Consider the following 112,126-nt stretch of genomic DNA (forward strand, 5'->3'; position numbering starts at 1 on the left):
TGGTGTGGAGCAGTTATTGCTGTTCCTTAATATTTCTCAGGCATTCTTGTATTCATGATACTGTCTAGGAATCCCAATCAAGGATCAGGGCCCCTTTGTGCTAGATTCTGTACAATCAATGGCATTAAATATGAACTTAAGAGTTGTTTGTCTGTAAATGTCCCTGCTCTTCTCCACTTTGCGGTTTAGCCAGCCACTGTACTTGGAGACTTCTACAAATTCATTCTTTAGCCTTTTTTACAGTGGGAAGGCTTTTGTGAGATATTACTAAAGTTGAGTTTTGCATCATGTTCTGAAAGTGCTCAGGGCTGGTCTCCTTCAGATCTCCTCCAGTGAGGAGTTTTTTAGCACTTGAGAAGCTAAACGCTATTCAAATTGAGGGGGTTTTAGCTAGTAGATGGGTTTCTATTAGAGGGAATTAGTATCTCCCAGATGAGGGTGAGCTTAATTTACAATGGGCTTGGGATGATTTGCTGAAACTGATCCCAAGTAGCAGAGTTTTTACTGTCGTAAGGGAAAGTGTGACTGCTTCTTTACAGCAGTGTCTGAAAGTCCAGTCTGTTGTGTTACTGGAGCACTTTCCCCCTCCTCCAACACTTGTGCTGTAAAGGTCTGTAGCTTAACATGAAGCCATTTATTCAAAAAACAGCTGTTCCGGGTGCATATTGGAGCAGCAGTGTATCTGGAATACTTATCTTTGCAAGGTCAAATATGAACTGCAATCAAGGGATTTTCACACTGGGCCAGACATCAACATGGACTGTTCTGACACACAAAAAGCTGACAAATGGATTTGTAACTTTCCTGAATAGATCTTTAACCAGGAGTTCTATCCCTCCCAGCCCATCTTATCCTCCTCACTTGATCTTGCAGTCAAGATGTGATGCTTGAATTTGTGACATACTGGTCATTTCCATGGCAACAGACTGTCAAAAGGATTTGACTAACCTACAGGATCAAGCTGAAGGAGAAGCCAGTCTGTTAGGGAGAGAGGCTCTTGTTAAATCACATCTTAAATAATTAGCAATATCCACTTAATACTGAAAATTCTCAGCACCATGCTAACCTCTGATTTAGAAAGCAGCAGGTGTCTGTTGCCATTCTGGTATTTCTTCTTATACCGCTGTAAAGGATGATTGTGGGAATTTGGTGAAATTCTAGTGAGGAAGTGATACAGCAGGGCCCTATCTATGCTGAGTTAGGGAGTAATGTTAGCATCTGTGTAGAGCATGACCCTAACCCTCTTCTTGCTAGGAAGGTGCTGTTTCCTTGGCTGGTACACACTAGGTGCAGTGGTGCAATAAAACCATTTAAAGCATGGTTTTTTAGGACCTGTCTACATGGTGAGTTAGTGTGCAGCAACCCAGGATGTGTGAATGTACAGCATGCCGGTTTGCCATGCTCTGAGTGGACACAGCTACAGTACAGTGAAAGTCCTGGCAGTACGTTAAACTGCACTCTGGTACTTTCACAGTGCTGTAGCAATGTCCACACGGCGAGAGTGCTCAGCAAGCTGTTGTGCTGTAGATTCACACCTTGGCTTTCCATGCACTAACTCACTGTGTAGGCAAGCCCTTAACCCGCCAGGTCTTCAGTGGAAGTTTCCAGGGTGTGTCTGTGGCATTTGGGAGCTACCAGAATACAAACTGAGAAGAGTAGAACCTCTGGGTTTTGAACACCTTGGGAATGGAGGTTGTTTGTAACTCTGAAATGTTCATAACTGTGAACAAAACATTATGGTTATTCTTTCAAAAGTTTACAACTGAACATTGATTTAACACAGCTTTGAAACTTAACTATGCCGAAGAAATGTACTGCTTTCCTTTTGTTTTTTAGTAGTTTGTTTAACGCAGTATTGTACTGGATTTTCTTCTTCTTCTTTTTTTTTTTTTTTGGTCTCTGCTGCTGCCTGATTGAATACTTTGAGCTCCAAATGAGGCATGTGGTTGACTGGTCAGTTCGTAACCCTGAGGTTCAACTGTAATAGTTTTTATTTGTAAGGTTGCATCTCCACAGGGCTTTCAACAATGGTTTTTAAGAAACATGCTTAAATTTTAGTCTCTGGAGGGCTGTAATACATTATTCTAATCCAGATTACTGGGCTCAATGCAGGAGTAACAGTGTAGGGTTTAGAGGCCTGTGAATGTGCAGGAGGTCAGATTAGATGATCTGACAGTTCCTCTGGCCTTAAACTCTGTGGGTACATCTACATAGCCAAGCAAACAAACAAAACCAAACCCTGCTGCAGCAAGTGTCTGAGCCTGGGTCAACTGACTCAGGCTCCCACAATAGAGCTAAAAATAGCAGTATAGACGTTAGGGTGTGGGCTTGAGCCTGGACTCTGAGACCCTCCCACCTTGCCAGAACTCAGAGCCTGGGCTCCAGTCTGCACCCTAACAGCTACACTGCTATTTTTAGCTCCATACTGGGAGCCCAAGTCAGGTGACCTGGGCTCTGAGACTTGCTGTCATGTTTTTTCTTTGTTGTGTTTTGCTGTGTAGATGTACTTTATTACCCTAATAGGGTTGCCAACCCTCCTGGATTGGCCGGGAGTCTCCTGGAATCAGAATCAGTCTCCTGGTGGCTAATGAAACCAATCCAGGAGATTTTAATAGACTGCTAAAAGTCTGGTCGGTGGCGCAGCAGGGCTAAGGCAGGCTCCCTACCTGCCCTGGCTCCGCATGGCTCCCGGAAGCGACTGGCATGTCTTTCTGGCTCCTAGGCAAAGGGACGGCTGGGGGTCTCTGCGCACTGTCCCTGCCTTGAGTGCCAGCTTCACAGCTCCCATTGGCTGGGAACCGTGGCCAGTGGGAGCTCTGGGGGCAGTCCCTGCAGGCAGGGGCAGCGTGCAGAGCTGCCTGGCTGCCCCTGAACCTAGGAGCCAGACATGCTGGTTGCTTCTGGGAGCTGCCCGAGATAAGCGCTGCTTGGAGCCCTCACCCCCTCCGGCACCTCTGCCCCAGCCCTGAGCCTTCTCCTGCACCCAAACTCCCTCCCAGAGCCTGCACCCCCTCCCGCACCCCTGCCCCAGCATGGTGAAAGTGAGTGTGGGTGGGGGAGAGCAAGTGATTGGGGGGGGGCATGGCCTCAGGGCAAGGGTGTTTGGGTTTGTGCGATTAAACAGTTGGCAACCCTAGACTGTAAGCATGATTGTTCTTGCTTGCAGCTGAGCCAGGTTATAACGCTGGCTTGCTGGTCAGCATGGATGGGGTGAAGCTGAGTAATAACTGGGTTAAAAAATAGGGTGTTAATCTGGGTCTCTAATCAGGGCTAACACTTCAAAACAACCTCTGCTATAACACTAACAGTATTTGTCTTTATGCATGCTGGCAGGCCAAACCATGCTGTACAGTTTGATTTCCCAATAGAACTAAAACCGTGTGTGTGTGTGTTTTAAGGAGTTGTTTCACACTGGAAAGTAAACATGGTTGTGAAAGATGGTTGTGGCACAGCTGTGTAATAAAATGGTTTATTTTGGTCTGCGTGGGCAGGCAAAAAAGGTTATAAGCCTATTATAAGGAACTCTGTGTTAGCCTAGGCATCGAAGGTTAAAACCTGGTTCTTTAACATGGTTCCATTTGGTTTCTGTTTGTACAGACAAAAAGAAACCATGTTATAAAATAGCGAAGCTCCAACCATATGTTAAACTTGGATATTTCCATAATATAGAGACAAACTTATTTAGTGCAAGTAGATTTAGACATTTCAAGTGAGTGCCTAGCTTTAGGGACCCAAATCTTTAATTAGCAATTAAAAAAATGGGCTGGTTTTAGGGGGGCTGAGTGCACACAACTCAAGTTGGAGTCGGTGGGAGTTGCAGGTGTGCAGCACCTCTTAAACAATGGGGCCATTTTGATTTTGTTTAGGTGTGTAACTTCAGGTACCAAAGTGTGAAACTATCAGCCTTAGTCTTTGAAATGTAGTAATGCTTTTTCCAGACTCTGTGTACAGAGTACCTTACTCATTGCTTATAAGTTGGATTCAAATTATGATGTCCTGGGCAGCACAAAACAAAAGTGACTCAAAGGTATAATTCGTTTACCTGAACTTAAATCTTCAGTGTACTGGAATTCAGAGGGACACTAACTGTTTTTTCCAGATAGTATAGTTCAAAAGCTATTTATGTAAAGAAGTGCTAGTGGATATATGAGTATTTCAAGTTTACCATTAGAGAACTTTTATCAAAGGAAGTTACTTTAAACTCTGCTGAAGGTTGTTGTCTTGCAATGTATATGTGAAGTATTACTGAACAGCCAAGGCGAGGTAGTGTGTGACATAATTGATGCACTTTTTAGTTTAAATAGTGTCCACTACTACGTATGTTAGTTTTCATGTAGATCACACTGCCAGCTGAGCTTCAATTACATGTGTTCTGTTTGATTTGGGTCTTTTGAATGCAAAAGTGCAGTTGCTGTGAAGGTTTATTCATGTTGGAGCTCTGTAGACAAATTTAGCCTGAAGGACTGTTTGGCTTTGGCAAACCTATTCATAAAACCAGGTGAAACACGGTCTTCCGGTTCAGATCATGCTACAGTCAATTCCTGGTAAAGGCAGCCTTTTTCCAATTAAATATGTAAGAGTTCAGGAAATACTGTGTTTCTCTTCAGAATCTATTGAATACATTTTAAATATCACATCAGAAATCTTAATGGCTGAGTTCAGTCTTGGTCAATAAAAGTTGTATTTATGTGTAAATGGAAGAGGAAGATGATGAAAAATAATAAATTAGACCAGGATATAGCAATAATAGGATTAGCTATAAAATTCCTAGGTAACTTCTAAAAAAGGCTCCTAACTACTGTAGGCCTGTATTTGAAAAAATTGGGCATGCAGCAGTGTTTCTAATTTCTGTATGTAGTTTACTGCAGATGCATTTAAGAATATTTGTCCATGCCGATGACCAGTTATGCATTGAATTTGTCTTTTGCCTAAGTACTCACAGTAGTTGTCTCTGTGTATGCTATTTTGCTCCTAGCCAGTTGAAAAAGTTGTATTTTCATGCCTTAATGGTAAGAGACAGGCAATAAATCATGTGGGTGAGTTTACCCTTCTTCCTTGAGTTTGGATATGTAATATCTCTGGTACTGTAGTTCAAGGATATGTATCCTGTCTTAACCAGCTGATACGTTTTTTCCTTTTATTTCAGATTTTCTATTTTGTACATACATTGTTTTGTATATACTGTATATGATGACTTCGGTGGGCAGTGAACGTACCCGGGGCACTCGGGACAAAACACAGATTTCAACCACGCAGCCAGCACAACCACAGAAACAAGTCGTACAGGTAGGTGTTGTGTAACGTCTGTCTTTCAGGTTGAGAGTAAGTGGCATATTATGATCTGCAACCATCCCCACGGTCAGTGGTTCTCAAACGTATTTGGTTGGGCCCCCTTCTTTGTGTCTGTAGTTGTTGTTTACGCCCTCCCACAAGTATATATACTGCCACCCAGCTCTGAAGGCATAGCGGAGAGCAGTGACTGCTGGCTGGGTGCCCAGCTCTGAAGGCAGCACTGCACAGAAGTAAGGAAGGCAATATGAAAAGTGATATTCGTCAGTATCACTTGTCACAGCAGACCTGGCGCCCCATTGCCACCATTAGTTCTGTGCTGCTGCTGCCTCCGCAGGGCTGAGAGTTGGAACCCTGCCACCTCCAGGTGAGGGATGGGGCAGGGGAGGAAGGAGAGCCTGAGCCCGGGCTGCCTACTGGTGAGGGAATGAGGTGTGGGGAATGAGAGCCTAAGTTGCCTCCAGGTGAGGGATTGGGGGTGGGGGGGAGAGCCCAGGTGACGGGACTGCAGCTGTCCCCTTTATCCCTGCCTCCTGGGTGTGCACAGCCCTTCTGCATAAGGACCAGTCACCTGGGGCTGACAGCTAGAGCTCTCCCCCCCCACTCCCCTTCCAAAAACTAAATAAATGAAAAGCGCACAGCTCCCACCTCCCTTGACATATTCCCTCGCCTCTCTTGGGAGGCCTGCCCCATAGTTTAAGAACCGCTGCCCTAGGTTTAGTAAAGACTGAGAGTGGGGGAGGGAAGAAAGCATTGTATCAGTTTGGCAAGCATGTCCAGTAGCTTGTATTTTAATACTGTATTGGGTTACTGAGCAAACTGCTTGCTGGCTTCAAGCCTGGGATCCATATTCCTACATCCACGCTAGTCTTGCGTTCTTCAGCAGTGCTCCAGATCAGCAAGGAACTGCAAGGCTGTCTGCTAGTCTTCTGCCAGGATCTTATCCCACAGGCTCTTCACATCTTTTCAGACTTCAGCTCTTTCTACTGTCCAGAGGCTAGAATCTTGATGCTAGAGCAGTGGTTCTCAACCCGTGGACCGCTTGCGGCCCAGTGAGCACACAGCTGCAGCCCATGTGGCCATACAGGTAGAATATATATTGTGTGGATGCGGCCCACAGAACACAGAGAGAGCTGCGTATGCAGCCCACAATGGAGAATAGGTTGAAAACCACCGTGCTAGAGGATCTGTAGTTAGTGCTAGAGCTTGCATGGAAGACTGAAGCTTCTCTCAGTGGCCGATAGGGACCACACTCAAAAAGGCATCTGCAGCAGGATCCAGAAAGCTTCCAGAGACCTGTCAGGTGAGGTGTACCCACAGGAAGTGGTACAATGAAGATAAAAAAAGATTCGTATTGTGAAGGCATTGAGGTTGACACTGACTATGAAGGACTTATCATAGAAGATCAGGGTTGGAAGGGACCTCAGGAGGTCATCTAGTCCAACCCCCTGCTCAAAGCAGGACCAATCCCCAACTAAATCATCCCAGCCAGGGCTTTGTCAAGCCTGACCTTAAAAACTTCTAAGGAAGGAGATTCTACCACCTCCCTGGGTAATGCATTCCAGTGTTTCACCACCCTCCTAGTGAAAAAGCTTTTCCTAATATACAACCTAAACCTCCCCCACTGCAACTTGAGACCATTACTCCTCGTTCTGTCCTCTGCCACCACTGAGGACAGTCTAGATCCATCCTCTTTGGAACCCCCTTTCAGGTAGTTGAAAGCAGCTATCAAATCCCCCCTCATTCTTCTCTTCTGCAGACTAAACCATCCCAGTTCCCTCAGCCTCTCCTCATAAGTCATGTGTTCCAGTCTCCTAATCATTTTTGTTGCCCTCTGCTGGACTCATTCCAATTTTTCCACATCCCTCTTGTAGTGTGGGGCCCAGAACTGGACACAGTACTCCAGATGAGGCCTCACCAATGTCAAATAGAGGGGAACGATCACGTCCCTCGATCTGCTGGCAATGCCCCTACTTATACAGCCCAAAATGCCGTTAGCCTTCTTGGCAACAAGGGCACACTGTTGACTCATATCCAACTTCTCGTCCACTGTAACCCCTAGGTCCTTTTCCGCAGAACTGCTGCCTAGCCACTCTGTCCTTAGTCTGTAGCAGTGCCTGGGATTCTTCTGTCCGAAGTGCAGGACTCTGCACTTGTCCTTGTTGAACTTCATCAGATTTCTTTTGGCCCAATCCTCTAATTTGTCTAGGGCCCTCTGTATCCTATCCCTACCCTCCAGCGTATCTACCACTCCTCCCAGTTTAGTGTCATCTGCAAACTTGCTGAGGGTGCAGTCCACGCCATCCTCCAGATCATTAATGAAGATATTGAACAAAACCGGCCCCAGGACAGACCCTTGGGGCACTCCACTTGATACCGGCTGCCAACTAGACATGGAGCCATTGATCACTAACCGTTGAGCCCGACGATCTAGCCAGCTTTCTATCCAGATGGACTTACGCCATCTTTCCATTGTTTAGAGACTCAGCAACCCTGCAGTGATGGTCTAGGCCAGTCCATCAGGGTGGGGGAGGGAAAGAGAAGCTGGGCACTAATAGCCAGATTTTTTAAACAGCTTGGGAGCTGCTGGATGCCAAGCACTTCTGAAAATCTGGCATTATTTCAGGAGTCACCCATCTGTTCTGCTGGGCTGACAAGAGCCTGTCTGTCTGTCTGTCTTAGGTCAGCATATCTTAAAATATAGCAGGCTACTGGTGCTCACTTGGGGAGTGGTGCCTCTTCTTGGCTCTTGGATTGACTTGTGGTATGGGGAGGCTGACTGTCTACTTCATGTAGTAATCTCTTTTACTATGTAACCCCAAGTTTCCCCCTCTGATTTGCATTCGTAAGTCCTGAACTTGGTATCTTGCTCAACTGCAGAGACCCAGAAAGTGGTTTTCCTGGGGAGAAGCTTTATTTTTATAACCTGACAGCTTGGATACAGTAAATCTTCTGAGTTTTCCCATGTGGTGTCTAAATTCTTCTCTCCTCCCTTTTCATAAGGTGATGCTGCTTTGGTCAATTGAAGAATTACTTATTCTAAGTACTGACTGTCCTGTTTTCTCTGTGCTGTCTTCAGATATCACATTGGCACTTTTGCATGAAGGAGCTTACCAACCAACAGAAATGTGCTGTATTTTACTTTGTGGTCACTGTTTATTCATTTATCTGAATTGAGAGGATGCTGCTAACCTCGGAAGTCACCTTAAAACCCCACAGTGTAATGCTGCTCTTAATTTGAATTGAATAAGAAATTACATTACACATTTTTCCTTCCTCTGAATGGTATCACTGTTACACTGGGTTTGTAACATTTGTGTTAGTTGATTTTTTTGGGGTTTTTTTGCTTTCTGATTTTGTGTGTTGGTAGTAAGACAAATAATTAAAAATCCCTGTGAGTGTGTTTTGTGATTGGTGAAGGTTTTTCGGACAGGTAGAACTTGGCTGTCTTGTTTGTTAGTCATAAGAACTAAAAATGAGGGCGCAACCTTTTGTGGGCTAATACAGTGCTAGTTATAGAGTTGACACTTACTGAATAAGGGCAAACCAGACTGCAGATATTGAAAGCGACACGTCCCATGGCTAATGCTGGTTTGGTAACAGTGTCTGTGTTTTTTGCCCTCATAATTCAAAATGGGTGCAGCTCCACTGAAGATAGCCATAGTACAGACAGGGTTCAGGAGCTTCTACCACCATCTTCTAACTCTGGGTAATAGGACAATGGTTACATTCCTGAACTCTGTGTACATACAGATACTATTGATACTTACACTAGTGGTGTTGCACCCATTGGGATTTGCAAGTCAAAAAATCCTAGTGTAGATAAGGCCTTTATTTCCAGTTTTTCTTTGTGGATGTGTCACACCTTGTATTACAGTCAAGTTCCAAAAGATTTTACTTTTTGTCTAACAATGGTTGGTTTTCTTTAAAAGCATTGAGCAGGGATAAAACAACTGGTTTCTTGTTTCTGGTCAAATAGTTGTCTCTGTTCAGGAATGCTACTGTTTGTTTCAGAGTAGCAGCCGTGTTAGTTTGTATTCACAAAAAGAAAAGGAGGACTTGTGGCACCTTAGAGACTAACCAATTTATCTGAGCGTAAGCTTTCGTGAGCTACAGCTCACTTCATCTACTGTTTGTTGTGATTACTGTCTAAATTCTTCACTGAGATAAATTAGTGGGTAGGTTATCAGAAACGGGGAAACAGATGCCGTAGCGTGACAGGAGTATTGTGCCACTAAATAAGCCCTAGCAAGTGGTTTTTACTTATTGGGACTTTGTTCCTAAAATTATTGGTGGACCTTGCTCCTTTACAGTAAAGGTACCCAAATGCTTACTGGTGTGTGCTTACATGCATTTGGTGCAACCTGATTTGAAAAGCTTAGTTTTAACTGAGGCAAAATGGTCTGTTGGATTGAACATAGAGCTGGGAGTTAAGAGCTCCTGAATACTCTCTCAGTTCTGTCACTGACTTACTCTGTGAGGATAATATATGTAGGACACCTTGAAATGCAAAGGACTGAGTACTGTGATCAGTACAAACTGATTGTCCTGCAACCTGGAATCTGACTTTTCATCGCTGCATATGCCACTTTCCTCAAGGAACTGGGTGGGACAGCTGCAATGACTCCTCAGTAAGTCGGCAGCTGAGGGAGGTGTGTTGAAAACAATTTTTAAACTCTTCCACTCAGTGTTTAGACTTGTTGCAGGAGTGATAACCGTCTGCCTTCTTTAACTTGTGCGCTTGTGGTAAACGCCTAACAGCACAGGCATTCTTCTTGAAAGAGGTGTTGGCTACTTTGACTCGTAGCCAAAGAATAGAATTTTACTGTGCAACCTTTCTGAGGTGGCCTCGTAGTAATGAGATTCACCCTCGACAGTGGGTTTTCACCTCTGTTCTTCCATGGATAGTTATGATCCCCTTTTTCACTAAAGTCTTTCTCAATGTGTCAGCATCAACTTGGGACCTCAATCATCTCCCCAGCATTCAGTTTAGTATGCAGCAGATAGAAAAGGTTTCATCTTTCGGGAGGGAATGGAATGAGGCCCATGAGCAAAAGGTGGCCCAAAGCCCCCTTCCTTTTTTCTTTAGAGGTTCATCCCACAGAGGTTATAGATCCCTGAAAGCCACACGATGGATCAAAATGTAGCATTACATGATGTGGCCACTAATGTCCATGGGCAGCTGCTGCTTCACCAGAAAGATGAGGGCAGCTGCAGTGTGCTCTGTTATGCCAGTCGAATGTGGCTCTTGGGGTTCCTGACATTGCCAGTGTGGGTCTGTTGTCCAAACCTATAACCAAAGCACCAACCTTTCCAACAACAAAAACAGCCATTAACAAAATTATTCAGTGACAGATTGAGACAAAGGAAACAAGTTTAGTGCTTACAGGGAAAACAAGAGACTGTTCACAAGTGAAAATGTGAGACCTAATACTATAGCACAGTCGAGGGGCTTGGTTACGCACTGACAAAGCTGTAGTGTAGATGGAAGCTGTCCCTACAACAAGGTGAAAGCACCTGGACTCTGTAGGACTTTAATTCTGTTACAGGGGCATGGTTAGGATTTATCTAGATTCCCTGACTGTCACAATTGTAGTGTAGATTAATTTATCCTTGACATATCTTCTCCCCAACCTTAAAGCTGGTCTAGATGAGGCCCTTTTAGTTCCTTCCTCATGTAACTTCTGAGCCTGTTCCTTGTATTCCTCTTTAAAAAATTTTGGAAGAAAAAATTGGTGTGTTGACAGTGGGAGGCATATTACATGAGTACAGTCACAAGTTTTTGTTTTATGTTAAACTTTTTGGGACCCTTACTGGATATTTGCACTTTTCAGGCAACAGCAGAACAGATTCGCCTCGCTCAGATGATCTATGATAAGAATGATGCAGATTTTGAAGATAAAGTGAAACAAGTACGTTTCCCATGTTACTACTGGTGCATTAACTTTTATATGTAGCATTAGTCTGGTGCTTAATGGTTTTGTTTGCTCAGGTTTCAGAGGACAGAGTGATTTCTTTGAAGCTTTCACATTGCATCCTCTATCCTTCAACCTACCCCCTTGATTAAGCCCATTGGTGGCAGTGGGGAGCCCATGGTCTCTCAGCATGCCCTGAAGGTTAATGAATCCCGGTTGTGGTGGGAAGCAAGTTCCAGAATACAGGACTTCTCACAGAGAATGCCCTGCCAGTAGCCTCCTCCCATTTAAATCAACCTAAACACCTCCGCTGATTGCATTTGTGGCTGTATTGCATGGGGGATAGTCTCCCAGGTAGGCATATCTCATACCAGGTAGGGCTTTGTTGGTCCAAATCAACAGCCAGAACGCCACGCAGAGGACAATAAGCAGGTCTGCTAAACCCTGTGTAATAACCAGATAGGTGCCTTCTGCACTAGCTCCTAGATGAGCCCAAGTTAAAGCACTATGTACCTCATAGTGCTCACATCTAATCTCAGGGTGATTATAACAAGGTGAGCTTTCAGAAGAAACTGTCACAACACGCAGATGAAAACGAAATGATGTTCGTCCCAGGTGGAAGCAGCCCAAGATATTTCAAGATCCTCAAACTGAAAAACTCAGTGACAAGTGCCAGCCTCAGTCAGAGGTGCCAATATTGTTGTTGTCAATTTTTCTGATTGCTTTTTCTGACCTACCAGTGTTTCATTAGGCTTGTCTGGATTGAACCTTATCCACCTAGTCCTTGTCCGTACCCTAATCTCCTAAGATACAGCATCCTTCTAATGAGCTGCTATTGCTTAATAATCTTTAGAATAATAATGATAATATATAATAATCCAAAGTGTATTTAGCTCTTGTGCATACACATACGTGGGAAGTATTTATCACCTGTGTAAACGGCATTTGCTAACATCTTGGCAGCTTTTCAGGAAAAGCTGAAGTTTAAACATAGCTCAAAGGTGAACTGAATCTTTTTTAAAAAAATAAACTGAGTTCCCAGATCATTAAGAGCATGTGTAGGCTTAAAATTGCAAATAAATTCATGGTAAAATCAAACTGCTTCTCATCAGTTCCTCTTCCATTTGCATGCCAGGATCTGGGTACAAGGCTTTAGGGTTCTAATTATCCTGGTGTAGTGGGTAATCACTAGCAACTTAAGCAGTATAAAGAGTTCAGTTCCTTGCTGTGCCTTGGGTTATGATTATCACTTGCTGCCAAGTGCTACTATTGGGGTTACTGTTGAAAAGCAGTCAGCAGCTTCAGCTGGTGCAGAATCCAGCAGTCCACCCACTTAGAAGCCCAGCTTAGGGTGACTGCATGGCAGCTGTTCCCTTCCTTCCAGTGGCATTTTCTTCGGTTTCATTTATAAATAAAGCCTGGTCTGAGGCATTCTTTATTCTGTACTTTTTCCTGATGTCTACATTACACAATTGTCTGGTATGTGCTCAGTTGCCATGGCAATGGGTGCACACCAGGAGCCAAATCGTGTATTCCCTGCTTGTAGCATAACCTGTGTGCATCTGTTAAGTGTGGAAATGCATAGGATTCCAAGACTCTGCATAGGAGGGCTACACTACCTGCAGGGACCAGAATATGGTAGAGGCTTCCAACATACATGTTGGGTTTTTTTGTCGGGGGTAGGGGGGACAGGTTGGGTTGCTGAATCTGCCACTACAAAGATTATATCTAGTCAGTCATCCCTCCCCCTCCCCGAAAGCGCACTGCAGAGACTGCTGTGGCCATGATGCTCTGTGGTCTATTGTGGGGAAGGTTTCCTCAGGCTTTTGCTCTTCTCTGCTGTACACAGCTATCTGACCCTAAGTCAGTGGTCCCCAAGCTTTTTATGTCACTCCCCCCTTACCTGTAATGTAATCTGTGTGTGCCCCCTGGGAGTAGGGCCAGGGGCTGGGGCTGAGAGCCGGGAGTGGGACCAAGCCGTGGTTGGGGGCCAACGCCAAAGCCAGGAGCTGGGACTGTGGCTGGGAGCGGGAGCTGCGGTCAGGAGCCAAGGCTGGGGCCTGGGCTGGGGCCGGAGCCAAAGAGGAGCTGGTGGGCAGAGTGTGGCTGGGAGGTTCTCCCTCCCTGCCCCCCATGGAGGCTGGCCCGGGCACCTTCCAAATGTTCCTCCACGCTCCCATGGGGGGCTCACCCACAGTTTGGGGACCAGTGCCCTAAGTTATAAATAAAAAGCAAACACAGAAACCTGAGCTTAGATCTTGGCAAAGGTTAGGCTTTTCAGGTCACCCTTAAACTGTATTTATTTGTCCTGTATGTCTGCAAATGTGGTGTTAGTGACTCTGGGATCTCAAGCAATTCTTTAAAATATATGTATTTTAAACACAGCATTTCAGTTTGTCTTTGGTACAGCAGCAGTGTTCTTCTTGGGAGAGTCTGGAGTAGCACTAATTCTCGCCTTATTCCTTTTAATAATGGTTTGATATCTAATATGTCTTTAACTTTTTTTTTTTTACCAGCTCATGGAAGTGACGGGGAAGAACCAGGATGAATGCATAGTGGCGCTACATGATTGTAATGGGGATGTGAATAGAGCAATCAACATACTGCTGGAAGGAAACTCAGACACAGTAAGGATCCACTTGTGAACAAAACAGCATATTTTTGTTATGGTCCCTTTTCTACTTTCTAGGAGTGGATTGTGGGGGAACAATCAAGCCCTTGACCTCAGGAATCTCCAATCCCTCTATCTCCTTCCAGCTCTCCCTAAAAAAGAAATGAAGACGGGGGAGACTTCTCACTCACATATTGATATGGTAAAATCTGGACTGTCCTTGGAGTGAAAAAAAATCTTTCATGCCAAGTAGTACACAAGAGAAGCACAAAAAGGAACATAGGTATTGAGAAATTTGGTCACCCTTTTTAGCATGCTCAGAGCAGGAGGGCTTCCCAGCCAGCAAGCCAGAATCTTTAGCTAGGTTCTTCGGATATTAACCTGATCCTGATGTATGATGTAGTATGTTAATGTTTTATTGTAACTTTGCCTTAACAAAACGTTTAAAACAACAAAACTTAGGCATGCACAACAAAACACCCAAACCCCAAACTAAGCTTTGAAAACATTGTTGCTGTCCTGTCACTTTACTGCTGAGTCCCTCTGATAAACACTAAGGGTATGTCTATACTACCTGCTGGATCGGCAGGCAGTGATCGATCCAGCGGGGGTCGATTTATCGGGTTTACTCTAGACGCAATAAATTGACCCCCGAGTGCTCTCCCATCGATTCCCACGAGAGGCACAGGCAGAGTCAATGGGGGAGCAGCAGCAGTCAACTCACCGTAGTGAAGACACCATGGTGAGTAGGTCTAAGTATTTTGACTTCAGCTAAGTTATTCACATAGCTGAAGTTGTGTAATTTAGATCGATCCCCTCCCCAGTGTAGACCAGGTCTAAGACTTCATATAAACAAAACCACTTTAGTTCCACCTCTGGATCTGGTACTTAATGGCAAATGCAGTGTTATGTGCTGCCATGTCTAATCAGCCTGATGTCTCAGGCAGTTGGAGATGATCCAGAGTAAACAGCCTTGTGTGTTTGCCATGAACAGCCAATTTTCACTGCTGTAACAGGAGAAGCAGCCACTTGTAGATATACAGTATCGCTCCATAGGTGCGCACTGCACTTAACAAGTGTAAAATTAAGATGAGGTCTGTGCCCTGAGGAGTTACAGTTCAAACTCTAAAAATGGAACAGTAGGACATGGCAAATAGCTACTTGTTTCATTAATAGCCTCATTAGTGAGAATTCCTTTAAGAGGAGGAGAGAGGAATATCTCCAAATATGTGTTTAATAATATACAGAGTAGCGCAAATTTCTTGTCCCAAGAAGTAGTGGACAAGAGTCTAAATGGGCGTAAAGTTGTTCCTGCAGAGCCTTTTAAATTTATCAGATGGGATCCAGTCTGCTTCCTCATCTCATCCTAACTGGGAAGGGAAGCCTGGACTTCATTTCCTTTTAAACCCTCTTCCTTTATCTCTCCTATAATGAGTCAGTGCAAAGACATGTCCTGCTCAGATGTTGCTACAAGCCGGTTAATCCTGTTTCAGCTTCTAAAGCGTAGGGGTCACAAATTGGGATCTTTCTAGTTGAGAGGACAGGAAATTCTTAAGTAAGCTGGTAACAGTCACAAACAAACCTTCCTCTGCTCAGCCTATATCTTGATGTTGGGGTCCTCTGAGGTGGACTATTGCTAGGGCTGCAAGTCTTTCATGGAGGTCATGTGACTTTCCGGGACCTCTGTGACTTCCATAGCTGCAATGGCTGGTGCGGCTGACCCCAGGGCCATCTGAGCAGCTGGGGTAGGCCTGGGGCCAGTGGCACCAGCTACTGCTCAGGCAGCCCCCAGTCCCCTAGAGCAGCACCATCCTCTGGAGCACACCCCCAGCACCTAACATTTAGTTAGGGTTATTTTTAGCTTTTAGCCTTAACTATTGCTTGCTGTACAATAGGTGGTTAAGTCAAGACTAGCAGAAAGCATTGAATGAGTTTCTTGGGTATCTCGCAGGGACCAAATACATACTTAGAACAAAAAAAAAAATCACATTTTAATGGTAACAAATATTGATTTCAGTCTGACTTCAAAAGTTTGAGTCTTCATGGTCTTCAAGTTGAAAATACTTGCTTCTTTGGGTAACCTAAATGGGCTAGAGCACAACTGTGTCTTAGAATGTTTTCTCTGTTTAGCAGAGAAGCTTTCTGTAAATCAGACACAAGCCAGCACTCTGATAGCTTAGCAAAGCACTTTCACCCTTTGGAGAGCCACTCCAAATTGGTCACTCACCATAGAGAAGTGTGGAAGGCTTGGATGGTTGTAAATCAGTGTAGTACCGAGCCTGCCTGCTGGGAACCAATACTGATGTCATAAATAGCAGCGTTTTCCAAGTTTCTCCGTATACATTTTTTTAATTACATGAAATGAAAGGATTTAAAGCTGCTCTTAAAATTTGCTGCTGTGCATATTCACTAGCTTTTTCAGTTATTTTTGAGGCAGTCTCTTGGTAGTTCACCCAGGATACCTCTTGAGAACTGGATACTGTCTACCCAGCCTTCCCTCTACAAGGGTATGCTTCCGCACCGCCAACCTTGGCAGCCATAGAATTACAGTAGCACCATGCTTTGCCACAGAAGGACTTTAAAGCCAGTGGCTGTTGTTGAATGAGAGAGGAGAAAATTGGATCTTAGACCCTGTGTCACTTTTTGTTACAATGAGGGCATTTGCTTTAGTGTCATGGTTAAAGTTCAGCTGGAGAAGTTTTTCTGTCTACCTAATTGCAGGAGGAATTTTTTGGTTATGCAGTTGTCTTTGTCCTTATCTGTTGTGTAGTGTTGCTACAAACTGCCCCACAGGTGGCTACATTCCAGTGGTAGGTGAAATGAAAAAGCTTCAGCGTGCATCAATAATATCAGTGTGTTGGGGGTCTTTGGCTGAAAGACACTATAGGATGTCAAACGTTTTCATGGGATTCTAGTTGTTCATATATGCTACACTTAAAGTGCTGCAGTAACTTGTAAGCAGTCTATTTAATGCGGCCGAGATGGCAGAAAAGCAAGAACAAATAGTTAAAAGTTCTATTCGTAGAGCATCCAAAAGACTGCCAATGAATGTCTTTGAACTGATGCCTCCATACCGTCTGACTGTCTGATAATTGCTTTATGAAGATCCCCGTCTCTAGTGTTTCTAACAGCCTCTTCTGGATGTACAGAATCAACGGAGGGATTAGGCAATGTTCCTTTGACTACTTTACTCACCAGAATGGCTGAGAGGTTAAGGTGTTGGACTTAAGTTCCAATGGACGTGTGTCTGCGTGGGTTTGATGGGGGTGGGATAGCTCAGTGGTTTGAGCATTGGCCTGCTAAACCCAGGGTTGTGAGTTCAATCCTTGAGGGGGCCATTTAGGGATCTGGGGCAAAAATTGGGGATTGGTCCTGCTTTGAGCAGGGGGTTGGACTAGTTGACCTCCTGAGGTCCCTTCCCACCCTGATATTATTCTGTGATACTTTTTCAGCTGGGGATATTACTCAAATTGTCAGTGTCTGTCTTCATGCCTGACTAGCTGTTTTGCTGGCTAAATCCTTCAAAGCTAGAGTGCCAAGGTGGTCCTTCAAACAATCCATCGTGCCACTTAAGATAAGACCAATAACTTTGCCCGAGACAGGCCTCTTTTGTTACATTGCTGCCCAAGTTCAGATCTGCAGCTGGTGCTTGGACTGCTTCAGACAAGGTCAGCTGAAAACTTTGTTACTTAGCAGACTCTTATTGGCAGTGAGTTACCTTGATGCTGGCTTTCCTCTCCTCTAAGATGTTCCCTGTTAGGGGATACCAGCATTAGCCTTAGAAGATATCTCTAGGGAAACCCAAACTCCTCTCGGCTCTTCCTTCTAGAGGAATTATTCTTTCTGTGCATAAGAAGCATTAAATGGCTTAATGAAACCCTCCACTTCAGCTATTTCTTTAGTGGAAGTTCTTATAAGTGGAGAAGGAAGGACTTGATTGCTTCATAGCTCTACACCTGTTACTTAACACACACATTAACACCTGGATAGTTTCAGCAGGAATTCTACTCTTCCTCCTTAGTGAGAACTGATCTCAACTGCTGGGAACTGTGATCCTCTGCTTCTGAAAGAGGCTATTGCAGAGTCTTTGTTTCCAGCAAAACATCTCTCCCCATGTTGAGGGACACCAACTCCACAGACTAGTTAGAAAATAGTATAGAGGCCTTTAAAAATTCCTGTCTGTTTGCCTCTACCCAACTTTTGGGTCTTTGCATACAGCTTATGCCTGAGCAAAATAACGACAGTTCCTTTTGAGACCTACCCCTTTTAGGGTGACTTGTAAGTTGTCTACCCTGTAGGATTTTCTTTCCTTTCAGAGATGTCTCAAACTTTCTCAGGATTTCAGCATGTAAGTAGGCTTCATCCACCATAGCGCTTGGAACCCCATGGTAATCCTCCTGTACTGGAGGAAAATCAAGCTTTCTACCACATATAAACTAATGTCCTTTGCATATTCTTTCACCTGTTTGTGCAACTCATAGTCCAGGCTCCTGTCAGCTTAGGAGAAGCCCAAACCTATGGTGCTTCAGCCTCTCACACCTGAGAAAAAATTGAAATAGGATTGTAACTATCACTCTCCCCTCTCACCCCCCCACTCGCTCCCAAAATCAGCTAGCCATGAAAGGGAGCCACCAGAGTAACTTTTTGTAGTGCTAACTCTTTCCAATGGAGAAGTTGAAGCACAGACTATTTTTGATTTTTTTACTTTTAAAGCTTTACGGTATTCAGTTTGTGTTGCTACCTTGATAATGTGGGGCTTTTGCATTGTCTAGCCATCATTGGGTAGCTTGTCACAGCTCATCCTCAGGAGAGGGGACTTTGATTTGAGTTGAATGGAAACTTTGCTTGAGTAGTTCAGGAGAGACTGGGCAGGACCTAGAGTTAATGGCAGTCAAACTTCGTCTTCATTATGATTGGTACCATTGCTTCTCTTGAGGTCACAGCTTCATCCAGCATTCCAGATGGTGGTTGGAGGTATACATTGCCCTCTGTTTGTATGTGGTTTGTCTAGACTAAGCTCTTTGAGGCAGGGACTTCATTCTCATAACTGTATATAAAGTGCCTAGCACACTGACACTGTGCAAATAAATTTTAATCTTTCTCCCCTGCTTTAAGAGAAGGAGGACTTGTGGCACCTTAGAGACTAACCAGTTTATTTGAGCATAAGCTTTCATGAGCTATAGCTCACTTCATCAGATGCATGCTTTGTAACTATGGCTCAGTAGCTTAATTCTACAATTACATAATATATTATCAACTGCCATATTATTCTGAGAAGGTTTTTTTTAGCTATTTCATTTTAAACTCCTACAAATGTTTTGTAATTCCTAAGGGTCTGACATGAATCCTGAATGTAACTGTGGATTTAAGATGAGAGCAGAGGTCTGACATTCAAGCCTTGATTCTTTGCTCTCTCTTGCTTGGGCATTGGAGCAGTTTCTGAACACAGCAATGCTACATGCGATGTGCTGCAGTCCTTGGGCATAGTGGGCTGACTTGTTTTGGCCCAGTTTCCCCAAGCTGCTTTTCTGATACTCTGATCATCAGTGCTTCAATTCCAAGAAAGCCAAGTTCATTTGTTTTATTTTCTAATCCATCTGCTCTCTCATTGACTTCTTTTCTCCCTGTTGCAAATATGCATTCTCCCCTGTCATGCTGAGAGATGGAACGATTCAGTCTTGTTTGTTTCCAGTCAGACTTCTGAAAACAGTTGAGAGGATGAATGCCTACCTCTTAGCAGGTTTTCTGCTATGCTGTCTACCTAGACTTCTTTAAAGTAACCTGAGTCAGCTGCAGCCAGAAAGATTTGAGATATTAAATGTGTGCTACCTATGTTCCATGGGAAAACCCGCTCTCAAAAAGCTGTATCTTCTTCCCCCTCACACAGTGATGTCTTCCTTGCTCTCTGTCCTAGTTTAGCATGTGAAAAACATGATATACATCTGTGGCTTTATACACATGAGATCCATTTATCTATTAATTGGGGTTTGGGCTGGAAAGTTTTGGAAAGTTGACTGGTTATCTCTGCTTTTTGATCTGTTGTGTCTAATACTTCTCCACCCAAATAGACTTCATGGGAGACTGTAGGGGGAAAGAAGAAAAGCCTTGGAAAAGAGAGTTCAGAAAACAAAGAGAACAGAGAAAAGCGAGGGGACAGGGAAGTGAGCCGTGGACGGGGAACCTCCAACAGACGGGGAAGAGGAGGCAACCGTGGCCGAGAGTGTAAGCACAGACACCTTCATTTTTAAAGCTCTAGTCGCCTTAGTTTTTCTCTTCCTTGCCACTGAAGTTGGTTGAGTTATGAAAGAGAAGAGGATCTAATGGAATAAAGTCCAGCAGAGCCTCAGTGTGGTGACTGAGTTATTGCATTTGTTTTTTTGGCAACAGGTATGCATGATGCTGTTACATGTCTTGGTTTCGAGAGAATTTATCTTTGATTTATCTTTTTAAAGGCAAATTGAATTTATTTGAAATACCTTCTGCCTTTTTATGATCACATAATCTTTTGAGAGTCGCTGTTCGGCACTTAAATTTGGAATGGAACCTTTGTAAGGACTTCATATTGAGCATTGTAGAGCAGATAAAACCTGATACATTTTCCATACATTTCTTTTAACAAGCAAATAGCCAAGTTTTGGTTCCATGTCATATGAGTGGGAGAACCTGAGGGTAGTCTCAGTTTTATGAAATGTTTTTCCCTTTTAAGGGAAAATGAAAAGGCCTTGGTATATCCTGGGGATTATGAGCACACCCATGCACAAAAGATAAGCTTCTACACAAATAGGGTTTGGTGTGAACCTAAACATTATTAGAATTGCCACAGTGTATTCAAGGACAGTGATTCAAATACATTGCACAAAAGAGTGCTAAATGCTGCAAATGCTATTTCCAAAGTTAGGTAGTACTGAATTAGATCACCTTTGAGTATGTTACCCATTGTTTAAGCCATTTCTTAAAGTGCCCCATACTATATTATTAAAAAAAATACATGCCAAGTCCATATGAAAATATATACGTACATTTAAAAAAAAAACCCACAACCTCCACCCATATAAAATAGTACACTGCACACACAATTCTCCCCTTGGAGAGATGATGAGAGTGAATGAACCACATGTGACAGATGTTAGTCACATTACTTAATGCACTACTGAAAAGCCCGCAGATGCTACAGTGATCAGGGTCTGTAAGAACTTACGTAGAATAGAATAGTATCTAGATGCTGTTTCGTTTAATGATCTGGAAGATGATGTAAAGCGGATATTTATGAAATTTGCAAGTTGCGTTTAGAACAAATAAGGGACTATCAGAGACTTAGTACACGGTAAGCCAGAGTGTGAATGCACAGTGCTCTCGTGTGCCATGTACTAACTGACCATGTGGACAAGCCCTAATTCACCAAAACCAAAAAATAGTTGCCCAGAATTTATTTGTCAGAGACAAATGCAGCTTGGCCTTCAAGTTTTGGGCTCTGTGCTAAATCTGGAATTTAGGGTTTTCAAATGGGTTCTAGATCTTGCAAAATGTGCTCTCCGCACCTTTATGTGCACATAGTTATGTCCCCATTGCAGTGCTGAATACAAGTCGTGCAGTGCAGAGTCTCCATTTAACTGTAGCAAGTGCTGTAGTAAGTGGTGAGAGTCCTCATTTTCCTTCAGGGACCCCCTTCTTTGGATTTCAGCTGACACTTCAAAACATCCAGCCAGAGGTTTTCCACGGAACGTAGTTATAGAGCTCTTGTAAAAAAACATTGTGTCCCATGCAGGTTAAATGTAATGGACCAGATTCTGGTGGACTCTGTGTGTGAGGTGAGGGAAAGGGAAGGCATGAGATGGGAGGCTTCTTCCTCACCCCCTTCTAGTTCCTACTGGTTCTTTTACAAGGGACAGTCAGAATGTGGTTGGGTAGGGAAGGCTCAGTTTAAGGCTAGCTGCCGCCTCAGAGAGGTGAGGTCATGATCCTGTCCCCCTTCAGACAGGTCAGCAGAACAGGCCAGGGAGAGAGTGTGAAGCACCAAAGAGTGGCAGAGCTCCTGTTGCCCCATATTTCCCCCAGGTAGGGTTCCTGCTAAAAGGTGATCTCCCTTGCCCCCCCCCCCCCCAACAACCACACAAACACAATGCAGGGTGCAAGATTTACGGACTTACATTTAGGCACCCAAATCCATGTTTAGATGCTTAAATAAGTGTATTGATTTGAGAGGTGCTGAGCACCCACAACTCCCATCACCTCTACTTCACCTGCTGTACCAGCTCAGCACCTCTGAAAATCCAGCAGTTTATTTAGATGCTCGTTAGAAACTGTGAGCTACGCAATCTGTTGCTACTCTCTTTTCAAACTTCTTACAAATGTAAAGATAAAATTTCCTGCCCTATCAATCTTCTGTCTTCTCTCCCCAGTTCGAGTAGAAGAGAACGGTGTGGACAACAGTCAAGGGGAGAGGCCTTCAGACCGTGGGAAACGTGGCCGTGGGAGAGGTAATGTGGTGGTGCTTTTGTGTGGACAATCACAACTTTTCTCTTCAAAGGATAACCGGCTTTTTTAGATCTCAAAAAGAAGAGTAGCTTTAAAAGCCCAGCCACATACAATAGTCTGTGCCCTTTGGTTCCATAAGAATAAGCAATGTGTAATTTGATTTTCATGACATTTTTGGCTTTAGTGACCTAAACAAGGTGCACAAGTCTGCATGGCAGGTTCAGCTGTGGGCTGGCGTACTCAGATCTGTCACTTGACCCCAAAGAGATCCAGCATTTGGGCTGTGAGCCCTCAATAACCTGCTCTTATGGGGAGTGCCAGCCACCCCATGAAAGTCAAATTTGAGTGGAGAGCTGTGGACCCCCAAGATGCACTATGGCCTGTGGGGCAGCATTGGGTTATTTTATTAAAGATAATGAAGGGGTGGAGGAGTTTGACTTGTACGTGTGCCAGTCCCTCAAAGTGGATTCTGGTGGTGTCAAGAATGCCATCTCTGCTTTGTACCCTATGGGGGGTCGTCATGCTTCTCTGAGGCTTGCTAGCTAGATGACATGGAAGGCTAAGGGGAACCTGGGATACTGTGAGGGAAGAAAGGGAATCAAGAGGTTCAGGAAGTAATCTAGATTGTGTTGTGCTGAAGATAAGGGGAAAGAGTGAAATCTGGATTTATCGGGGATTTGGGAGTCAGGGGAAGCTTCTGTTGATTTAGTGGGTGAAGTAGCTTTTGGGAGTGAAGTGATTTCTTTAGCATGGGGGGAGGGTTCATGGGGATCCGTAGTATCTTGTGGGTTGGAAGACAAGTGGTTGTTGCTAGGAGGAGCTGGGGTAAAAGTGTGTCAGAGCTAATAAAAGCAATAAGTAGCATACTTCTAATTTCATATGCATGGAATATTTTTGCAGTACTCCATATCCTTGGCATAATACCTGAGGATAATCACATGTTCAATGACACGATAGCAACAGTTAATCTGTATCTAACCCTGCTCTTTTAAGGACTGGAAGGAAACAAGGGCATGTAGTTTCCAGAGCAGTGCAGGAACATGACCAGGCTGTGCATGTGAATCAGCAAATACCAGGATAAGTATGTGTATAGAGTAGCGGTTCAGAGAGGGGGACGTTATAATTAACTGCTACCATTTTCTGAGTTTTCTCACCAAAAAACAAAAGGTGCTAAACTGGTGGAGCTCAGTTTTTGTGGAGAAAGTGAAATTTCTGTTTAAGCTTCTGAGGTGTAAGGAAAAGAAATTAAAAAAAAAGATTTAAATTAGATGTTTTTCAATTGATGGTGTCCTCCTCCAAGTTGAAATGTATTCCAAAAATTAGTCTCCCACATTCACCCAACTCTTTACAGTTTTAATAAAAGTTTGCTGGTGTTACCCTAGGCACTCAGATACAGTAGTGAGGCTAAGTGCTGTAGGATAACTAGATAGTTTCTTAAATGTCTCACAACTAGGCATTTAATAATCACTAATAGAAAGCTGGCATACCAGACTGAGAAAAGGAATGCTTTGTGTGTGCCATCTTTAACCAGACACAATTCATTGCATTGTGTGGTACTTCTATATCTGCCTAACAAATAGACTGCACAGTCACATAAATGAGCTAATTTAATGAAAGGCCATCTGTAGCTCTTAACTGTCGATGATAAACTCTCTCTTCATATGCTTCTGGATCATTGGTTGATGAGTGCATTTTGGGAGAGAAAAATACCTAGTTAAAATTTACTACAGTCATCCTTAAAAGCTGCAGGGATTGCTTAAAGCTGTACATTTCACTTCCTCACTGTTAAGTCTTCTCTTTTCAGGATCACATGACCACCTCTCTCTCTTTGCATATTAGCAGAAATATAAATTTTCCTGCAGTCAGCTTAATGCAATAAAAACTGGTTTCTTGCTGCTTCATTAAATATAGAAAAGTTGAGACCCGGGATAAAGTTTCCCTTTCAATAGAGAGCAAATTGGTCACTTTATGTAATCTAGTAATAACACCGTTCAGAGGCATCCCATGCAGCATTTGTATCTGCATTTCTAATGCACGTGTCACTCAAAAATCTAGGCACCAGATACAAAATAAGGGGTTGGTTAATGTTTGAACAATGGACTTTATCTCTCCCTTCCTATTTTAAGCTGCCTTCTCAGGCAGGAATAATCTTACTGGCTGTTTTCTGGGAGAATCCTTGCTGGGCCATCATGTTACTCCTTTATAGAACAGCTTGATTTAGAGAAATGACGACGTGTACTCATCCCTGAAAGTGGCAGGAATGGGGCTAATCCTGTGGCAATAGTGGTGCGTAGCCCTCCATAGAAACCCCTGCTCTGAGATTTTCACCCTCTGTAGGCTGCATGCTTATCCAGCAGAGAGACTGTAATCAACTGTGTGACATTTTTTCTAGCTGTGTGCACTGGACATGGTGCTATGTTTACAATGTACAAACAGTACAAGCCGGTGTAACAGCAGCTGGGGTCTGGAGCAGTTTTGTACTATTGGCTGATTAGTAGAAGGCAAAAGCACTTGTCAGGGCCAGCTCCAGGCACCAGCGTTCCAAGCAGGTGCTTGAGGCGGCAATTCGAAAGGGGCAGCAGTTCCTCTGGCCACAGCGACAATTCAGCGGCAGCTTCTCTGCGTCGCCCGCTGAGGTGGCAAATGGACGGCAGCTTCTTCCTTTTGCTGTCCGCGCTGGCAGTTTTTTTCACTGCTTGGGGCAGCCAAAACTGTAGAGCTGGCCCTGGCACTTGTGTTAAGATATTGCCTACTGGAGTGACTCTACTGCTCAGACCTTAATCTCTCTTAATAAGCAGAGGGTATAATCTTTGATTTGGAAAGGAGTCAAAGAATGAAAACTTTTTAGCTGGGTCTTCAATATCTTCATCTCTCCTTCTCAAGACCTAAGTTCCTGAATAAGTTTAATTTATCCCTAAGGAGTATTAGTAATATCTATGAGCATTATTTCTTGCAATTACTGCCTGATAGCGTTACAACATGCAATTATGATACATACTAAGATATCTTGTACGATACATACTGAGATATCGCAGGCAGGCTTACTAAGCTAGTGAGGAGGGATTTAAACTAGGTTCGCCAGGGATGGTGACCTAAGCCCAGAGGTAAGTGGGCAGGTGGGATATGGGAAGGAGACACAAGGAGGAGGGTGCAACAGGAGAGGCCTCCTGATACACTACTTTCTCAGTTTGAAATTGGCTAGTTATCTTAGGTGCCTGTACACAAACGCAAGAAGCCTGGGAAACAAGCAGAAGGAATTGGAAGTCCCGGCACAGTCAAGGAACTATGTTGTGATTGGAATAACAGACATGGTGGGGTAACTCACATGACTGGAGCACTGTCATGGATGGGTATAAACTGTTCAGGAAGGACAGGCAGGGCAGAAAAGGTGGAGGAGTTGCACTATATGTAAAGGAGCAGTATGACTGCTCAGAGCTCCAGTATGAAACTGGAGAAAAGCCTGTTGAGAGTCTTTGGGTTAAGTTTAGAGGCGAGAGCAACATGGGTGATGTTGTGGTGGGCATCTGCTATAAACCGCCAGACCAGGAGGATGAGGTAGAGGAGGCTTTCTTCAGACAACTAACAGAAGTTTTCAGATCACAGGCCCTGGTTCTCATGGGGGACTTCAATCACCCTGACATCTCCTGGGAGGGCAATACAGCAGGGCACAGACAATCCAGGAAGTTTTTGGAGAGTGTTGGGGACAACTTCCTGGTGCAAGTGGTGGAGGAACCGACTAGGGGCCGTGCTCCTCTGACCTGCTGCTCACAAACAGGGAAGAATTGGTAGGGGAAGAAGAAGTGGGTGGCAGCCTGGGCAGCAGTGACCATGAGATGGTCAAGTTCAGGGTCTTGACAAAAGGAAGAAAGGAGAGCAGCAGAATATGGACCCTGGACTTCAGAAAAGCAGACTTTGACTCCCTCAGGGCACGGTTCCCAGGAGGCTAATGTGGGGGGGCAAGGAGTCCAGGAGAGCAGGCTGTATTTTACAGAAGGCTTATTGAGAGCTCAGGAACAAACCATCCCGATGTGCAGAAAGAATAGCAAATATGGCAGGTGACCAGGTTGGCTTAACAGAGAAATCTCTGGTGAGCTTAAACACAAAAAGGAAGCTTACAAGAAGTGGAAATGGACAGATGACTAGGGAGGCGTATAAAAATATTGCTTGAGCATGCAGGGGTGTAATCAGGAAGGCCAAAGCACAATTGGAGTTGCAGCTAGCAAGGGATGTGAAGGGTAACAAGAAGGGTTTCTACAAGTTTGTTAGCAAGAAGAAGAAGGTCAGGGAAAGTGTGGGACCCTTAGTGAATGGGAGAGGCAACCTAGTGACAGATGATGTGGAAAAAGCTGAAGTACTCAATGCTTTTTTTTGCTTCAGTCTTCACAGACAAGGTCAGCTCCCAGACTGCTGCACGGGGCAGCACAGTATGGGGAGGAAGTGAGCAGCCCTCAGTGGTGAAAGAACAGGTTAAGGACTATTTAAAAAAGCTGGACATATACAAGTCCATGGGCCGCATCTAATGCATCCGAGGGTGCTGAGGGAGTTGACTGATATGATTGCAGAGCCATTGAGCATTATCTTTGAAAACTCATGGTGATCGGGGGAGGTCCTGGATGATAGGAAAAAAGGCAAATATAGTGCCCATATTTAAAAAGGGAAGAAGGAGAATCTGGGGAACCACAGACCAGTCAGCCTCACCTCAGTTCCTGGAAAGATCATGGAGCAGGTCCTCAAGGAATCCATTTTGAAGTATTTGGAGGAGAGGAAGGTGATCAGGAACAGTCAACATGGATTTACAAGGGCAAGTCATGCCTGACCAACCTGATTGCCTTCTATGATGAGATAACTGGTTCTGTGGATATGGGAAAAGCTGTGGACATGATATATCTTGACTTTAGCAAAGCTTTTGATAAGTCTCCCTCAGTATTCTTGCCAGCAAGTAAAAAAAAAAAAAAAAGTATGGATTGGATAGAAAGCTGGTTAGCTCATCAGGCTCAACGGGTAGTGATCAATGACTCGATGTCTAGTTGGCAGACGGTATCAAGTGGAGTTCCCCAGGGGTCGTTCCTGGGGCTGGTATTGTTCAACATCTTCGTTAATGATCTGAATGATGGGATGGCTTGCACCCTCAGCAAGTTCACAGATGACACTAAGCTGGGAGGAGAGGTAGATACGCTGGAGGGTAGGGATAGGGTCCAGTGACCTAGACAAATTAGAGGATCGGGCTAAAAGAAATCTGATGAGGTTCAAATGGACAAGTGCAGAGTCCTGCACTTAAGACGGAAGAATCCCATGCATTGCTACAGGCTGGGAACCGACTGGCTAAGTGGCAGTTCGGCTGAAAACAGCGTGGGGATTACTGTGGATGAGAAGCTGGATATGAGTCAACAATGTTCCCTTGTTGCCAAGAAGGCTAACAGCATCTTGGGCTGCATTAGTAAGAGCGTTGCCAGCAGATCGACGGAAGTGTTTATTCCCCTCTGTTCGGCACTGGTGAGTATTGCATCCAGTTTTGTGCCATCCACTACAAAAAGGATGTGAACAAATTGGAGGGAGTCCAGTGGAGGGCAACGAAAATGATTAGGAGGCTGGGGCACATGACTTATGAGGAGAGGCTGAGGGAACTGGGATTGTTTAGCCTGCAGAAGAGAAGAGTGAGGGGTGATTTGATAGCAGCCTTCAACTACCTGAAGGGGGTTCCAAAGGGGATGGAGCTCGGCTGTTCTCAGTGGTAGCAGATGACAGAACAAGGAGCAATGGTCTCAAGTTGCAGTGGGGGAGGTCTAGGTTGGATATTAGGAAAATGTATTTCACTAGAAGGGTCATGAAGCACTGGAATGGGTTACCTAGGGAGATGATGGAATCTCCATCCTTAGAGGTTTTTAAGGCCCAGCTTGACAAAGCCCTGGTGGGATGATTTAGTTGTGGTTGATCCTGCTTTGAGCAGGGGGTTGGACTAGATGACCTCCTGAGATCTCTTTCAATCCTAATCTTCTATGATTCTATGATCTGGAAAGATACTAGAACAAATTATTGAACAATCTATTTGTAAGCACCTACTGGGTAAGAGGGTGGTATGTAAGAGCTAATATGGATTTGTCAAGACCAAATCATGACAAACCAACCTAATTTCCTTCTTTGACAGGGTTACTGGCCTGGTGGATGGGGGGAGCTCGTAGATGTGATATATCTTCATTTTAGTAAGGCTTTTGACACGGTCCCACCGTCCCAGACATTCTCATAAACCATCAAGAGAAATGTGGTCTAGATGAATTTGATAAGGTGGGTGCACAGCTGATTGAAATATTGTACTCAGAGTAGTTATCAGTGGTTCTCTGTCAAACTGGGAGGATGCAGGGACCTTCCTAGGCCTGGTACTTTTTAATATTTTCATTAATGATTTAGATAATGGAGTAGTGTGTGCTTATAAAATTTGTGTATGAGACCAAGCTTGGAGTGGTTGCAAGCTTTTTGGAAGACATGGATTACAATTAAGAATGATCTTGACAAATTGGAGAATTGGTCTTGGATCACTAAGATGAAATGCAATAAAGACAAGTGTGAAGCACTATACTTAAGAAGGAAAAAGAAATGCACAAACTATAAAATGCAGAATAATTGGCTAGGCAGGAGTACTGCAGAAACGGATCTGGGGGTTATAGTGGATCACAAAGTGAATAGGAGTAACAATGTGATGCAGTGCAAAAGAGGCTGATATTTCGGAGTGTATTAACTGGAGTGTTGTATGTAAGACATGGGAGGTAATTGTTCTGCTCTATTCTGCACTGGTCAGGCCTCACCTGGAGTACTGTGTCTAATTCTGGGTGCCATGCTTCAGGAAAAAGGTGCGCAAATTGGGGAGAGTTCAGAGAAGAGCAACAAAAATGATAAAAGGTTTAGACAATCTGATGATGATGAAAGGTTTAAAAACTGGGCATGTTTCACCATGAGAAAAGAAGTCTGAGAGAGGACCTGATAAGTTTTCAAATATGTTCAGGGCTGTTATAAAGAGGACAGTGATCAATTGGTCTGCATGTCCACTGAAAATAGGACAAGAAGGAATGGGCTTAATCTGCATCAAGGGAAATTTCGGCTAGATATTAGGAAAATCTTTCTAACTATAAAGGTCGTTACATGCTGCAGTAGGTTACCAAGGGAGGCTGTGGAATCCCCATCACTGGAGGTTTTTTAGAACAGGTTGGACAAGCACGTGTCAGGGATGTTCTAGGTTTACTTGGTCCTGTCTTAGCATGGGGGGGCTGCACTAGATAAGCTCTCAAGATCCCTTCCAGCCATACATTTCTGTGATTCTGAGAGTATCTGTTGGGTAGAGTTCTATAACAAAGATGATTTGGAGAACTGCTTAGCAGGACACAATTGGGTTAAAAATCCTAAAGTTATAAAAAACAAGATTTGTTATTTGTGTGAAGTGATTAAAAGTGTAATAAGTTTATCAATTTAACTTTCATTGTGGCATTTTACACTTTGAGAAATGAGACCAGACTTGTCAGTTTCACTTTTGTTCCTAGTCAGTTTTTAGTAAATTATTTTTTCTTCTTGCTGATCTAGAGCATTTTTGCATTCCAAACACTGTAGGGGAATGTTTATTAGAAAAAAAACCTGTTACTATGGGAATTAAAATAATGAAAAAGGGGTGCCTGGTGGTGATAACTTCTGCCCAAAGGATCTCTGAGATTACGGCACTTACCTCGGAGCCACCCTGTATGGTGTTTTTCAAGGATAAGGTCCAGCTGCGGCCGCATCCAGTTTTCCTTCCCACGGTGGTTTTGCAATTTCATACGAGCCAGGAGATATTTTTGCCAGTCTTCTTCCCAAATCCTCATAAGTCTGAGGAGGAATGTAGGTTGCACTCCCTGGATGTCAGGAGAGTGCTAGCCTTCTACATCAAAAGGACCAAACCAGTTTGCACGTCGACGCAGTTGTTCATCACGGTGGCGGATAGGATGAAAGGTCATCCAGTGTCCACCCAGAGAATTTCATATTGGATCACCGCCTGCATTTGATTTTGCTGTGATCAGGCAAAAGTGCCTACCTTGGCAGTTGTAACTGCCCACTCGACTAGAGCGCAAGCTTCGGTGGTCGCCTTCCTGGCCCATGTGCCAATTCCAGATATCTGCAGAGCCGCCACCTGATCATCCTTCACACGTTCGCATCTCACTATGTGCTTACCCAGCAAGCCCGAGATGACGCCGGCTTCGGTAGAGCAGTATTACAAGTCAAACGTCTGAACTCCGAGCCCATCTCCAGGGATACTGCTTGTGACTCAGCTAGAATGGAATCAACTTGAGCAAGCACTTGAAGAAGAAAAAACGGTTACCTCCCTTTTGGTAACTTTTGTTCTTTGAGATGTATTGCTCATGTCCATCCATTACCCACCCTCCTGCCCCTCTGTTGGAGTTGCTGGCAAGAAGGAACTGAGAGGGTGTAGGGCCAGCAGTGCCTGATAAGCCGACGCATGAGCGTGGCACTCCAGAGGGCGTCACAGCTGATCCTACAGATACCACTAAGGCAAAAATCTCCGACATGTGGGCGGCGTGCATGCACCTAGAATGGAATCGACATGAGCAATACATCTCGAAGAACAACAGTTACTAAAAGATAGGTAACCGTTTTTTTCAATCATTAAACCACACAAGGGCTTGATCCTGTGAGCATCTGTGTCCCCGCAACTCTCAGTGGACTTCATTGGGAATGGAGAATGCTCATCACCTTAGATGATCCAGGTATCCTATTTCCTGTAACTGAGTTGCTATGGAAAATCTCTCTAAATGCAACAAAGCAAACTACAGCTGGTGTGCAAAGTTGATTAAGAGCGTGAGATACATTAGTGAACAGAAAAAGGCCACCTGGCTTAATTAGTAAAATGTGGGAACAAACTAGAGTAAAATGTCAAAATGAGCAATATGATTAAAAAGACCCCAACAAACTTTCCACTGCTGGCTGCTTGTGAGCGGAGAGGAATAGCCAAGATTTGGCTTAACACTTGAACCTGTTTGCAGATCTAAGTGTAAAGGAAGCTGAGAAATGTCAAGATTAGGAGTGGCAATTAGAGCTGTAATTTTATTCTTTGCCTGGTGCCCCCATTGTTTGCTTTTGTTGATGCAGCCTGCTTGAGAGAGTTTAAAATCTGCTGCTGCAAAGTTGCTCATTCTCTTTTCTTGGGCAGATGGAAATTTACAGTCAGAGCATTGCCTGTTGTGTTGCCAAAAAACCTGACACTTTTTGTTTTGAAAACTGACCGTTATGGTGTATTTTTTGTTGTAGAAACTATATGCACAAGGCAATTCCATAAAATAACAGGGCCTGCCTTCCCTCCCTTGGGTGAATGCTGCATCAGAGCACTTAAGGTTCCTGCTACACTGCAATCTGTTGATCACTGTTAAAGGACAGTGTTTAAAAAATTTCCTAATATGTGATGGAAGAAACCTGTAATGCCATAGTGACTCATCAGTGATTTCTGTATGAGTTGCAGGTGCTAAACACCTCTAGGGATCCAGACGCTTAAAGATCTTAGAGGCTGAGTTTTAAATTCAGAGTTGGGAGGAGAGAACTTTTTCGTTTAAAAAATTCAAAATGTGGACTCGGTTGCTTCCTAAGAGAATCTGTAATGCCATGGAATACTTCTGATTCCACTTCCAACGAAATCTACTGTGTTGGAAGCAAAGATAGCAAAAGATTGTAGGCATTCAGATTGTGCACAGGAGGTTTTCCAGAGTCGGGCTGTGTTGCCATGCATGGTAGTAGCATGTCTCCTCTCTTTAGGATGCAGCCAGCCTCTCTTGATCACCCAGGCTCCATTGCGGCGGCAACCTTGCATCACTTCATGCTGGAACTCTCCCGAACAACACAGGAGGAATTAACATCATGGAAAGTTGGGGCTTGTATACATGGGAACACTCAAGAAAATTAATCTGAATCAAAATTTAAAGGGGATTAGTTAAACTTCATTAAAGCCTGGTGTGGATGCTCTTATTCAGAATTAGTGACCTTAATTTGGTTTAATTTCTCTCAGTGAATTAAACTGAATTAAGGCCACTTTAATTCTGAATGAGACCATCCACACAGAAGCCTAATGCAGTTTAATTAATCCACTTTAAATTTACAGCTTTAGGCTTGGTCTAAACTTCAAAGTTATGTAGGCATAGCTGTGTTAGATAGGGGTGTCAAAAATCCCCACACCCAGACCAGCATAAAACCTCTAATTTAGATGCAGCTATGCCAGTAGAAGAGAGCTTTTGTTGATATAGCTAATGTCATTCAGGAAGGTTGTGTTCCTACACTGTCAGAAATACTCCTTTTGACAGTGTAGGCTGCATCTAAACTTGGGGGCTATGTTGACATAATTGTGCTAAAATAGTTATGTCCGCATAGGCTCAATAGTGTGGTCATACCCTTGGTTAATTTGTATCAATTTCCTGAGTGTTCCCATGCAGACAAGGCCTAGCTTGCCTGTATTCCTTTAAAAAAGATCCAGAATAGAACTTCCTGGTTAGTTACCTAGAAGACCACCCCTCTTGAGGTCAGAATATGCAGTGAAATTGCTGCAGGTCATGATGTCTAGCCCTAACCAGTAACTCCATTTTTCAGTCCTTAATGAAACAGAAGGACAGGATCTAGCACTCTCTTCATGCACTAAATTGTCATCTTAAATATAATTAGGAAGGCCAAGAAAGAATTTGATGAACAGCTAGCCCAAAGGCTCAAAAAATAACAGCAAAAAAAATTTAAGTACATCAGAAGCAGGAAGCCTGCTAAAGAACCCGTGGGGCCACTGGACGTTCGATATGCTAAAGAAACTCTCAAGGAAGATCAGGTCATTGTGGAGAAACTAAACGAGTTCTTTGCATTGGTCTTCATGGCTGAGAATGTGAGGGAGATTCCCAAACCTGAGCCATTCTGTTTAGGTGACACATCTGAGGAACTGTCCCAGATTGAGGTGTCATTAGAGGAGGTTTTGTTAGAAATTGATAAATTAAACAATAAGTCACCAGGACCAGATGGTATTCACGCAAGAGTTCTGAAGGAACTCAAATATGAAATGTCAGAACTAACTACTATGGTTTGTAACCTATCATTTTAAATCAGCTTCTGTATCAAATGACTGGAGGATAGCTAATGTGACACGAATTTTTAAAAAGGACTCCAGGGGTGATCCTGGCAATTACAGGCCAGTAAGCCTGTCTTCAGTACCAAGCAAACTGATTGAAACTATAGTAAAGAACAGAATTATCAGACACTTAGATGAACATGATTTGTTGGAAGAGTCAATCATGGTTTTTGTAAAGGGAAATCATGCCTCACCAGTCTGCTAGAATTATCTGAGAGTGTCAACAAGCGTGTGGACAGGGTTGATCCAGTGGATATGGTGTACTTAGATGTTTTCAGAAAGCCTTTGAAAAGATCCCTCATCAAAGGTGTTTAAGCAAAGAAAGCTGTCATTGGATAAGAGGGAAGGTCCTCTCATAGATCAGTACCTGGTTAAAAGATAGGAAACAGAGTAGGCATAAATGGTCAGTTTTCAGAATGGAGAGATGCAAATAGTGGTGTCCCCCCAGGGTCTGTACTGGGACTGGTGCTGTTCAACAGATTCATAAATGATGTGGAAAAAGGGGTAAACAGTGAGATGGCAAAATTTGCAGATGATACAAAAAACTCAAGATAAGTCCAAAGCAGATTGCAAAGAGTTAGAGGGTTCTCACAAAATGGGGTGATTGGGCAACAAAATGGCAGATGAAATTCAAAGTTTATAAATGCACAGTAATGGATATTGGACAGCATAGTCCCAACTACACATATAAAATGATGGGCTCTAAATTAGCTGTTACCACTCAAGAAAAAGATCTTGGAGACATTATGGATAGTTCTCTGAAAACATCCACTCAAGTTGCAGCACCAGTCAAAAAAGCAAACAGAATGTTGGGAATCTTTGGGAAAGGGATAGATAAGAAGAGAGAAAATATCATATTGCCTCTATATAAATACATGGTACGCCCACATCTTGAATACTGCATGCAGATGTGGTTGCCCCATCTCAAAAAAGATACACTGGAATTGGAAAAGGTACCGAAAAGGGCAACAAAAATGATTAGGGGTATGGAACAGCTGCTGTATGAGGAGAAATTAATACGATTGGGACTTTTCAGCTTGGAAAAGAGATGACTAAGGGGGGATATGGTAGAGGTCTATAAAATCATGATTGGTGTGAAGAAAGTAAATAAGGATATGTTGTTTACTCCTTCGCATAACACGAGCTACGGGTCACCAAATGAAATTAATAGGCAGCAGGTTTAAAACAAAAAAGGTTTTCTTCACCCAACGCACAGTCAACTTGTGGAACTCTTTGCCAGAGAATGTTGTGAAGGCCAAGACTATAACAGAGTTCAAAAAAGAACTAGATAAGTTCAACGAGGATAGGTCTATCAGTGGCTATTAGCCAGGATGGACAGAGATGGTGTCCCTCACCTCTGTTTGCCAGAAGCTGGGAATGGGCAACCGGGGACGGATCACTTGATGATTACCTGTTCTGTTCATTCTCTCTGGGGCAGCTGGCATTGGCCACTGTCGGAAGACAGGATACTGGGCTAGATGGACCTTTGGTCTGACCCAGTATGGTCATTCTGATGTTCTGATTTGATCTTTCATCTATGTTTCAAGTTCTCCTTCTATAATGCTTTCACCTGGTCAAATAGAAGAGGTGCTCTGCTGCTCAACCCATTCATATGCTTCTTATACTTCTGCTTTAGCTATTGAAACAAATGCCTCCTGCTTCAATCAATATCTTTCTGCTCTAAACACCCCGTCTAGTTCTGTAGGTTACTATCCAGGTGTCTTGCCTCTGTCAATATCCAAAATGATGTTGCTGAAGAGTCCTTGAAGCATTCCTACCCATCTGCCTATGTTAGGTATTTCAGCCCTTTCCAGAAGCAGCCCCTGGGCAGGACTTTTCCCTAAAAATCTGAAACGTGTCCTATCTGTCTAAATATTCATGCTGTGATTGTTGGGGTTCTCTGGACTCTGTTTCTTAAAGAATCATGACAATGTCCTCTTTTTCCAGTCCTGCTGTGCAGACTAGGTACCTTGAGTTGAATAGCTTCTCCTCTTTTGGAGAGAAGTTACAGAAAGATTGAGGCCAGATCTGCCAATAACAGATTAACCTGGTCCAAATTTTAATGCCCTTCCTGGAACATACTAAGGTCAGGCAAGCAATGCCTTGCTTTCTTGTATGTGTTTAAGAGCTTACATTCACACACGCGTCCAATTGCTTCATGATTGTAATTAGTACTTGGGAGCCCTAAAAGATTACAATAGCAGGGTAATGTTACAAATTCATACTTGTCCTGATAGTTGGGGCAACCTGAAGATCCCTGTTTTGGTAACCTGTAATTGCACCCATAATAAAATATTCTGCTTTGGTGTGTAGCTGGATCTCTAGGCTCCCAGGGGTTCTGTTATGCAAATAGGTAGTTGTGAACTCTGAATGTATTTTCCTCTCCAAGTGTAATGCCATCATCTGTTGGCAGCAAAAAATAAATGGGAAGCCAGATATGAAAATGCATTGTACATATGAAAGACTGTTAATAATCCCAACAGCAGTCTATTTTAGCATTTCAAAGTAATGTAAATGATTCTAGTGTGTGGTCAGCACTATACAAGACGTGAAAGTAAAGACCGTTCCTGTACCAAAGAGCTTATAGTCTGAGGCTGATGTCAAGAGTACAACCCAAAGGAGGGAATAATTTGGTGTTACATTAAAATATAAACTTAACTAATTTCTTCTGAGAATCGTGTAAGAAGGGAGTCACTGGATATAGTTACGGCTCCGATTTTGTCACAGAGGTCGTGGAAGTCCCCCGACTGCCTGCGATGACTGGGAGTTGCGGGGTACCCTGGTCGCATCTGGTGGCGGGGCCCCCGCAGCTCCAAGTAACTGTCTGAGGGTAATTTGCAGCTCCTGGCTGCCGTGGGCAGTGTGGGAACCCAGAGCTGCTAGCGGGGCCCCCTCTGCAGTCACCGAGGGGGTTGTGGGGACTCAACAGCTCCCTAGGGATATTTTTAGTAAAAGTTAAAGACAGGTCATGGACTTCCGTGAGTTTTTCTTTATTGCCCGTGACCTGTCCATGACTTATTACAAGGAATATCTGTGACAAAATCTTAGCCTTAATTATAATTTGAATAAGGCGAGAGTTTCGGCGTGGTGAACTGAGATTACACAAAGGACAGCTTGCGGGGAAAGGCCCAGACCAGGAGTAGGAGAGGGAAACAAAATGGGTTGTTGAGGCTGACGTTGGTACAGCAGAGGAATGAGAGGAAGTGTGACACGATTAGGCCAGAGGTGTAGGCTGAGGCTTGTTGTACAGGCCTTGGAGTCAAGCACAAGAAATTGAAAGGTAAGGACTGTACACTGAACTTAGATATGATAGCTATATATCTCCATACTAGACATAAAAAAATACAGTTTGAGTCGTTTCTAGTATATATTTGCCCACCCAAGTTTAATTTGTGTACTGTACAGAACTAGGTTGATTGACTGACATACATTCAACAGTTGAGGCACTGTCTTGATGTGTGTGATGTACCTAAGATTTTATGTTGGCCCTTACCTTGGTCTGTTTGATCCTCTCCTCTGCTAGTTTTAAGAGGAGGGGGAAGAATTGTTGCTTTACTATACTACTAAATATTATGATGAACTAATATTTTGTTCTTTGTATAGATTAGAGGAGGGATTTTTACTTTGAGGGGAATTGAGGAGAGAGAAGTTATATTTAGTAAATTCACCCATTCTAGCTTTCTTCCTCAAACCCAGTATTCTCCTGTGACAGATTAGCAATCACCTCATCTGTATGGATGCTATTAAAGAGTGTTCACTCTTCTTGTAGGGTTTGGACGTGGTAGAGGGCGAGGAGCTGGGAGATTTTCAGCCCAAGGCATGGGGTAAGTGATGCGCATACTTCTCGGGAAAAATCAAACACAGCAGGAGTGTAATTGCTGTCCAATCTGTTAATACTACTTGACAAATATATTGTATATTGCTGTGGATAGAAAGCATATAGAACTGTGAAAGAGTGTCTGTGAAATACCAGTTGGATTCATTGTATGCAGAGTGACTGTTCCCATTTCTAGGCAAACTAACATTAACGTGAGTACACCAGCATCAACATGTCAGAGACACTCAAAAAAACCCCAACCCCTTAAACAAAATCCCTTCCCAGTCCTCAGAAAACTGAACGTGTCCCCATGTAACCCAGTCCCCACAAGGAAAGTCCAAGTCAATCCAGAGGCTTTGCAGGTTGAAAGTTCTGCATGGCTGGTTTGTAGCCCAGTTTGAAAGGAAACTTGTTTGGCTGTAGTTTGTAGCACGTAGATTCTTACCCCCCCCTCCCCCCGAAAAGACAAGTGAATCTAATCTTTTCTACCAGAAGGTGCGGGAGCTTCCCTCCATTCTTAGTGTTTTATATTTAGCCATTATTTGCTCTCAGTAACTTTGTGGATCATATCCGTGGTGTTAAGATAATACCACCTTTTCTCTTCTTTTTTGTGTCTTGGCTCCCTCCATCCCCTAGATAAGCCGGTGCCTTATTCTTTCCCTCTTCTCACCCAATTCTCATGTGACAGGTTGAAAAACAACCCCCCTCCCCTCCCCCCCGCCGCCTTTTTTTAATCAAAAAATTAGTTTCCAGGTCACCATTTGGCTATCTCTTAGATATTGAGCTGTTTCGGCTTCAGTGGGTATTTCAGAACACCTCCCTGCCATCATCTTATTGATATACTACCTGTTGCCCTGCATACATGTCAGGCACCCTAAAAGCATGTGACAAGGGATTCTCATCAGTAGTATACTGCTGAGAAATGACCAATTGATAAGTGTTGTGCTGTGGTTGTAAAGTAATGTTTAATGAGGATGGGAACGGTTTGCCTAGTATTGCAACTTTTCCAGGAACTAAGTTTTTTTTGTTCAGATTCTTTACAATGACTTTTTTAATACTGTCCTGGTTTTTGGTCGCACCCCCACCCTCCCATCACCCCCTTATTGGGAGTAAAAAAATTTTTTTTTCTGAAAAACACAAATTATCAAAATAGCCCTATATGAAAGAGAAGAACTGGTAAAAATCTAATACAAATATAGACCATAAATTGGGGCATTTCATGTTGTGTGGTTTTGGTATTCACTTTCTGCGTATTTCTGTTCTTCCCAACCCTTTTTAAACTCTAGGACATTTAATCCTGCAGACTACACGGAGACTTCTGCCACAGATGGATTTGGGCCAAAGCCAGAGGTTTGGGAGACTGGTCAGAATGATGCAGATGATGGAACTGGTAAGATGGCTTCCAAAAGTGGAAGAGCTGGAATGAAAAGCGGTAGCAAGTTGCCATTAAAATAACTGTTCTGCTGTGTTTTTTTCATGAACATCTGAAAATATTTATACTTCTCACCTGACACGGGTATTTGCTCACTTAACACAGCTTGCTGTTGTACTCCAGCCTAAGGACGGCTGTATATGTACAGCTCTGTGGTTAGACAATGAGAAGGGTAGTTCTCGTTTGCAAAATTATAAACAGTTCCCTATGAGTCAAGAAAGGTTGAAGAATGGAGCTATTCAAATCCGTTTCCTTACAGGGAATTTTTGATAGCTACATTACGGTGGGATTTTCCAAAGCACATGAGTGATTTACAAGCACAAGTCTCACTGAAAGTCATTGGGACTTGTGCCCCTAAATCACTCGGACACTTCTGAAATTCCCACCGTTAACATACAGGAAGGCAAACAGATTAGTTACTGAGGTGTGGGAGAGATCTTGCCATCTTCCAGAACAGGGAATAACTAGAAATGTGAATAGGCCATAGAATGGGTACGAATGGAACAGTCTGTATCTTCTATGAAGATTAAGAAGGTTTTGTATTTATTAGTGGAGTCTTAAGGGTGGAATGTTCATTGTTGGTTAGAGGCAGAGTAGGTTGAACAGTAGGTTGAAAGGGGAGTGGTCTTGTCCTGATACTGGAAAGCAAAGAACATGATCTGACTTATCAGTGACTCAGAAGAAGAACAGGATAGCATGCTGCTTCTTTGAGTTCCAGGTCAAGAGGTGTGATGAGGGCAAAAGATTCTGTGTCATGCTGGAGAAATGCAGTGAGTTACAGTAGTCCAGTTGGGAACCAGCAAGTGGAGGAAAATGGATGACTTGACCATCTGAGGAATTGCTCACAAGATAGCAGGTTTCTATGCAGGTCATCTTCTACTGTCAAATGAAAGGAAAAGGCTGATACTGGCAGCCAACTGCTGATGTAAGGAGAAGGATTTCGGCTTCACTGAGCACTGGTGTGAGCCCCTTGTGGTGTGACTTTCTGCGTTAGTCATTCTCCATTTAGGCGGATAGGAGGCAAATCTCCTTGGTTCAAAACTGATATGGTTCCTTAGGCAGACTTTAAACTAGGTGGAAAGGAGCTTTTACTTAACTCAGAATCTGGCATGTATTTCCGAAATGAATTGTTCTGAATAGATTTGTCCTGCAGCAAAACACATATACCTAGAATAAAGAGTATTAATGCACTGATGTTTGTTTTTTAAAAATAAGTTAAGGCCAGAAGAGGCAGTAGAAGTGATACCACACGTTGTGAAATCCCACCTATAATGTTAACAACATTGGTGCTTGCTATACAGAGGCAGAGAAGAGAGGTGGGAGGCAGGGCATGCTACTGTAATTATTTTAGAAGCAGTGAAATCCTACTTTAATGAAGAAAGAAAAAGATACAAGACAGAAGAATCTTCAGTGAAAAATTGATAGTCTCATCCTCACTAAGAATGGAGAGCTAGAGAAATACTTGGATGAGCTACTGATATTTGAAATCATGGGATGGTATACTAATAGAGGACTCTACCCAGATGTCTGGGTAACAAAAACAGCTAAATATGACTAAGCACCGATTCCTAAGTTACACAGAGGACAACTTTGTGACCCAGGTGGAGGAGCTATCCTTATCTACTTACCAAGAGTAGAACAATTCACTGAAAAATGGTGTGGGGGTAATAGAGTTCAGTGCTAAAGCATGAGCCACTGAAGTTCTCCTAGCTCTAAATGGGCTAGAACACATCAGTACAAGGGTATTAAATTCCAGGAAACCAAATTTTGAAGAATATTGAAGGCTGGTGCAGTGGGAGGAAAATGTGGGGAGAGAATCCTGGAGGAACTTCATAAAAATTGCCATACTGAAGAGCGAGTGACTAGAAGAATAAGAATAATGCAAAGAAACAAGAATGCATGCAGAGCGAAGATACGGGCAGCAAAAAAAGCAGAATGAGGAATTCTCTCTAGGTAGGAGTGGAAAGACAGATTGAGAAGGGCTTTTGCATGTTTAGCTGGAAGAAAAGTACTGGACTGCTAGTGTGGAAACACTGAACCACAAATTACAAAACAGTTCAGCCTTTTTAGATTTTTAAAAGATATCCTTTTAATATCAACTCAGTTTTGAGTTCATCATACTTGTTAATTTGTCCCCCCACTAATCAGGCTCAATTTTTCAGCATTTTAAAAATTCTTCTTCTCTTGTGTAATCCATTTGCACTAAAGATGCCTTAGAATATGTTGTCCTGGGCTGTCACAGATGGCAGAAGAGTTGCAAAAGGCTGCATGGATGCTCTCGAGATGCATCATTCTGGGTCATCATGGAAAAGCCAGCAGGTTCCATGATGTTACAATGCAACACCAAAGTATTGCTGATTTGTGAAGAGGAAAGGCAAGGAGGAGTCTAAATAACTTGTAGAACCTAAAACAGGTAACACAAATCTATTCCAAAGAGTAGAAGGGAGCTGTTTATTACACTTTCCGTACTATTTGCTGTCCACTGTTTTTTTATAGTTGTAGGGTATGCTCTATAAATAGCTTAAAGAGAACTTTTTAAAATGCAAAATGAATGATCCCTACATGAAAAGCAATAAACCTGAGCACTCTGAGAGTTGGTAGGTTAATGGGGTACTTGCCAGGTGGCCAGAGGTGCCCCCGGCTTTCAGATTTTTTGCAATACACCAAATGCGTTCACTTCTTTGCGACTTCTTGCTATGGGAGAAAGCGTCTAGAAAATAATGGGATCCTGAGTAATAAACAGCGTGGGTTTGATATAGAACAAGGCATAGCAGACTCCGTCACTTTTTTAAAATGGAATTCTAAAATCAGTGAATGAGAAGAATGCAGTAGATGTGATCAGATGTTTAGTAAAGTACAGATAGTGTGCCTCAAATTTAGTCGTAAATGTAATTCAGATTGGCTTGGATATATGCAGTCCCATGTGATTGATGAAACTGGCAGAAGGGCCACAAAGAAAAGAGAGCAATAAACCACAATGTATCAGTCTCTGAGGATGGCAGTAATGGTGGAGCTGGGAAGCTGCAAGTGGTTGGGTTTTAGGTCCATTGTTGAAATGGAAAGAACATTTTAATGAAAACTACAGATTTTACTGAACTGGGAAGGGCTGTAAATTACAAGGATAACAACACAGTGGGGAGCTAGGGAGGTTAGAAACAGACAGGGATACAATAAGTTTCATGCTCAGAAAGTGCAAGCTAATGCATCTAGAGTGAAAGGGGGAGAAAATCCCAAAGGTGTGATCAGTAGCCAGAAATTAGGAGGAAAATAGTAGCAATCAGACCAGCAATAAATAGTAGAATGCACTTTTACTGGGTCGTTGAGCTGCTGCAAAGCAGATAAACCAGCTTTTACAGAAGAAAAATGGAAGCACCCACAGATGGCTATCCAGGATGAAATTTGCATAACAAACATACTTGGAAAAACAAAACACAAACTTTCAAAAGAAAGAAGATACTTGTAAAAACTGCAGTGTCCCAGAAGACTTAGAGCAATAGTGGACAGAAAATTGTTCAAGTTTGCAGTGCTGAAAGGTAGCATTAAAGCCAGTGTGGTGATTTTTTTTCTTTCTTTGTTTTTTGGACTGCTGAGGCATGAACATGTTTAAGAGAGGACCTGTTGTGCTAGTAGTAAGATCATACCTGGAATTCTGTATTCACTTCCAGGCCCTTCAACGTAGGAAGACATTGGCAAATAGGAATTAATTCATAGAAGAGCAACAAAGTAGTTGAGGCTGGAGGGATTGACCTTGGAAGCAAGATTGAGAATGAAATATGTTTAACTTGGCTAATCTACTAAACTACGTAGTTGGGGAGACGTGCTCATTGTCTGCAAATGTTTGAAGGGTGCCAATACAGAAGATGGGTTGATCCAGTGGAGGTATAAAATAACAATAATGGAATGAACTGTTAGGTTGAATGTCAGGGAAATGTCCTAACTGTGGGATCTGTTGGTTTGGAATAATCTCCACAGGGGACTGGTGGAAGCTCCATTGCTGGACTTGCGTAAAACAAAACTAGACAAAACACTTGGAGCACTATTACTTATTATTAAAGTACTGACACAAAATACAGAGACCATCCTTGCCCTGAAGAGCTTTACAGTCTACACAAGACAGACACAGAGTAGATATGAGGATGCATTCTTAAGAGAAACAAATAAAAGTACATTTAGAACATATCCTGTAGGGAGCAATCCTCCACTGGCCAGGAGAAAGAAGCCTGAGAAAAGGTTGATCTAACTTCCACATCTAAATTATACTTGGGTTCTTCCTTCTGTCTGAAAAGCCATGGACACGTGGGCTAGCTTGGGAGTTTGTCCAGGAATTCGAGATCTGGTGAATTTTCCCTGGAAACGCCAAAAATTACTTTGCTTAGCTGCAGGTACATGACTCAACGCTTTATATGGCGAGCTTCAGTGAGAGGCTATTTGGTATAGTGTGATTGAGAGACATTTCAGGCAATTTTATATTGCTCCACAGAGCCAGCCCAGAGTGGACATTATCTTGCTCAGGACCTGCCAAATAATTGTGGACTCCAAGGTATAAGTCCTCTTTCTTTTTTGGGGGTATGTGTGAGTTGGGGGCAGGGCTGTTCATGCTGCCAAATCAGCAGTGTTCAATCCTACTGTCTATGGCTTAGCTGCAATGTAAAACACACAGAGGAATGAACTAAGATATATTGATATATATACACCTATATTGATCTAATTAGCACAGACTGGATTTGATGCTGTCTTCAAGGGGCTTTATTTTAAAATTCATTAATTGCAAATGGTTCAGAGCTGAATACAAGAATGCGACTAAAATGGAGGTGTCTTATGAAGCTACATTTGATCAAAGGTGATGGAAACTGAAATTTTACTGGTGGTGGGTTCTTCGCTTGTGGTTGTGTAGTTAATTTGGTGGCTCTGTTCCTGGGATAGCCTCAAGCGTGTGCGCCCCAGCACCCCTGCTTTCTAATCGTTTGACTGTTGTGTGCCCACTCTCTCCCTTGCTGTTTCCTGTGGAAGAGACCAGTTTTAAAAACATTAAGCACATTTCCTACTACTGTGCTATTTCCACAAGCATTAGTCAACCTGCTGCACTGCACAGCCTGCTCTCTACAACTTGTGACATACCTGGCTTGGCACCATGCTCCAGCTGGAGTGGCAGGCCAACCGCCATGCTGCCACAGTAGGAACGAGATATTTTTTCCTGTAAAATGGCTCTCTTCTACCTCAGGGGAAAGTAGAATGGGGTTATTCTGGCCTGAGGAGACAGCCAGCAGGCAGGAAGGGAATGTCCTAGAAGGGACACCACTGTGTGCCTTCAGCTCAGGCGGGCACGGACCAGTGATACGCAGACTGAGGCTCGTGAGCCGCAAGTGGCTCTTCAGTGTGTCTCCTGTGGCTCTCTGCAGCATATGATGATATTAAAACACTGTGTGATATAATTATTAGCCAATCTAAAAAGAAAAGGAGTACTTGTGGCACCTTAGAGACTAACCAGTTTATTTGAGCATGAGCTTTCGTGAGCTACAGGTCCGATGAAGTGAGCTGTAGCTCACGAAAGCTCATGCTCAAATAAATTGGTTAGTCTCTAAGGTGCCACAAGTACTCCTTTTCTTTTTGCGAATACAGACTGACACGGCTGTTACTCTGAAACTAGCCAATCTAAGTTATTAACCAATCAGGCTGCTTTTACTATGTTGCTTACCAATTGTAGTTGATAAAATAATACTTGGTCGGTCATTTTGTTGTGAGAAATGTATATAAAAATAGTAAACGAGCCTCAGTCTGCGTATCACTGTAATGTTGATCGCTGATCGCTGATTTGGCTCCTGAACCACTGAGGTCTGAGTATCACTGGTCCAGATGCAGACTTCGGAAGTCTCAGCAGGTCTTGCTCACCTGTGCAGCCAGTATGGATCCCATGTTTATGGTGGTGCAGAGCTCAGATTTTACTCTGCTTTAGGATTCCATCATTGTTAAGCTTAATCATCAGGGATAGGTGAGTGGGTGAATTTCTCACCATGTTTGGTGCTATTGAGTATGATGGCTGATTTAAGGACACTGTAGTCTTTCCTTTAACATAAACCATCTCTGGTACCAGAAGGGCTAGAAATATCCTTAAATTCTAGAGAACATGTTAAAAATATTTCCCGAAAGACCCTAACTCTGTAGAGCATCTCATGGTCCTGACCATAATTTCCTGCATGTACTGCATTCATAACTGTAATTAGAGATGGATGGTAAGATGGCTTTTAATGTGCGAACTGAAATATGATATTGGGCCTTACCATTTGTGCCTAATTTCTCTTCTCTCCCAAACTGCAACAGGAGCATGGAAGAATTCAATAGAAGAATGGACGGCAGAAGACTGGAATGAAGATGTAAGTATATGTGGTTGGGTAGGCAGCAATTATTCATTCTGTGCTGTCTGTGCATCTCCTTCAGAAGTCAAATATCAATGTCCTGTATAATACTTTGCAACATATGGAGGGTTTGTAAGAAAAATTTTTTTTAGTTCATTCCTATTTAGTGAAGATCATAAAATCAATTATTTGATGAATTCCATTGTACTTTTTATTCAAATAATATAAAAATATTATTCCCCATTTTATCAGGCTGAGTGAACTATTTGTGAATATAAGAATTTTACAGATTTTTTTTGTAGTTAAAATGTTATTTTCATTCTTAACCCAACTCTACTATTTAGCACTTATGAGAGTTAATCACACACACTTCCCCTTGCATTGTCAAGAGCTTACACCGTTAGCATCGTGAGTCTTCTTTATATAATGATCTTTATGAACTGGTAGATTAAGTATTAAAACTTAGTGACTGCCCAAAATTTGATCCATTTTTTTCTGTTTATAAGATCTATATAATTCTTTTGACTTTTTTCAAAACGTGAGTCAGTCAGTCTGTGTTAATGGAATATTTTTAAAAAAATTGAACTAACAAGACACATCAATCACATAATTTTTTTTTTTTTTTTTTTACATCCTAGCCCCCAGCCTGTGTCCATGTATTTTTCTCAGGCCAGCGGCCTTGCTTCATATCTGTAAAGCACCTAGCACATTTTTGGTATTCTAATAATATTAATACCTACCAGTCCAGTCTGATCAACCCAACAATAACAAACCACTGTATATGCAGGTTAGAGGAGTTTGGGGTGGAGTGGGGAAATTTGGTAAGGAAATGGAGAACTTTAAAAATCAAGGTCCTTCTGCTGTATGTGGACATCAGATATTCTAAGCACATTTTCCGAAGAGGAGGAGTTTGCTTCAGAATGTTTGGTCGAGACTGGTGGTGGTTTTGGTTCTTACTAGAGAGAGGATTGTGTCACTTCAAAGACAAATCTGAAAATTCTTTCTTAGCTTCCAAGGAGGTTGTAATCTGGGAAGTATTACAAGTGCTATAAAAGTGTCAAGTATTATTATCCAGTATGCATTCTTTAAAGATGTCAGTTTTAGATTAATTAGAAATGTCTTCTATTTTCTTTTAATGTCTGAGGAGTGGTTCTGTTGTTGGTATAGTATAGTCAAATCACTGGAGCAAGGCCTTACTTGTTCAAAGAACTCTACGCAGGCTAACCCCTGCATACATTTATTTGGAGCATCATTGAAGTCGTGTACTTCCATGTGGGTTGGCCTACATGGAGCTCATTGCAGGACTGGAGGCTAACTTTGTCTCACTTCACACCAGGGATCCCTCTATTCTGGCCTGCCAACCACACTCATGCAACAAACTAATGACTTCAGTGGCTGGTCTATCATGAACTGTTAGTGGAATCCAGTCTCTCAGTGGACAAAAGCATTGATTCCTTCACATGGAAAAAGTATAGGCTATTAAAAGGCTCTTTAATCTGGTGGGGAAAGGCATAGCCAGAACCAGTGGCTGGAAGACACAGCTTGACTGTTTTAAATGAGAAATATACTTTAGGCAAGGGCAGATTATGCTTTAGTCAAATGCAAGCTATTGGGCTCAGAACAGTGGTAATTGGGTGAGATTTAATGGCGTGTGATATACAGCAGGGCAAACTAAATGATCTAATGGTTTCTTCTGGTCTTAAACTTTATGAATCTAGGATAGTGATACTCTCCATTCTGTTTAAACAGAAATAGACCCTTGGAATTACAATATAAGAAGATATTACTTCACCCACCTAGTGTGTCTAACATATGAAATTGTATTTTGTTAAAGGGACAGTGTCAATGCGAAGGCAAGTCAATTTAAAAGCAAATATATTTTCAGGTACTACAATTGGTCGTCAGTCTTCCTGCCAGTTTTTACAAACAATCTCCTATTTTAAATTTTTTTTCCTCTTGATAATCATAAAACATATAAAAATTGTTGTCAAATGCGCAAAATAAATTGAAAAATAAAGAAATGCTATTTTTCTTATTTCTGTTAATCATAATTTTTACTTGCAACAGCAGTAGATCTGTTTTTAAAATTGGACAGAAGTGTGATTAAATTGGCAGTGTCCCTTAAACAGGATTTAAGATGGCATGAAAACCATTTTCATTTAGTTTTAATTTCTTAGGCCTCAGTAACAGGGTGCCTCCCAGCCCGGGTAGATTGACTCATGCGAACTTGGCTTGATTTAGCATGTTAGAAATAGTATTGTGGCCTTGTAGCACTGGCAGAGGCCAGGGCTAGCCACCTGAGCTCCGACCCAGGGGGTTGGGTGGGCTTGCAAACCTAAGCCATAAGGTCCACACTGCTATTTGTAGTGTGCTAGCTTGAGCCAAACTAGCTGTCAACCCAGGCTGGGAGGTACACTCCCAGCTGCAATGTAGACATACCCATTAGGGTCCTAATTTTCCTGGTTTGTTACTCTTACTTTGTATTTCGCTTCAGTTCTTAAATACGCATCTTGAGTATTTGCTCCCAAGCCATATTAGCTGGGTGTGGAAGATGGCTGGCAGCTGGTAAACGTTGCATACTTGCTGACAAGGCATAGGTTTTATAATTGAAACTTTGCTGATGTTTGTATTTGAAGGGACGTCACTGTAAGAAGGGGAGGCGCCCCTGTGAAGTTGACTTTTAAAAACAATTGATGACCATTGTTTGTCATCCACCTATTTCTAGGAATGTGCTAGTACATTAGTGAAGGGTTTGTTTGTTGTGTAGCACAATTGGTTATCCCAGACAGTTATTCAGAAGCAGATAAAATTGCTTCTAAGAAACTCTGGTGGCATCTGTTTCAGCTGCTGCACATGTCATGGGCTCTGACAAATGCCATTATCCCAGCAGACTCTCAAATCTGCTGCTTGTTTACTGTTTGCCACAGTCCATCGCATAAACTTAAATACAGCAGAGCTACTAACCTGCATCTTGGGAGTTGTTTTGCATGCCATTTTCCTTGGATAGAGAACATTTTTCCCCCTCCATGCCCAAGAGGCACTTTGAAATTGTCTCAAGTCTGTCAAGCTCTCTAGCTAACCTGCTTTCAGGGTTTGTCAGGGTTTTTAGTCACTGTTGATCTTACTCCAGGTTAAGTGGGCATGGAAAACTGTTAATGTTATATTAAGGATTTAATATTTAACTAAGGGATTGTAGATCACAGCCTACCACTCCGCTCTTAACTGACTTCTTAGTGGCATAATAATGCAGGAATCTCACAACGCTGCAGAAAGCATAGTACAGTCTGTACTACAATAACACGTAATGGGGGAAGGGCACTATAGATGGAGCAGGAGCCTTTACTATGAATTTATTTGGGCTGAAATTAAACTCTTAACCTTCTTTATTGTTCATTATTAAGGCTATGATTTAGTCATGGAGGTTACGGCAGTCACAGATTCCGTGACTTTACTGGACCTCCATGACTTCTACGCTTCAGGAGGTGGAGGTGGGACTGTGCGCCCCTGCCCTGCAACTGGGGATGGCTGGAACCAGGATGCTGCAGCCCCAGCCCTGCAGCTTCCACTGGGGGCTGCAGCCGGTGCTGTGCGCCTAGCCCCGCAGCTTCCACTGCATCTACACCAAAGGGGGTTTCATCAGTTTAGCTAAATTGGTTTCTTAAGGCTTGTTTAAACACAGAAGTTGGCTTTCTTTAACTATACTGGTGTAGTAAAAGGAGCACATTTTCCCTAGAGTGGACACAGTTATACCATTAGAAAGATGCTTATATTGTACTGTTATATCTTATTCCCTGGCCATTATGAGAATAAACTAATTTATGCCAGTGTAAGGCATCTTTATACCACTATAACTGCATTCGCATTAGGGTCTGTAATGAAATAACTATTTGGGTAAAAAAAATCACACCCCTTAGAGATATAGTTATACTGATACAGAATCTGTGTGTAGACCAGGCCTTACACCAGTGTGTTTAAATCAGTGCAGAACGGTGTACAAGTCCTTATTAAAATTGGGCTGTGTTTTCTTTGTCCTTTAAAAGTGATCTGCAGTGCAACTTGTTACTATGATTCAATATTCCTGATCTCTCTAAGTTATATAACCAGGGTTGGGTTATTTATTTTGAATATTGCTGCCTGTAAACTTTCAATGCACGTATAACTAAAATATACTTTCTCCCTCCTTCTTTCTTCCCCCTTTCTCAGCTTTCTGAAACAAAGGTCTTCACTGCATCTTCTGTTCCAGCTGAGAATCACATCACTCCTGGGCAAAGGTAGGGGAGGATTTACATCTTTGTTCTAGATTTCAGAGTAACAGCCATGTTAGTCTGTATTCGCAAAAAGAAAAGGAGGACTTGTGGCACCTTAGAGACTAACCAATTTATTTGAGCATGAGCTTTCATGAGCTACAGCTCACTTCATCGGATACATTGACTGTTCTCACAGCCTAAACTCTTTCACGTGCTCCCTGTAAAGCTGTTGAAGCTTCAGCATTTGGCACACTTTAAAGTTCTGTTGGAGAAAATACTCGAAAACAATCCTGTGTTTGCCCTCAGGAGGTGACATGGATGTGAATGGACAAGCTCATGTCTAATCAGAATTTTTGGGGTGAATTTGATTTAGTATTAACACTTGATTTTATCTAGTATTAGGCTCTGACTACACTGTGGTGTACAAGAGGCCGTATTAAGTATATGAAAGGCGTGTGTTTCAAATCCTAATGATGTGTAATGTGGAGCAAATTCAGGCACATGCCTAGTGTTCTATTCCTGCTTCTGCCACAGAATTCCTGTGTGATAATGGGCTAGTCACTTCACTGCTATGTGTGAGAGTTTCTCCATCTACAAAATGGGAATAATACCTCATGGAGGGGTGCAAGTTTGATGCAGTAATAGTTGTAAAACACCTTAAGATTCTCAGGTTGCAGGTGCTACAGACATGTGAAGTACATATTGAGTGGCAAGATTAAGGGGGAGGGACAGCTCAGTGGTTTGAGCATTGGCCTGCTAAACCCAGGGTTGTGAGTTCAATCCTTGAGGGGGCCATTTAGGGATCTGGGGAAAAATTGGGGATTGGCCCTGCTTTGAGCAGGGGGTTGGACTAGATGACCTCCTGAGGTCCCTTCCAACCCTGAAATTCTATGGTTCTATGAAGTAAGCAAATAACACCTCTTTTCACTTACTCCCCCATGACTCAATCATGTTGATCTCCATGAGCTTAGCAGGTAAGCCAATGGGTGTTTAGCTACCATGGTGGTAAGTACTTTGGACATACCCAAGATAAGTGATATTGAAATTGCACCGCATTTCACTTTGAAATGCTAAAGTACAGAACAAAATGCAACGTTTTCTTCAATTATGAAGCAGTGAATGTGGCAGTGGTAACCCTGTGCTCGAGCAGATGGCAGGACCTTGCCGTCTGAGTAGAAAGCTGGATTCTCGCTCTTCTGCGTGGTGCTGTGTGCTGCAGAGATGAGACCCAGAAAGGTTAAATAATGTGGCTAGCATAGTGTCCTTCATACTGATCTTAGTTATTTGATCTTCTTTCAGTCCTCAAATATCCCAATTTTAGTATTTGACAGCTTCTTACTCTTTTTTTCTTGTAGCATTGACCTAGTAACATTACTTCAGAAGCCTGTGACTTCTAGCCAAGAAACAGAAGGCAACTCCTTCGAGTCTCCCCAACAGCAGAGCTTTGGCCAAGCCCTAGTCTTCACGAATTCCCAACACAACACCCAGATGACATCAGGAACTGGCAATTCCAGTTCTCTAAACTCCTATTCTCCTCAGAGTCTGGTAAAATTCATCTTGGCTTTTTAAAGACTCAGAATCTTACGGAATAAACACTTTATACTTTTTCAGTTAGTTTCTTTTTTTTTTCATGACTTTTCTTTGCAGCACTTAAGTTGCAGGTGGTATTGAAATATGAGGGGACACGGGACTAAAAATGTCCTCACCAAAAAAAAAAAAAAAAGTATCAGATGGACCTTTTTGTGCTCATGAGTTTACTTGTCCATTTAAGTGAACTGCTTGTGTTGGTTCTTGAGAAAAGTGCAGATAAGTTCTCTGCATATTGATTAAAATGAAACACTCCATGTATAAAGCATCGAATTCTAGGCCAGAGAACTGTGATGCGGTATTTTCCAAGCACATATCTGACTGGTCTGTGTGGAAATCAACTATTTCTGAGTTTTCTGGACTAATGGAAAGTTGGCAACCCTTTGTTAGTTTTAATAGAGTTGGAGATTAGATGTAGGAAAATGTTTTGAAACAAATTAAATACTGTTGCCAGTAACTTTACCTTTACTTTGTTCTAAGGCACTATATAAACAAAACTACATGGGTCAGATCCTTAGCTTGGGTAAATCAACATATGTCCATTAACAGTGGTGGAGCTAAACCAGTATACAATAGCTGGGGATCTGGCCCCATATTGTTAGTGCTCAGTTGGATTTTCTTGCTAAGTTTTAACTTTTCACTTTTAATTAGAAATCTGGGGATAAAGTATGAACTGCATTGCTGCCAATGTGAGCAATTAACTCCGACCTCACAGGTTTGGTCATGTTAACATTTAGTGAAATATTTTTTTCTTCATTTTCTTGCTAGTCTTCAGTTCTCTGTTCTGGGTTTGGAGAACTTGGATCCTCTAAATTAGCAAACTCCACTGGATCTCCACTCTTGGACCAGCTGAAGTCTCCAGGTTTGGGTCAGTTCACCTCTCCGAGCTCTCAGCAAAACAGCAGTAGTTCCGCCACCGCCACCACCTCATCCTGGGATCTAAAACCCCCGATTAGCCAATCCTCGGTCCTCAGTCAGTTTGGTAAGTATTTAGATAGGTTTTGCCTTTTTTTTTTTTTTTATTATTTAAAGCCATTGACTATGGAACTTTGACCCTTCAGTGCCAGACCTTATGTAAGAGATTTTTAAAATGATATTGAGAAATGGCTTCTCTTTTGAAATTAACTTCCTAAAGGAGACTAGTAAACTTAGTCACATTATATTGAGGTTCCATTTATAAAAGGTTAATAAATGATAGCTGTTATAAGCATAATAGACGTGAGTAGTATTTTTATACATGGCTTCAGTAGAAAGTGTTACAGATGGTTGTAAGCCGCCTGTTCGGGTCATCTCTGACAATTGGTTAGCCATTTATTTTAAAAAATCTATTAATAACCCTTTATAAACTATTTGTAAATGGAACCTTAATATAAAGTATGACTGTAAATGTCTCTAGGAATTCTGGGGAAAGACCTTTTTATGTTACCTTGACTGTACTTCTACTAATGACAAAGTATAAATTTTCAATCCTAGACTAAGTTAATACCACCTTATGGTGAGTTCTCTGGCTCTTTAATAGTGTGGATCACTTCTTAATCCTGGGGCCGCCTGCATCCTTCGTACTTCACTTTCTGTCCATGATGGAGTAGATCACCGTCCCTCCCCTTCACAATTACGTAGACCCTTCTCTGTGGAGGGTTAGACAAGACCATGATAACAATTGCTTGAGCAGTCTCTATATGTTGCTTTCAGTGATGCTCTTACTGTGGAGAATTACAGGTCCTGGTTTTGCCAGTATAGAAGCAGCCATTGTGGTAGCAACCACAATTCACATAAAGTAATATTAAGAAAATATGTGTTTTCAGCTGTATTTTAATGCAGTTTAGCAGCTGGAAATAAGGAGAAGCTGGCAACATGTGACCTGCAATGTTCTGTGGACCACTTGTGTTTGTGAACTAGAGTTTTGAATCATTGCTTATAAGCCTGTCCTTCAACAACTAAAAACTATGGAGGAGATTTATAAAGGGCAGTTAAGCATCCAACTCGAATTGAAAGTCAATGGAAGCTGGGTATCTAACTCCTATTTGAGCCTTTGAAAATATTCCTCCTCTTAGAATCAGGAGATCAGAAAACTTAATTATATGGTCTCTAACATGTCAGTATTTCTTGACAAACTTTGTCCAAAAGTCGCGAGTTTTAGCTTTTATCGTGAATTGCACTTTCCACATTTAACAGAGTCCCACTTTCAGGCAGGTCCTCACACTGTGGAGCGGTGCAAGGTCTGACTAAAATAATACATAGCATTTCTGCTAGAGACTTGAGTATAATGCAGTTGTGTGGCCATATGAACAGCTGCCTAATTCCCCATTTTTAAAAAATTGCCATATAGTCCTGTCTCAGAATCTCCGTTTTCATTTCAAAAAAGAAAACTAAGTTGCCAGCTCTGTGGTTGCAAAAATAATATTCATAATCAGAATCTGAAGTTTATATAAAATAATGCGTTGGCAGCTGACTGAGTGTGCACACGGTCTGCAGCAATAGGTCTGAGAGGGGTGAATAAAAGCACTAATTCTTTAACTACAACTACAGAGATGGAACATAAAAGTCCTGGGAGCAGAGTTTAATGCATCAATTATGATTTTTTTCCCAAATGCTGGCTAGACTTTAAATCCCAGCCTGAACCATCTCCAGTTCTCAGCCAGCTGACCCAGCGACAACAACAGCAGACACAGACAGTCCCTGTTCCTCCTCCTGGATTGGAGTCCTTCTCCTCCCAAGTAAAACTCCGAGAGCCATCACCGGTAGACAGTTCTATGGCTGCAAGCAAAATGCTGCAGCTCCCCAGCATGTCTATGGATAACCAGGCAGCGTCTGCCCATCAAACGCAGCAGAAACAGATCAAACCACTGAAACGGAGGATACCCCCAGCTTCTAAGGTGGGTAACACAGCAGGGGCAAATATATGGCACATATAGGCTTTAAGATACTTGGGGGGGTGGGGAAACATTATAGGGCAGTCTTGATGCACTTTTGGTTTTAAATTTTAAGATGGGTGGCTTTATAGTCCAGAAGACAGTGATGTGGTATTTTCCAAGCACATATCTGATTGTTTTGTGAGGAAATTTAACCATTTCTGAGTGTTCTTGGACTAACTAGTGACTGGGAGGTGAATGCTTAAAACAAAATACTCTTTAGTAGGCACAGAGGACAGTATGACTTAATCTCTTAGGCCCCAAAAAGTATGTGGGACCAACAAATTAAGTTTTAAGGTGGAGAGATTCTAGTTGGGAGAAATTACGCAGCTCCGTCTGAGAGGCAGCTGCATTGGCCAACAGATACAGGTTAGAAGCCAAGGCTGTGAGATTGTAACCAAGTTACATACTTGGTGTTCTGTATGTTCGTAGTTCCCTAGAGTTCAAGGTGGTTCATGAGTGATTTCTTTCATATAAACTATATAGATACAGGATTTTGTTTTTGCTTTCAGATCCCGGCCTCTGCAGTGGAAATGCCTGGATCAGCCGATGTGACAGGGTTAAACGTTCAGTTTGGAGCTCTGGAGTTTGGGTCAGAGCCTTCTCTCCCAGAGTTTGGGTCAGCCCCAAGCAATGAGAATATCAGCCAGGTGCCCAGCAACAGCTTGTACTCAAAACCTGTAAAGTACGTAAGAGTTCCATTTCTGCATCCTTATGTGTTCTCTTGTACCAAAAAAGTGGCATGTGAAGATCAAGGTCTCTTCTGCCAAGGGGCTGTTTGGTGTAGCTGTCTCGGAAGCTAAATATAATTACTTGTAAGCCTCAATCTTTATTTTCTGAGGATGGCACCCTTAAAAGCAGGAAGGTCCCTTTTCTGGTGACTAGAGAAACATTCTGAAAAATGGGTTAGAATGGAGGGGGGAATGAATTGAACTTAAATGCTCTCTTTATGAGCTACCCTTCACATTTTTAATTATGCTGATTCCCAAAGCTGTTTAAGTGAGGCTTTGGCTCCCTCCCAGCCCATCTACTCTTATAATTGACTCAGCAGAGATAAATGCATCACAACGTCCATCTCTGTCAGCAGACTGACACCATAAACTGAGGTCTGACTTCAATGGAAGCTCAGCCTAAAGGCAGCCAGGCTCTGAGGTGGGCGGAAAGCCCTTATTAAAATGCTAATGTCTCCAGTAATAACAAAAGAAATGCAAACATAGCAGCTAAATACATGCTTACTCTTCAAATGTTTTTTCAGAGTTTTGTTTGTGTAAAATCGTCCTTAAAAAGTTGATGGAGAATTTGCAAGAATTAAGATTTGCAAAAATAAATTCCTCCATTCATCTTAAATTTTGTAAATGTTTTTAAAAATCCAGTACGAACCTTAAAAAAACCCTAAGCCTAACCCTTCCGGTTTTGGCAGAGCAAACATTGCAGCAATGTGTTGATGTATGGGAGCCTGAAAGAGACTGTATAAACAGAAATGGAGGGATACCCAGGTTCAGTATCCAAGATGTGGAAAATATGCCTTGCTGTGTTAACTGTCTTAAAGTAATGTTTGAATCACAGGCAACAGAATTTAGTTTTTAAAAAGTGCTTTTTAACCTGTAAAGTCCTACAAGACTGATGTTGACTCAGGCAATACTGGAAAGGCAACAAATGTAAAGAGTTTAGAAAGATCTAGGGGCAGGGTACAAATCTTAGTCTATGTATGTAAATTGTCATGGATACTTACAGCAGTGTTGTGTAATAAGAGCAGCTCTTTCTTAGTGCCTTTTGTCAGTAGATCTCAAAGTATTAGAATATTGACTAGAGGCCTCAGTCTGATCAGACCCCATTATGCTGGGCTCTGATACAGACACATGGTAAGAAGTAGTGTCTTCCCTCTAAACCTTACAATCTAAAAGCATAAGAAATCACTTACGAAGTAGAATGCTAATTCTAGCCAGGAAAAAGCAGGAAAACAATTATCATAGCTAGCCTTTTTGAGAGGGGGAAGAATGGAATATGGGATGAGAAAATACAGTTGTCCTATGAGGGGGAAATGGCCCCTGCTGCTCAGTGCAGATGCTGGCTCTGAACAGAGGGCTGCTGTAACTTTGCCTAGGCCCACATTAATTTGTGTTATGCTAGGAAACTGGAAAGTGAGCAACTTCTAGCTGAGCAAATGGGTATCCAGTTCCAGGTTGCTATGCAGGAGCTGGTAATGTCATGAAGGTATCTGAAATGACATTTAACAAGATGATAAATAACTTTTACTTTTTTCAGTGATCCTTTGAATACCTCTTTGCCAATATCCAATACAGTACAGGAGTCCACCTACACAACCTCTGCCATCACTTCTTCCAGTCTGACCTGCTCGTCCCAGAGCACTAGCCCCGTAACAACAACTTCCTCCTATGACCAGACTTCTGTGCATAGCAGGATAGCATACCAAAGCTCCATGGCTCCATCGGACTCAACCCCTGTTGCAGTCACGGTGAGTAGATTTCAGAAACCTTCGCTATTGAAAAGACATTAATTGGGTTAATTACTGATGGGTTTGGGTGTTGGTGACATACTAAGGCTATAATTCAACTGTTTTGTTGAGCTCAACAATAGTCCTGGTGCTCTGAGACTTCAGTGGCTAACACAGAGATGATGTTTTGTTCTGTTAACATCTTTTCGACTGGTTAAAAAGACTCTCTTTTGACCGACCCCCCCCACCCAACTCTGTTGTTCTTTGCTGTTGCTTTTCTTGCCCTTCGGTCCTCAGGTATGCAGATCTTTGTGATGTTTCTCTGGATTTTGATTTCTTGATTTGCTCTACAGTCTGTTTCTAGCTAACGTTCTCATTTGATTGACTCCATCTTCCTGAAGCTTAGCATCTTGTTTTTTAAAAAACAAATTGACATTACATGTTCATCATGATATCTTGCCAGCGTAACTTTGGTGCAGAGACTGTTTATTACATTTGTACAGCATATAGCACAGTGGGGCCTGACTGGGTTATGGCCTTCAAGCACTACCACGTTATAAATGTTAAATAATAAAAATACAAGACCAAGGAGAATATGCACATTACATTTTAAAGATCACAAGGTCAGCAGGTCCACATAACTTGCATCCAAGACTTTAAAAAGAGATGACTGAGGAACTCACTGGGCTGTTATAATTTTCAGTAAGTCTTTGGGAAGACACTGGGGAAGTTCCAGAAGACTGGAAGAAAGCTAAAGTTGTGCCATTATTTAAAAAGGGTAAATGGGATGACCTGAGTAATTATAAGCTTGTCAGTCTGATGTTGATCCTGAGCAAGATACTGGAGTAGCTGATATAGGGCTCAACTAATAAAGAATTAAAGGAGGGTTAATGCCAATCAACATAGGTTTATTAAAAAATTGATCCTCCCAAACTAACTTGACATCTTTTTGTGATGAGATTACACATTTGGTTGATAAAGATAATAGTGTTTGATGCAATATACGTAGACGTCTGTGAGGTGTTTGATTTGGCACTGGCTGACATTTTGATTAAAAATCTAGAACTATATAAAATTAACAAGGCACACATTTAAATGTATTTAAAGCTGGCTGACTGATAGGTCTCCAATTGTAATTGTAAATGAGGAATCATCATCGAGTGGGTATGTTTCTAGTGAGATCCTGCAGAGATCTGTTCTTGGTTCTATACTATTAAGCATTTTTATTAATTACCTGGAGGAAAACATAAAATAATCACTGATAAAGTTTGCAGATGACACACAAACTGGGGGAGGTGGTAAATAATAGGTCACCGATTCAGAGTGATCTGGATCACTTGATAAGATGTACATAAGCAAACAGTGTGTGTTTTTAATGCAGCTAAATATCAATATTTAGGAACAAAGAATGTAGACCATACTTACAGGATGGGGATCTCTGTCTTGGGAAGCAGTGATTCTGCGAAAGATCTGGGGATCGTGTTGTCTAATCAGCTGAACGTGAGCTCCCAATGTGACACTGGCCAAAAGAGCGAATGTGATCCTTGGATACATAAAAAGGGGAATCTCATGTAGAAGTAAAGAGGTTATTTTACCTGTTTTTGGTGCTGATGTGACTGCTGTTAGAATATTGTGTCCTGTTCTCATGTCCACAGTTCAAGAAGGGTATTGATAATTTGGAGAGGGTTCAGAGAAGAGCTACAAGAATGATTTAAGGATTAGAAAAGATGCCCTATAATGATCTATTCAAGGAGCTCAGTGGATTTAGCTTAACAAAGAAGGTTAAGGGATGACATGATTATGGTCTTATAAGTACCTAAATGGGGAGTACACATTTGATAAAGGACTTTTCAAGCTAGCAGAGAAACGTATAACAGGATCCAGTGGCTCAAAGTCAAAGTTAGACAAATTCAGACTGGAAATAAGGCATATATTTTTAACAATAAGGGTCGTTAACCATTGGAACCACTTACCATGGTTGCCATGGATTCTCTGTCACCAGCAATTTTTAAATCACGTTTGGATGTTTTTCTAAAAGATCTTCTCTAGGGATTATTTTGGGGCAGTTCTTTGGCCTGTGTTATATAGGAGATCAGATTAGATAATCACGATGGTCCCTTCTGGCCTTGGAATATACAAATCTGTGAATTTCAGAAGAGGGCAACTAAAATGATTAGGGGTTTGGAACGGGTCCCATATGAGGAGAGATTAAAGAGGTTAGGACTTTTCAGGTTGGAAAACAGGAGACTAAGGAGGGATATAATAGAGGTATATAAAATCATGAGAGGTGTGAAGAAAGTTAATAAGGAAAAGTTATTTACATGTTCCCATACTATAAGAACTAAGGGCCACCAAATGAAATTAATGGGTAGCAGGTTTAAAACAAATAAAAGGAAGTTCTTCACTTAGCGCACAATCAACCTGTGGAACTCCTTGCCTGAGGAGGTTGTGAAGGCTAGGACTATAACAGGGTTTAAAAGAGAATTGGATAAATTCATGAAGGTTAAGTCCATTAATGGCTATTAGTCAGGATGGATAAGGAATGGTGTCCCTAGCCTCTATTTGTCAGAGGGTGGAGATGGATGGCAGGAGAGAGATCACTAGATCGTTACTTGGTAGGTTCACTGCCTCTGGGGCACCTAGCATTGGCCACTGTGGCTAGACAGGATACTGGGCTGGATGGACTTTTGGTCTGACCCAGTATGGCTATTCTTATGTTCTTAAATGACAATAACATCCTCTTTGTATTTCTCCATATGATCTCCTTGTAACAATTTCAAACATAATTACGTTCTGGTCTCTGTAACTTAATGGCTCAATCACACTTAACTTCTGAAACAAGTTCTATGTGGTGGTGCAGAGGATTATAAATCTAGAGCATTCACTTTTATGGACCAGAATGATCCAAGAAGCAATTGTTTCCTCTCAAACCTTATCTCCCAATGGAGGGTTCCAAACTCTCTATGTAATTTGCCTAGGTGCAGTTGTGTGTTCTATTAGATCAGGGAGACGACAGTTTCTCACGTGTCCCTGACTTTACCATCATTCATTCATATAGCCTTCTTGTTTCCTTTTTATTCCTGTGTCCCTGGGATGTGTCTCACAAACATTGTACCTACGCTTTCCTATATAGTTTAGCCCATGGAATGGCAATTGATTATTTCACGTCCCTCTTGACTTTCAAGTTGGAATGAATATAAAGTTTTGCAATGAGCAGCCTGTTAAATGTCTGAATCATGTAGGGTTTTTAATACCACCTCTGTCAGGTGGCTTACTCATTTGTTTTCCCTTTGTTTACAGAATGGGCACAGTGGTGTTCGAACACAGCCAACTCTTGACAGTAAGTTTATAAAACTCCATTATATACACAGCTGTTTTTCTGACTGTCCCCTACCCCTCAACATGCACACCATTGTAGTCATAGATTGTTTAAGGCTTTGTACAACTTTCGCTGTTTAATTTTTGGCTAAACAGTTTGAGTTTTAAACTTGGTATCAAAAAATAAACACAGTTTGCACAAGCCCCATTGCTGCTCAGTCCTTTCAGAGCACATGCTGCTGCAACCAGAGCTGTCCCCTCTGACTCCCTCAGCAAATCATCCATCCTTAAAGGGACAGGGCACAGGTAAATATAACCCTGATGTTCCCTTGAGTGCTACACTCCCCCCATGTAAATATAATGTTGTCCCAACATTTCTGTTAACTATGTATAACCTACAGTCCATTAATTTGATTTATTAGAAGTTTGCAAGTTGCACAAACTCGTAACTGGTTTCAGAGTGGTAGCCGTGTTAGTCTGTATCAGCAAAAACAATGAGGAGTCCTTGTGGCACTTTAGAGACTAACATGTATTTGGGCATAAGCTTTCGTGGGCTAAAACCCACTTCATCAGATGCAATCTGATGAAGTGATGCTAGTTTTAGCCCACGAAAGCTTATGCCCAAACTTGTAACTGTCATTTTCAACTGAGTCTTTGGGTCGGGGGCGCTCTCTCTCTCTCTCTCTCAAGTTCTGGTACGGATGGTGGAAATGTATGCATCTCTCTTCAGTTTATTTCATATTAATCAGAAAAAGTCTGGCAATTTTAGTTCCAAAATCCAACTGAACAGTCAGTTCTGAACTCCATAGATCCCTGAAGATATTCATATATCAAGAAATAAAAGTTCCCGTATGAGCAGTGATAGAATCATGTTAACTCCAAGTCACTGGGTGGCATATGGCAGACTATTGAGAAAACATACTAAATTAACATCATAACAAACTATCCAGAATTATAAAACACTTCATTTAATTTTAGAGCAATAGACATACCATAAGTCAGTATCACTTTACCAGTATTACATGTGTCTTGGATAGACTGCAGGATAAGGTACAGGAATAGGCATTTGGTATGGCATCTGACAAACATGAGGATAGCGAGATGGTGCATTCACGAGTTCAGTAGTTTGATTTAGGCCCTGATAAGTTGGTGTCCCTAAAAATTCATATTTTGGTGTCTGTGTGGCTCTTCTTTTTCTAGTTGGATGACCTGGAGTGTCAATGGATTGTTCTGGTGATCTGCCCTCTTGTGCACTGCTGGTTTCAGGTTCCATGGTCTCATTTTGGCATTCATGTTTTTCAGTGGCTGGTGTGAATGGCACATCAGTCTAATGCAGTTTCCAAATTCACAGTGTCAACCACATCCTCATTTCCCAGATGTGGATGAAATGTTTCTGCCTTGGAATTCACAGAATCTGTGCTGTGGACAATATCTGGTACCATCACATAATGTAGTTCATCTTCACTGTCATTATCATAATCACTGGAGTCCAAATGCTTGTTCTCATTTTGATCTCTTGTTGCACTAGTTTGCCTTGGTCTCTGTTTTTTCCTTTGTTGTGGTTTAGAAGATGGTGTTACATCCAAGGGCAAGCAGTCACAGGGAACTAAAAGATTGCATTGGAGAACTCTTTAAAACATCCTTCCTCATTTTTTGCTTGTTAATTCATAGACTGGACTATCCCCTTTCCTTTCAAATAAAACATGAATCTTATCTTTCCAATAGGATCTTAGTTTTTCTGATCACGCTCTCTGAAAGATTCTGCACAAGTACTGTCACTGGGAAGGAGGGCAACACCATGCACTTTCTGATCATAGTGATTTTTACCACAAGTAGCAGATTTTTGAGAACACTTTGATGCCAGTTCATATGCTTTTTTCATCTTCTGTGTCCATTTCTCAGCTTAATCTTTATGGTGCCCAGGTATATATTCAGAGTTTATAGGTAAACCAAATGCAATGTCAATATGTAAATGTGATCCCCCATATAATATATAGAGGGGAGAACTCTGTAGCTTCATTTTGTGTACAGTTATAGACTTAGTAAGGGAAACTTTCCAACTTGACTTTTTTGTTCTTCTAGCAAGGTTCACAACATAGCGAAGAGTTCAGTTCTGCCTTTCTACCTGCCCATTGCCTTATGGGTGGCATGGGATTGTGAGAGATGTAAAATAGAAACGGTAGTGCTGTAACTTTCCAAATAAATTATTTTCACACTTAAATGGTTCTATTGTAACTGTTAGTTGGCTGGTGAGGATTCTTTTGCTTGACTCATGTACAGACTTTAGTAATGTAATGTTTGATCTTTGCCTTTATCTGTGGCCAATTAAACCGATCTCTTGAAAGACTGATTACTTTCTCTGCTCCTAAATGTCCCATTTCTTCATATAGCTGTTGATTACCTTTCTTTTTTATTTTTCAGGTAATACCAGTTGATTTTGTAACTTGGTTTTCCAATAAAGTATTGCATCTGTTTCCAGATGCAGTGGTACCACTCTCACACATCAGGGTGGACATATTACCATATCCTCCTGTGTTCTCTTGGTTATTTTGTCTTTACCCCATGGATTTATAATGAAGAATTTTAGCAACAGCTGGATCTTCCTTTTGAACGTCCAAAATATCTTCTTGTGGAAATGGTTTTATGGTGGATTTAATAACTGTGGACATGAGTTTCTACTAGCAAAGGGATGGTAGTAATAGCTGCTAACTAAGATACCTTGTCATCTTTTTGTACATCTAAGGACTGAAAGACAGCATTAACATCTTTGCTTGTCTCTCTTGTGCATTTTGTCATCTATTTTTCCATATCAAGGGGCACTCTAAATAAAGCATCTGACTACACCTTAGATTTCCCTAGATGATGATTAACTTTGAAGTTCAAGTCAGCTAATTTTGAAGTCTGTGGCATTCAGCCTGGCAGAAATGAAGGCATAGGTTAGCAGGTTGTTATTGCTGTAAACTGATGGATTTTGTGTATAGAAATAATCATGGAATTGGTCAGTAACAGCCCACTTCAAAGCTAGAAACTCCAGCTTTCCTTAGTGAAGGTGATAATTCTCCTCAGCATCCTCCTCCATGTTCTTGACCCATACCAGTTATTCTATCTTCTTGAAATTAATAGAAGGCTGCACTTAATCCCTTATTGGAAGCATCTACGTGAAAGAAAAAGGGTTACGCAAATCAGGATAGGCAGTTTTTGGTGGCAGTTGTTTTAAAACATTTTGATGTCGCTGAGTCCAGAGAAGTGGCTGTTGGGAGGATATCTGTCCAAATGCCTTTCCTTGCCCTTTAGCTTTCTTCTTTTTCCAAGCCACTTTTGACAGTGTTGAGTCAGATTCCACTGAAACAATCAACAAGTCATACAGTGGCTGTGCTATTCTAGAAAAGTCTTGAATGTAGCTTCAGTAGTAGATGATGAAACCTAGCAGCTTGCAGAGTTCCTGTATTGTGTTCGGTGGTTTCTCTGCGAGAACACAAAGAGTCAAGGTGTCAGTTGGATCCATTTTATAACCTTCAGCAGATACCACCATTACTGAGTAATGTACCTCTGTTTTAAGGTCATATTGAGAAACGTTCATCTTAATTATATGCTTCTGTGACTGTTGCAATACTCTCCTGGTGTTCTCTGTGCGTTCTTCAAAAGTGCCACTGTCCACAAGAACGTTGTCCAGGTAGGAAAATGCAAACCTCATCTCCTCTTCCATCAACTTAGCAGCTGCTTCTCGAGGGGATGGATTTACTACAGTGATGGGGAAAAACCCTGTTTGTTGCTGTAGCAAGTGTCTACACTACAGTGACATACCTGGAGTGCTGCAACTTGTAGTGTAGACATACCCTAAATTGGGTACTCTGGGTTGCAGCTTGGGTGTTTAATGGCAAATACAGGCTGCTCCTGGTAGATCTGATAGTGTCGACTTTGCCTCTGCTCTCTTGTGATTTTCCTGCATGACACCTGACTGGTAGTGTTCCATACTGCCACATCTGAAACAGCGGTCACAAGTATCACCTCTGCCAGATTGTCTGCAGCTAGCACAGGGGCAGGCAAACTTTTTGGCCTGAGGGCCGCATCGGGTTTCTGAAATTGTATGGAGGGCCGGTTAGGGGAGGCTGTGCCTCCCCAAACAGCCAGGCATGGCCTGGCCCCTGCCCCCTATCCAACGACCCCACCTTCTCCTTCCCTGATGGCCCCCCGGGGACCTCTGCCCCATCCACCCCTCCCTCCGGCTCTCCGTCCCTTGACGGCCCCCGTACCCCCCGCCCCATCCAAGCCCCCCCCTCCCCCTTCCTGACTGCGCCCTCAGGACTCCTGTCTCATCCAACCACTCCTTCTCCCTGACGGCCCCCGGCCCCCCCGCCCCTAACTGCCCCCCATCCACCCCCCATCTCATTCCTGACTGCGCCCCCGGGACCTCTGCCCCGTCTGACCACCCCTTCTCCCTGATGGCCCCCGGAACCCCCGCCCCTAACTGCCCCCCTGAGACCCCTGCCCCATCCAACCCCCCTGTTCCGCGCCCTCTGACCACTTCGACCCCTATTCACATCCCCGGTCCTTGACCACCCCCCAAACTCCCCTGCCCTCTATCAAACCCACCGTTGCTCCCTGGCCCCTTACCACGCTGGTGGTGCGGCTGCACCAGGACAGGCAGCCGCGCCGCACAGCACAGAAACCGGGTCAGGCCGCGGCTCTGCAGCTGCACGCCCCAGGAGCTCGCTGCTCCCGCTGCCCAGAGCAGGGGAGGGTCCAGGGGCGAGCTTCCCAGGCCAGGAGCTCAGGGGCTGGACCGGACGGTCTCGCGGGCTGTAGTTTGTCCACCTCTGAGCTATCACATCCTCTTTTCTGAGGTTGCCTGCCTGCATGTGTGCTCGTACCATTCACTGCTTTTATGTGCACCCAGACAGCTTGCTTGCTGCTTATACTAATTTCAGCTTTTGCACCTTTGAGTTCATCAATACTAGCCTTTAGTTCCCTTATCTCATCCATCAACAAGTCACCTTTTGAGATTCTTTTCACTCAAGAGGAGGTGCTGCTTCCCTTTCTGACCTGTGCTCTGTGTATGGCAATTTGACAGAATTACAAGCTGCTGCCATAGCATGCCGTCCATTCCCCAACTTCTGGTGTTTCTCTGCTTCCTCAGCTACAGGAGTATGCAGCTTCTCAAACAAGGTCTCGTGCAACTTGATTATCTTTTAAATGAGGTTGCGTCACAGTCTGACTATCCTGTCAGGACTAAATGGAGGAATGTGTTTTGTTGCAAGGACAGGGTTATATCTTAGGTCAGAGTCAGCTCCTTGTGAGGCAAACAGTACTTTCTCTCTGAAATCAAGTTCTCTGAGTAGGGAATCCTGATGTGTCTTTTGGCTCTTGCGCTGGGTTTAAGAGCTGCATGCAGGTAAAATTCAGTTGCATCTTTTCCCTGGTTATAGGGCCTTGAGATGCACCTCAGGTTTGGCAGGCTGAGTTTTTTTCCTTCCAGCTAGCTCCTGAGCCTCTGTCCAAAACAAACTCTCCTAATTACAGCTTCTGTTCTCTCAGCGTTCCCCTTTCAAATCCTACTTTCAGTTTGATAAATCAAACTGCTTAGCCTCAGTTCATCTATCCTTCTGGTGGGAGTTCCCAATCTATCCTGCTGTTTTTAAATGTATGCAGTGGTGGTGGTGGTGTAGCCGTGTTGGTCCCAGGATATTCGCGAGACAGGTGTGGAAGATACTACCTCTCCCACCTTGTCTGTTACTTTACAGTCTTTCTTTAAAACTGGTTGTTTTCTGGGATAGAGTGACACATTTTCCCCAGGGATTTGTCGTTTAATTTCTCTCATGCTTTTCTGAAACTCTATTTCTAATGACTTTGCAGACCTTCAATTCTTAAAGGGACAAGGCACTGGTAACTCTAACTCTGGTATTCTCATGTGAGCTGCACTTTTACTTATTGGCTAATATCGAAATGTTAAATCAGTCTTATTAAATCTGCTCCCGGATGTGCAACACTGAATAGACTTGTTTCAGAGTAACAGCCGTGTTAGTCTGTATTCGCAAAAGGAAAAGGAGTACTTGTGACACCTTAGAGACCAAGCAATTTATTTGAGCGTAAGCTTTCGTGAGCTACAGCTCACCTCATTGGACTTGGAGTCACAGGGCAATTCCCAGGGTTATTTTTTAAATTCTTATGCCCACATTGCCGTCAATTGGATGTTTCTTACCAATTTTCCAGCTTCCCATTTGGAGAACAGAGAGATCATAATTTTATTTTTAGTAAAGTTCAAAAGGAATGTGGCTTTGTTTTGTTATCTCTTGTTATCCTGCAGCAAACTTCTGGGAATAAGGTTGGCTAGCATGCTCCCTCTGCTGGATGGCTTGCCTGTGGCAGTAGAGCAAAAAACATGCTGATGCAGGGGCAGGGGTTGTCTGGCCTTTCTAATTAACCTTTTTTCATGTAGTCTCTTACTGGTAGTGCCCCCTGTGGCTCACTTTCTGGCTATGCTTTTCTGCCCTGTATGAGCATGTCTGTGTTCCTTTTTATGGGTAGCAGCACAAATTGATATCCCTGTAAACCCCACCCCCTCAGCTCCACACCTTGTGTCCATCCCAACTCTGGGAAGGTATCCATCTCTCAAAAACCACCCTCAGGGTTGGTATCAGAAGTAGGGCCGTTTGTCCTTCCAGTACTCTTCCTCATACAAGCTTTGTGAACAGAGGTCTTGAGTACCCAGATCTGCAAACCTGGCATGTTTTCATCAGCACAAAATTCAGCTTAGGGGTGGGGGGGAAGAAAAGCTTGAGAGTCTGCTGATTTACCATCTTTGAATCAGCTGCTCTCAAAATATCTGTAAAATACTGTTCCAGCCGAAAACGGGTTTACAACCCAAGCACGAGCTGCCACAAGGGAGCTGTGTAAGTTATCCTGTCTGTAGCACAGTGGCCTGCTTTTTTATTTATTGGATTTGTTCATCTCCCAAGTTACAACATTCTCTGAAGACCCACTTGGCTACTTTTTTAGTCTCAAATTCTTTGCTGTGCAAAATAGATCATCCTTAACTGACCTTGGAACTCTTAAAGGTTATGCATTTGTTCTAGAATCTAGCTCATACAGAGTCCCCTCTGCCCACCCCTAATCCTCTATTTCTGTTCACATTGCTGTCCTCTGTCATACAGGTTTGTAAGCTGGGGACCATCTTTGATTCCTTCCACACTTACCCTACACATCCAGGCTATGTTCAAACCCTTCTTTTTTCCCCCCTAATAACACACTCTAACTCTGACCTTTTTCTTTCTGTCCATGCTGTTAAAACTGTAGTCCAAGTCCTAATCTTCCATCTTGACTTCTGTCCTCTCCTCTCTGATTTCCACATTATGCCTTCCCCAACCCCTCCTATCCTTTCAAAATATGACAGCTGGGACTCTATTCTTGCCCATTGCTCAACTATGTCACTCCTCTCTTCAGCTCTCTTGCCTGGTTTCCCCTCTGTAAACACACCCTGTGCAAGTGTCTTGTCCTTCCTGTCTAGGCCTTCATGACTGCCCCCCCTCTGCTTCTCCTGTCTTGTCTCTTATAGGTTTCAGAGTAACAGCCGTGTTAGTCTGTATTCGCAAAAAGAAAAGGAGTACTTGTGGCACCTTAGAGACTAACCAATTTATTAGAGCATAAGCTTTCGTGAGCTACAGCTCACTTCCTCAGATGCATCTGACGCATCTGAGGAAGTGAGCTGTAGCTCACGAAAGCTTATGCTCTAATAAATTGGTTAGTCTCTAAGGTGCCACAAGTACTCCTTTTCTTTTTGTCTCTTATAGTGTCACCCTTGCTGCTTCCTCCTCTGCAAAGGGATGCCAGCCTTGTTCATCCAATTATCAGCTTCTTCTACAGCCATCTGTGTGATTTGTTTTCTGTGCCACCCCTTACGCATGCCGCACCATCCCTGCATCTGAGTGATCTGGATGGTCATTACCTCCTCCTTCAGATTCCCTCCTCAAGACCCATTTCTGCTTTGACCCTCACAAGAATTCAACCAGTCAGCAATGGCTTGTGTGTCTATCAGGACCAGCTAGTTTTATTTTTTTAAATGGCGTTTTCATGAACCATCAAGTAGTGCAGTTGCTCCCTATATCACTACATGCTTTTATTTTCATCCCCCTCATCCCCCTTCCCTCTCTTTGTTTCTCATACTCATTGTGCTGGGTTTCAGAATGCAAGTTCTTGAGGGAGTTACTGTTCATATTTGTTTATATAGCACCTAACACAGTGGGAGGGCCTGATCCTAACTGGGGGTCTCAGAGCTACAACAAAACAGCTAACATGGAAAGACGATGATGCTTAACTTCCAAGCACATATCCGAATTGTACTGTGGACACTCTTAAGACTGAGTCTTTTCATCCCTCTTGTATTTTGCATACCAGTTAATAGTTAACTCATTGGGGCATAGTCACTGAAACCATGAGGTATAAAAAGATTGAGCTGCATGAAAGGAGTAATTGGCCTTCTGAATCTTAGTAGCAAATGGCTGTTCAGTGTACCTGCTTGTGAATTTCAGCAAGGAGTTTGAGAACTTCTGAATTTCCATGTTGTAATTGAAGTTCTTCATGGGACATCAAACAACAATGGCATGGATTTAACTGGATAATTACATTAGTGTCCTAGAATCCTCCAGCTTAACAATACAATGGAGTGATCCCCGGGAAAGGTGCACTTGTAATAAGTAGGTGACTTTTAATTGATTTGTAGTAGAACAGTTCATTCTCAGCATTTTCCATCTCTCTAGGATGAGTAAAATAAGGACATATTCGTCATCTGTTTGGGTCACCAAAAGTGCTCAATGAAAGGGCGTTATGTTTGATTGTAGCTTGTTTTGTTTCATTGTCAGCACTTCCCAAATACTTCTAAACCATTTATTAAAGGGATGTACTTCCTTGCTACTCTGAACCAGTAAGTTGTACGTACTGTGTTTGTCTGTCCAAAACTCACTTGAGGAGTATCAAAACAGTGTCTTGTTCTTGTTTACAAATAGATTAAATTATTTTTTTATTTCTACAGCATAATAGATGTGCCTGGAGCTTTACAGGCAAATACAACAGACCCTTGTCACGCTTACGCTTCAAGTTAGACTAGGTGTAACCAGAAGAGCAGAGTGATATGTGGGAGGAAGAAAAGGGAATTGAAAGATGCACAGAGTGTTACCTTAGTTGCATAAAAGCCATTAGCTTCTTTATTATTTTCTACTGGACTTGGTGTCTGCAGTTTTTTACAGCTAGCAGTTCTTCATTCTTGACTAGTAAAGCCATTGTGCTGGAAATCTGAGTGTGAAAAACCCTATAAAGAGGGCGAGAATGGAGGTCATCTACCCGAAATAAGTGAGCCTTGAGGAAATACCATGAGGAATAGGCTACATCAGGGTTGTGGATGATGTTCCAGGCATGGGCAAAAGCACAGGGTTGTAAGAGGAGATCGCCATGGGATTATCAAGACATGCTGTGTTGGTAGAGCATAGGGTGGAAGTAGGGCAGTTAGGAGAGGAACAAAAAGAGATGTAGGCAAAGGTTGGGAAGGGCCTTGAAAGTGAGGACGAGGAGTTCAAAATTGATGTGGAAGAAGATTGGAATCAATGCAGGAGATTCAGAGGGGGAGTGACAGACCAGTGGGCAAAAAAAAAGTGACAATAGATAAGTAAACAAAGGAATCTCACTCATTAAAAATCTACTAGTGAAAATCATAGACCTGTCAAAGGAAAGTAACAGATGGCATGGCTTTACCAGGGCCTGCGGGTCACTAAGTCATCGGCACCAATCCATCACACATTGGTAAATTGACTGGAATATGCTGCCTTGCCTTAAAGTCTCTTTGTTCCTGAATCAAATACGTGGGGTTGTGTGTGCTGGAATTCCTTTCTGATTGGCTTTTTCTAACTTGCAGCTACTTCATCAGTTCCAACGTCTAAGACAGAAACCTCTCCCTCGCTTCCTACTGCGGGGTCTCTGCCTAGCACGGCGTCCTCCACTGCTTCGCTTCTGCCTTCAGCTCCACAGCACACAGCAGCGTTACCCAGCTTGCCCCAGTCCAGTGACTTGGCCAGCAGCTCACTCTCCCAGTTAAGCAGGTACAGTAGGAGGACAAAGGAAAACGGGTTGAATTTGGGATTAGTGGCAGTGTGCGCAGGATAGAAATGGGTCAGTGTACAAGGTGACTCCAGATAAATGCGGTCCCCTCTCTTGTTTTAACCTGAACTAGGACAGGTATTGATAAGAGATCCAGGATAATGTTTCTGGTTGGAATATATGAACCACATGCTACATATCAGTGGTACTGTGCCCACAGATCTCTGTGCTTGGAGTCTCATAGATTTAGCAGCAATATTGTATTTAAGGATCTGCTGCTTCAGTGTAGCCTATAATGGATTCCAAATGAGACACACACCTTCATTTGGTGTTTCTGCCACCTTATCCACAGCACCAGCTATTAATCTGGCCAGTGGTTTATCCTATAAAAATTCAATTCTTTAGCAGTTGCTTTTCTGACCATTTTAAAATGTTGTAGATGTTTAAATCCTTGATCATCACACATTTAAAGTAAAAAATGCCTACTTTGGGACTGAGGGCTGAGTGGTTCCGAGTGCTTCTTGCTAAGATGTTTCCTTGAGGAAATGTCAGATTGAAGCTCTGGGAAGTTCAGTCCATCACCACTCAGCTCTTCTGTGTCAGCTGTTTGCTTCCCACTGCACATTATTAAAGCTTCTTTCTTGAACAGGTGTCCTCGTGAGTCTATATTAATTATACAAACTACTTATGCTGTTTGACCTCTGCACTTTATTTCTTGAATTTAGGAATGGATTGAACCAGGACCTAATGGGTCTTGTCCATCTCCCAGCTAGTGCATTGTTGTGCCCTACTGGACAGCCAGTGTTGAGTGAAGTCTTACATGACTCAAGTAATTGGAATTATTCCTTTCACCCGAGACTCGATCTCTCATGTTTTTGCTGTACCACCTTTCATCCAAAAGGGATCCAAAGTGCTTCACAAACGATGAGTGAGGCGCCTTGCTAGAAATTTGGGTTGGGGTGTGCATGATGTGGGACAGACTTGGAGTAACCTGAAAAGACAGTGATGCCTGATTTCCAAGCACATATCTGACTTGCATGTGCAGACAGCTCTTGAGTCTGAGTCTTTTCAGTAGTGGACCCCGATGAATCAAAGTGTCGGGGGAATGTGCATTTCGAAAACTACCTGTGCATGACTGAACCATTTCCTTCCTTCTGCCACAGTGTCTCCTCATCCTGGTGGCTGCAGGAGAGAGCGGCACTAAAAGTCTTAGTGAAATTGATCTGTACAGCTGCAGAGGTGTGTGCTGGTCCTCCTCCTGGACATGCACCAAAGGGCTTGGTCCTGAATTAGGAACTGTCTGACACTATTAACTTTCAGTCTGGTTATAAACACCACTGGTGCATCTCCAAAGAAAATGCCTGTATTTAATCATGGTCAGGACACTTGTCCTCCTGTCCCTCATTGACATGAATGGGGCTTTCTTAATGCCAGAATTCTGAAGGGAGCATATAGACGTGTGAGTGTGAGCAGACCTGGTTCTGAGCTGCTTTACTCTTCTGGGTGGTTGGCTTTGTTTGTGGTGGTTGCATTTTGTTTGATCCTTATTTTGCTGCGGTGGTATTAGTTTTGGGGTGGGAGGAAAGGTGAAGCTGTTGGTCATTTAAAATGCTTAAAAATAAGCTTTAGACACCTGCCAAGAAGGCTTTTACAGGACAGCTGCTGAAATCTGGTGCTGGTGTCACTGTTAGCACTATAATCTTGGAGGTTGGACTCCTTGATTGAAAACAAGCAGTTATAGGAAGAATGAATTTACTCCCTAAAAGTAGAATCTCTATAAGAGTCCATTTCCACTAGTTAGAAAAACTTTAAGCCTTTTCCCCAGAGATTTAAAGGAGCCTGAAGATAAACTAGCTGAGTTGTGCTGGATGTCGGGGGATAGCCTAACTCAAGGACGAGAAAAGCAAAACAATGCAGTACAAGAAACGAGAGTTGATTTAAAAAGTTAGGGTTAGGAGTTTGAGAATGGCTGGCTTGCCTGAAAATGTAGGAACTGGGAAGACTGTATTCCTTCTGCTGAGGCATCAGAAGATTCACATCTAGCAGGAAGAATGTGGCTTGCTTTTTTCATTTCTGCTAGGAGATTTCTGAGGAGTAAGTCTGCCTCTGAGAACTGTCCTAATGTACGTGAACCGGATAGTGAGAAACAAGCTCCTTACTGTTGCAAAAGGAGCTGATCCTTTGTTATTTCAAGGCTGAGTTCTGTCCTTTATGATTCTACATCTCTCAGGAGATATGAGGCTTTTCCTTTGTAACCAAGATGAGGGATTTAGGTCTTTAAATCATCTGATTAAATGAAGAGTGTACTTTGGCAATCAGGTTTGTGTTTTAAATTCAGAAAGTGGAGACCTGCCTAAAGCAGTGAAGGTTTGAGAGCACAGAAGTTGCTCCTGAATCCGAGCTTGAAGAGTCTACATGACATACAGATACATGCAAACTCCTATTGTTTAGTCTTTTTTATTTTTATTTGAACTACTCTTCCGTTTATCTTCTCACTGTTTCTACCTAGAATTTCTATAGTGAATATTCTGTGTAATGGACACTTTAACATGCTCTGACTCCCTGAGTTTTACTGTGTTTGAATATTTTAAAATGTAATTGGAATTTTTTTATATAAGAGCGACAAGGTGGGTGAGGTAATATCTTATTGGACCAATTTCTGTTGGTGAAAGAGACAAACTTCCAAGTTCCATAGAGCTGCTCTTCAGAGGTTGGTCCAATAAAAGATATTACCTCACCCACACTGTGTCTCTCGAATCCTGGGACCAGTACAGCTAGAACAACACTACAGATAACAATAGAAGATCTGTAGTGTTATGTATGCATATTGGGAGTGATTAAAATGGATTTGGGGGCTCGATGGTGTGATTTCAGTTTGATGCTAGAATTCCCTTTCGGTGTTCTAAGTGACAAATGTTCTTCCTGCTTTTACTTCACCCTTTTTAATATACACTTTTTTGGTCCCTGTTTTCCTGAAGGGGTTGAGACCATTAGCAGACATGTAGTGTTAATACTCTGGAATGTTCATTAGTGGGGTCAGTATTATGCAGTTGAATTCAGAAGGGATTCTATTTCTTCTTATAAATGGCTTGTAGTCATTGCTTTGGCAACCCCATAAGAAACTTTTACTCATTTAAAACTCATAGAAATTTACAAACTCTAATGAACAATGTTTTCATGTCAGTCACAATGGCTTTCTTATAACACTGAGAGGAGAGTAGTTAATTGCCATTCTCCATTGTAAGAAGACCTTTGACTTTGTGTTGCTTTTGATTCCAGAACTGGTTTTCTGTATATCTCAATAACTTCTTTTTAGTGCTAAAATAAAACACTAAAACATTAAGAAGTATTTTTAAATGCTTTTATAATGTTCAGTTGTGAGAAATTTCAGGATGATTAGTCTGTTTAGTTTAGTTTTATTGATTAACCCTTTAAAATTTGTCTTTCTAGTTCCCTCTCCAATCATCAGAGCAGCCTCTCCTCTGCTGCAGTGCTGTCTGCGAGCACCTCACATGCGGTAAGTCCCGTTTGCATCATAACAGCTATTTAGTCTACACTGTTGTCTGCAGTGTTGAAATGTGTTCTTTACTGATGCTAAACAATGTGTTCCGCTTTGCATTTAGCTGTGACACTCTGAGTACGTTTCCCAGACTGGAAGAAGAGCTCTGTGTAAGCTCGAAAGCTGGTCTCTCTCACCAACAGTAGTTGTTCCAATAAAAGATATCACCTCACCCACCTTGTCTCATTAAATCTGCAGTCAGCTTTCCTGATAAAAGTTTAAGATGCCTGTCAAGCTATCTGGAGTGGGACCAGTCTCAGACTGCTAAGAAGCAGGGCACAAATTTCAAACTGGTTGTGAATTCTATCCTTAGATTTCACCAACAAAGTATCACGTGTAAACTCCTAAAGCACTGTTACAGCCTTAACATGGAGTCACCGACAGTCCCCTTGGGTACTCTGGTGTGTCTTGCCATCCATGCAAGCGTGCCTTTGTGAGAGATGGTCCTTTACACCAAAAATAACAATATTTAGGTTGCTCCCAGTCCCAAAGGGGACTTACCCAAGTCAATTGCACTTTAAGTTCTATACCAAAGATAACACTTGTAGCCAATCCTATATAATACACTTAAGAAAAATAAATGAGTTATTTACAAGGTTAAAGCAGGTAAACATACACACAAATGAATTCGTATTAAGTTCCAAAAGGTGATAGAAGCTCCTATTATAAGCAAGCTCTCTAAGTCCTTCAGGGCTAACCCACGCCAAGCATTGGGGATCTTTTGCTTCTGATTAGTATTCCTTGCCCTTCAGAGTCCAACCAGCATAAAAGACCAGTTCCTTCATGTCAGGAATTTTTATTCTCTTCCTCCCAGAGTTCAAGCTGATGGGATGAACTCATGCACACATCTCCTCTTCATGGGGGTGGGAGGAGGAATGCACTTAGCAAAGTTTTTGTCCTTTGATGTTTCACAGTGGCGCGTTTGGTTTCAGTGAGCCTTCTTGTGTACAGGACCTAACACCTTCTATAGGAAGCCAGCCTTTACATTAGTTAATGCTTCTTTCCTGTTTGGTGAGTTACAGTTAGAGGTTTACAGTGCAAACATTTAACATTTGTACCCCATGTTATTAGGTTATATTAAGTGAGATTAATACATGCAACATCCTACATGCTTTTCATAAAGTCTAAACACTAAACATATTTTTATAAATCTAATACCTATTTTAATAACACTAACACACAGGTGAGCCAGACTGGTTTCCAGCTATGCATTCATCAGTGTTTGGTTGGGCCTAGGCATGAGCTGACACCTGGTCTGCCAGTGTCACAATGCCTTTTTAAAGTGTTACCACCCACGAGAGACTGAGACAAGTGCTTTATCTCACTAGGGAAGAGGGGGAATTTCCCAGCTCGCTAGTGGTATAAACATCTTGTCTTTATTGCTGATGGCTCATGATTGATTGGACATTAAAGCTGTCAATGGTCTAGCACTGAATTTTGCCCATCCTGCCCCTCAGACAAATGTAACCCCAGAGGAAACTTCCACATAAGGGAATAGAGAGAGACATTAAAAAGTCATAGTAAAGTGGCTGTTTGAAGCTGCTCCGAAGTTTTGAATGTTATTGCTAACCTCGGTGGAGTTGAGTTAGCAGGCAGTGTGCAAATGACACGGTCTGAGGTGTGTGAAGAACACCATGTAATACGTGATTCTGGAATCTGTTGCATGGGTATTACTGTCATAGTTTGTTTCTGGTAACAAGACAACCAGTATTGAATAAATGTGGTGCTACTAGAGCTGAACAGAAAGACGGTTGCTGTCTTGTTCTGTGGTGGGCTGCCCCTCTGTATGCAACTCCAAAATGGCGCATGGATTGGTTATGGTTAGTACACGGCTTTTCTGTATGGGTTCCGTATATGTAGCACTCCAGTAAGTGTGTTAGAAACCATTACATCACCCCTAGTCAGCAAGTACAGTAAAAGCTGTTTTATCTGGCATGTTAGGAGAGTGGGGGGTGCCCGTTAGTGAAAAATGCCGGTTAACTAAGAGGGGGAGAGTTCGGGAGAGGGTGCAAGTCTGGGGGCACGAGATAGGGTGTGGAGCATGGGCTCTGGGTGGGGGTTTGTGTGTGGGAGGGGGTTTGGGGTGCAAGAGGAGGTGTGGGGCACCAGATCCGTGGACCGCTTACCTCAGGCATCTCCCTGCAAGTGGCGACCTGTCGTGGCTGCTCCTAGGCGGAGGCACGGCAGGCAGCTCTGGGGGCTGCCCTGGCCCCACCCCGAGCACTGGCTCTGCACCTCCCATTGGCTGGGAACCACGGACAATGGGAGCTGTGGGGGCAGCGCCAGGCATAGAGCTGCCTAGGAGCGCCTCCACCTGGGAGCAGCCAGAACAGGTCGCCGCCTGCGGGGAGCCACCCAAGGTGAGCAGCCCACAGATCCATGCCCCAAGTCCCCTCCCACATCCAAACTCCCTCCCAGAGCCCGCGCTCCGCACCCCCTCACGCACCCCAACCTCCTGCCAGCCCTGCGCCAACCGGACTATAAACGGGTGTTTCAATAAATATCAGAAATGCTGGTTTATAGAGCTTCCCAGTTGAAGTGCCAGATAAAACAGCTTTTACTGTACCTTGAAATCTCTTACTTAGCAGAACGATCCCTCTTCCCATTCTTTGCTGAGCTTTAGCTTTGCCATTATGGCACTTATATTGCTTTCTGGCACTATACTGCAAGCAGTACCCTATCTGGCTTGCATATCAGTTTAACACATCTCCATTACCACTAAGGGCATCACGGTTTTTAAGTTTGTATTTCTCTTTTAATTTCTGCAAGTGGCCTGAAGAAATTCTATTAGCATGTGCCCTTTAAAGCAAATATCCTTTTCCTTAGATAAACCCCATGACGCTTGCAAAGATAACACAAGTGTGACCTTATCTAAGTTAAAGGATCATTCTGTTGAGAGCCAAAATGACCATATTTAACACACTAAAAAAAACAACTGAACCACAGATATATAATTCCAAGTTCCAACTCAGGCCTGATGACTTGCGTTTCATTCTCATGGTGTAGGTTTATAGAACCTCTTAATGGATTTATAACCTTTGGCTCACTGTTCCTTGTTGAGTATGTGTATAAAATGGATGATAACGCTAGGATTCTCTTGCACATGCTGCTGCTGCCTACAAGGTCGGGTGGTGGTTTTACTCAGGTGTTTTGCAGTGTGGTTTGTCTGCTCTGTGATCCCCATTCTTTTTGTCTCCTTTCTAGCACACCAGTGCTGAGAGCACAGCTTCACTCCAGCCCTCAACAACCTTTTCAACTGCTTCAACCTCAGCCACTAGCACCATATCCTCGGTTGTCAGCATGGCAAGCAGTATGAACACTACGAACAGCCTTGGCCTGAGCGTTACCAGCGTGTCTATGCCAGCTGCTTCTACACGGGCAGCTCCCTTAGTGTCTTCAGGTTCGCAATATTAACAAATCACATGAATAGACAGAGGACCTCAGTCTGCAGGGTTGTCAGTTGAGCACCACGCCAGCAATAACCACGCCAGCAATAACTACGCCAAGAAATATACACTCTTTAAAGACTTGCATTTTTCAGCATGCTTTACTTGCTGGCCTATGAAATAAAGTTGCCTGCTTTTATGTGTTGGGAATATTTGATGGGTAATGATTAGCATTTATGTAGCATGTTCCATCTTCAGAAAGCTTTAGAGATAATAACCAGAGCTGCTCCTGATTTAGTAAATGTGGACCTGTAGAGAATTGGTTTGCAAACTAAGCAACATGATCAGCTCTTGGCTTTATTCACATTAGCTTTTACTTCTCACTCTCCCCCTGCAGTCCAAGTTCATGTGGCAGTATCAGAATCCACTGCAATTCCAGCCTTCATTACCCCATGGCAAAGCACTGCTGCCTTGGCGACTGCAGAGAGGAGGCTCTGGATTCATGTGTTGCCCATGCCACTGCAAATGGCTCTGCTGGGAAAAAGAATACCCGAAACTGCCAGGGCTATTCATTTTGTATGGTGGTGGCAAGACTCATCTTTTTCGGAGACGGGAGATGAGTTGTCTTGTGCTTAAATGGAAGCAGTACTGAAGTTCAGTGCTGGCTTTGCAGTCCGCTTTAGCTGCCAAAAGGAAATGTGATGGGTCGGGATATCTCTTAGGTGAAGGAACGGGACATTCTGCCTGAATCATATGCACAGGTGTTTCTCTCTCCCCCTTCCACTTGTACTGCCAGTGGAGATTCTAATGACTGGCCAGACAAAGTGCATTACTCCCCCCGTGGTCCTCAGCACAGCCCTGCTTCATAGCATGACATCCAAGCCGCATTATGACCTCTCCTCTTCGCTCTTCCTAGCTATAGCTGAAGCCAGCAGTACCCACAAAAGAGAGCTATTATGATGATATGATGTTGATGACAAGTGATTTCCAGCCGATTGTGTGGGTTTGGGGGGTGGGGAATGCTATCTGTTGCAGTGAGAATGAGGCTTGGACTCTTCCTCTGAAAAGGGACTAGGGGAGGGAGCAATGGGTCCGTAACCCTTTCCATCATTTCAGACTCCTACTAACCTGAGAACTAATCCACCAAACCCAGACTGATCTTTGGGATGGGACCATGTTCTGTACCTCTGAGCCCGTGTAGGATCTTTATCTCTTCGTATGTCCAGTCCCTTAGCTAGCAAGATGTCTGTTATAGTATTCAGGCCCTCTTTCAGGTATTGTTAGCTTCCAGTTTTTATTCACCATTCCTCTTTAGCAAATCTCTGCTGTCTAGACACTGTGATAGTTCAGCCTTCAGGGCAGGCCAGCAAACTTGTCTCAGGGCTGAAGCCTTTAGTTTATGAGGCTTGTTAAAATTTTTGTATTTTGATTCTACAGGCAAAGCTCCCCCCAACCTGCCCCAAGGTGTACCACCCTTGTTGCATAACCAGTATATTGTGGGACCTGGAGGACTCCTGCCTGCCTACCCAGTAAGCAACTTCATTGTACCTGCCCTAGATTACTTAACTCCTTGGTGCCAAAGGGTCCTCCAGACCCACCACTGTCTATGCCAGCGTGTGTCTTTTTTTGGCACGTGCTGCGTGTGGAATCCTGGACTCCTTGCTCCAGGTGCTGAAGGGTATGGGAAGTATTCCCATACTGTGCAGGTTTCCAATTCATTGCTAAATTCAAAACTGACTTTGAAAATCCTTGATTACAGATTTGATTCTGCTTCCACTGAAAAATGGGAGTTTCCCCAGGGACTTAAATGGGATTAGTATTAGGCCCTTTCAGTTGAAATGGAATCATCTGAGTTAAATGTTTGACTTTCTAGGGTAGATTGGGTGTGCTGTGCTCAAAACCAGATACCTGTCCTGTCACCCGTATTTTCAGATAGATGTCAGCATGCCTTGGGACAGACTTCATCTCCGGGCTGCACAGTCTAGTCTCCTCAGTTGGACACTCTGTCCTACCACTCGTTCTCTTCCTCCTTCACCGAAGGGGGGGGAATAGTCATTCCTCAGTTCTAACCTAGAAATGAACGATTGTGTCTTGCAAACTGAAGGCCTGTTCACTGACTCTTGGAGCACCATGTACCGGGGAGCAATAATAGCAAACAATGCAGTTAAGAGGGTTGATTAACTCCTAGTTCTGAATGTCTTGTGGTTCAGTGTCTAGTAAACCCTGTGCCCTTGAGAACTGTACTGACTACACAGTCTTCAGACCTCAAATCTCAGAGTGCCAATGATGATGGGAAAATGAGGGTTTGTAATTGACATGTCAACCAAACTTTAACTGTGCTAGCCCTTGGAAATAGAACTTGATCGTACAAGATCTGCGATAGCCTGGTGTTTTTAAAATTTGCTGGGTCTAGATTAATCTCTGTCTTAAAACCCACAGATAGGCCAATATTAGCGAAAAGTGTTACAATGTCGTTGTATTTTTATCTGTCTTCAAGCAGATCTACGGTTATGACGATCTTCAGATGCTCCAATCCAGGCTGCCAATGGTAAGTACATGAAACAGATGGCTTGCTTTCACTGTGAGTTAATCTTTCAGAGTAGTCGTTCTGCCCAGCAGAAACCACTTCAGTTTATGGTGATTTTTAAGAGCTTTCCTTGAGGCTGTCCTACTTCGATGAAGCTGTTGCTGATGTATTCTGGCTGCTCAAGTATCTCCTTTCAGTGCGATTACCTAGAAGGTGTAAGTTCCTTAAGGTTCTTCTTCGAGTAACACTCCTATGGGTACTCCATTTCCGGTGCACATGTGCTTCTCGAACCCCTGATTGGAGATTTCTAGCTAGCTGGGACTTTTCAGCTCTCACACATGCCTTATGCCTCCTTGTCTCAGGCCATGTCTACGCTACAGGGGGGATGATCGATCTAAGTCAGGGGTGGGCAAACTTTTTGGCCTGAGGGCCACATCGGGGAATAGAAATTGTAGGGTAGCCCATGAATGCTCACAGAATTGGGGTTAGGGTGCAGGAAGGGGTGAGGGCTCTGGTTGGAGGTGTGGGCTATGGGGTAGGGTTGGGGATGAGAGGTTTGGGGTGCAGGAGGGTGCTCCATGCTGGGATCAAGGGATGTGGAGAGCGGGAGGGGATCAGGGCTGGGGCAGGGGGTTGGGGCATGGGGAGAGGCTCAGGGGTCCAGGCTCCACGTGGCGCTTACCTCAAGCAGCTTCTGGAAGCAGTGGCATGTCCCTTCTCTGGCTCCTAGGCATGGAGGGCCTGCGACCCTCGGAGTGGGGTGATGCCACGGCTTCCGGGAGCTGCTTGAGGTAAGCACCGTGTGGAGCCTGCACCCATGGTGCAGCCCCCGACCTGACACACTGGCTGGAGCAATGGAGCAGGGCCAAGCCACGTGGTGCAACCCCCAAACCAGCTCCCCAGTAGGAGCTCGTGGGACGATTTAAAACCACTCGCGGGCTGTAGTTTGCCCACCCTGATCTAAGTTATGCAATTTCAGCTACGAGAATAACATAGCTAAAGTCGACGTTCATAGATCTACTTACGGGGGGGTCCACACTACGCGCGCTTCTCGTTCAGGTGAAGTACAGGAGTCGGTGGGAGAGTGATCTGCGATCGATTTAGTGGGTCTTCACTAGACCCATTAAATCGACCGCTGATGCATTGATCACCGCATGTTGATCGCCCAATAAGTGTAGACAAGCCCTCAGGCACCGAGGCTATGTAGTGGTGTGCGGGTGAACTGCCCTCAGTTCCTTCTCTACTGCCTCGGCCTAGAGCGTACTTGGCCTTCTGTTTTTATTGCAGTTAGGTAGATTATTGTTGTAGGTTAGTGTTTAGAATTTACTACAGTTAGTTAATTTTTAGGTGTGAGGATTGTCTTTCTTTTCCTCCAGGCAACTTGTCTTCTCTTGGCGGGGCATTACTGGCTCACCAGGCTTCAAATGCTGCCTGTCTTGCTGGGAGGCTATACCGATAAGCAATGGGCACTCCAAATGTGTCTGTTGCCTGGGGCAGTCCCATGTCTCTTAGGAGTGTTTCTTTTGCTTGGCACTTAAGTCCAGAGCAAGGAAGAACAGGGAGATAAAGCTCAGTCTGTTAGCCATAGAACGATCTCTTCAACCCATCCTCTGAGCTAGATCAGGAGATTCTCCTCTCTCCCCCATATATCCATCCCCAGACAGATCTGGCACCCTGTCAGCCTCTGGGCATGCTTGCCTAAGCAAGAGAAGTCTTTGGAGCCCACTGGGAAGACTCCCAGAAAGAGAACCATGGACTCCCACTCTAAGGAGCAAGATCCCTGTTGAGATGCTTGGTGTCTCAGAGTACCATTGAGGCCTAGGACTCTTCCTCCGGTACCAACATGACTGTGAAGCCCCAGAGTTCCCAGAACAAGAAGCATGGCTCCGATAGCGTACTGGTACCCTCCACCAGTAAGGAAGGCAAGCACAGGATACCATCAAGTTCTGCCTCGCCATCAGTACCTATGCATCCCACTTGGCCATTGGTGCCATCATGCGCCTTAAGCCAGCTTTCGGTACCAATGCAAGCAGCTAAGCTAGGGGTGCCTGTGCAAGCCATACCCTCGGTACTAAGGAAGCAACAGCGCCAGACATCTACAGTTCCAGCGGTATGCCCATCATTGTCAGGACTGTCGGCTTCAGCTACAGCGACCTCACTTATGGTATCGGTACTGGGGTCCTTTCTAATACCACAGAAATTCTGATACTCGAGGGAACTCTTGGTGTCGGATGAACCAGAGTCCATCAGAGTTGTTGACAGGTACTGAGCATCTCTCGGTACCAACAGCGTGGTCTCTGAGCGGCCATAGAATCATAGAATCTCAGGGTTGGAAGGGACCCCAGAAGGTCATCTAGTCCAACCCCCTGCTCGAAGCAGGACCAATTCCCAGTTAAATCATCCCAGCCAGGGCTTTGTCAAGCCTGACCTTAAAAACCTCTAAGGAAGGAGATTCTACCACCTCCCTAGGTAACGCATTCCAGTGTTTCACCACCCTCTTAGTGAAAAAGTTTTTCCTAATATCCAATCTAAACCTCCCCCACTGCAACTTGAGACCATTACTCCTCGTTCTGTCATCTGCTACCATTGAGAACAGTCTAGAGCCATCCTCTTTGGAACCCCCTTTCAGGTAGTTGAAAGCAGCTATCAAATCCCCCCTCATTCTTCTCTTCTGCAGGCTAAACAATCCCAGCTCCCTCAGCCTCTCCTCATAACTCATGTGTTCCAGTCCCCTAATCATTTTTGTTGCCCTTCGCTGGACTCTCCAATTTATCCACATCCTTCTTGAAGTGTGGGGCCCAAAACTGGACACAGTACTCCAGATGAGGCCTCACCAATGTCAAATAGAGGGGAACGATCACGTCCCTCGATCTGCTCGCTATGCCCCTACTTATACATCCCAAAATGCCATTGGCCTTCTTGGCAACAAGGGCACACTGCTGACTCATATCCAGCTTCTCATCCACTGTCACCCCTAGGTCCTTTTCCGCAGAACTGCTGCCTAGCCATTCGGTCCCTAGTCTGTAGCTGTGCATTGGGTTCTTCCGTCCTAAGTGCAGGACCCTGCACTTATCCTTATTGAACCTCATCAGATTTCTTTTGGCCCAATCCTCCAATTTGTCTAGGTCCTTCTGTATCCTATCCCTGCCCTCCAGCGTATCTACCACTCCTCCCAGTTTAGTATCATCTGCAAATTTGCTGAGAGTGCAATCCACACCATCCTCCAGATCATTTATGAAGATATTGAACAAAACCGGCCCCAGGACCGACCCTTGGGGTGCTCCACTTGATACCGGCTGCCAACTAGATATGGAACCATTGGTCACTACCCGTTGAGCCCGACAATCTAGCCAGCTTTCTACCCACCTTATAGTGCATTCATCCAGCCCATACTTCCTTAACTTGCTGACAAGAATACTGTGGGAGACCGTGTCAAAAGCTTTGCTAAAGTCAAGAAACAATACATCCACTGCTTTCCCTTCATCCACAGAACCAGTAATCTCATCATAAAAGGCGATTAGATTAGTCAGGCATGACCTTCCCTTGGTGAATCCATGCTGGCTGTTCCTGATCACTTTCCTCTCATGCAAGTGCTTCAGGATTGATTCTTTGAGGACCTGCTCCATGATTTTTCCAGGGACTGAGGTGAGGCTGACTGGCCTATAGTTCCCAGGATCCTCCTTCTTCCCTTTTTTAAGGATTGGCACTACATTAGCCTTTTTCCAGTCATCCGGGACTTCCCCGGTTCGCCACGAGTTTTCAAAGATAATGGCCAATGGCTCTGCAATCACAGCCGCCAATTCCTTCAGCACTCTCGGATGCAACTCGTCCGGCCCCATGGACTTGTGCATGTCCAGCTTTTCTAAATAGTCGCTAACCACCTCTATCTCCACAGAGGGCTGGCCATCTCTTCCCCATTTTGTGATGCCCAGCGCAGCAGTCTGGGAGCTGACCTTGTTAGTGAAAACAGAGGCAAAAAAAGCATTGAGTACATTAGCTTTTTCCACATCCTCTGTCACTAGGTTGCCTCCCTCATTCAGTAAGGGGCCTACACATTCCTTGGCTTTCTTCTTGTTGCCAACATACCTGAAGAAACCCTTCTTGTTACTCTTGACATCTCTAGCTAGCTGCAGCTCCAGGTGCGATTTGGCCCTGCTGATATCATTCCTACATGCCCGAGCAATATTTTTATACTCTTCCCTGGTCATATGTCCAACCTTCCACTTCTTGTAAGCTTCTTTTTTATGTTTAAGATCCGCTAGGATTTCACCATTAAGCCAAGCTGGTCGCCTGCCATATTTACTATTCTTTCAACTCATTGGGATGGTTTGTCCCTGTAACCTCAACAGGGATTCCTTGAAATACAGCCAGCTCTCCTGGACTCCTTTCCCCTTCAAGTTAGTCCCCCAGGGGATCCTGGCCATCCGTTCCCTGAAGGAGTCGAAGTCTGCTTTCCTGAAGTCCAGGGTCCGTATGCCATCCTGTGGCATCTTCAACAGCTGCCTCACTCCCCCCATGGGAGGATATGGAGGAAGACAACTTCCAAATGGTCTCTTTGACTTCAGTGATGGGTTTTCCTACATACCCATTTGGGAATCTGCTTTTGGTCAGTTGCAGGGAGGACCTTGTGGGTCACCAAGGGAAATGGAACCAGCCTTGCATGCTAATCCTGCTTTCTTATAGAGCACTGCAATGGCTATATTGGGACCCATGGGCTGACTGTCGGTAGCAATGTACCAAACCACTGGTACAGTCCCTCAGGGAGACCAGGCTTTCATATCTTCCCCTCCCTATCGACCACCCCCACAGCAGGAGACATTTGAGGAGCAGGAGAGTAGGGCAGATAAAGAAGCAACTCCTCAGACTCCCATTTCATTGTTGTTGCAGGATGAGGCCTTTATGCCTCCACCACCTTCCATGGCCAACGACTTCAGGCAGCTTCAGGACCTCATTAGAAGGGTAGCAGACACTCAGCAGATCATTCTGGAGGAAGTCAAGGAACTGCAACACAAACTGCTGAATACTTTGCAGTCAGCTACACCCTCCAGAGTGGTGCTACCTATTAATGAGACTCTCCTCACCTGGCTAAGATGGTGTGGCAAGCACCTGCCACTATTCCACCAATGTGCAAAAAGGTGGATAAGAAACACTGTGTGCTTAAGGATTCTGACCACCACCTAACTCCCTAGTGGTGGATGCGGTGAATGAACAGGATAGGTGGCACTTTTCAAGATCTACCCTCATGACAAGGATCAAAAGTGGCTGGATCTCTTTGGATGAAATTCGTACTTGTCCTCAACCCTGCAGTTCTGGATCACAAACTATTAGGTGGTCATATCCAAATACTACTTTACTAATTACAACAGGCTTGCAGCCTTTACTGAAAGCTGGCACACGACTTAGAGAAGCAATTCCAGTCCATAGTTATGGAGTTATTCTCTCCAAATATCCCTATATGTTGTAGGCACTGCTGCCAGATCTATTGCCACAGCGAGGTAGTTATGCTCAGGATGTCATGACTCCAACTTTCAGGGTTTCCAAGAGAGGTTCAAAACACAGTAGAGGACTTCTCTTTTGATGGTCATAAGCTCTTCTCAGAGACAATGTTCCTGCACATCTTGAAGGGCTCCAGGGCTGCCCTGTGTTCCCTAGGCATTGGACACGCCTACAAGCAAGAAACGTTTCAGTCGTTTGAGTGCCCAGAGGTCATGGCCTGTTGAGTTCTTGGGGTACCTTAGACCTTGGGAAGGTTTTAGAAAGAAGGAGAGATTTCAGAGGAATAGAGCTGCTCAACTGCCTTCCACCACCACCCAGGCATCATCTAAACAGCAGTTTTGATAGGTTGGTCACGGGTTCAAATCCTCCCACTCCTGGATGTACAGTGGGGCCTTTTAGCCCACTTCTCTCCCTTTGGGGAGTACCTTGTCCATTTTCACCTGGAACCACAGACTAGTGGGTCTTGGAGGTGATAACATTGAGCTATACCATCCATTTTATGTCACTCTCTCCCTTCCACTCCCCTTCCCATCCCTCTTCAGGGATCCCTCTCATGAGCTTCTGTTGAAGCAAGAGGTGGACTCTCTCCTCTGACAGGAGCAGTAGAACTGGTCCCCTTCCCTTCTATTCAAAATATTTCCTAGTGCCAAGGAAGGACAGAGGTTGGAGGCTGATTGTAGATCGAAGACTGTTGAACAATCTTGTAAAGCCTCAGAAATTCAGGCTGGTGATTCCGGCAACTATAATTCCTTTACTGGATGAAGGGGATTGCTTTTTGGCCCTCGACCTACAAGACGCCTACTTTCCATATAACTATATGCCCGCCGCACAGGAAATACCTACTATTCGCCATGAGCCAAGATCATTTCCGGTATCAAGTACTCTCCTTCAGCCTCTCCTCGGCCTCAAGGATGTTTTCAAAGGTTCTAGCGGTCGTGGTTGCCTGCTGCAGGAAGTGATCCTGATCTTCCCATACCTTCACGACTGGTTACTCACCGGCTGCTCCTTTGAGGCAGTGTTGGCTTCCACCCACATGGCTCTTGCTCTGTTCCAGGTGTTGGGCCTTCAGCTGAAAATAAAGAAATCCATGCTGGTACCAGTACAAAGGATACAGTTTATAGGGTTGTACTTGGATTCATTGACAGCCAAAGTATACCTCCCTTTAGACAGATTTATGATCTTGTCAAGTCTGGCAGAACATTTCAGAGGACCACAATAAGGAATTGTCTTCAACTCTTGGGCCATATGGTAGCTTACACCCTTGTGGCCAATCACACAAGGCAGTGCCTCCGCTGCTTCCAGGATTGGTTCAGAACAACTGGCTCTTTGAAGACGCACCTTGGACAGGCAGGTGATGGTCCCCTTGCATATAAAGAACTCCCTAAATTGGTGGAAGAAGCAACTCCACATCTGTGTGAGCGTCCCTTTCTGTCACCCAGCCCAATCAGTGACTCTCTAACTGACGCATCCCTGTTATATTGGGGAGCCCACCTAGAGACACTTATGGTTCAGGGCAGATGGACAGACCAAGAGGCTAGTCTCCACATCAAACTATTGGCAATCAGGGCAGCCAGGAACACTTGCTTCCATTTCCTGCCGCTCATCAGGGGCAAGGCAATCAGGGTCATGACTGACTGCCCATCCTTTACCTCCTTCAACTGTGTCTGTCCGTCAGTCAAACTCCTGACCATGCCTCATCTCCTGTCTCATGATGCGGGTTGCGCATATCGCCCCAACCTAGCAGTTCTGTGCCTCAGAGTGTGGCTCCTGGGTGGTTCTGGGGAATAGAGGTTTCCTGCTTTATGAAGGTACAGCTGGTCTTTGTTAAAGAGTAGAAAACATCGGCCCACACTTCCTACCTGCAACAACGGAAGAGGTTTGTTAACTGGTGTGGTCGTTGTTACCTCTAGCCTGGATTGGTTCCCCTTTCCCTCCTCCTAGATTACCTGCTGGATCTGAAGACATCTGGGTGATCCATCAGTTCAGTCAAGGTATACCTAGCTCCCACATTAGACACCCCACTCCATCCTGGGACCTCAACCCTGGTTCTGAACCACTTCATGAGACCTCCATTTGAACCAATGGCAACCTGCTCCCTACTTCATTTATCTGTGAAGAGGGCCTTCCTAGTTGCCATCATGTTGACTCATAGGATGAGATTGGAGCTGATGAGATTGGAGCCTTGATGGCAGATCCTCTCCCACCCTTCCCCCCAGTGTAATGATCTTTAATGATACGGTCTGTTTATGCCACATTTTGAGTTCCTACCAAAGGGTACATCAGATTTTTATCTTAACCAGTCTATCCATCTACTACCATAGCAGTATTTTTTCCCGAAACATCATCCTTCTCAGCTGGAATCCTATTTTCATAATCTGGACATTTGAAGGGCCTTGTGCTGCTTAGTCCTACCCAGATAGAAGTTTAGGAGATTACCTAGACTTTTCATCTCCTTTGCAGATAAAATCCAGTTGGGCTCCTAGCTTTGCTCAGACTTTTGAGATGGATATTGGGATGTATCTTTCCCTGTTATGAGTCTGCAAGTTGTCACATATCTTCCACCCCTTGTGGATCTGGTGATACCACGAAGTCTCTAATTTTGCTTCCAATTCCATCCATTATGTTTCTGCCCTACCTTTGTTTTCCCTGAAAATATGATCTGACTGGAAATAACAATTGTGTCTGTCTTCTGTGTCTTTCCTTAGACCAGTGATACTCAGACTGAGGCTCGCAAGCTGCAAGTGGCTCTTTAATGTGTGTCCTGCAACTCTGTAGCACATGATAGTAAAACAGTGTGATTTAATTAACCAATCAGGATGCTTTTACGATGTTAAGCAATTGTAATTGGTCAGTCATTTTGCTGTGAGAATTATATTTTTATATATATAAAGTAAATGAAACCATGAATTCATACTATTGCCGTTCTTTTGGGTAAAGTTAATCGCTAATTTGGCTCCTTGAACCACTGAGGGCTGAGTGTCACTGCCCTGACCAATACAAGTTACATTCATCTCATAAAAGGTATGTGAGGCTCACAAGAGCATAGGGATGTTAATTATGCTGCAGAATACATTCATTCCAACCAGTTCCTCAATTTTTTAGCCATACTTTTATTTTAAAAATATAAATAGTTTAAATATATAAATAAATAAATATAGACGTGACCGTCTCCATTCCCACAATCAGGATAAGTTTGACAATGCACAAAGAAAATAACAATTGCAAAATATTTTTCCTCTCCACCTGTGTCCAGCCTCTAATATATTTCTTAGCTTTTGGATGAGACTCCGCACACAGTACGTGAAGTACATTCATATAGTTCTGTAGCTTCTTTCCTCTTCAGAGCATTTTAAACAATCAGCCCCACCCACTGAAGTGTATGGTATAATCCCCATTTTACCGATAGCAAACTGAGTCACATAAGTTGACTTGAAAAGGGTCACAAAGTCCGTATCAGAGTTTAAACTTGAGGTCAGATGGTTTCTTGGTCCCAGTTCGCTGTTTCACCCAAACTTCTCAAATGTTTATAGTAAAATGTTTGTCGCCTAGTTTTTCATCCTCGCTGTGAGCTTATGAATATATTGAAAACACCTCTGCCCTTCTTCTCTGACAATCTCCCAGGCACAGGTGCTGTATTTCTTCTCCTTAAGAAAATCTTGGATCCTCTGGAAGTATTTCTTCAGTCTCAGAATGTTGCTCCCTCCCTTTGTATGTAGGCATGCCTCGAGGCGCTCAGTCTGCAGAGCGAGCCCATTTAGGAACCTCTCCACTTTTCTTCTTTCCCAGCCAGTTTGGGGTAGGTTCCTGCTAAAGATGCCGAAGAGCTGCTGGAGAATTTCATGGACAGACATCTGGGCTTGTTGTAGAAATTTGGGCTTCAGAATCTTCTCAGGAAACTGGAAGGCTGTCTTGTCTTCCAGACACTCCAAAGGAAACTTCCCACCCATGTTTTGCAGCAGTTGTAGACTGTACCAGTTAAATTTGCTTTGCTGGTGACGAAGCAGGTTACAGTCCAGCGACATGACTCCAGCGGGGAACAGCAATACCAGGCAAATCTGCCACAGGCATCCTTGAGACTTGGTAGCCATGATGATAACGTTTCACAAGGCTTATGCCAAAGTACTTGTAGCTTGTTAGATGTCTGCGGTCTACTGTGCAGGCCTTCCATGTCCCTGAATTTATTTGGTGGGATGTTTTTCCTTTCATCATTTTCTGGTTCTCTAAAATTTCCCTATTTTCATTTTCACTTTCCAACTGCTGACTTAAGTGTCTTCTGACACTTCTATACCAATGTCCATATTTTCCCCCAGGGATGTTAAACATCTCCTCTCTGCACAGCATTATTAGAGGCCCTGGATGTTTGACCTCTGCCCTTTGCGTGCTCTGTGCAGCATGTACTGCTAAACTACATTCTGAAATATTTAAACAGCTCAGGCACTAGGGTTCTTAATCATAGTCATATAGCCTAAAGTGCTGAAGCTCTCAGATCTGAATGAGTCAGTTCTCTTTGACTGTAGAACCACAGTTATTTTCAACTCCTGAACTCCCAGAATTTTCCATACAGTTTTGTTCTTTTTTTAATAGGAAATCTGAATTCTTTCAGGCATGTGACATAGACCTAGGATTGCAGCCTTCCTACCTGTCAGACTCTCAAGCTGAGCAGGTTACATGGGATTGGTATTTGAATTCCAGATCTTTGAAGAGATTTGAGGGCTTTGTACGGAGCGCTGCTGGTGATTCAGTAGGTGTCAGGTTCATCCCTAGGCATTAGAAGAGCTTGCTTGGAGGAGGCCCCTTGGTGGAAAGAATGTAATTATTACTCTCGTGGAAAATGTGGTGGCCTGTCTTGGGCTCGCTGGGGGCCCAATCTGGTCACTGTGATCCACCGTTGGTGGTGTGCTTCCTCTGTCGCACCAGTGTCTGAGTGTATATGTAATGTCTCAGGGTCATTGTACTGTTGGCAGTGCTGCCTTTCAGATGAGTTGCAAAACCAATGTCTTGACCATTTGAGGTCGTTACAAATCCTGAAGTAACATCTACAATGGATTGAGGTGATATCCTTTGGTTTTTGGCCAAATTCTGAATGAGGCAGTTACGTTCTACCTCTGTAAATTCCTACTTTTAAATTGAAATATGTTTAATAGTAGGCTGGTAGTACACAGTATGAACATATAATCAAGATAGTCCAGGGAGATTTACTTTGTAGATAAAGGACCACTGTCAGGTGTTTCAGGCTCTAAATTGTAGGCTTTCTTTTTAAATGTCTTATAAAATGTATTGTATGTAATGTTGTTGTAGACATATTAGTCCCAGGAAAGTAGAGAGAGAAGGTGGTTCACGTCCAACTTCTCTTGGTGAGAGAAAGGAGCTTACACAGTGAAAGTTTTTCTTTCACCAACAGAAGTTGGTCCAATAAAAGATATTCTCTCACTGTCCTTTTCTTTATAAAATATACTGAGTACAGTACAACCCCATGTATCTGACCCTTCATTATCCAGCTCTCCGTATTAACCGAACAACCAGCACATGTAGGTCTAGAAGTAGGAGATCTCTCCTGTAGCCGCTAGATGGCGCTGCAGCCTTGCACTTTCCCATTCTCTGGATTATCGGAATTTTTCATGACCCAATCTGGCCCTGGTCCCAGTAAGATCTGATAAACGGAGGTCTGCTGAATTTAACTTCTTAAAAACTAATCCCAAACAAAGAGCTTCATGTGGCATTTGCAGCCCAAGCTTTGCTGCAGTGTGACAGTTCATGAGCTCTAGAAAATGAAACTGACGAAAAGAAAAGTGAAATTGATGGCTCACTGTAGAAACTTGGGAAGGGGAAAAGTGAACAATCATCATAGATGATGAAAAGTAAATTATTTTTAAAATTCTTTTTCTAAATCAAGCATATTGGAAACATAAATAAGAATTTGTATTAAAATGGATGAGGTTTAAGCTACTGTAATAATGTCCTTTTAAAGAGCACATTTGTAAACTAGACATAATGGGAGCAACTGAGGGGAGACGGTTCCCAGCCCTCACCAGTCAAACGGTTGTTACACAGTGAGATTGTGGATAACTCACAGATCCCTGCAGTAATAGCAACCCAAGAAGACTACAATGCATTATATTGGAGTAAATGGCTTAGTGTGGTTTAGGTTTTTGCTTTTGTGTGAGTCATTCAGTTAAATGTCTAGATTAGAAAGAGGAGCAATGCAGTAAAAACTATATACCTGTTTTTCATCATCTATGAGCATTAGCATAATGAACTCCTGCCAAGCCTGGAGGGGGTTGGGGGGGTTCCTCTCTGGAGTTCCACCTTGGTACAACTCCCTGGGATAAGAGCGATGATGGTAAACTTTCGGGCCAGCAAGACTAGCAGAGGGGAGGCAAGCAATTCCGTGCCCCTGACTTTCCTAACCATTCATACAGTTTTGGAGCACTAAATCTAGACATAGGGGTGCTCCAACCAGCTCTGAATGTGCCCCTTCTCCATACCCGCCTACATAACTCCAGTATGCATACAAAGGTTTCTCTCTAATATCTTCCGGGATTGGTGGGGTCAGATGCCATTGGAATAAGTTTATCATGATTCCTTTAATAGTCACTGATGTAGCATCAGACCAGCTTTCCCCAGATTAGGCAGCATTGCTCCATTATTTACCTACTAAACTGCTCTGTCTTCTTGGGTAACTGCATTGCTGCTCCATATCTGTGTTTGAGCCCTTTGTGTAACCTTGATATCAGACCTGTAGGGTCTGTGTTTTGTGATCGCGTGGACTTGGCTCTCATCAATGGCACATCAAATGCCACATTTTGTGGGGCCAAGAACATAATGCCTGAACTGTTTTTAAGAACAAAAACACGTGCCCCCCTCAGTCTCATGTGGGTGAATGTGGATTTGCTTTGCAAAAAACTCACACTTTCCTTGTGGGATATTTGTCTGTGCTGTTTCTCTTGTGACTGTTTTCATGGGGCAAGTGGGGGGGAAGGAGAATCTGGATTTTCCTGTAATTGGCGTGAAAGACAATGGGATGTAACATCCTTCCCAACTGTATTCCACAGAGGTGCCCTCATATAGGGGTGTGTGTGTATTTGTTGTCCACCTCATCTAGGAAGGTGACTGTCCCCAAGGGATATCTGGAATGTAAGTTCTGACCTAGCACCTTTCAGATTTCCCTTGAAACTCTGTATCTGTTGTTTCTCTTGGAGAGAGACGGTCAGGGTAAATATCACTTTAATTTGACATAATCCGTTGGGATTTTAGCAGAGGATTTGATAGTCTCTCATTAAAGTTAATTCATAATAGCTTGGAAATGACACTGTCACATGGGATTACAAACTGGAAGATTGGTAAGCAAAGGATAATGATAAATAGCAATGGATCTAATTGCAGGAAGGTGTCCAGTTGGTACTATAGGGCTCTATTAAATTCTGTCTTATTGAGTGTTCCTCAGAGATGGAGAAGAGGGTATGGAGAGCATGTTCATGACAGTCACAAATGATACAAAATTAGGAGGTGCTCGGAGCTCAACTGAGGACAGATGTGTGTGATCCAAAGGAACACAGAGATTAGAAATGTGGAGAAAAATCCTTTCCCAGCATCAATAAGTACAAGATAATATATTGGGGAGGGTGACGGGGGTGTGTGGGAATAATCTGAAGCAAATCTATTCAGTGGCAAGAAGGGGCATGTCAAGCTGTAATACTGAAGGGCAGGTTTAGGGGTGGGGAGGATAAGGAGGCATGAAGTCTGAGAGCAAAACAGCCTAATGGAGTTTTGGGTTACATATACATAAGCATTTTGTAGGTACGATGGGGGAAATGGAGGAGCATCTGGAAGCAGCTGTTTAACTTTAGTCTGGGGAAAGGAAAAAGTTTCTCTCTTTCTGTGGGAACACGGTACAGTGGGGTGGGTGGAGGGCTTTTTGGGTGGACGGTGAGAGTGCCGGTTGGCTGAGAAACCTGGACTGGGGCTGCTGGTGGGGTTGTTATGGAGGGGCAGAGAGTTGGGAAAAATTGTAATTTACACAGTGCTTCTTGGGTGTCTTTCTGCTTGTGGGTCCTGTCTTTAGATTATAAACTGTCTGGGGCAGGGATCAGCTTCTATTCTGAGTCTGTGTGACACCTAGCACAAAGGGGTCCTGACCCTTTAGGTGCTACTGTAACAGAACATCTAAAAAAAGATGTATTAGAATTGGACAAGGTTCAGAAAAGGGCAACAGAAAGGATTAGGGGTATGGAATGGCTTCCGTATGAGGAGAGATTGATAAGATTGGGACTGTTCAGCTTGGAAAAGAGACAGCTAAGGGGAGATATGATTGAGGTCTATAAAATCATGACTGGTGTAGAGAAAATAGATAAGGAAGTGTTGTTTACTACTTCTCATAACACAAGAACTAGGGGTCACCAAATGAAATTCACCATATCTGAGGTAGAAGCGAAACTCAAACAGCTTAATGGGGCTAAATCGGGGGGCCCAGATAATCTTCATCCAAGAATATTAAAAGAATTGGCACAAGAAATTGCAAGCCCATTAGCAAGAATTTTTAATGAATCTGTAAATTCAGGGGTTGTACCATATGATTGGAGAATTGCTAACATAGTTCCTATTTTTAAGAAAGGGAAAAAAAGTGATCCAAGTAATTATAGGCCTGTTAGTTTGACATCTGTAGTATGCAAGGTCTTGGAAAAAATTTTGAAGGAGAAGGTAGTTAAGGACATTGAAGTCAATGGTAAATGGGACAAAATACAACATGGTTTTACAAAAGGTAGATCGTGCCAAACCAACCTGATTTCCTTCTTTGAGAGAGTAACAGATTTTTTAGATAAAGGAAACGCAGTGGATCTAATTTATTTAGATTTTAGTAAGGCGTTTGATACTGTGCCACATGGGGAATTATTAGTTAAATTGGATAAGATGGGCATCAATAGGAAAATTGAAAGGTGGATAGGGAATTGGTTAAAGGGGAGACTACAACGGGTTCTACTGAAAGGTGAACTGTCAAGTTGGAGGGAGGTTACCAGTGGAGTTCCTCAAGGATCAGTTTTGGGACCAATCTTATTTAATCTTTTTATTACTGACCTGGGCACAAAAAGTGGGAGTGTGCTAATAAAGTTTGCAGATGATACAAAGCTGGGAGGTATTGCTAATTTAGAGAAGGACAGGGATACCCTACAGGAGGATCTGGATGACCTTGTAAACTGGAGTAATAGGAATAGGATGAAATTTAATAGTGAGAAGTGTAAGGTCATGCATTTAGGGATTAATAACAAGAATTTTAGTTATAAGCTAGGGACGCATCAACTAGAAGTAACGGAGGAGGAAAAGGACCTTGGAGTATTGGTTGATCATAGGTTGACTATGAGCTGCCAATGTGATATGGCTGTGAAAAAAGCTAATGTCGTCTTGGGATGCATCAGGAGAGGTATTTCCAGTAGGGATAAGGAGGTTTTAGTACCGTTATATAAGGCACTGGTGAGACCTCACCTGGAATACTGTGTGCAGTTCTGGTCTCCCATGTTTAAGAAGGATGAATTCAAACTGGAACAGGTACAGAGAAGGGCTACTAGGATGATCCGAGGAATGGAAAATTTGTCTTATGAAAGGAGACTCAGGGAGCTTGGCTTGTTTAGCCTAACTAAAAGAAGGTTGAGGGGAGATATGATTGCTCTCTATAAATATATCAGAGGGATAAATACCAGAGAGGGAGAGGAATTATTTAAACTCAATACCAATGTGGACACAAGAACAAATGGATATAAACTGGCCACTAGGAAATTTAGATTAGAAATTAGACGAAGGTTTCTAACCATCAGAGGAGTGAAGTTTTGGAATAGCCTTCCGAGGGAAGTAGTGGGGGCAGAAGATCTATCTTGCTTTAAGATTAAACTCGATAAGTTTATGGAGGAGATGGTATGATGGGATAACATGGTTTTGGTAATTAAATATTCATGGTAAATAGGCCCAATGGCCTGTGATGGGTTTTTAGATGGGGTAAGATCCAAGTTACCCGGGAAAGAATTTTCTGTAGTATCTGGCTGATGAATCTTGCCCATATGCTCAGGGTTTAGCTGATCGCCATATTTGGGGTCGGGAAGGAATTTTCCTCCAGGGCAGATTGGAAGGCCCTGGAGGTTTTTCGCCTTCCTCTGTAGCATGGGGCACGGGTCACTTGCTGGAGGATTCTCTGCTCCTTGAGGTCTTCAAACTACAATTTGGGGACTTCAATAGCACAGATATAGGTGTGAGGTCTTTTTTAGGTGTGGTGGGTGAAATTCTGTGGCCTGCATTGTGCAGGAGGTCAGACTAGATGATCATAATGGTCCCTTCTGACCTAAATATCTATGAAATTAATAGGCAGCAGGTTTAAAACAAATAAAAGGAAGTATTTCTTCACACAACGCACAATCAACCTGTGGAACTCCTTGCCAGAGGATGTTGTGAAGGCCGAGACCATAACAGGGTTAAAAAAAAGAACTAGATAAATTCATGGAGGATAGGTCCATCGATGGCTGTTAGCCAGGATGGGTGGGAATGGTGTCCCTAGCCTCTGTTTGCCAGAAGCTGGGAATGAGCGACAGGGGATAGATCATTTGATGATTCCCTGTTCTGTTCATTCCCTCTGGGGCACCTGGCATTGGCCATTGTTGGAAGACAGGACACTGGGCTAGATGCACCTTTGGTCTGACCCAGTAGGGCCATTCTTACATTCTTATATCCTCCATCTGGGGTGGTAACACTCTGATTGTGCCCCTCTAGCAACTCCCTCACTGGTCATTTTAATATACGTTTGCACCATTTCGTAGGTAATGTCTGGGGTTTTCTACAGCAGTGCTTGTGTTACAGAGCTGGAATGCTTGTCGCCAGCTGAGGAATGGTTTTTAAAGAGAAATCATTACATGTGTTTAAGAAACAGGCATTCTGTAGAGCTGGGGATTCAGGGGCTGCCACACCAAAACTTCAGCTCTGCCACAGCCTGCCTGGATAAGATTCTGTCCATGCATCCCTGATTTTGCATATTTGGCAGGAGGGAAAAATAAACCCATTCACCCATCCCAGTGTTGCTGGGAATCTTCTGCTTTCATGAACCTTTGCATGCACATAAGGCAGCATTCATAAAACAGGCTGGCTCTGTTATGCATTTGAGTATTAATAAATATTGTCTTTTTCAGGATTATTATGGAATTACATTCCCTGCTCCTGCAACCTTGACAGGCAGAGATGGGAGCCTTGCTAACAACCCATACTCAGGTTAGTAGTAATTCAAGATGGGGATGATGGTTGAATAGAAGCATTGGTTTCTGAACGTAGGGCATGCTGCTATGGCCAAAGGAGCAATCCTGGCCTCCTCTCTGCAGGCAGCTGAGCCGGCCAGTCCAAACTCGTTAGACAAGAGCAGGAATCATAAGTGGCTACATTTCAGCTTCTGACAGTGGATTTCCTTAAGATGTTAACAGGAATATTCAGCCAATATCTACTCCATACACAAGTCCTATCATGTGAAAGAGGGATTTAACTTCCGAATTGTAGTCCATCCCAAAGCTAATACAAGGTTGTTCCTTGTGGTGCAGTGTCTGGGTTTAGATGACTCAACTGATAGAACTCTTCCTACTGGGAAAGTATCTGCAGCTAATAACTCCCATTCTTGGTATTCAGCCTCCTTTGCTCAGCGTCAATCTGTTACTCTTGGTTAGACCCTTTCAGACCTCTCTAAATGCCTTTCTGACTTCATTCCATTCCATAGTTATTGTTTGTATTGTGGTAGCACCTACAGGATCTCTGCCTCCACACCCCCAGAAATTGATGAGTGCACTGCCTTGGAAGCTGTCCCCAGGACACTAGTGTGGTTAGGTTTCTTGTTCGGATTGCCTAGTGCTACTAGAAGGCCTCTTGTGGGCTAATAATCAAATTTCCCTTCCTACATCTTTAATTAGTTGGCTTCAGATGCAAGCCTGGCTTTCCTGACCTTTATCTACTGTCTCCAGAGCTCTGGTGCTGTGAAGAACCAGAGATCTAATTGGTCATGCTTGGCAAATAGAGACTTGCATGTTTTTGTCAAAGGCCCTCATTCCTTTAGCCCAGGAGATGTTGCTAGCCAGGTTAACTTCTGGGAGAGTGGTACTTTAACCCAATTAACAGTTTGCTGTTTGGCCACTCAGAGCTTATGCTTATATGTACATTTAATGTAATGATCTAACACTCAGTGACTGAATCCCCCTGTGCAACAGGTAAGGATTGTTATCTCCATTTTGTCAGCGAGATAACTGAGGCACAAAGGGTTCTCTCTTGGCCAGGGTCACACAATGAGTTGATGGAATGGAACCCACGAGTCCTGGCTCTCAGTCCCTGCTCTCACCACTAAACTCTCAGATCCTCTTGATTGTAGCACAAGCCCAGCCCCTGATAGTTTTTGCCAGTGCTGGAGAGCTGAGAAAGCAAAGGATGGGAAAGGACCCTCCTGAAACAGTTGATGGCTTTTCTTGCAGGTGATGTAACAAAATTTGGCCGCGGGGATTCTGCCTCCCCTGCTCCCGCCACCACGTTGGCCCAGCCGCAGCAGAATCAGACGCAGACTCACCACACCACTCAGCAGCCCTTCCTAAACCCTACGCTGCCCCCAGGATACAGCTACACGGGCTTACCATATTACGCCGGCGTGCCAGGAGTACCCAGTGCATTCCAGTATGGGCCCACCATGTTTGTAAGTCATGGGAACTAAACCTTACACTAGTAGCTGCCCTCTTTGTGCTTCTCTGGCTTTGCCTAGTGCAGTCCTGGCCCTTTAAAGTTCCCCCTATCCTGCAGGGCATTTCTGGTGAAATGAGGCTCAGCTTCCATCTGGAACTTCTTCTTTTGTATGGCAACTTGGCAAGCAACATTAAAGCTTGACATCCAAGTTTGTCATCCACTCTGTGCCTTCCGTGTAGAATGACAGTGTCCGTGCAGGACTAGAGGAACGTTAAAGGGCCAGGACTGTAATATTCTAACTTTATGTAGGCAATGGTGAGTGGTATAGAGCTTCAGCAGAGATTGTTGATCAGTGTCAAAAATTCGTTGGGGCAAGGGGGTGAAGGTGATGGTTCATCCAGGAGTTACAAATTTGAGCCCAATAGCATTACAGCAGCCCCTGATGGCTGCTGGAAAGGGAGGCAGAAGCTGAGTCAGTGTACTGGGAGAGGCTGGAGAAATCAGTTAGGGGGAAGAGGCTATGGGACACCAATGGGAGACTGGGAAGCAAGGGATTCCCGGGGGGGGGGGGGGGGAGGAGGAGGAGGTAGAGGGAGAAGTGCAGACAGTCTGTACAGGGCTTGGATCCAGGCTTTGTACATTTTTATTATAGAAAATAAATACCAGGCTCCCTGAGTTATGGGGCTGTAATCCCACCAGTGTGTTTGGGTGACTCCGGTTTGTGATCTCCAGACTCTTGAGGGAATTCATTGTTCACTGTGGTTTTATAAATGTATAAAACATGCATGTTTCTTGGGGTGGAGATTACCTAACAATTACAGAGCAAAGTTATCATGTATCCAAGCTTGGAAGTTACTGTCCTCATTTTACAAGAGGGGTAAACTGAGGCAGAGAAGCTGTCTCTCTCTCACAAGGCTATACTGCAGTCAGGGTGGGAAGTTGGAGTAGAACTCATGGGTCCTGGCTCCCAGTCCTGCACTAGATCTCACTGCTCTGAGGTACTGCGAAAGGAACTGGGAATTTCCTGGCACTTTAAAGTCTTCTATTTCACAGCTGGGAGATGCAGTGCAGGGCTGCCAGCAGAGACATGGGATGACCTTCCCCACTAGATGGCAGTGGAAACTGGCTTTTATGCTGTTTTCTAACTGAGAATGCCTTTTGCCTCCAGGTACCTCCAGCATCAGCCAAGCAGCATGGCGTCAATTTGAACACTGCTTCCACCCCGTTTCAGCAGGCAAGTGGTTATGGACAACATGGTTATGGAGCAGGTAAGGTTACTCCAATGGACAGTGCATCTGTGCCATTTAATTTAATGTCCTCAGAGCTGCTTGCTCATGGTAGCACTATGTCTTGTCCACGTTGGCAGGCTATGATGACTTAACGCAGGGAACAGCGGCTGGAGACTACAGCAAAGGAGGCTACAGTGGATCATCTCAAGCACAAAACAAATCTGCTGGCACTGGACCTGGGAAAGGTAACAAATAAAGGGATCTGAGGTGCACATAAGCACTTCAGATCAGGGATCTTGCAGGGCAAACTTCCAGTATTCCCAGTGTCAGGTCAGCATGACGACCAGCTCTCAAATGGGGTGAGTCCCAAGCTGTTTCTCCATCTCTCATGTTCAAAATGCTTTTAATGTTCCAAACATTCCTTCTAAGCCAACAGCTGAATTTGTGTAAGGAGGTGAGTGGCTGAAGTCCAGCTTTGTTCAGTTACCCAGAGGAGAAACAGCAAAGCGTTACCTCTGCCAGCTGGAAGCTAAAGTTCGCATGTGGTGGAGGCATAGTGGCACTCCACCAACGCTAGGTCCCTGATCCCAGAGCAGCTGTCTCTTTGCTGAAATGGTTACCACTTAGATCATGAATGTTATTTACATTCATGATTAGGCTCCAGAATCAACACCCTTTGAGGTGAAGGGGGCAAGTATCAGCTCTCTGAGTTAGTGTTTCAGGCTCTCCGGAGACTCCATCACTGATAGCATCCATTCATACCTGGAATGCTTTCTTTGCATACCACAAGGGCTAGAACATTGATTTGTTTTATATGAAACCTTAAATTCTGCAGATGCTAGTGGGACCACTTGAGAAATGTACACTGACCACCTGGCAACAACTAATCCAACCTTGACTTAAGTAAATACTGGCCAGAAAAATCTTCCTCAGACCAGCTGCTCAGTACCTATATCCTCAGCCTTGTTATTCACATGTCTGAGAGCAGTGGAAACCCCGCCAGCCCAATCCTTTCATTCATCGGCCAGAGACCTTGATCTTTGTTTCTTGCGTAAGTGAAACAGCTCAAGTTGTGAGCCCTGATTCTAGTTCACACTGGGAATGAACGGCCAGCCTCCCAGCTGGTGATCCCCAACTTGGTTCTGATCCTGCCACACTAGCTGGTTCAGCAACTGTGGACCGGGGAACCACACAGTGTCTTTTAGCGTGCACCCTAATTTGAGGGGAACGTTGACTTCTCTTGATCTAAATGAACGTTCAGTGCCCCTAGGTACTACCCAGCTCGGTGCCTTAGAAATGGTGATGTAGCTTGTGGATAGTGGGCACGGGCAGCGTACACCAGTGGTCTCACGCCTGATTTATGAGGGGAGCTCAGGAAATAGGCCTTTGCACTTTCTTTTGACTCCTAATGTGGGGAATTGTAGAGGGGCTGGGATGGCATGGGAGGAAACTGCACACCCCAGCCAGGAGTAGCCTCATTTGATATAGTGTGTTGGGGTGGTGACACAGAGGATGTAGGCAACAGCCAAGGGGCATTATGGGGCTCCCAGGAGCAAGGGAAAGAAAGAGTCAGGTTGGGTTGCCTTTGGCTCTTTCGTTGTCAGCGGCTTTTTGTTTTCCAGGTGTTTCTGTGACCTCAAGTAACACAGGTGTGCCTGATATCAGTGGCTCAGTCTATAACAAGACTCAGGTGAGGAGCTATGGCTCATTCTTTCTGAGAAGCATGAACATGCCCTCCTCCCTCCTGTGCCCAAGGGTAAAATTGTCAGTTCACTGGCCAGTGTCATTTCAGCAGGACTCGTCCTCCCAGGGAGCCTCTTGGCCGCTGGTGATTTCTCAGCCCTGTTCCAAGGGGTAATCCCAGACTCTGGCCTTTCTCCAGCACTCACTCACTCCGCTTGATTTTAAAGAGGACTTCCCAGTGTCTCATTTGACACCACTGCTCTTTTCCATCCTTGGCCTGCTCTTGCCATGCTGACTCATGACAAAGGCTGTTAATGTGGAAGCAAAGATTCCTGCATTGTTGCCTAACTTCGGTTGAGTCCCGAGATGCTGTTAAAATGCGATATCACAAATGTTTTAGGGCTGAATTGTCCTAAACACAGGGCCATAGCATCGTCTCGAGAGAGGCTGGACTGTGTGGACAAACACAGATCTGTAATGATGGCCGTGGACTTTCTCTGTTCCTTTTGAGCTGTGTGTGCATTGATCCCAGATCACTCCATCTTCCGCCCAGTGCCGTTGTCTTGTGGCTGTTTGTGGTGCAGCTAGTCTCTCCTTGAAAAGCTGTGGAATAAATGGGGTTAAGTACTAATTCCCTATTCCACTCTCTGGAGCATAGAATCCCTACGCCCTTTTGTAAGGGCATTGGGGTGGGGATCCATGTAGGTATTTCTGCCTACCTGGGATCTGCTCCTGCATTTCTGATGAGCGGGGCTGTACATACTTTGAACAAATGCACGTGGGCCTCAAATCTGCTGCTCAGCACCAGATGCGAGGGTTTAGGGACTTGAAGCAAAACTCCTGCTGTGATCTCTTCTGCCATTTTTACTGAGCAGCCCTGACTGGCTTAAATATTTCCTGACTTCGTTATGAGCAAATTGATTGCTAAGAACTAGTTGGTTTTTTTGCTGGTCCGCTGCATTGTATAGAATGTGCATGAATTTCCTGCCTGTGGGGAAGCCAAGAGGCCATCTTCTGCTGTTAATAGGCATAATTTAGTGTCTGTCAATGGATCATTTACTCTTGAGTCACGGACAATTACTGCTTGTTTGTGGTATTACCCACAATGTATTAGGGACTTTCTAAACACTTAAGAATGGCTTCTGCTCTGAGGAGCTTGGAGTCTAAGGACAAACAAGTAGACAGGTCAGAGAAAGTGAAATCACAATGGGCAGTTGATAGCCAAGTCAGCCGATTCACTCCAGGCAGCACAGTAGCATGCCTTTAAGAGGAAAGATAACACTTGATTGTAAATATCTAGCTAAAGTGCCAATGTGTATTAGATCTGGGTTTGTTTACTGGATTGGTAAAGAGTCAAAGTTCTCTTTGTTCAGGCAACTCTTGTCCTTGTTCGGTCACCCAAAGGACGCTGAGGAAAGTGTCTAACTGCTTCCCTGTTGCCTCCATGCAGACGTTTGACAAGCAGGGATTCCATGCTGGCACACCACCTCCTTTCAGCCTGCCATCTGCTCTTGGATCCACTGGGCCACTGAACCCTGGTGCTGCCCCAGGTTATGCTCCAGCCCCTTTCCTGCATATCCTGCCTGCACATCAGCAGCCTCATTCCCAGATGCTGCATCACCACCTTCAGCAAGATGGGCAGGTGAGTCTGTCAATCCCTGGTGCCTTTCTGAGGCTGCTGCTCAAAGTAACTCGATGACCATCAGCCAGAGAGCGTGTCCAAACTGATCCCACCCATCACAGGTACTCTGTCCTGTTCCTTTTGGCTCTGCCCATTGGCAGAGTACCTCGTTAGGTAATACAGACTAAGATGCCGTGTTCCCAAGAGTGCAGAGACACGCAGCTCTAGGAGCCAGCAGAGACTGCCACTCTCCTTTCCTGGGCAGGTCATGGAGATGTTGACAACCATCATAATTGTTCTGTGACAATAAAAGAAATACAGCTAGCAACAAAATAAGCCCCCCTCGCCAGCTCCCCTAGTATCTCTGGTGGTTCTGCATTCAGTTTCTCTGGCCAGTTCACTTCCCTTCATCTCTGTTAATGTCTCTTGAAAAATATGCAAAGTTCTGCTTTGAGTCTGAACATAACAAATTGTTTCCCTGTCCCTGGATGTGTCTGACATCTTACACCTGTGTGCTCTGGTGTCCCAGCCCTCCCTGGGGGGACCTCCTTTGCCCACCCAACTTCTGACCATTTTCCTTCACTCTCCTTGTTTTTACATGCCTCTTCTAATTAGTTTTCTGCAGTGTGGCTTATTATCCAGAGAAATCATGGACTTAGTTCAGGTCATGTAGCTGGTCACATTCTTGATCTAGAGTTGGCTGGCATTGGAGTTAGCCACTTGGATGATTTTCCTGGATCATGGGCCAATCATTGTCTCCTGCTGTTTGAGTTTGGAGGGGTGGGGAATGTGTTTTGGTCCTCTGCCCTAAGAGACTCACGGAACTGGAGTGTTCCCAGAGGGCATTGAGGGAAGGCGGTCTTGTTCCTTTGACAGATTACTCTTATCAATGATTAGGTTGGCTTTAATAAGTCTTTCACCCCCTACCATCACCACAGTGACCCCAAGTGTCCTATGCCTCAGATTTGTCCTCCTAGGTTATCTTGGTTAACAGACTATCAGCAAGAGAGGAGATCGCTCGGGTGCTGGTTGGGAAAGTCTCAAGCTGACTGCATCAAAGATTTTTAAAAAGATCTTTTATTGTGAGTGGTCAGGAAGCAGAGTGGGAGAGGGGTCTCTGCTTCACCCAGGCTGTCAGCTGACTTGTTTCAGGTCGTGGACAGTTTGGTTAATCTTAATTCTTCTTGGTTGAGTTGAGTTCCTCCTCTTTTGAGGAAACCGCTAGTTGCTCTGTGGTGAAAGTCACCTAGATTGGGGCTGAGTTGTCTGTGTTCTGGAAGGCAGGACGGTATCTTGGCAGCAGGGGACAAATGCTGCAGCATCTCTGCTTGAGTGTCTGCCCATAATGTATGTTGAAGTGCTGAGAGAACTCTGACATCACAGCCTGTGCTCTGGGCCCATGTCCCTCCTGACTCCTAAAGGCCAGTGCTAGTGGAGATTGGTGTTTTCCAAGCAGATATGAGATGGCCTGACGTCCAGTTACATCACGTGACACAGCCAGAATGGCGGTCATCCAGAGTCGACTCTTCCCTTTGGGGTTCAGGTTGTTGTAAAGGTTGTGGCAAAACGCTTCTCAGAGCATCCAGATGCTTTGATTCCATTGACCTGTAGAAAGCTGGGTACTGGCCGTGCCCTCACTGTGCAGTTTCAAGGAATCTCTTCCCTGCAGCACACTATCACTCCCAGCTAATCACTTAAGCCATCTCCTTGCTGCAGCACACAAGAAAATTTTCTGGCTGAAAAGAGGCAGTGAGGTGGTTGGCTGACTTGTCCCAGATGGGGCAAGCCTTGTGGAAATGAGCTTACTCAGCACTTCTGCCATGTGTTCCTGGTGGGATTCACTTTGGCTGTTTGTGGATTGTGTTGAGGCCTGGGGCAGCGTGATGCTGGAATTCCCAACTCTTCCCCCAAAGTGGGGCCAAGGGACACCATTTCCCTGCTTTAACAGAGATTTTGCTGCTTTCAAAGGCCGTCCCCAGGGCTGCTGAGAGGATGGATGGGGCAGGCAGGTCTTTTACTGCTCCAAGGTAATAAATGCAGTGTGCTTCCTGAGGCTTCAGGATTAGGGATCCAGCCGCGGTGGCTTCTGATCTGAACATGTGCTCCCTTTTCATTTCTTTCCAGGGTGGATCTGGCCAGCGCAATCAGCCAAGCACCATGCAACAAAAGTCTCAGGCTACCAAAACCGCCTATGGCACTTCTCCATACTGGACAAACTAAAACCGAAACAAGGAAGGGGGAAGGCAGGGGAAGACTGAAAGAAGAAAAAGCCGATGCCCATTCCTGGAACTATTAGGAGAAAAAGTAACTGCTCAGCCAAACGTCTGTGTGGGGAGAGCTGCAGCCAGCCATCCTTCTGTGGCTCTCGCCCGCTCCCTCTTTGAGTTGCTGTTGTATGTAATATATTTATGTATGTATTTGTAAATGTAATAGAGCCTACATGTGGTTTCTGCATCTTTGCAGCCTGTTTTATTTTCTTTGTAGGGAGAATTAATTATTCACTTCCATTCTGCATCAAGGCATCTTCCTTTTTTTTTTTTTTTTTTTTTTAAAGCTCTGTGGGCTTTATAATCTGTCAAGAGAAAAACTGTGCCGTTTCGGTGAAGAAGGAGCCCATTTATTTAACGTAGTTCCTAGTTCAGGCAGATGGGAAGGCCTGGCCCAAAAGACAAATCCAGGGTTCTGTCTCCTGTTGGTTTGATTTTTTTCTTTCAGATGTAGCTGTTACTGTTTGCGGGCCCTCTCCCTTCTTTTGTCCCCTGCCTCCCCCCATCGCCTCTGGTGGGGAAGACGAACTCTCGTGGGCAGTTTTGTTACCATGGCCACGAGCTGCAGCATCATCTTTTTATTTCACAATTTTTAAATAAATAAAAAAAAAATTGACAGGTTTTTTTTTTGTTTCTCTAGCAAGAGACTTTGGATGGCTCAGTCAGCGTGTCCTGGAACCTCCTTTGCATCATTAGAGGCAAAACTATGTAGCGGTTTCTTAAATAAAAGTATAAGCTGTGTCTTGTACCTCTTCTTGCCCCAAGCCACCCTGCCCAGGATACCCAGAGCTAATGGATGGAAACTTCATTACCCCTCCCCACTTCTTCTTCTTCTTTTTTTTTTTTAAAAAGACTGAAGGAGGAAGCTCTTGGTCCTTCCTGTCCTGCACCAGTACGGTGAATGTTTTAGAAGTTTCATTTCTTTTTAGCCCTTACTCCACCTAATAATAAAGATCTGAGCGTATAACTGGTGTTTGCTGTCTCCATTAACAAAGACTCGAGGAGCTTTCTAAACCCCTTCCCATTCCCTCTCCTGCAGACAGTGGGATGAGACCATCAGCGTGGGCAAGGGGTTTTGGGGAGAAGGGGTGTCTGTGCCTTCAAAGGCAGTACTGGCTGTTTAGAATTGGGTAGCAAGCTGGATCTCCGCTAGTTAAGCCAAGTGGATGTAAAGGGAGTTCTGAGGGGTGCATGGTGTGATCTGTGCACCTCATCCTGGAGCTATTTAGCTAGCTGGAGCCTCTTACGCTACAGCCCTGTGCAGTGGAAATAGCGTCTTCATTGTATGACCTCCAGGCTGGTCCTCTCCTCCGCAGCCTACTGCCCCAGAAATGTGGCTTCATGGATACAGCTGTTGGGCTTTTATTAAAAAAAAAAAAAAAAAAAAGCAGCTGGTGTCCAGGGACAAATGCGAAAGTGGCCCCATGCAACAGCACGTGTAGTGATAGTCTGGCAGCTCGAGCCAGTTTGAATGCGCTAGAGACAGCGGTAAGGAAGGGTGGAGAAGAGCTGCCCTCCAGTGCTCTTTTAAAGAAAGAAAAGGATGTTGTGGCTGAAGTTCAAGGGAAAGGTGAAGTCACCAGAAATGTGACTGGCTCCTTTCACAGTGGGGATCAGTACTGGCATCTTTCTCCTATCCTAGGGTGTGGAAGAACAGACTCCTCTGACCTACAGTCTGATGCCTGCCCTAATGTTGCCTTCAGCAGCCTCTGCTGGCTGTAGTTCTGAGCTATGGTACAGGTAGAGGCTTGCCTTAGATTGAATAGGGCCAGAGTAAGCAATGAATTCAGAAGACTTAAAATGCCAGCAGGTTACCTTAGAAAATGGCTGGCAGCCCAAATGTTTGAGAGCACAAACACCCTGTCAAGGTTTAGCTGCAAATCCCCAGAGGTGGTTCGAAGTGGGCCTTTGCCTGTGTGCTAAAAGCCACTGATGAACTCCATTGGGGGTGTTTTGCTTACAGCTGGTTTAGGAAGTCCCTAGGGACCCATGTGTAACTGAGGAATGACACTTGGGGTTTTCATGCTGGCTTCAATTGGATCATCTCTGATTTATGTACTGCTAGAGGGAATTCAGGGCAGCACAGAACCACCCACACCCCAAGTTCCTTTGCAGGACACCTTTAAAGCTTCCCTGTGGGAAGGAAATGGGTCAGTTTTCTTGCCAGGTGCCTCAGGCTGAGGAAGAGGTAATGAATCTGTGGCTGATTGCCATATTTGGGGTTGGGAAGGAATTTTCCTCCAGGGCAGATTGGAAGAGGCCCTGGAAGTTTTTCACCTTCCTCTGTAGCATGGGGCATGGGTCACTTGCTGGAGGATTCTCTGCTCCTTGAAGTCTTTAAACCAAGATTTGAGGACTTAATAGCTCAGACATAGGTGAAGGTTTATCACAGGAGTGGGTGGGTGACCTTAATATCTGTGAATCTTCTTTAGGGAAAATAGGAATATTTTAAACAATTTTGGGGTCCAAACTTTTCAAAGGCTACTCAAGCCTGAAAACTGCTTTTACTTTGGCTTTTCTGCATCTGTTTCTAGCAAGAAGCAGAAATCAGTCTTGGTGGTAGGAAAGACTTTCTGGACTTTTAATAGAGTACCCAGAGAATGGTAAACACTAGCCACATCCCTTTTTTTTTTTTGTGGGGGGAGGAAAGTTAAAGCTAGCCATGCAATATTCTCTTTGAACTTTGAGGTCTTGGAGAAGATTTTGAAGTATGTTTTTTTCCCTCATGAGGTATGTGGCCAGTCAAAGTTAAGCAAGGGTCTTAGGGCTCTATGGGAGGTGCATACAGGTAACCTTGACACCACTACTCTGCTCCCAGTTGGAAATTCACCCTCCAGCAGGCCAGCATGTTCTCTAAGCACCATTTACAATGTATTGGACGGTTTTGAGCTGTAGGCCCTCTAGGGGGTGGGGAAACTTTCACACTTTGGTAAACTTACTTGGAGAGAGCCCTGGGAGAGCAAACCTGGTCTATTACTGGTACAACCACAGAATCATTTAAGAGTTGGCAACCTCAGCACAATGAGTGAGGAGGGGTGTCACTGATAGTATTTACTGACCAAATTAAAGGCAGGGGCTGGAAAGAGGACCAGTCTGTGACTCAGCATGGTTTAATAGATTTCTGAAGTGGGGCTATGTATTGACCAGCTTCTACCAGGAAGGGTCAAGCCTTCCCTTTTCAAAAGTGTGACATGCTTTTAATCTACTTCCTTGGTTTGTACCAGCTCAGATTTTAGAGCTACCTGGCATTAAGACTGCCTCTTTCATTGATTAGCTGGCTCTGGGTAGGCAGAAACCAGCTTTGCCAGCAGTGTGGATAGTCATCACATGTATAACTCAGCTACTAATTGCTACAGGTAGTTTCTCATGGTCTGTCTACACTGCAATTGAACACTTAAGGGCCTATTTAATTGCAGGGTAGATGTTTGCTGGGTCCTAGACTGGGCTGAGTGTCTACGCTGCAAGTAAAAACCCACAGCTAGCCAATGGCACCTGGCTCAGGTTCACAGGGCTGTGTAATTGCAGTGTAGACATCCCCTCAGAGTTGAGATGGAACCTGCTGCCTTTCATTACTTCTCTACCTGAATACTGGAAAGCACCAGCAACATCTGTACCACTGAGCTGCCTTGTTAGTGTCCAGTCTACATCTCCTTGCAGAACAGGCTTCATTGCCCTTTGGGGCTGAGCTCTGGAGAAAGGGGGTTTGGGCAGGTCACCTAGAAAACAGAACAAAGGCCCTGCAGTCCTGTCTGGGAAGTAGCACTCATCTGCAATCCTTTATGGGTTCTGCATTGACAGCAAGCACCGCGGCCTCCTTCTCAGGGTGTTGTGAGCTGGAGATCTGCACCTTCTTCACACCTGCAGCCCTCGTCCCTCTGTGCTACTCTTGTCAGTTCCAGCTGGAGGAGTAACAGGCCCTGCAGCAGCTTGAACCTGTGCAGAAATAAACAAGCACCCTTCCTGGGGGGGCAGGCTCAACTCTGTGATTTCTCTATTGTCTAATATCCTACTAAGAGTTGTGGTGCCCACCCAGCAGTAGGAGGGGCTTGCTACTTGCCAGTGACTTGTCCCTCTCTGTCCACAGGCAGCCAGCTTCCCCCATCATGCAGTAAGCGAGGTGGAGCTTCACCACTGAGCAGTGCCTGAGGTACGGTTGGTAGGAAGTATATTTCAACAGGGGTGATTCAGGGGCCTTCAGCCTGATGAAAATACAATGAGCAGCTTATTTATCTGCATTCAAGCACTTTACTGTATTTTCAGCTGGCTGAAGGCCCCTGAATAACCCCCACTGAAATATACTTGAGTGGATTTAGGATTCACATTTCCAGGTAGGCCTAGGGATGCAGCCTGTACAGGCAAGGCCTTCTCTTCCATTACATCAACCTAAATTATTCTGTCACCATAAGCCTAGCATCCAGAAGAATTTGTAAAGGTGTGAAACTTAAGCTTATGAAGCTGAAACACTAAGAGGGTAAGTATCTTGTAGTTGCATAGGCCCCTGAAGTTAGGTTTGTTGTGGGGTCATTTCCCCTGTCCTATGGTGGTTTTTTCCAGGCACTGCCCCTGCCCAGGGAATGTTTGCCTCAGTAGGTCCACAGAGGTGCTCTAGGCAACACGCAAGTAACAAAAATGAAAGGAGAGCAGCATTACACAGAAGTGGTGGTTGAACAGTGGAATTTCAAGTTAGTGAAGACTGGATAGTCTCTCACCCCTTTTTTTTGTTGTGGTTTTTCCAGTATACAAAATTCATACCTGCCTTTGGCAGATGGCCCCTGCATTATACAGCAGTATAGGAAATAGTTAAGTACTCCCTTAGCTTTGATATGTGTCCAGGGCAATGCAGTACACCTCTAGTAGCCAGCCCCTACCAGCAGTCATGCCAGGACCATCTTCACACAGCTCCACTCGCACTAAGGTGCAGCACGATCATTGATGGGAGAACTGACTGCTGAAACAAAGTTTACTACCATTCAGGGCCATTCACTGTTCCGTACGTTATTGTCTAGCAGTAGTTACACGTCATAGTGAGCAGGTATTCACTAGAGGGAAACGTCAACTGGCCCTGATCTAATTTTAGACCTACTGTAGCATTTGTTCATTCTAACATCAGCAAATACTAGTTATGGGGAAGGGGAATAGGGAGATTGAAGTTTAGGACACACCTGTCCATGAGGCCAGCCTTCTTCAACCAGGTCTTGGCTTACGAGCTCACAAGGTACAGGTCACTCCAGTAGCTGTTTTAAGTCCATTTCCACTATGCAAATAGCCATCAGGGTCTGCCGTGACCACTTAAGCCAGGTTTCACTGTGGTCATGTTTTGCTCCTAATGAAATCAGCAGCAACGCTTGTTACTTCAATGGGAACATGCTCAAGCAAGATACTTTTAGGCAATTGAGACACTGGATTAATTCCAGTGTAAGAAAAAACCTGGACACCCTCTATTAAAGTCCTCTCTCTTCTTTGTCATTTAAACTTACCCTTTTCACTTAGTTCTGCCTCAGTGTGGGGCTGGACCAGATGGCCTCGAGGTCCCTTCTAGCCCTACATTTCTATGAGTTTGGCAAGTATGCTAACTGTAGTTCACTACCGACAGTTTCTCCATGTTGTGCTGGTCTTTCCTAAGACCATTCTTGGGGCAGGTAGGATTTTCTCCACCACGACATTAACATTAAAGGCTAATATTTTGGGGGCAGGGTCTACATCTTTCTTTATACAATCCTTCGAACGCTGGGTGTTGCCACTCTGAAGGCTAGAGAGAACCTCACCACCCCTTCAAAGAGCTGACATTCAGAACTTTTAACGTTTGCAACAAAGTGGTCTCGTTGACAGGGAAGTAACAATACAGGGATATTTTTATTTCACATTTTATTAGTAGACAGATGTGCAGAAAAGACAAAATAAACTACTGAAAGGGAAGACAACACAAAATGCATCAGTTAATCCTTTCTGGTAAATTATATTGGGGGGGGGAGAAGGGGGAAAAAAAGTGGGGGTGGGGAGAGAACATCCAGGATTTTCAGCTAAGAAAACTACTAAGAAAATCTAGTGCACCCTGCTGGTTTCAGAATGGTTGAAAACTGCACTTGAATTATAAATGTAAACTTCAACATTGGTTTGGATTGGGGGGGGGGGGTTAAGAAAAGAATACACAGGTCAGGTACACATTTTTCCTCATAATCTCTTAAATAGTCATACTTCGGTTGTTTGTACCTTGAAAAGGAAACCAGCGAGTCAAGCAATGACACTGCAGGGGACTGAGGGGGAGAGAAGTTAATCTGGCTAATGTAGGAGCTCTTGGAACAGGTTTTTTAAAAAAAAATAAAATAAAGGGTAACAGAAGAATCGTAACGCATCTTACAACACCAAGCTTGAGAATACAAGTCACTGGAGAGTATACAGTGAAGACGGTCAAAGTACAAGGAAAAGGTCCTGAAAGATGCAGTATCCTCATTTCAAACCAAGTCATCAGCACAATGGGTTGTTTGCTTCCCTATCTTAAGACACACCCATCCCCTTCACCACCATCACCACACCAAAAAAAGTGAGGTTAGTTTCCCTAGGCTGCCTCAGAGGGAACAGTTATTTTCCCCAAGAACTATTCCCATGAAGGAGTTCAAGGGATATGCGCTTGGTTCTTGTGATCTAATTGCACTGTATACATTCCTATTGGTTTTCAAGAAGCTAGTACCCTGCAGGTGCTCGATCTGGAAATGTGTGTTTCTGGCTGCAACGGTTTGCCTTAGTGGTAACTACACTGCATGCCTCATGCGGGAGCCCCATGTGCTCACTCCAAAAGTGCTGCAGGGAAAAGGTCCCTCATTCCTGGAGAGGAGGGTGGGTAAAGTCTGATGTGACTCCGCAGAACTCAATCTGGCTGCTGAAGGAGAGGTACTGATTAGCGCCTAAGGAAATGCCGTACAGGCAGGCAGGCAGGCTGAGGTTCTCGTATCCAGCGTGAGGACATGGGTGAAGGGATGCAAGTTTAGGTAGGAGGCTGCCTTTAAATCAATAAGGTACAACAGGGTGCTTTTTCTGGTCATGCCATGGGGCACAGGGAGGGGGTTTCCCCACCAATAAGCTGGTGCTACGGTCTCTCATACCATGTCCTGGAATGTCTTGATAGGATCACACAGTGGAGCCTTCAGAAAGGAACAGCCACGTTTTCCTTTGGTTTCTATCAGCAAAAAAGGCTTTAACCAACATTAAAAAAAAAACAAAAAAAACCCCACCTTTTGAAGTGAACCCTGCATTCCCAGTCCCTGGCATAAATTTTCCTGCTATTTCCTTGTACTTGAGGCTGGACTGCTTTCAATTCCAAACAGCTGGCACCTTACTTCAGTCTTTTTTTTTTTTTTTTTTAAAATAAAATCAGCTCCCAGCCCAAGGGGACATATCTGCTCTTCTGATACCAGAAAGTCACAGCCTTTGTGCTCACAGATCCAGCACTCCCAGCTTTCACTTTATTAACAAGTTAGAAGGCTTCCCAAGCCAATCAACTCTGAGGAGGCAGGGTTAGTGAAAAGTGGTGATATGCCACTGGAAACCCTGAGAGCAAAGGGGCAACCAAGATGTCATTAAAGGAGCCTCTCAGGGTCTTACTCCCCCGACATAGGCAAAACTCCCACTGAAGCCAGAACAGCACCACACAGGCTGTGAGTCACTGCCCTGGAGTAGGTTCTTGAAGTGATGAAAGGCTCAGTACACGTGAAATGCTGTCCTAACCAGTGGACAAAAAATAGTCCCAAAGGCCAACTCAGGGTGCCACACTGCAGCCAAATCACAAGAGTGCTTTACAATGGATTTGTGATGGCAACCAGGTTAAGCAATCAAATTCTGCTGGAAATTTGAGGATGATAGGTCTGATCTTCTGCCAAAAACTCCCCAGCACATGAAGGAGATTTCTGAGTTGCTGAACTGCCTGGACTTTGCACACCACCCAGTTAACATGGTGAAAGCCTAGCAGCAACTACTTCGAATCCTGGTTCGCAGAGCTCCAGCCATCTGGGTTCATGCACTTCTTTGTCACAGCTCTTCAGCCATGAACAAGCTGGCATCAGT

The 112,126-nt window shown here is 43.8% G+C and overlaps 2 protein-coding genes across 6 annotated transcripts; one reads left to right on the forward strand and one right to left on the reverse strand.

The window, feature by feature from the left end:
• Positions 1–5,146: 5,146 nt before the first annotated feature.
• UBAP2 (ubiquitin associated protein 2) lies at positions 5,147–105,035 on the forward strand. Of its 5 annotated transcripts, none has more exons than XM_084628449.1 (28): positions 5,147–5,286; positions 11,124–11,201; positions 13,721–13,831; positions 19,884–20,037; positions 22,215–22,292; positions 37,188–37,242; positions 38,522–38,625; positions 43,148–43,207; positions 44,986–45,038; positions 49,224–49,291; positions 50,623–50,812; positions 51,623–51,836; positions 53,456–53,730; positions 54,279–54,451; positions 56,032–56,242; positions 59,522–59,561; positions 69,441–69,624; positions 73,073–73,139; positions 76,386–76,581; positions 78,005–78,096; positions 79,065–79,115; positions 95,753–95,831; positions 97,067–97,281; positions 98,437–98,536; positions 98,635–98,742; positions 100,120–100,187; positions 101,631–101,822; positions 103,926–105,035. In XM_084628449.1, the coding sequence occupies exons 1-28, from the start codon at positions 5,188–5,190 to the stop codon at positions 104,019–104,021; spliced, it is 3,411 nt and encodes a 1,136-aa protein (XP_084484575.1). In that variant the 5' UTR covers positions 5,147–5,187; the 3' UTR covers positions 104,022–105,035. The 5 variants fall into 5 exon arrangements, with proteins under 5 accessions (XP_084484575.1, XP_084484576.1, XP_084484577.1 ...); XM_084628450.1 differs by having other exon boundaries at positions 79,068–79,115; XM_084628451.1 differs by lacking the exon at positions 43,148–43,207.
• Positions 87,773–89,660, reverse strand: LOC311520739 (interferon beta-like). Its single transcript, XM_084628459.1, has one exon. It carries the CDS (start codon positions 88,676–88,678, stop codon positions 88,136–88,138), a length of 543 nt encoding a protein of 180 aa, XP_084484585.1. The 5' UTR covers positions 88,679–89,660; the 3' UTR covers positions 87,773–88,135.
• Positions 105,036–112,126: the final 7,091 nt, after the last annotated feature.

The sequence above is a fragment of the Lepidochelys olivacea genome, assembly GCF_965140295.1.
Source record: "Lepidochelys olivacea isolate rLepOli2 genome assembly, chromosome: 5".
In the NCBI taxonomy this organism is placed as follows: domain Eukaryota; kingdom Metazoa; phylum Chordata; order Testudines; family Cheloniidae; genus Lepidochelys; species Lepidochelys olivacea.

Excerpts from the sequence above, each read along its gene's own strand:
- UBAP2 (XM_084628449.1), top strand. The coding sequence starts at position 5,188 with ATGATGACTTCGGTGGGCAGTGAACGTACCCGGGGCACTCGGGACAAA. Across the intron at positions 97,282-98,436 it reads AGTATGGGCCCACCATGTTT|GTACCTCCAGCATCAGCCAA; the intron begins GTAAGTCATGGG and ends TTTTGCCTCCAG. Across the intron at positions 100,188-101,630 it reads CAGTCTATAACAAGACTCAG|ACGTTTGACAAGCAGGGATT; the intron begins GTGAGGAGCTAT and ends GCCTCCATGCAG.
- LOC311520739 (XM_084628459.1), bottom strand. The coding sequence starts at position 88,678 with ATGGCTACCAAGTCTCAAGGATGCCTGTGGCAGATTTGCCTGGTATTG.